At 41.6% G+C, this 141,399-nt stretch overlaps 11 protein-coding genes and 3 long non-coding RNA genes across 22 annotated transcripts in view; 5 read left to right on the forward strand and 9 right to left on the reverse strand.

The window, feature by feature from the left end:
- si:ch211-1a19.3 (uncharacterized) overlaps window positions 1–402 on the reverse strand; it is a 15,138-nt gene extending 14,736 nt beyond the window's left edge. The window contains exon 1 of the mRNA XM_056378543.1: window positions 1–402. This exon is cut by the window's left edge and continues 124 nt beyond it. Within this exon, the coding sequence (XP_056234518.1) occupies window positions 1–203 (203 nt within the window). The 5' untranslated portion in view covers window positions 204–402.
- Window positions 403–4,578: 4,176 nt separating this feature from the next.
- On the forward strand, window positions 4,579–7,169 carry sid1 (secreted immunoglobulin domain 1). 2 transcript variants are annotated; one of them, XM_056378991.1, is made up of 2 exons: window positions 4,579–5,162; window positions 6,522–7,169. In XM_056378991.1, exons 1-2 carry the CDS (start codon window positions 5,111–5,113, stop codon window positions 6,896–6,898), a joined length of 429 nt encoding a protein of 142 aa, XP_056234966.1. In that variant the 5' UTR covers window positions 4,579–5,110; the 3' UTR covers window positions 6,899–7,169. The 2 variants fall into 2 exon arrangements, with proteins under 2 accessions (XP_056234966.1, XP_056234967.1); XM_056378992.1 differs by lacking the exon at window positions 4,579–5,162 and adding an exon at window positions 5,302–5,572.
- A 1,428-nt stretch (window positions 7,170–8,597) lies between these two features.
- Window positions 8,598–11,647, forward strand: LOC130170849 (uncharacterized). Its single transcript, XR_008828048.1, has 3 exons — window positions 8,598–9,618; window positions 10,198–10,680; window positions 11,547–11,647. It is a non-coding gene; the product is annotated as an uncharacterized LOC130170849 (long non-coding RNA).
- Window positions 11,648–12,606: 959 nt separating this feature from the next.
- Window positions 12,607–37,957, reverse strand: si:ch73-60h1.1 (calcium/calmodulin-dependent protein kinase type IV). 4 transcript variants are annotated; one of them, XR_008828045.1, is made up of 12 exons: window positions 36,184–37,957; window positions 33,587–33,665; window positions 32,997–33,059; window positions 24,886–24,968; window positions 24,380–24,452; window positions 21,496–21,586; window positions 20,283–20,357; window positions 19,991–20,066; window positions 18,436–18,562; window positions 17,688–17,840; window positions 16,494–17,401; window positions 12,607–16,373 (listed from the first exon to the last, which is right to left on the reverse strand). XR_008828045.1 is itself a non-coding variant. In XM_056378515.1 (11 exons), exons 1-11 carry the CDS (start codon window positions 36,288–36,290, stop codon window positions 16,892–16,894), a joined length of 1,437 nt encoding a protein of 478 aa, XP_056234490.1. In that variant the 5' UTR covers window positions 36,291–37,957; the 3' UTR covers window positions 12,607–16,891. The 4 variants fall into 4 exon arrangements, 1 of the variants encoding a protein (XP_056234490.1); XR_008828046.1 differs by having other exon boundaries at window positions 12,607–16,343; window positions 16,374–17,401; XR_008828047.1 differs by having other exon boundaries at window positions 12,607–14,548; window positions 14,783–17,401.
- LOC130170850 (uncharacterized) lies at window positions 34,514–36,175 on the reverse strand. The gene is made up of 2 exons (XR_008828049.1): window positions 35,422–36,175; window positions 34,514–35,265 (listed from the first exon to the last, which is right to left on the reverse strand). It is a non-coding gene; the product is annotated as an uncharacterized LOC130170850 (long non-coding RNA).
- A 2,595-nt stretch (window positions 37,958–40,552) lies between the features above and the next one.
- fam174c (family with sequence similarity 174 member C) lies at window positions 40,553–44,962 on the forward strand. The gene is made up of 3 exons (XM_056379493.1): window positions 40,553–41,020; window positions 42,227–42,349; window positions 43,506–44,962. The coding sequence occupies exons 1-3, from the start codon at window positions 40,740–40,742 to the stop codon at window positions 43,507–43,509; spliced, it is 408 nt and encodes a 135-aa protein (XP_056235468.1). The 5' UTR covers window positions 40,553–40,739; the 3' UTR covers window positions 43,510–44,962.
- A 5,414-nt stretch (window positions 44,963–50,376) lies between these two features.
- Window positions 50,377–52,831, reverse strand: LOC130171208 (T-cell acute lymphocytic leukemia protein 1 homolog). The gene is made up of 3 exons (XM_056379090.1): window positions 52,152–52,831; window positions 51,294–51,358; window positions 50,377–51,104 (listed from the first exon to the last, which is right to left on the reverse strand). The coding sequence occupies exons 1-3, from the start codon at window positions 52,190–52,192 to the stop codon at window positions 50,740–50,742; spliced, it is 471 nt and encodes a 156-aa protein (XP_056235065.1). The 5' UTR covers window positions 52,193–52,831; the 3' UTR covers window positions 50,377–50,739.
- A 7,252-nt stretch (window positions 52,832–60,083) lies between these two features.
- LOC130171152 (flavin-containing monooxygenase 5-like) lies at window positions 60,084–68,259 on the reverse strand. The gene is made up of 10 exons (XM_056379017.1): window positions 68,128–68,259; window positions 67,568–67,708; window positions 67,285–67,473; window positions 66,644–66,809; window positions 64,531–64,673; window positions 63,756–63,952; window positions 62,263–62,410; window positions 61,941–62,148; window positions 61,771–61,843; window positions 60,084–61,664 (listed from the first exon to the last, which is right to left on the reverse strand). Exons 1-10 carry the CDS (start codon window positions 68,251–68,253, stop codon window positions 61,250–61,252), a joined length of 1,806 nt encoding a protein of 601 aa, XP_056234992.1. The 5' UTR covers window positions 68,254–68,259; the 3' UTR covers window positions 60,084–61,249.
- A 6,331-nt stretch (window positions 68,260–74,590) lies between these two features.
- Window positions 74,591–79,929, reverse strand: LOC130170469 (flavin-containing monooxygenase 5-like). The gene is made up of 9 exons (XM_056377746.1): window positions 79,371–79,929; window positions 78,604–78,792; window positions 77,778–78,042; window positions 77,534–77,676; window positions 77,219–77,415; window positions 76,878–77,013; window positions 76,457–76,676; window positions 75,338–75,410; window positions 74,591–75,068 (listed from the first exon to the last, which is right to left on the reverse strand). The coding sequence occupies exons 1-9, from the start codon at window positions 79,500–79,502 to the stop codon at window positions 74,699–74,701; spliced, it is 1,725 nt and encodes a 574-aa protein (XP_056233721.1). The 5' UTR covers window positions 79,503–79,929; the 3' UTR covers window positions 74,591–74,698.
- Window positions 79,930–81,479: 1,550 nt separating this feature from the next.
- Window positions 81,480–85,389, forward strand: LOC130170996 (flavin-containing monooxygenase 5-like). Its single transcript, XM_056378749.1, has 9 exons — window positions 81,480–81,654; window positions 81,749–81,937; window positions 82,083–82,248; window positions 83,177–83,319; window positions 83,413–83,609; window positions 83,718–83,865; window positions 83,980–84,187; window positions 84,285–84,357; window positions 84,464–85,389. The coding sequence occupies exons 1-9, from the start codon at window positions 81,523–81,525 to the stop codon at window positions 84,876–84,878; spliced, it is 1,671 nt and encodes a 556-aa protein (XP_056234724.1). The 5' UTR covers window positions 81,480–81,522; the 3' UTR covers window positions 84,879–85,389.
- A 7,848-nt stretch (window positions 85,390–93,237) lies between these two features.
- Window positions 93,238–108,995, reverse strand: cc2d2a (coiled-coil and C2 domain containing 2A). The gene is made up of 38 exons (XM_056379212.1): window positions 108,846–108,995; window positions 108,614–108,695; window positions 108,340–108,393; window positions 108,075–108,155; window positions 107,815–107,959; window positions 107,375–107,466; window positions 107,113–107,217; window positions 106,951–107,031; window positions 106,653–106,862; window positions 106,080–106,245; window positions 105,831–105,967; window positions 105,596–105,727; window positions 104,017–104,226; window positions 103,766–103,872; window positions 103,507–103,647; window positions 102,691–102,847; window positions 102,212–102,483; window positions 101,745–101,922; window positions 101,484–101,637; window positions 101,240–101,387; window positions 100,378–100,516; window positions 100,058–100,261; window positions 99,877–99,969; window positions 99,694–99,785; window positions 98,274–98,441; window positions 98,036–98,096; window positions 97,841–97,950; window positions 97,505–97,601; window positions 97,313–97,411; window positions 97,044–97,220; window positions 96,434–96,637; window positions 96,255–96,344; window positions 96,052–96,165; window positions 94,719–94,853; window positions 94,480–94,602; window positions 94,343–94,401; window positions 94,077–94,254; window positions 93,238–93,898 (listed from the first exon to the last, which is right to left on the reverse strand). Exons 3-38 carry the CDS (start codon window positions 108,343–108,345, stop codon window positions 93,713–93,715), a joined length of 4,851 nt encoding a protein of 1,616 aa, XP_056235187.1. The 5' UTR covers window positions 108,346–108,393; window positions 108,614–108,695; window positions 108,846–108,995; the 3' UTR covers window positions 93,238–93,712.
- A 318-nt stretch (window positions 108,996–109,313) lies between these two features.
- On the reverse strand, window positions 109,314–114,251 carry LOC130170448 (complement C1q tumor necrosis factor-related protein 7). The gene is made up of 3 exons (XM_056377723.1): window positions 114,036–114,251; window positions 111,905–112,141; window positions 109,314–110,176 (listed from the first exon to the last, which is right to left on the reverse strand). The coding sequence occupies exons 1-3, from the start codon at window positions 114,055–114,057 to the stop codon at window positions 109,548–109,550; spliced, it is 888 nt and encodes a 295-aa protein (XP_056233698.1). The 5' UTR covers window positions 114,058–114,251; the 3' UTR covers window positions 109,314–109,547.
- A 1,614-nt stretch (window positions 114,252–115,865) lies between these two features.
- On the reverse strand, window positions 115,866–134,000 carry cpeb2 (cytoplasmic polyadenylation element binding protein 2). 4 transcript variants are annotated; one of them, XM_056378148.1, is made up of 11 exons: window positions 132,151–133,997; window positions 130,283–130,552; window positions 126,918–127,008; window positions 124,674–124,724; window positions 123,532–123,555; window positions 121,576–121,749; window positions 120,816–120,905; window positions 120,566–120,684; window positions 120,365–120,479; window positions 119,901–120,082; window positions 115,866–119,626 (listed from the first exon to the last, which is right to left on the reverse strand). In XM_056378148.1, exons 1-11 carry the CDS (start codon window positions 133,114–133,116, stop codon window positions 119,399–119,401), a joined length of 2,310 nt encoding a protein of 769 aa, XP_056234123.1. In that variant the 5' UTR covers window positions 133,117–133,997; the 3' UTR covers window positions 115,866–119,398. The 4 variants fall into 4 exon arrangements, with proteins under 4 accessions (XP_056234123.1, XP_056234124.1, XP_056234125.1 ...); XM_056378149.1 differs by lacking the exon at window positions 123,532–123,555 and having other exon boundaries at window positions 132,151–134,000; XM_056378150.1 differs by lacking the exon at window positions 124,674–124,724 and having other exon boundaries at window positions 132,151–133,995.
- LOC130170643 (uncharacterized) overlaps window positions 132,944–141,399 on the forward strand; it is a 9,154-nt gene continuing 698 nt past the window's right edge. Inside the window, exons 1-4 of one of the 2 annotated variants that reach the window (XR_008828026.1) lie at window positions 132,944–133,076; window positions 138,124–138,213; window positions 138,732–138,854; window positions 140,694–141,399. The exon at window positions 140,694–141,399 is cut by the window's right edge and continues 698 nt beyond it. This is a non-coding gene — a long non-coding RNA (uncharacterized LOC130170643). Of the gene's footprint in view, window positions 133,077–138,044; window positions 138,214–138,731; window positions 138,855–140,693 lie in introns of both variants that reach the window. The other variant, XR_008828025.1, reaches the window with a different exon arrangement.

Consider the following 141,399-nt stretch of genomic DNA (forward strand, 5'->3'; position numbering starts at 1 on the left):
ACCTTGTTATTGTTCCATGTCGCTGTGGACATCTTCAGCTGCTCCTTCGTGCCCTGCAGCTCTTTGTTGCAGTGGGCCACACCCTTCCAGTCCGGAGATGTCGACCACACCACGATGATGATGAGCGAGACCAGGGACCAGAGCAGCAACAGGGCAAGCACCACGTTCTTTGCCTTCTGGGAGGACTTGGAGGAGGCCGCCATGGGGAGAACACCTGAGGAGGAGGAGGAGGAGGAGGAGGATGGAGATGGAGATGAAGATGAGGCTGAGGCTGAGGCTGAGGCTGAGGCTGAGGCTGACGCTGGCGAGGACGAGCTGTGGAGGAGCAGCTGCTCTTAGTGAGGCGCTCAGGTTGAAGTGAGCTTGACGCTCGCTGTAGGCTGGAGAGAAACACAGGGAGGGGCTCCCTCACAGGGTGACAGGAGGACGGAAAACCCACGGCCACACCCCCTGCCTCACCCGCTCCACCTCCCCCCCTGAGTCCAACACCCCACCTCCCACTGCCTCCCCACCCCAAACCTCACCCTCCTCCTCCTCTCCATGTCAGTTTTATCGTGCCCAGAGAGGACGCAGTGATCAACAGGAAAGTCACAACATCAGAGGGAAGCCACACACACACACACACACACACACACACACACACACACACACACACACACACACACACACACACTGCTCACATGGAAAGTTTCATTTAAGTGTGAGGTGTGTCTCTCTGTGTGTGTGTGTGTGTGTGTGTGTGTGTGTGTGTGTGTGTGTGTGTGTGTGTGTGTGTGTGTGGAACACTGTGGCTTTCTGTTTCTGTTTCCCAGCCTCAGAGCCGTGAACCTGGATGAACTCTAACTGAAAATATGTGGATCTTTTGGCAACAACGCTCCAGTTGAAACATTTCAGGCCAAGAAATCTAAGAAATGAAACTCAGAGAGAAACAGAGGGAGAGGGAGAGAGAGAGAGAGAGGGAGAGAGACAGACAGACAGACAGAGAGAGAGAGATAGACAGGTAGAAAGAAAAGACAGAGAACGACTGGAATAGTTTTCTGAAAAGTCAGAAAGGCAGCAGCAGTACCTCTCACTCTTTCCTGACCTCCGGCCAGCTGTTGGCACACAGCTGGCACAGACCCCCATCCCCTGTCCCACCAGGCCCCTCCGCCTCTCTGAGCTGTGATTGGTTCACAGTGTGTTCGAGGGCAGAGCTTCAGTCTCTGGACTCCTGGAAACAACCAAACAACATCTCTATAAACATCTGTAATTCCTGCCAGGAGCCAGGGGTCCTGGTCCATATCCAGGACTAGCCCAGCCCCCCGCCACCCCCAACCACACCCTGAGGGGGTGGAGCTTCAGGGAAGCAATGGGCCAAAAGAACTCAGGTTATAAAAGAGACAGAGGAGCATTAACTCAAAGCAGCAAAAAGAGTTCAGACTGACAAGCTGTTATAATAGAGAGAACAGCTGAGAGAATATATATATATATATATACATATAATCTCTCTGTTAATAACATGATAATGCCACACAGCCAAACATCAGCCTGGATCTGAACTACTGTAGCTTATAAATATGACAGCTTTCATAAAATGTTTTATTACTGGTCTATTAACAGCTTTTCCTCTGCACTTCAGCTTGTCTGGGTTTGGTCACCACAGGAAGTGGAGAAATCTACTGTGTGTGAGTGTGTGTGTGAGTGTGTGTGTGTGTGTGTGTGTGTGTGTGTGTGTGTGTGTTTCCTTTGCACAAACAAATGAGTGACTATTTCACATCCACATGAGTCATGTGGATGTTATGAGTTCTCTGCTGTAAAAAGTTTCATTTAAAAAAAAATGGTGTGAGCACAGATTTTGGATTTTCCCTGCACAAACTGATCAAACAGTTTTATTAATATCCTGATCATATGACCTACTTCACACACACACTTCTACTAGACTGGTGAAACTTTGTCCTGTGCACTCAGCTCTGTTAGCCAGAGTAAAAGTGAAAGATCATTTAGTTTATATTATCTATTCTGTGTTGAATCATTTCATTTTAAATACAGGACTTACAACTTAAGCTGAACCTCACACTGAACTCGGAAAAACTGGTTTCAGATACTGCGCTGCAGAATGATGGAACGAGCTCCAAAAAAATTTTAAAAGTTATAATTTCTTATTTCACTCAAACATTTTAAAGGGTTATACTCATGTTTTTACAATCACACTTGCACATACTTCTTTTTTTAATGTGAAAGTGTATAATGTCTGTCTTTGAATTACCTGTGCCCATTTTAATCCCTGTCAATTTATGTGTGCGTCTACTGTATATGTTTATTTTTATACACTGGTCCATCTTAAAAAAGAGATCCCGATCTCAATGAGACTACCTGTTTAAATAAAGGAATTAATAACAATTCTTCAGTGTTTATCACTGCGTCTCTCAACAGCTCTTCAAGTGTTCAGAGCTCCCCGTAAATTAACACACAAGACAGTAAACATGAATGAACCTGTCAGAATCAGTCTTAAATTGTTTAATTTGATCCTCCGTCCATGTGATAAATACAGGTCCAGAGTGTCAGTCCTGATCTGTGAAACCTCACTGCTTCATTACAAACATGTCACCAGGTGACAGGCAAACATCAGCATCATCACAGTCTGTTTCTGAATCAGAAAGAAATAAGATCACACAGCACAGGTGAGAACCTGCTGATCCCGCCTCCTCTGTCCATACACAGGAAAGGCTGCAGGTTCAGGTGAGGTCAGAGATCAACTGTCCTCACAGGTTGTGGTGACATTCAGACAGTAAAGCGTTAGCTGCAGGAGCTAACAGGCTAACAAAAGCACTGTCCCTATTTGACCATGCAGGTCATGACTCACGACTCTCACACTAACTGAACATCTCTGCATGTTTCAGATCAGAATTATGACTGCAACCACTAATTACCTTAATTTTTGATCAATCAGATGATTTCTTTGATTAATTGTTAATTTATAAAGTGTAAAGGATAAAGACGTCCAAGGTAACGTCCTCAAACATCTCATTTTGTCTGACCAACCAACCCAAGGAGGTTCAGTCACTGTGACAGAGACCAGAAAGAATCTGAGAGGTAGGAAACATAACAACTAATCACATAATTAATCAATCAATTGTTTCAGCAGTCCAGTTCTGGTTCAGGTGACATACAGTCATTACATTTCTGATTCAGACAAGAGAAACATCACATCCTGACTCAGCTGAAACCAAGCTATTAATCAACCATTAGGCAATCACTCAATTAGTCGATTGGTAGAAAATTAACAACTATTTTGATAATCAATCGACCTTTTCAAGTCACTTTTCAAGCAAAACAGTCAAACATTGTTTCAGCTTCTTCAATGTCTTTGAAAAGTATTATTTATATTTATTTATGACACTAAATTGGACTTCCTCAGACTCGTGATGACATTTTATAAACAAATTAATCAATTAATCAAGGCAATAATCATCAGATTCAGTGATAATAAAAATAAGGAATCCTCAGCACAGAATATTTCACATTTTTTGTTGAAAAATGACTGAAACAAATAAAGGATTTGGATCAGATTGTTGCTGATTTTTTTATCCTCAAATCCTGATTTAAAGATTTTATTTTTGGCAGCAGTCATTGTGGCGCCACCGTGAGGTCAGAACGCATCATGACATTATCATCATTATCATCATCATCATCATCACACTGATCTGAGAGCAGCTGTGTGGCTGCGCCCCTGCTGTTACATCACTCACTCTACACCTCTGATCTCTGCTCAACACAAACACCGAATAATTAGAGATCTACTAAAAAACATATTATTTACATTACTGATTAATTGAGAGATGCATGCAATGTAAGATGGAGGCCATTTTGGACAATACCAACCATCCTCTCCACAACATTCTGGCAGGACAGAGAAGCAGCTACAGCTGCAGCAAACGTCTCATCTCACTGCGCTGCAGAACAGAGAGGTTCAGGAGATCCTTTGTTCCCACTGCCATCAGGCTATAACATACCTCAGTCAAAGGAAGTGGACTCATTTAAATATTATTGTTTATTATGTATTATAAACTGTTTTAACTATTACCAGTGAGCTACTAGACACATGCATTTCCCCAAGGGGGTAAATAAAGTATCTATTTATCAATCTAATGTAGAGCTGCAGAGATCAGTCCATTAATCAGCAACTGTTCTAATATTGGAAGAAAAGTTTGAGTCGTTTTTTAAGCAGATACAAAATAAATGTGAAGATTTGATGTTTTTCTTTGTCAGACTTGATAATAAACCAGAGGTCCTCAAAGTTTTTCAGCATGGCATCTCTTCAAGAAGCTGGAAAGAGTTAACAGCCCTCCACCTCTCAAAATGTATCAAATTCTATTAATCAACTAAAAAGGATCCATGTCAAATTTTAGAGAAATACAGGTCAGCAACATCAAACTTTGGTTTAATTTGCTACCAGTGGTGCAGTGACTTATACAGAGCAGAGGGCTCCGCCCCCCACCCCCAACTCACTGTGTGATTCAGCTGTTTACTAAACCAATGACAAAAAATATAGACCAGACTGAAACATACCTTTTCATGACAGCAGCAGCAGCAGCAGCAGCAGGTCCGTCTTGAACTCAGGACCTGTCCTGCCTCTGTGTGTCACTCCCGTGTTGACAGTTGCTGCTCTCTGCCTGGACATCTTCACCTTCCTCCTTCCTGTCTGAACAAGTTTTAGGATTATTCCTCTGAACTGACAGTAAACATATCACATGTGCAGTATGGAGGAAATATATCACATCTATGGTAATCTTAAAAATATTTACCGTTAACTGACAATGACAGTGCAGAATCCTGTATTTACCTGCCTCAGTGTTGTTAATCTTCCTGGCTCAGAATCTGGACTGTAGTTGAAGCACAGAGGAGACGCAGGAACTTGGGTCTTGTAGTTGTAGCAAAAAACTACAAGCAGCCTAAAGTGCTCAAACATGGCACTGTACTTTCACAGCTAACCTGCTAACTGCGAACTAACTAGCCAACTCTGTTCTGGTCGCTAGCTCACCTCTCCCACTCACACGCTCTCTCTCTCTACCTACACAACCTACGTACTGAGGGGAAGAGCAAGTGATTTATTTATATTCAGAAGGCAGACATGACCATATATCTGGGCTTCCTCGAGTTCACCTGGACCTCTACAACCACAGGTAAGTCTGCTTGTCTCTTCCGCCAGGACTGGGCTAAGTTAGCCTTTAACGGACGTTGTGCTGAGCTAACTTTAGCTAATACAAGTCAGTTAGCTAACCTGTAGTTAATGGTAAGAAACTGACAGGGTCAAAAAGGGTAGACATGAAAAAAAATCTGAAGGGTTAGGGTTAGCAATGACATTGAAAAACACCGCAATACAAAATTATCACTATTAAACAGAAGCTTTCCAAAGTCAGAGACAAATACCCAGCCTGTCCACAGTCCCACGTGTCCCTGCAGTGAAGCTGTCAGGTGTTGTTTTGTCTGAAACGCTCTGCTGGTTCTAACAGCAGCAGCAGCAGCAGCAGTTTCCTCTGTCAGTTGATGATGGAGTCTGTGCTGGTCTGTCTGATCCTCGTCTCTCTCAGCGGTGAGTCTCTTTAATGTCTCTTTATAACATTCACTCTGATGGATGTTTCAAACGTTAATGTGGTGATTAAATCAAGCAGTCGTTGACAGACTAAAGAGCTGTTTGACAGTTTAGGCCAATTTTAGAGGATTTTATGCTGAAAATCCCTTCAAATTAAAGCTTCTTTGTCTAAAGGAATAAAAACATCTCCCTGAGACGTCTGTAGAATACTCTGAGGAGCCGATAGAGCCAAACTTTATTTATTAAAATTTATTGGAAAATATAATCTACTTTAGTACTTTATTTAATAAGTTCAAAATATTTCTATATTTGGACAGATATATATATTATACAAATTATGTATTATTGTAGAAAAAAATCTGGCCTAACACACTGATTTCTGATTTTCATAATACGAAATATTTGAGAATAATAATCATAATATAAATATATACTGAAAAATCTAATCTACTGCAGTCACAATATTTTTGAATATATTTTTTTTTCAAATGTTCAATGTTCAATGTTATTATAAAATATTAATATTAGTAATTATATTATTAATATGATTACATTAGTAATATACAGAGAAGAACAGGAAAATCTTTTTTATCATTGTTGTATCATTTGCTTTGAAAATGACGAGTTTCAATGAGTTGCTGATTATTTTTCTGTCCAGTGACTAATTGTATAACCATTACTTTATATACAGCACAATATTTGACATCTGACAATCAATGATGACAAAACTCACTAAATGATTTCATTTGTAGTTCTTTATTCTGAGTCAGGGAGGGCTGTAAATCTAATCATTTTAATCAATTTCAATTTTAATTAGTCACAAATGTAGTAGTTTTTGTGTGTGTGTGTGTGTGTGTGTGTGTGTGTTGTGTGTGTGTGTGTGTGTGTGTGTGTGTGTGTGTGTGTGTGTACGTCCTGACTGTCTATAAACTGTGTTGTTGTTTTTAAGGTTTCTGGTGGGGGCACCAGTCCGCTGCTCTGCCAGCCTCCTCGGTCCAGGTGAGAGTAGGGGAGGATGCCACCCTACCGTGCCCCCTGCTGGACAATGCCACCACGGCTGCCCCACCTGCCTACTCCACTCTAAGCTGGTACAGGAAGGTGACAGGAGGGAGTCCTCAACTGCTCCTCACCATCAGGTCTACCAACAGCTCTAATGTGACATTCGGCTCTGGTGTCGGTCCTGATAAAGTCTCTGCTACAGCCGACGGCTCTCTGCTGCTGCGACGCTCCGAGCACAGCGACTCTGCAGTTTATTACTGTGGGATCAGTCAGGGAAAGGAGCCCAAGAACAAATCAGCAGGGACTCAGAGACTCACAGAGACATGATCTGAATTTAGACCTGGTTCCTGGTCTACTAGTCCAGACTGAGCAGATTTTACTTTGACTTCCATTTTAGGATTTAGAGTCTCAGCTTTAGATGGTTTCTGTTGCAGACTAGCTTTGATTTTTCTGATTGTGTTTTAAAACTTATTTCAGATTATAGGACTATGAATCTGGTCAACTGACTGAATGAACAGAAAACTATAAATACCTGTGCGATTACAAATAATTCAATAAATGTATCGTTAATTAGTTTATTAAACAAGTTTGTTCAGTTTTTGTTGTGTCCAGTTTGAGTTTGGGTTGAGTCACTGTCTCCCATGTAAATGTCATTTGGCAAAATTGCACTTTTTCAGGTTTGTAAACTCTGAGGCAAAATATGAAATGGAAGTGCATCACATGAAAAGACATCATATGAACATAAAAACATATTAAAACATTTGATGTCAATGAAATAGAGTGATGTAAATCCTGCATTCCACATTTTCATTTGTCACTTGTGACATTTAATCGATATTTTAATGTAATGCACATCTGCTGATACTAAAACAAAGTCAGTGTCTCTTGTGTTGTCTGTGGAGGAGCCTGATGAATTCTATCTGTAGGACAGATAATACAGACGGATCTGTCCTTAGGCACAGGAATAACATGTAATATTTAAGCCTCTTGTTTAATCAAGATTGATTCCAAATGAATGAGCTGTTTCTTGAATTTATGAATGTTGTGATTATTGTTTATTAGTAACTTAAACTTGGTGCAGCGGTTGTTGGTCTTTAACCTTCACTTAAAGGCGTGATGTGTAAGATTGTGCTACTTGCTCCGTCTCCACATTTCACCTCATCTGGCCAGAATTTTAGTTTAAAATGTTCAAAAAAAGAAACTAACGCTATCAATAGTATGGGAAGAGCGTTATTGTGGATATCTGAAATGTTCATTTTGACTAGGAAGAATTAAATTACGGATATCTGTAATACATATCCAGACCAGCCATTAAATGTTAAAACTGCTTGCCATATCAGGCCGCTCTCCAGGAACCCTTGTCCTCCTAGATCCTGTTTGCACAAAGAAATCAACTTCCCGGGACCAGAGGTAATCTATCAGAGATCCTATTTGATTGCGAAGATGTCTCACTGGCATGGTAAAAGCAAAGATCCTCTATACTGTCTACTGCCTCTGGTAAAAGAAATGAATTGAATTTCATGAAACATTGATCCTTATTGTTTTGTTTGGGAAGAGGGAGACTCAGCACAAATTTGAGACGCCGAATAAATTGAACAGATTTTGTTTTTGCTGAATCACTGAAAGCGATATGTTTGTTGAATGATGTCAGTGGTGAGGAAACGCACAACACTGTGAAAGAAGAAGGGCTTTTGTCAACATCTGTGTACAGATACAGAGCTGTGTACAAAAAACTATAAAACTCAGTGCTCAAAGTTCCCGCACAGCTTGTGACACTGAAGTACAAATCCTACACAAACCTCAGAGGGCAGGTGGTTCTGTTGCCTTCATTGGCAAATCCTGAAAGGTGCTGTAGATTTTCAAGATGGATGACGGCACACTTGAAAATGATGAACCGACCAAGTAAGTCGTCAATCGACGCCTTTTTAACTGTATCTTGGATATCAAGTTATGGATGGCAGAGAACTTCCTACAACACAATCAGTCTTAGTCATTGGTTCTGAAGCTCAGAGAGAGAAACTCAATGTCAGGAGGCATCTTTGACTGAGATCTCAGTTTTGAGCCCCACATCAGGAATATAACAAAGACAGCATTTTATCATCTAAAGAACATTGACAGAGTACGACCATTCCTCTCTCAAGCCAGTACAGAGACACTACTACACGCTTTTACTACTTCCACAATTGACTATTGTAATGCTGCAGGAAGTGGTGATACTTTTAAAATTAAACTCAAGACCTACCTTTTTAGTCTGGCTTTTAATTTAATTTATTCTTTCAAGCTGTTTTACTGGTTTGCCCTTTTTTTTTTGATTATTTTCTGACTTTTATTTTTATTTTGGACTTTTAATACCTCACACAGTGACCGTTAAATTATTCCACTGCACTTGTTGCTGCGACACCAATTTGTTTGTTTATCGCCGGATTTCATCCTGTCATTGTTGCTAAATACAGTTTGCAGCTTCACTGTAAAACCTGTCAACAGTTTTATGTTCAACTGGAGCAACTGACTTCTTCTCCAGAGACCTGTCCAACTGTTTCATAGTTTCACAGTCCAGAGGCAGCTGATAAAGAGCAGGAAGGAAAGAAAACATTTCACTGCATTTCATTACATGTACAAACATGTAATCAGGGGGATTATAATGTATTCAGTGTGTTTAGCTTTTGAATTTTGTTGCCTTAGTTTCTTTTCAGTCTGCCACTTAACTGTGTGTAGTTTGACCTTTTTCTATGGATGACCTTTAAAATATTGTGCTACTGTTTATTCTGTATTTGTGTGTCTGTGTTCAGTGACACTGCTGCCATCAGTCGAGGCAACAACATCAGAGAGAAAATTTCCTGTTTTTCTGTCCTTCACCAACCAACTGAACTAACGGTCGATCTGATCCCAGAGCAGTCTGTCTCCTCTGGAGACTGTTGGTTTTCTGCTCCAACAGTTTCTCATGTTTCTGTTTTCCAGACAAAACATCTCCTGATGACAGACGTTCACTCACTGAGAAGATCTACAGGCTTCGGACTGACAGCAGCAAACACCACCACGGACATCAGGTAAAATTAAAAATATATAAGGACTTTTATTTAAGGTATGGTCATGAGAACTTTTATTTTGGATGAATGTTAAAAAAAAGTAATGTTATTATGATTTTAAACATAGGTGTAAGCACAATTAATAATAATAATTTAATAATAATTATTATGTTTTTTTTCTTTTATAAAAACCACCATCATTTTATTCAAGGTAAAAATGTGCATTATTGTGGAGTTTCTTTAAGGTTAAAAAGATCATTAGCAGAAAAATTACATTATTAAAACTTTAATTTAAACAATTTAATTTAAACTTTAGGTTAAACAACATATTAGGCGGAGTTTAACTATTTATTTCAATTTATTTATATGTTTTAAGTAATTCATTGATGATTTTATTTAAGGAAAGGAATTTTAATGAAGTTGAAACCGCTCTTAATGAGACTCCATTAAAGGTTGTGAAATAGACTTAATTTATGGTGAAACCATCATTAAATAGAATGAATTTCTCAGGAACATGTTTGTAGTAAAGTAAAATGAGCCGTGGTGACTCAAAAATTTCAACATCATCATGTTACTTCAGAACAAACTGATATGTTTCAGCATCGTCCTGGATTCAGACCAGGACCAGGACCAGGACCAGGACCAGGACCGTGTCAGAGCCGTCCCTGTGCTGATTGTTGAGACAGAGAGGAAGACAAGTCTTCAGGATGGACCCGGCAGTGACCTTCATCATCCTCCTGGGGTGAGGCTCCACACAAACTGATCAACTGCTCCTTTAACTGATGATGATGATGATAATGATGATGATGATGATGATGATGATTAAGAACTGCTCCTTTAATACCGTGTGTGTGTGTGTGTGTGTGTGTGTGTGTGTGTGTGTGTGTGTGTGTGTGTGTGTGTGTGTGTGTGTGTGTGTGTGTGTGTGTGTGTGTCCTCCCTGCTGCTGTAGATGTTGTGTGTGGACCAGAGGACAGTCTGTCTCTTTCTCCATGGTCTTCAGCGCAGGGATTGAGCTGCTGGTGCACACTGGTGAACAAACAGCTGACCGTGATGATATTCATCATCAGAACAAGACAAATGGTTTGTTTCTCTGATCTTCAGTTCGAGAGGTTTGTTGTGAAAAAGTTGATAAATGAAAAAGCAGCACTGTGGGTTGATAGTTTTACACAGCAACAGCTGCTGAGGCCCATGGGTAATGTAGTATTTACAAAACTGAGGAACAAAATGATGATGTGGTGAAACATCTGACAGTGTTTCCGTGTCCAGGAAGTTTTCTGTCACGTGACTCCAGTTTGTTCATATTCTCATCAGGAGCCTCAGTAACGATGTTCAGATCATTTAAAGGTGCAGACTGTGTTTCTGTTTTCATCCTATGATCTGACTGTGTCTGTCTTTGAAATAAGAAAAAATAAATATACTTATTCTTATGATCATCCAGATATTCAGTCCGTCCAGCCTCATGTCTCGTCCTCTTTTAACAGAACAGAAGTTTACATTTAAGATTTAATTAAATCAGTAGCTTTTTCCTCGTTTAGTTCATTTATAGACATGATCAGATTAAACACGTCAATCATTGTTTAATATTAATTATGTTTTGGGGATTTTCCTTTTTAAAAAAAGTTTTTTTTTTTTTTACCATATGAAGGTGTTTGGTTTAAATCTAAGTAACAACAGCTGAGCAGATGAAGCTCAATAACATTTGATGATTTATTCAATATGAAGACATGTGGACAAACTGTCTGTGCTAATAGACTTTTGACTGTAGATGTAAAACTCTACACAATATAGTTTAACTAAACAAACAGGATTGATTTGTTGTGGACTATTTTCGATGGCGGATGAATTTGGGGCAGCAGGACAGTGTGTGTAACAGTTCATGATAAAATGTGCAGAACTTTCACTGGTGTCTAAATTGTTTTCTGTAACCATCATCTCTCCTTCCTCAGGTTCCTCATCTTCCTCATCCTCCGTTCGTCCGACGGCTCAGATCGTGTCCTTGGTCCGGGTCTCTCAGGATCCAGGATCTCCTCACTTGCTGGTCTGCGTCCTCTCTGAATTAAAGTCCCCTCTGCAGGACGTCCTGTGGTGGGTCGATGACACCATGGTGACGACGTCAGGGGCCGACGTGTCTGTGATGAGGTCGGAGGAGGAGGGTGGAGCCTACAGCGCCGTCTCAGTGTGGGAGGTGGCGGCTGCAGAGTGGAGGTCCAGATCCACATACTGGTGTGGGACGATCCAGGAGGGACAGGTTTACAGAGAGAAGCTGTGCTCACAGGACTGACTGATCCAGACTGGGTTCAGGACTCAGAGACCAGCAGCTGTTGTACTGTAATTAATTAATGAGCTCACTGAGTTTGTTGTGAATCCAGCAGGAAGAATGATCAGTAACAATAAAATATCTGAATTTGTCTGATATGGGTGATTAATAAATATTGATCAGATAATGAAGTGAAGACACGCGGTAGAATAAATACCACACAGTGCAGCAGTGTTTCTATTGGTCCAATGAAATCAGCTGTTGAGTCGTAAGTGAACAAAGATGGCCTCTATTTATGATGATTAGGTTTAGTTGAACTTGCTTCGTAGTACAGACCCAAACACACTGGAACATACCCAACATACCCAGGATAACTTTTAGTTTTCTGGTATCTATCTATCTATTCGGGTCAACACAATGCAAAGGCAACAAAACAAATGCAAATTAAGCTGCAGCAGTCCGTCTATACTATTGGTCCTGTTTGCCTGGGGACGATTATTGCTTGCGGAACAGGCGGATTATATAGGGTGGCAAACTCAGGAGTAGTGAGTGATTTTGGACACTGCCTTAATTTGCATTCATGTTGTTGCATTTTCATGTATTGACCTGTCGGGGCCACCGTAGATAAGGGCTCAGATATTACAACATATTACAGTCTGGTAGAATCTCACACTCAAACTCCTGTTCTGGATTCAGTTTGGTCCAGAATCTGTTGGTCCTCCAGACAAAAAAAGACCAGGTACCATGAGTGAGTTAACTTCGATCCTTTACTGTACATGAGATCCTGCCTCAGGGACTGAACCCAGATCAGCCGCTGTCACAGAGTCCTGCAGGATTCAAACCTTCAACCTCTTTAATCTGATATGATCAACAGAAAATAAACAACATGCAGAGATACACCTGTAACAGCTGTGACTGTCCTCTCTCAGTTTATATGTCCTCCTCCAAAATAAAACAGGTACAAGTTTACTGTCAAACACAAAACAAACACCATTTACAGGTTAGCCCCGCCCACACCTCCCTCAGAGATAAATAGAAGCAAAAATATTCATGTTTTTACAGAAGAGTATAGATGTAAATCAAATATACTGTATACATGCTTTCACCATGACAGCTAGTTACCCAGAATTCCATTTGGCAACAAGTCTCAAACACCTGGGGACAGGTGAGTCCACCTGGATCAGATCAGTCAAGCAGAAGAGAACCAGAACTCAGGTTTTCACCAGATTATTTCAAGAGGAACCAAACCACAACCCAAGACCTGTCACACTCTCATCATCTCCAAACAACCAATCTGAGCCAGTTCAACCAGTCTGAACCAGTCCAGCACCAGCACAGATCAGGATTCAGGATTCAGGAATCCCGATCTGTGGAGGCTCCACGGGTCTGTGGGTTGGGTTCGTCTTTAAGAAGACCAATGTTTCTCTTCACAATCCAGGACTCAGTACGGTGGCTGAGACAGAACAAAAAGCACAGCAGCCTGAGAAAACTCAAACAGCTCCTTCAGAAAGACAGACGAGACCAGGTCTGTATTGATCAAGTATCTGAGGATCAAACTTCCTGCTCTCTGTCATCCGGATGATGACTCTGAGCCGCAGAGTAAAACTATGATAATATAAAGATTATAAGCAAATAACTTCTGTAACTTACCATGATTATGTTCCTGTTCTGATATTTACAGACGTGTCATTCAGTCACTTGAACTCACTCGTGGCTTTAAAAGTAAATGTGGCTTTTATATTTAGGTTTTTATAAAAAAAAAAATTAATTAAAAAAAACTTTAGCTGATTAAACTAGTAAATTCAGGAGAAAAAGAATTTATCAAAAATAAAGAAGAGAAAAAATATAATGAATAAAACAGGTTTAACTCATTTTAAACTATATAGCTGTTCTTATTCCTTTCTCCTCCCTCTCATCCCCCTTTATTTATTTGTTTTTTTACATTATTTTTTTATAATATTTGTTTTCTGGATCCAGTTTTGCTAGATACCTAATCCTGTGATATATTATTTCCCTTCATTAAGTGATTGATTTCATTAATTGCGGTGCCTCTGGTTTCAGACAGCTTAATTCTTATTTGTTTAAATGCTGCTGCTCTTAATATTCTGAAAAGATATTCATCAGTTGAGAAAGTTGCTGTGGTGTTCTAACAAATCATAATTGCTCGGGCCCCAAAAGGAGTTTGCACTGAAAAAATGTATCTATAACTATATATATATATATATATATATATTTTTTGAAAAAGCTACTAACATGAACATTGGAATAAAATAAAATAGTTAAAATTTTCAACATTTTTCATAGGTGTCGGATTTCTTATTACACAATAGTGGTAAACTCTGATTGGAGGAGACTCTAGATTCTTCTGTTCTGATTGGTTCAGACTGACTCTGCAGCAGGACGAGGAGTCAACAGGTTAAAGCTTCAGTGAGGAAGGTTCTGTCTGTTCCTCCTTTCAGATGTTTGATGAGCAGAGAGCCAGAAACATCTGGACCATCAACCTCTGGATTAGTGACTGAACTGTCAGCTGACAGAGGACGAACGCTGCTGTTTTCTCAGGTCCTGTTTGGACTGTCCAGGCCACCGCTGATCTGAGTCTCAATGTGGAATAAGTTTTAGTTTGAGCGGCACCAGCTCCAGCTGCTCGTCTCTCCTCAGTGTGGTTCATGGTGTTTGTGGTTTTGGAAGCCCCTGTACAGATAGAGGTAGACGTGTGGTTTCAGATCAGATCAAAAGGTTTGATTCAGATTGGGTTTTTCTGGGCCTGAACACTGAACATGTCTCTGGGTTTGTGGAGCCCTAAAGATAATCATCTGTCTAAAACCAAACTATGTACAGTGCAAACAGGAAGTCATCCTTACAGCTGATTAAGTGTAAACAACACTAAATTTTACTAGAAGCTCACGAACACAACATGTTACTCACCTGAAGGCTAAAGACTGGAGCTACGCTACCTACGACAGTCAGCGGGAGTCGACAGGAAAGAGTAGAAAGGATAAAAAACTCAAAGCAGAAGCAGAATCCTCATCTTCCTCCTCCTCCTCCTCCTCGTTACAGCCTAAACATGAAGCTCCTCGTCCCTCATGCCAGTGTCCATGTGTTAATAAAGTTTAGTAAAATACAATCAATCAGCTCCGTCCTGAGCGTCCAAGAAAAAGTTCACCTTCTGAACCAGGAGAAGAAGAGTCAAGACCAGAGTCTTCATCTGTCCCACATCAGAACCCAGACTGGCTGTAAACCACAGACCAGACCCTGTCCTCAGAGATACCTCAGAGGCTTTAGAGTCAGATCAGGACTGAGGACTGATGCTGCCATGACACTGGTCGACCACAGATGAACCACAAGCACATCTGGAGGTAGTCTCACGCACATCTGTGATCAGATCTCAGCAGGTGAGACGGGCTACGTCCTGCAAGACCAAGCCGGGTCTCGAAACCGGAGAGAGCCAGAGACCATGGACGGGTTATGACACAACCGGCCCCTGAACACAGACATAAAAGACCCCCCCCCCCCCCCCCCAGAGTCTGTGTTGATCAACAGTCATATCAAACAGAGACTCTGGACCTTGGTCCCCTGGGTCCCAAATATCCTGAGTGAGGTCGAGTACAAAAGGAAAAATAAACGAAATGAGGACACTAGAGACTGAATCAACCCTCTAACCTGGAATCAGATGAGTCCTTTCTGACAAGAAGTAGCTACAGGATTCAACACACTGCCCAGCTTTCTGTGGGTTAGCTTCGTTAGCCTCGTTAGCCTCCATGTGTTTCCAGCTGTCACTCGACCTTCCCCTTGTTGACATTTCTCCAGCTCCTTCATTTACACTGAGATCTGATGCAGCAACATGCAGATAATGAGAACACTGATTAACACCAGGTGTAAATACCTGTGATCAGATGATTCCACCAATGAAACGCTTTGTTTTATAAACAGGTCAATTTGGAGCAAACATTGAGCAGCGTCTCAGTCAGCAGTGAAAACCTTAAACTGTGGTAAGAAACAGACGCAGTGAACTGAGTGAACATATTTTTAAAAATGCTTCAGCGTCCAATTCTATGATTGCACTGTGTTCAGGTCACAGCGTTAGAACTACAAACAGCCAAACTGTTCACGTCAGTCTCTGTGGTGATTATCTGACACTTTCTCTCCTCCCTCTATGTCCTCACCCACCCCCCTCTTTCTCCTCTCAAACCCAACATCGAGGCAGACGCCCCCCCCCCCCCCCCCGAGCCCAGTTCTGTTGGAGGTTTTTTTCCTGTTAAAGGGAGTTTTTCCTACCCGTCGCCAAGTGCTGCTCTTTGTGGGAACTGTTGGGTTTCTCTCTATAATAAAGTAAGGTGTTGACCTTACCTTGTAAAGTGCCGTGAGATAATGTATATTATGATTTTGGACATAAATAATCAATAATTATAAAAACATATAAGACTGTTGTTGACTGAGTGCTGTTTTACTTATCACAGTAAACAGACCTGATGAGACCTGATGAGATCTGATGAGACCTGATGAGATCTGATGAGACCTGATGAGACCTGATGAGATCTCATGAGACCTGGTGAGATCTGATGTGACCTCATGAGATCTCATCAGGTCTCATGAGATCTGATTAGATCTCATGAGACCTCATGAGATCTCATGAGACCTGATGAGATCCCATGAGACCTGATGAGATCTCATGAGATCTGATGTGACCTGATGAGATCTGATGAGACCTTATGAGATCTGATGTGACCTGATGAGACCTGATGAGATCTGATGAGACCTAAAGAGACCTCATGAGCCCTGATGAGATCTGATTTGGGACATACTTTGTATCTGAAATTTCCAGAGGAAAAACCTGCAGCTCAACATCTGTCCAGCTGCAACAACATCCAACCAAACCTCAGTGAGTCTGCAGTAGTTAGCATGTTAGCATGTGAGATAACAGCTGATCTGACATCAGGTGACCAGGTGAAATGTAGCTGTTAGTTTGGTCCCAGTAAATGAAGCTAGACCTTAGTGTGTGAGACTGAGGCAGAGGAGCTGCTCTTTGTCAGGTGATCACTGGCAGTGGGCGGTCTTACTGGCCGGCTCCACCCCTGGCGTGAAGCCATTGCTGAGGCTGTTGGGACTCGGGGGTGTGGCCAATGCAGGTGTCGCCTCGATCCTGGAGGTGGGCTCTACGACAGAGCAGCTTTTCTGCGGCAGCCGGGGGTGGACCAGCGCGGTTTTGGGGGCAACGGATGCCTGTCGCAGCCCGTCAGCTCGCAGCGGCGGTCTGGTGGGGGCGGGTCCTGTGGGCGTGACATCAGAGCAGGGGGGTTTAGGGCTGCGTGGGGGGGAGGGGCTGAGGGAAATTTGCTCAGCGGGCTTTGATTCTTCGTCCTGCAGCTGCTGATCCGGGGGTGGAGCCTCTTTGTCTGCGGGGGCAGAGCCTGTGGGCTCAGGTGGCAGGTCCTGCTGCATACTGCTCTGTCTGGAGGCCCCTGAGCCTGGAATCTCACAGCTGTCGGTACGACGCCGCGAGCCCTCGTGCATCCGACTGGTGGCAACAACCGCCTTCATGGCAGCCTGTCAACACACATGTTCACCGTCAACACACACTCATGAAGCTACAGGTGAACATACACACTACAGACCAGGTCAGACCTGAGACCAGAGTCTGAACCACATCTGTTTTAAATTATTACACCAAAGAAAAATGGAGTTTGGGTTTGTAGATTGGATACAAACTGCTAGCAGCTACACAGCTAGCCTCAGCTTAAGCTAATTCACCACAGCAGCTGCTCCTCTCATGTTGCTGTTGTATTAAGTCTTTGAGGCCTCAGCTGTCTTTGCAGATAAACGCCTTCTTCACCTTGAGTTTACGTCGAGCATTGAACTCCTGCAGTTTCCTCTGGGTGGTGTCCATGTGAGAGAAGCGAGCGGCTTTACCCAGCACCCAGGGATGCTGCAGGGCCTCTCGCACACTGAGGCGCTTGTGAGGGTCAAGGACAATCAGCTTACTGACCTGCAGACACACAGACACGTCCAAGCCCAAGTCATACACCAGCCTGGGTTAAGTCTCAAGTCCTTCAAAACAAATCCACATAACATGACACAGGTCCAAGTCTCAAAGTCTCTTCTAAAACACATCCATGTCCCTTGATACAAGTCCACATTAAATCTCAAGTCATTCTCAAACAAATAATTCAAAAACATGATCAAGTCAAGTCTAAAGTCTATATGGAAACAAGTTCAAGTCCTCTCAATCCACTTCAGACAAATCTAACTCATGTCTGACATGTTTTAAAGTGTTTTTTTAAATATCAGGTAAAGTCAAGTCTAAAGCCCCGACCAAGTCCAACTCATTTATTCAGACCACCAAAAGCTGTCAGTGACACCAACAATGACCTGACACTTCTGCACATTTTACTTTGAGATCTCTTTGAACTGAACATTTGATGCATTAAAAACAATTTGCAAGACAAATTTTCACGTGTGCAGGACGGAGGCAGCAGGTCTGTGAGTCATAACATGTATTTATATATTGATTGACTAAAATACATATTGATGGATGAAGTGAAACACAATGTGTGTTTTTGTGTGGACACAGCAGAACTCACCAGGTCCTTGGCGTTGAGGGAAACCTCGTCCCACCACGGAGACACAAACTCATAGTCGCAGTTGAGGATCCTGCTGTACATGTACTGATCCCCCCGTGGGTCAAAGAAGGGCTCGAACCCACAGAGTCTGGAACAGGAGGCAAGCCAGATCAGTGTGAACATGTACGTACCGGAAAGGTATAGTACCTGTTCTACACAACACCTGTCAGAGAGTCTGGTAACATTCTTCATGTGATGACCATGTTTCAAACTGCAAACGATCTACATCTTAATAATCAATTATTAATTTGTTGTAGAGTCCTGAAAAACTTCTTTGTCTTAAAACAGACATTTCAGTATAATGTAATTTGCTTCAAGAACTTTATAGAAATAACAAAGAGAGCAGCTGACTTCTGTTACAAGAAGGTTGAAATTAATTATTATTTCACTTGTTTTAATAAAGTAAGAGTTTAAAACCTGGAGAGATTAAGCTTTCTACAGTGTGTGATCAATTATTTAATGTATAAATAAGGAAATACAAAACACAACATAAAATACATCACAAACACAAACAAGCTCCCAACACAAGCAGCCAACAAAGAAAAACAACAGAACAAAGGAAAATGATGATAATAGTTATTATATGAACATCAAGAAAAATCCATTAAAAAAACCAAACCCCATTATCCCCATCCCCTCATCATGAAGACTATTATTAAAGTCAATTTAAGTTGTTTCATACTGGAGTATATACTTCAGTTTTTATACTATTTGTTTGTTTTATTTATACAGACCGTAGTGTGTCTACTTGTCTGTGGTTATCTTACTGTAAGTACCACTGAGACACTAAATGTCTGAACAATTACAATAAACGTATTGAACTGAATTGAATACAGTTGAGATCATTTCATGGAAAGTGTAAAAAAAAAAAAAAAAAAAAGATATACACACTGTATATATGTTTATACATATATATATATATATATATATATATATATATATATATATATACACACACACACATACATACACATATACAGTTTATATAATGTTAAAAGTAAAATGTTAAAGTAACTGTAAGAAAAAAATCAGAAAAGTAAAAATCACAATATTTCACTGACTAGAGACTAAATATTCAGCAAGTACCTTAAACTGTACCTGAGTACAGTACTTTTGTAAATGTAATGAGTTACTTTCCACCTCTGCTAATTAGTGAGTAACTCACTCACAGTATATTACTTCTAAAAATATGACAATCACAGTTTATCATAATTCATCTGAGTACAGTGAGTGAGGAATCATGCAGCAGTGCGCTGGTGAAGACATTAAACAAACCCATCTGAAGTCACATGACCATGTTCACGTTAATGTCTGAGGAAACAGAGTTTGATGTTATGTCACCACTCCACTGTCAGGAGACAGATGGACGAGCATGAAACCATTCAACCACCAGAGTCCATACTGACAGGAATGAGTCAATACTGACTCAGTTCAGTGTGTGTGTGTGTGTGTGTGTGTGTGTGTGTTCGTGTGTATGTGTGTGTGTGGACTGGCAGCAAGGTGTTAATGCACTCACAGGATGTAGAGGATGACGCCCACCGACCACATGTCCACCTCGGGGCCGTAGGCATTTCCCCGCAGGATCTCTGGAGCTGCAGACAGAGGAGCTGTTAGCTGCCAGGTGGCTGACAGACGCTCTAACTGAGAAATCCCACAGAGCAGAGGCTGCACTGAACGCATCACTGCCTGCTGCCGGATATCACAGCAACACAGCTCATTAAAGACATCACTATACACATACTACACTATATACTACAGATAGACTACTAATAAACTGACAATAAACTGAGAAACGTCCATGAACGTACCACAGTACCCTGGAGTACCACAGACGGTCTTCATGGTCACCTGGTCATCGATGATTTTGGACAGACCAAAGTCGGCTGTAAGAACAGAGAATATTTCATCATTACAACTGAATTAAAAGAAAAACATTTTATGTTGTTTAACTTCAGATTAAAATATGTTTTTTTATTTTTTATTGACATGGTTCTGCTGTTTCCTGTTTCTATTCTGGGCGAAATGAGGGGGTGAAGCAGTGGCAGGTGGAGGCGGTGGAGAATCAGAGTGCAGAGTGTTGGTGGAGGCTGAACATGAGCTTGTTCCATCTGTAGCTGTGAGCTGGAGAACCACCAACACTCTGAGAGGCTGTTCCAAAAAACGGACCAGCACTGGGCCGAGAGTCCGGCTCTTCACTACCTCTGATCCCACAGTTAACAGCATCATGCTACAGAAGCAGAATGCACTGACTTGAGAAAAGAAAATCCTCTGATTTTCTGTAAAGCTACAGGAGACTCATTTGCTCTTAGTGACTGATAGTAACCAACAATGAGGTTTGCACTTTACCAATTCAATTCAAATCCAGCATCAAATCCACTTCTTGAATCTGAATCCCTCTGAATCCATGATTGAATCTTATTAGTTTTATGAATGAACTCAGCAGCTACTGACTCCACATCCTGAAGCTCCTGAACCAGGAAGGTGATAACGTCCAAACCTGATCTGAAACCAGGTTTGACTGGGAGATTCCTACACTGGTGTGAGATGATCCGCTGATCATATTTGTCTGTTGAACGGCAAAAACACATGCACATTCATTGGCAGAGTGAGACGTCTATTCACTCACAATCTTTGTCTGAATAGAGACGACACACGGAGGAGAGTTAACATCGATCGTTTATAGCTGATCTGAGATCTGCTGCTGCCTCTGTGTTTTCCAGTGATCCTCATGAATAACGAGAATGCAGATGAACAATAGGATCAGCAATAAGTCGCACATCTGGATCCAGGTCCAAGATGCAACTTCCAAGATGGACTCATCATTGAGTCATAATATAAAACCATGAGTTTAATTAATCTAGTTGCTCTGGAGCCAGAATCTGAAATAAAGTTTGAATAGATTGGAGTGAAAGAGGTGGTTCATCACAATCTGCCTCCATCATGCAGCTGTGTCGGCTGCTGTTTGTCAGCATCCTGAGAATCAACTAAGTTTCAGATTCAGACACAATAAAGCTTTGTTACCGATCTTCAGCGGAGCATCCAGCGACAGGTCGGCGTACAACAGGTTCTCTGGTTTCAGGTCACGATGCACAACGCCGTTCTCATGGAGATACTGAAACACACACACACGCGCCCGCACGCGCACACACACACACACACACACACACACACACACCTCAAAATGTTAGAGAAACACAGTTTGAAAGCTGCTGAACTCCACAGCTGAACCCCGCCCCCCCCCCCCCCCCGGCACACAATACAATGTGAACCCTCAGCTGTCAGGTGAGGTGAAGGTGTCTGAGGTGGGGGTCGGGGGGTGGTGGGGGTCTGTGAGGAGGATTTGGCAGGACAGACGGAAGCACAGAATGAAAGTGAATGAACAGATGGCGTCTTCCCGTAGCTCCCAGCATCCCCTGCTGCTCTCTGCACACTCACTTGCCTCAGATCAGCTGCAGCAGGACACTGAGTCTCTGTCAAACACTGAGAGACAAGAGACGCACAAACTAAAACTAGAGACATTCTCTACCGACAGTCAGAACACACTGTTTCCTCACTGCTGCAAACACATTGATTCACGCCCTCGTCTCCTCTGCACAAGTCTGTTCACTAAAAAAACTACGACTGCGAAGCCCCTGAAGGGACACGGGGCCTTAAAACAAGCCGTCAGGACCGCTGGAACTTTGTGATGTCACAAAGACACAATCTCCACCTTCAGTCAGGCCCCAAGCTCCGCCCACCCAGACTCTCGATTAATCTTTCATGTTCACATTAATTACTTTCATCATCATTTAGTCAGTACAATATCAGATAATAGTGAAAAATGTCTGTTTTAACGTCTTTACATATTTTATTTGACCCACATTTAAAATCCTCATTTCACTACCAGGGTTGTTTGGCAGCTTTATTTGGAAAATGACTGAAACAATGGACTAATCATTTCAGCTCTGTTACTGTTATTATTATTTTGTAGACAGATATCTTCAGACACTCAACACTTTGATTTCTCATCACAGAATGAAGCAGCTCCTCTTCTGTTATTGGTTCAATTCAACTCAATGTTACCTACATTCCATTGAGGAAGTAGGTGACAAGAGGATGTTAGCTAAGCTGACATCCATCGTGAACAATAACTCTCACCCTCTGCATGACACTGTAGGGTCTCTGAGTAGCTTCTTCAGCAGCAGACTTTTACATCCTCGCTGTAAGAAGGAGAGGTTCCGCTGGTCCTTCATTCCAGCAGCTGTCAGACTCCACAACTCCTGCTCTTCCTGACCATGTGCAAACTTGCACTTTTTCATGTACATATCGTGTGTATTGTGTATATTGTATTTATTAGTGTATATTTGGTATAGTTTGTTGTATATTTCCATAGATGTTTATTCTATAGTTGTTTATTTTTTTGCTGTGGTAAATGAATTTCCCAGTTGTGGGATAAATAAAGTTAATCTAAACTAAATCTAATCTAATGACACTGAAGGAACATTTGCATCTTAATTTAGTTTCTGTTTTGGTGTTAAACAAATAAAAGCTGGAAATCAAATAATGACAAAGTCCACATCCAGTTTTATTTGAAGAGACTTTGAATCTTTGAGATGAGCTGAAGGGTAAATACGTGGTTTTCAGAGGACAGCGACAACATAAAGGACTACAGGTGATATTACCTATACGATCAAGACCACATGGTACATTCAGTATAATGAGACTGGCAGTCATTTAAAACTCGTCCATCTCAACCAGAGCCACATGATGAGAAACTCAGTTGTAAAATGATGTTGATGTATTCAGGGTCTGCAGGATGTTACTGTGCTGCAGAGTAACACCACACACACACACACACACACACACACACACACACACACACACGTATGTTTTTCTGTGAGTTAAATGTAGGTCACTTGTGGTGGTCAGTGTGTGTGTGTGTGTGTGTGTGTGTATGTGTGTTCATTAATCCTCTCTGGTTTTAATCTGTTCAGCAGCAGGATGGAAGCTGCTGTTAGATAAGAGACCTGCTGCTACCGTGAGCAACAACACGGCTGCCAGCAACACCTGCAACCACAGGTTGGTGGAATCAATTTTCTTTCTGTAACATTTTTCAGTTTCATCTATGTTTAGCCTAGCTTAGCACAAAGACTGGAAGCAGGGGGAAACTGTTAGCCTGGCTCCAGTATAATGGTTTAATGGTTACACTTTGGGCTACAGCTCACTTATTTTAGCCTGTATCTGTTTTCATTCAGTCAACCCCCCCCCCCCTTGCATAAATCATTCATATGGTACAAAAACAAGCCTAAATGATAACAACCTAAAATCTGTTTTTCCTGCAGCACTGAGGCTGCGGGGAGAAGTGACGTAATGAGCTCAGTTGCTTTGATTGGTCTGGAGACTGTGCTGGTCTTCATCATGTAAACCACTGTCTGAACCTCTGACCACCCAGTCCGTCTGTGCTCCTGGTCTGTGTCTCAGATACAGTCCTGCTTCCTGCAGCTCAGTGTCCTGACAAAACACCTGCTGAACAGAGACTCCACTCTGTCCTTTACCAGTGGAGGTCTGAGAGTCACATGGTTTTATCAACATGTATTTATCTTAATTCATACATTTAATAAAGATGAAATGAGGCAGATGCATCACTGCACTGTCGAATCATCCTCCTCCTCACAGTGAAATAAGGACACAAGCTTTTCTCTCATTAAACCTGATTTACAACATTACTGAATACAACTGTGAAATCCTAAAAACACAAACACAACAGAGACTCATCAAGCAAACTTAACTTGCTCTGTAGACGCTCTTAGCTGCAAGAAGTTGTGTTTACTTAGAATAATTGTATTTCACAAACTAATAAACAAATAAATAAATAAGAGCTGTATTTTCTGACACAGAGAGCAGACAGTGAATGCAGCAGTCTTACCGCCACAGCCTCCAGGATCTGTTTGATGACATGAGCGGCGTCTCTCTCACTGTAGTAACCTCGCTCCACGATCCTGGAAAACAACACATGGTTCAAACATCACATGACACACACAATATGACACCTGCATATGTACACCTGTACATGTACATCAGACTTACAGGTAGAGACGACAGGTAACTACACACAGGAAGCAGACAAGGAACAAAGAAGGTGAACTGATTTAAGCAGAGTGAGGCTGATGAGGGACTGAGGTGCAGGTGGGGTGAGCTCAGGTGAGTGCAGGGCTGATGAGAGGTGGGAACAGGTGTAGTCAGGTGATGAGAGGAGCAGACTGTGACAGTTTGAGCCATTACTGTACTGACAGTATCACCTGTATGATACATTTACACTTACCTACCTTATCTCATCTATAAATTCTACTTTTGTGATCTGAACACACACCTGACAGCCAATCACAGAGCTGGATTTTCTCTAAGTGTGTGTATGTGTGTGTGTGTGTGTACCTGTCGAACAGCTCTCCTCCGGTCACCAGCTCCAATACCAGAGCGATGTCAGTGTCCGTCTCAAAGATCTCCTTCAGCTGGATCTGAAGCACCACAGAAGAAGAAGGTGGTTGTTACAGCTGAGTGTACAGACCAGTTGATCCTGGGTCAGTGTAGGTGGAGGTAACAACACAGTGAACTGATGAAGAACTAGTTCTGAAGTCAGAAGAACCTGAGGTTTATTAACAGACTGCTCTTCAGTTCAGATTCTCACAGTAGAGTCTGAACTCACTGCTCCTGCATCACTGAACACACTTGAAATATAGATCTGGTCTGACACGAATAAGTTTCCTGCAGCAGGTATAAAAACGTCTCTAATGTCCCCATTCATCGTCATCCTGTCCCACATTCAGCTGATCCAGGACACTGAGGACACCAGAGAGAAACAGACTGACAATGTGTTTTATCATTTAAGCAGAAATAATCACATTAACACTATCAGTATTTAACCTCCTAGGACCTGGCGTCCACATATGTGGACCTCACATTTTGGGTTCTCTAGACCACAATACTAACTTTTTCTCAACAAGGGCCTGGTGACCACATATGAGGATATTATACTGCCACTCAGTAATCAAAATTTAAAACTAATGTCCTCATATGTGGACATCATTTTTCTCAGGTCCCAATCAGCCTAAATAGCAAAGGGAAATTAAAAATGCACGCCATGCAAGAGTTCGGGTCTTAGTAAGTGTCCCACCCACAGGTCACAGGGTCACTGAAGTATGATATGATGATGATCATCATCATCATCACATGAGGGAATATGTTTATGAAGAAGAGTGTTCATCCTCCAGTGGAGTTATTTACACAGCTGAACAGTCCAAAAACCAGTCTGCAAGTTACATTCTAATAAAACAGTCCTGTAATAAATTCTGCCTCCATGAAGGTTATAATCAATTTGTTTGATCTTTTATTATTTTGTCCCATTCATATCAATGGGGGCTAAACAACAGCCTCTGTGTGTAAAACTATACAGTTTAACAGCAGCTCTATCTACATACAATACAGCTGTTCAATATAGACAATTGCCTGGGAGGCTGTTGTTTACATTTTCTTATAATAATTATTGTGGTTGTTATGACAACTGTAAAGTAGATTTAAACTTCTCATTCTAATTATTTTAGTCCTGGTTACTGGCTAAAATGCATTTCAACAATATGATACAGCGTTCTGTATCAGAACAGAAAGGCAGTAACAGATCACAAGCAGCTTCTCTGTGATAAATGCAACAGAATAGGTCAGTGGTCACACAATGTGTGTGTGTGTGTGTGTGTGTGTGTGTGTGTGTGTGTGTGTGTGTGTGTGTGTGTGTGATTTGAATCCTGTGTTTGATAAAGTTCTTTTGAAACAAAGTCCAAACATTCCATTACCTGTTCTAATGATGATGTAACAAAGGACAGGAAATGACTTTAGAGATCAAAGACATTTTCAGGCAATGACATCATCATATGCTTGTGTGTGTGCAGACGTGCATGCATGTGTGTTAGTGTGTAATTTGAATCCTGTGTTGTTTAGTAAAGGTTTTTTGAAACAAAACAAAAATCAATTCCAAACATTCCATTCCCTGTTCTAATGATGACACAACAATGGACAGGAAATGATTTACAAGATCAAAGACATTCTAGGTGATGACATCACCGTCACCTCCCTGTCTGATTTACAGAAGCACACATAAAGCATCTTTCAGCACATTTGGAAACATTTGTCAATACAAAAGCCAAAGTGAGATCACCACTCTAAAAGACAAGTACAGTTACAGAAAGAACTCTTCCTCTTTGGTAAGATGGCAGATAAATGCGACATGCATGAAAGAATTAATCAACTGTCCCATCTACTCCAAAATGAAAAAGACTTGCGAGTCAGGGAGCAGCTAAGGGCCACAGAGAGAGAGAAGGCCCTTCGAGCGGAGATGGAGAGTGTCAAAGAAACAATAACCAACCAGAATTTGATTAAAATCAAAGCCCTCGAGAGGGAAAGAGATGGTTTATTGAAAGAGGTTGATAGCCTTAAAATGACTAATTCCACTGCCAGTGATATCACTGATGAGTGCAAGGCTGAGAGGGAAGAGAAAGAGTCCATTCGGAAGCAAAGGGATGATTTGCAAAAGGAGATGGAACAACTTAACTTGCAGCTTGATACAGAAAAAAAGCTACATGCCGAGAGACAGCTAAGGGACTCTGAGCAGAAAAAGGACCTCCATAAAGAAATTAGTACTCTCAAAGAGAAGCTCCAGATGGAACAAAGCGAGTGTGCAGCTTCTTTTGTGCCTAAACTGGAAGCCTTGCAGAGGGAGAACAAGGCCTTGATCACTCAGATAGAACAAATGAGCTGCAAAGAGAATAGCTTTACCCTTACAGACATGTCCTTCAAGGACAAGTCTGAGATCACAGAGAAAGTCACTGTGATATTTCAAGAAACATCAACACAAACACAAAATGAAGTCAGTGCCCAAGAGGAGCTGAAGAACTCCACTACTGAGGGGGAGAAGGCCCTTCATGCACAAAGTGAACATGTTAAACTGCGGTTTAATGAAGATCTACGATCTGAAAGGAAGTTAAGCGAAACTGAGCAGAAAAAGGGCCTCTGCACAGAAACCAGTACCTTCGAAGAGCAGCTCCAGAGGCAACAGAATGACTCTGCAGCTTCATTTGAGTCTGCACTCGAAGCCTTGCTGTGGGAGAGCGAGGCCGTGATTACTCAGGTAGAACAACTTAAAATGAGCTTCAATGAGATTCGCTTTACCCTCAGAGATTTTTCCGTTACAGACAAGCCTGAGATTGGAGAGAAAATCGCTGCGATACTTCAAGAAACATCGACATCAGCACAAAATGAAGTCTGGGCCCCTGAGGAGCTCAAAAACTCCACTTCTGAAGGGGAGAATACCCTTCATGCAGAAAGTGAACAACTTAAATTGCAGCTTGATGAAGAAAAAGATCCACTTACCGAGAGGCAGGTAAGGGGCTCTGAGCAGAAAAAGGACCTCTGCACAGAAATCAATACCCTGAAAGAGCAGCTCCTGATGGAACAGAACGAGTGTGCAGCTTCTATTGAGTCTGAATTCGAAGCCTTGCTAGGGGAGAACGAGGCCATGCTTACTCAGGTAGAACAACTTAAAATGAGATGGAAAGAGATTCGCTATACCCTCACACCCTTGTCCGTTCAAGACAAGCCTGAGGTCGGAGAGAAAGTCACTGCGATATTTCAAGAAACATCAACCCCAACACACAATGAATTCTGTGCCCAAGAAGAGCTCAAGAACTCCATTACTGAGAGGGAGAATGCCCTTTGTGCAGAAATTGAACATCTTAAATTTCAGGTTGATGAAGAAAAATACTTGTGTACTGAGAGGGAGCGAAGGGATTCTGAGTGGATAAAGGTCCTCAGCAAAGAAATCAGTAACCTCAAAGAACATCTCCAGAGGGAACAGATCGAGTGTGCAACTTCATTTGTGTCTGAACTCGAAGCCTTGCAGCTGCTCTGTGACCTCAGAGAGCAGCTCCAGATGGAGCAGAACCAATGTGCAGCTTCATTCATGCCGAGACTTAATGTCTTGGAGAGGGAGAACAGTGCCTTTATTACTCAAATAGAGCAACTTGAAATGAGCTGCAGAGACAATAACTTCACCCTCAAATACTTGACCGAAAATGACAAGGCTGAGAACACAGAAGAAGTCCCTGTTATTCATCAAGAGGATAAAATTGAGGAACCCAAAACATTGGCCCAGGAAGAAACTGAGGTTTGTGGCCAGGAGGAGGTCAAGAATGCAGAGGAAGTCACTGTTATTCATCATGAGGATAAGATTCAGGAGCCCGAAACATGGGCACAAGAAGAAACTGAGGTCTGTGGCGAGGAGGAGCTCAAGAACTCCAAGGAAGTCACTGTTATACATCAAGAGGATAAGATTGAGAAGCCTGAAACACTGGCACAAGAAGAAACTGAGGTTTGTGGCCAGGAGGAGCTTGAGAACTCTGAGGAAGTCACTGTTATTCATCAAGAGGATAAGATTGAGAAGCCCATAACATTGGCACAAGAAGAAACAGAGGTTTGTGGCCAGGAGGAGCTTGAGAACTCTGAGGAAGTCATTGTTATTCATCAAGAGGATAAGACTGAGGAGCCCCAAACCTTGTCACAAGAAGAAACTGAGGTCTGTGGCCAAGAGGAGTTTGAGAACTGTGAGGGGGAAAAGGTCCTTAAACAAGAAACATGTGACTCTGTAAAGAAGCTCCAAACAGATGTTTTGCAGAATCGGGATACACTTGAAGCTTTGGACGGGCAGTCCAAAGTTTTAAGCAATGACTTAAATCAGCTTAAAAAGAGCTTTGGGTGTATGGTTGAAAAATACAGGACAGAAAAGTCAGAAAAGAAAGCCCTGCAAAATGTAATTGAGGACCTTAACATCAAGCTGCAACAAGAAATGGACTTGTGTAAGCAGCTGCAGCTGAAGGCTACTGAGAGGGAGCAGGCCACTGGCAAAGAAATGAATGACCTTCAAAAGATGCTCCAAAAAGAGCGTGACCAGGATGGTAAACTCCAAGCCTGGGAGAAGGAAAAGAAGGCCTACCTTGAACAGTTGGCAGAACTGAATCTGATCTGCGAAGGAAAAAGTTTAAGAACAAAAGATTTGTTAGAAAAGGTAAAGGAAGAAAAAGCTCAGAAGGAGACCATCAAGGAAGAGCAGTTTAAGAGAATCCGGGCCCTCAACATTAAGATTAGACAGGTAGAGGATTCAAATGCCCAGCAGAAGCTGAGGGCCTCTGAAAGGGAGGAAGTCCTTTCCCTCAAAGTGCAGGAGCTGGAACAAAAGATCTCAGACTATGAGAAAGGGGCTCGCCCGAAGCGCACTGCCATGTCCAACTCAGAGAGGAAAATCCTTTCCGATGATGACCAACAGCCTAGTTGTTCCTGGGAGACAAAAAAGACCAAAAAACATACAGGCTGGAAGAAATTGCTCCACGATGCCAAACAATCAAATTGGGGGTAAATAGTAGTAATGCTTTGGCAATAGTTCAACCTCTTGGGAATATGTCTGTGAAGATTCTCAGTCATCCAGGTGATTGTATTTCTGCTTTTGTGCTCTATGAAGGCAACCGGACTTTCTTGAGGTTCTTGAAGATATTTCACCTCTTGTCTAAGAGGTTTGAAGAAGCCTCTTGGATGAGAGGTGAAACGTCCTCAATTACCTACAACAGAGTCCAGTTGCCTTCGATCCAATCCTTCTGGGATGACCATGACCTGGATGACTGAGAGTGTTCACAGACATATTAGTGGGCCAGTTAAGAAAAACAATTGTGTATTTTATGACTAAAGCATGAAAGTTTCAGCATATAATCTACATACCCCAAGGTTTTATTTCAGATGTGAAAGCAATTTGTATCTGCCCTCTGGTGAGCTTGAGTCATTGACCTCAGCATTGCTTTTTTCCATTTTTTTTCTCCATTATAATCATGTATATCTTTGCCAAAATTGCACAATAATCTTCCATATACACGCTTATCTACTGCACTATATTACTACTGCACGGTGGCCCAGTGGTTAACACCGTGGCCTTGCAGCAAGAAGGCTGTGATTGTCTACTGATCAGCTGCCTTCTCTCTGTGTGGAGATGACATCCTCTCCCCGTGCTTGCTTGGGTTTTCTCTGGGTGCTCCAGTTTCCTCCCACAAATTTTCATATTAACAAGAAAAAAAAATCAACTATAATAAAAAAATATGTAAATTTCAATTTTTGTTGTGCTTTTCTTATTATTTCTCTCCAGTGTTGGAGACACAATGTAGAAAGTACCCAGACACACCCTTTAGTTAACCCTGTGTTGTGTTGTTTTCATTTATCTGTTTTTTTTTACTTTGTGTTTCTTTACCTGTAAAGTGGCCTTGGGTACCTTGAAAGGCATTATTATTAAAGTTATTATAATCATTAGTGCCATGGGTGCTCAGCTCCGAGGCACTCCTCTACAGCAGATTTTCACATTGCCATGGCAACGGCAGCTCCTGACCTGTGTGTGTGCGTGCGCCTAGCAACCAGATAACCAACTCTCCAAGCTCCGCTAGCTTTACATTAGCCGCATGTTAGGTCTTAAATTACATTTAGTTAGGTCTTAAATATGTAAGTCCATTTACTGCTTCCTTCGTTGCTTTTTGTTTTGTTTTGTTAAAAGAGTGAATGAAGTTGTGACGGTCTCCGCTGAGACAGAGGAGAGGAGAAGCTACTAGCCCTCTCTCGCTGTCACTTCTGGTCGCGTTGCTCTCCTCCCCAGTAATGTTAAATTTAGCACAGAAAAAAACATAATAGTGGTAATTTAAATAGCAGTTCATGGGATTTATTAACCCTCAGGGGTCCCTCTGTCCTTTTTTGGACATTTTCTTCACTTTTCTTTTTTGATTTGCTGATCATTTTGGCTGTGTTACAGCTGAAGGTATGGATTTCTGCAAGAAAGTGTCTTTTTTGACATATTTTTAAAATCTAATGTCAGTTACTGTCACAGGTCTATTATACACTGGTAACACATTTTGTCCCCTCCGGGGTTCCTCGCGTCCAAAAAAGGACACACAAAGAAAATGCTATAAAATCATCATATATCAATATTTTTTTCTGCTTTTTTTTGCATACATCTCTTAAACCACTTCAGTTCTGCTCAAACCTATCAAATGTTTATTAGTTTTCAGGATTTTAACCCTTTAAATGCCAGTTTGAAGACATGTTGCCTCTTGTTTTATTTAAAAAAAACACAGAATATGAGATATTTCCCACATAATACATGATGGAGGGATGTGACATTGTTTTATATCAGAGTCTTTTAAATCAAGACATTTCTCAAAACCAGAATATGATCAGGGTGACTTTTGAACACTGGAAATAAATGAATTTTCTAGTTATTATTATTATTGTGTTGCTGCTGGTGACCAGCTGGTGTGCAAACCTTAAGTCTGAGGCAAAGCCATATATTATTATTGTTATTGTTTTATTACTGTCTGTGAGGGAGGAAAGTGCTATTATTTTTTATAACTTAATTTGTAATTTTATATAAGGTGAATAACTCTCAGAGCCCACCTAGTTGCTGGTGATCAATCAACAATCGTACAAAGTTTTTGCAAAGTTGCATTGTAACAGTCTCAAAGGTGTAAATGCTTAAACTTTTGTCAATATTGACAAGCTACACATAATTAGTTAAGTGTGCAAATAAAATAAAAAAAATAAATCAAACAGTTCATTCTGCAGTGACCACGAGCACAAAAGTATAATTAATTCAGATTCACCAGCATCAGTAAGACGAGCAAAATGGTGGCAACAACCTACCTTTGAGCAGTTGTGGAGTCAGATTGTCTGTATATTCTGTCAGACTCCACCAATCAAAAGACTCAAAAGGGATTTTCAAAAAAGTATTCCAAGTTGTGAATAGTATCATGTGAAGTCCATTGCAGACTGTCGAGAGACTCTCCACATTCCATCCATTTCCTCTCCATCCGACTGCCTGGCTTTTGTTAGCTTGCCGCCTACAACATGGAAGTCTCCCTGCAAAGATCTTTTTCTGTCAGACCCTCAGACATTCCCAGCTTTCTGTATACCGCCCTTAGGTGCCAGATCATCAATGATGCTGCTACTTGCCCACTTCTATCTGAACCTGATCCTGTACCCAAACAAGCACCTGCACCTTTTTTGCACCTGGCCTTTGTCTATTGATTTTTACAATTTAAGTCACCAAACTGTTTCTGTCAGTCTGCATTTCAGTCCTTTGTTTTGCTTCCTTGTATACATCTCATTACATTGCCACTCTGATTCACACCTCTGACTGGATTCTTCTCCATGTCAACGGCAGCTGGGAATCACGGGTATTGTAGCATTTGGAGGATCAAACATGATTTGTCAGAAACAACTGCAAGAATTCAAACTGGGGGTCAGAACATACACCTATATTTTGAGTACATTATGAGTTTCCTGTTTTCAAAACACAAAGCAAGAGCTCAGCAAGTTTGCACACTGTAACGGAAACAACCCTGTCAATCCTGTCAACCCTTATGTTTCTATACAGCTTAAATACAACAGAAAATGTCGAGAGAAACGTGGATACTTACGATGTTTGGGTGGGAAAGACGCAGCAGCACACCAATTTCAGTACGAACAATTTTCTTGTCGATCTAAAAGGGAAGAAACAACATCAGACAGCAGAACAAACAACTGCAGTGTTTGAGATAGTTTAGGCCAAAAGTTGTGTCCCAATTCAGAGGCCGCATCTTTCGGAGGACGTGGTTTATGAAGGTGTGGCCTTCTTTGCCATTGTAGACTGCAAAGGCCAAACTCAAATAAGATCGTCTGGCCAACAGAGTATTTTCACTTTGCGTCACCAGTTTTGTAATCCTCAGGCTCTGTATCAGTGTTGTTTGCTGCTATATTGTTTTCATAACCACTGTGCAATGAATCTTGGGATAGGTTGGGCCAAGAAGGATCCACCTGTTGGAGCCTTAGTTGCGCAGGAAAAGAAGGATACAGTTCTCAGCTGCATTTGAAGGAGCCTTTGAAATGGGACAGACTAGTTGCTCCGCTGTCTTCAAATGCAGCCTCTGAAGGATGCAGCCCTTGAACTGAGACACAGCTAAAGACTGGAAACAGTAGGCAACTATTCGCCCTCTGACCTCAGTTTTCTCTCTAATGGCAGATCACTGACCGTTTTCTTGAGGACTTTGACAGCGTAGGGTTTTTGAGTCTGTTTCTCTTCACAGCGATACACGATGGACGTCGCTCCTCTGTAAGAAAACACAAAACAACAGCTAGTGTTAAACCTGAACTACTGCTAACCCTGACATGTAAGACCACACATTTGTCATATTTTAGACAATATGGAATATAGCCTTGTAAAAAGTTTGTGTCCACAACAGGGCAAGTGGATACTTTTGGTTGGTTCACAACCAACAGGATTTTGAACAGTTGATCTTTTGCGTATCTCCTACAGGTGGGATCAGAGCATTGGGACAAACCACCTGAACACTGTTTAGTCTGGAGGACTTCTTGGTGTTACAGTGATTTGTATTAATAACAAAAATGACAACACTCACACCGGAGTCATTTTAACACAAAGAACAAACAGCAGAAACAGTGTTCTCCTCAAAGTCATGTGGACACAAAACACACTAAAATAAGACACTCTGTGTGTGTGTGTGTGTGTGTGTGTGTGTGTGTGTGTGTGTGTTGGGGGGATCTGCTTTCTGCTGGGACAGATGGAGGAAACAGATCCATCTGAAAAAGCAAATGCACACACACAGTACTAACTGGTCTCCATGGTAACAGGTCACCTGGTAACAGGGCTGGTGGCTCACACATTTCTGATTTCACCACCGACATCATTTTACTGTTTCTACTGAGCTGTTGTTATTGTTGTTGTTTATTGTTTACTGAAATAACAGAAAACAACACGCACACACACAGGGTTCCTACACACTTTACACAGCCACATGTACTGTAAACACACACACAAACAACATTCACAACCTTCTCAACTGTAGTTCAGTTCATTGGGTCCAGAGGGAAAACAGAGACGCCGTCGCCTTTTAGTTCAAACAAACCAAGAGGAGGAAGTGACAGGCAGGAGAGGAAGACAAGCTCTCATCCTTTAATTTAATAAAAGTAGGAACAACAGAGTGTAAAAACACTCATTTATACCTAAAATTCAAAATGTTACTTCTGTTTCAATGTATTTCAAGTAACAAAAGCAAAGGTTATTAAGCAGAAATTGTTTATTAAGTTTTACACGTCGTCTAGTTAAAGAGACTAGTTGTTACTATAAACACCGACAAACCAAAGTTAACGTTAGCTTGCTGATATCAGACCTGTTTAGACTCAAAGAGGTCACATGATTGACATATCTGACCTCAAACTTGATTCTAATTTTATATTCAAACGATCATGTTTCACAGAAACACAACATTATGAAATGTTATGCTAAAAACAACACAGTGAGGTATGTTAGCATACTGAAACTGGACAGTTCTCATACTAAACTGCAAACTTCCAACCTATTTCTATGCTACGTATTGTTAATAAAACAAACATCTACATTTAAGAAAGATATGTTTTCTGCACGTGTAAAACGTATGTTCAGTTGTGCTGCAACAGTTTCTCTTCACAGACGTTGTGTCTCAATTCAGTGGCTGCACCCTTCGAAGGACACGGTCCACGAAGGCGTGGCCTTCGAAAACTGCTGAAACCGCTATGACTGAACCAAAATGATACGGTCAGACGCCATATTGTCTTTTTGAAGACTGATTCATGGTTGCCTGGGAAAACGAAGGAGCCTTCAAAACGACAGCCTTCGAATTCTTCAGCTTCCGCCTTCAGAGGATGTGGCACCTGAAATGAGACACAGCTAGAGTCGGACTGTCTTTGTTGGACAGCACTGACGGTCTTTCATGGAGTTTACACATTCATTTAAATCTTTAAACACTTTTAAGTAAAACTTTCAACTTTTAACAGCTTTTACTTAAACAGCCCTCACATACAATTTACCTGCTGTTGTCCTTCAGTGAGCAATCACAGCTCCCACACATTCACATAGAGCATCACATATTCAGTTACTGATGGACATGCTGAACTGAAGAGCGGCTCTCACAGGACGCTCCGGGACACTGTGACGTCCCTCCTGGGTGTGGGCACAGGTGCAACAAAGGACACTTCTGTCCACACCCAACCACACCTGTCAGTATAAAGATGTAATAACTGGTTTATTGATCAGAATAATCCCTATAAGACTTAATAACTGGTCACTAACAGACTGTATTAACTAACTCATCAAGCTTCCCTATAAACAGATAATCAATGTATTATTCAATATAGTGAATACTATAATATATGTCTTCATAAGAGAAGTTAGAACAAATACTGAACATTAATAAACACTTGAAAATGCAGCTTGTAGCTGTTTAGTAATGATGAATAAAGGGTTTAGAGTCACGAGATTTTCGCTTATTTTGATGTGATGAGTGTTTGTGTCTTTTATTTCAGACTTGTTTATGATTTATTCTTTTTGCACACGGCCCCACATCACTGAAGTTTAGTGTCTGTTTATAGTAATAAACAGAGACAGTCCCGAAGGTGTGGTCCATGTCCACCTTCACCACCACACAGTCTCACTCACTGTGTTTGTTTGACAAAGATAACCCTGGACCTGAGGAGTATCGCATGGACTCCCACTGGGCAACTTTGGCCCAAAGAGGGGTACATGTGAACTCATTAGTTTCCCCCAGTGCCCCCTAATGATGTGGTCCAGACCTGCCCAGTTCGGAGCTCAGGTTGTAGAACTCCTCCACCGTCCCGTCCCGCCTCGACCCCTCCACCCAGAACTCCACCGGCTCCGAACCAGGCCGGGACGTCGGCATGATGATAGCAGAGCTCTCCCGCAAACCAGGTCCAGAGAGAACCGGAACCGAGTCCAATATCACACCAGCACCAGGACCGGTTCAGACCGGGTCAGATGTGACCCGACCGGAACCAGGAGGAGAGTAATCCAGATCGGATCTCCGATTTAAATCCAGCTCGGTAAAACCCAGATTAGAGCAGCAGAGGGGGATGATTCATGATCCTGATGGGCTTTAATCCAGACCAGCAGGAGGAGGATCCGCCTGCTCCTCAGACTCAGGACCGTTTATCAGAGAAAATGATCAAAACAGAAAAACTACACAAGAAAAAATCTGTTCAATCCCAGAGACACGGATCCTGGACTGATCCAGACGCACACGGTCCAGATGTGTCGCAGCTTCCATCAGGCCTAAACCCTCTCAGATCGGATCAGTTCAGTCCATCACCCTCCTCCCGGGTTTTCGTCGTATCTCCGTGTTTTTACCGGTAGAAACGGACCGTCAGACACGTCCGGAGCAGGGCAGCCTCCCGGTGGAGATCCAGACCGGAGAGCCGCAGCAGCTACAGCGCAGCCCGGCTGTGTTTTCACCGGGAAACAGGCTGGTTGATGGTTTTGTGAGGGATGTCGCTTGGTTCTCGGAGGTTTGATTCCCGGGCAGGGCTGCTCCAGATGTCCGCTGGATATGCGGAGAGAGAGCTGCTGCTGTAATCTTACAGCACCGCCCCTCTGCTCCCGCGCCGACTAATCACAGCGCTGCCAGGGAGCCAAGCCGCGCTCCCGTTGGACGGCCGGCCTGTCAATCACCGAAGCCTCTGTCAGCAACCTAAATACAGAAATAACCTAAATACATAAATGTACATTAGCGTGACATCCGAAAGCTTTGATCCAGCGGGAATCAAACCCGCAACACCGTCATACGAGCCCTGCCCGGGGACCACGTCAGTAACGGCCCGTTGTTTCTGAGGCGGTCAGGTGTTAATGGTTTTACTCACAGGCTTCAGTCTAATCAAGTATTTCTCTCTTGTCACTTATAAGGAGATATATTATATATAAAGATATAGGTTTATAACATATATATAAAAAAAACCCATAGTAAAATGTATAGCCTATATCTAAGCTACATATATTAAAAATAAGTAGGCTGATGAATATATATTTTATAGGCTATGGCTATTTAACATGTTACAACTATATAGCCTATGTTAATAATATATATTTGATTTATATATTTAGTTATATGACATTTATTAAAACAATATATTACATTTCTATATGCTTAAACATGTTTCTCTTATTAATTTCATATTCATTTTAAACAATTCTATCTTCACATTGTGGGAGTGTCTCAGACCTTTGGACACTACTGTATATGATATCAATATATATTGACAGGCTTTAGGATGGATATGTATTTATGTACAACATAAGAAAAACCTACATAAACATATATAACCTATTTGTAAGGGTAAGACAGTACTGTGGGCTATGTCAATATAGTAAATTGTATTTTATAGCTGTTAAAGATCCTGAAAGCCTGAAATAAAATGTGCAAACATCAAGTTGGTTTTAATGTAAAGTTATTTTTTAAAATCACATATTCATTAAAATACTCCTCTTCGTTAAAAGCCACAGCACCTTGTAATAATTAAAAAGAGGGATTCATTTTATTTTATTTAAGCCTATTTTACTTAAACAAGCCAGATGCCTGTAGACTGCTTCCTGTCTGACTGAATGACAACATGAGAATGAATGAATGAATAATAATAGAATTATGGGTAAATGTAAAGGAGGATCTATAGCATCTGATGTTAGGTAGGTAACCAAGCAACCCCATAGCAACCACCCTAAACATCATAACAACCAGCTGTAGCTTTAACTACAGAGCAGAAACTTGTGTAGAAGCTTTTACAGATATGTGTTTGAAATGTGAAATAAATGTCTAATATGAAACAGAAACAGGAGACATTATTATTATTATTATCACTATTATTTTTTATATAGTAAAATATCTAAAATAATATAAAAAAGACAATCGTAGATGTCTGAAAAAAATCATTAAACTATATGAAAGAAATTCACTAGAATTTTTTTTAGTACCTATTGACAAAATAATAGTAACATTTCTTCAAAAAAATCAAATATTATTTTAAAAGGTGATAAAATAGCTATCCTAAAATAATAGTAAATATCTGATAAAAGAATTAGTAGAATATGCATAGAAATATTTTTATAATATTTGATCACACGCAGCTTAAATGTCCTCTATGAGCTGGCTGCAGAGACTGACTGTCCCTCACACAGACCATAACGAGCTGCAGTGGTGACACCACAGCGCCCCCTGTGGACAAAAGCTCTGCTCACAGTAAACTGACAGGTGACCACATGCTCATTCACTTTAAATCTATAGCAGAGTCGACTGTTTGAAGTGACCACATATGTCTGGATGAAAAACAGTGGTTTTTAGTCATATGAATATATAACAATATATGAAACTGACCCAGACAGCAGTGAATCTGTGATCTGGATGGACAGGTGAGGATCAGGTAAGGATGGGTTTAGTGGTTAGCTGTCCAGATGTGTGTGCTCATCAGTTAAAAAGCTTCAGGCAGGTAAACAGCTGCTGAAACACAACCAGGATTAAACCTGCATGCTGAGACTTAAACCATGAGGACGAACAGGAGGAGAAACAGAACCACAGAGATCAACCAAGATTGTGTGATCAGAAGAGGAAAGATCAGAGTCTGGCTCAGAGCAGCGCAGTCTCACTGTGTCCTTCAACTCACCTACACAATGTGACTCACATTCAAACTTCTGTCACTGCCTACGCTACCAATTCAAGGCAGCAGCTTCAGCTTGTGCCGAGGCAGCAGTCTCAGATTTCTGACTGTTCTGTTATGTTTTCTCTTAATTTGATTTCTCAACATGAAGGTCTAAATTGTGATTCAAAGCTCAAGCCACACGCCCAGAGATAAAATCAGGTGGTGAGATGATGAAGCTTCTTTTATCAATTTTCCCCTAGAATCAATAAAGTCTCATCTCATGTGGGAATGATGCAGGCTGAATGAAGTAATTATTAACTGTTTCCGAAAACTTAACAAAAGTATATGAATCACATTTTACAGTATACTGTATACTGCTGAGGAAACATTAAACTGCTGGATTTATGAATGAAGTTTGGTGTGATGTTAATTCATTTTAATTAAAACACTTTAAATAAATATAATAACAGTTTATCTTTGTGCTGGTGTCCTATATGCCCTCAGCCAAGTTGTGACAAACACTAAATGGTATTCCCCTGTAATACAGATGGGGACAGATGTCACACCAAACTCCATTCAAAAATATGCTGATTTAACAATTACTCTTATATTAGTAGGTGTTCATTCACTGCCCATGTGAGACAGCTGTGCTGTTGATTACAGTACAGAAACTATATGTATTGTTGAGAGAGAGTGGCGGGGGTTACTAGGTGAACCATTTCAAAATAAATACAGTTTGGTGTATGAGATGTGCTGAACTTTTAAGTTGTTAGATTTTTAAATGAATGTCTAGTGTAATGTCAATTAATCTATCATTGTCATTATGTCTGAATTAATCCAATAATTGATTAGATAAATTTATATAATCATATATTCTTAATTCCCCATATCCTGCTGAGCCCTTGTATGTGGACAGACCAAACTACATTCAAACATCCATGAGTTTAATGTTTCTCTGCCTCTCAGCAGTTGGTCCTTTGGAAAATGTGACTCGTGTCTTATTTTCGTAATAATAAAAGATAACATATGAAATAAATTTATAATTTTGGACAAAAATAATCAATAATATTTTGCAGCATATATACTCCTGCTGGTACTGGAGGGACTTTGAAATTGCTAGATTTATGAATGAACTCTGGAGTGAAGTCAATTAATCTATCATTATTTCTGGATTAATCCAATAATTCAGATATACTGATATAATCATGTTTTAATATCCTGCTAAGCCCTTGTATGTGGACCGATCAAACTACATTAAAAAATCCATGAGTGAAATGTTTCTCTGCCTCTCCGCAGTTCTACGTACTTTGTAAAATGTGACTCGTGTCTTATTTTCTTATTTTTCTTTTTTTCATTTTGTTTCACCAGTGATTCACTGGATTTACATTATTCTGGATTTTCCTGTGTATTTCATCCCTCTGTACGGCCTTGCAGGTGTCTGTGTTCACTGTGATTGGTCGGCAGGTGGCCGCAGCCTTACGCCTCAAACTGAGGGTAAATGTGTCCCATGTGTGTCCCGAACGTCAGCAGTAGGTGGATGAGAACTTCCTAGTTGGGTTTTACTTTGTGTAAATAAACCGGAGGCAGAGTTTTAGCCAACGCGACGTGTATGTGGAAAACCCCGGTTCCTCTCCAGTACCGGTTAAAACTCCAGCCCTCTCGCTTTTTTTGTTTTCTTTTCTTCTCTATCGACTGTTTCTGGGTGTAAAATGACTTTCTGTAGACTTCTCTCGGTGGTTCTTTTACCGATCTTTTGGGTGTTCGTGTCCGCGGCAGAGGATGCGACCAAAGCCGCCACCGGCACCACCACGGCGCCCAGACCGGCTTTGACGAACTCCAGCGGGGTGAACTCCACACACAGTGGCGGTAAAAGCAACGATGCGGCGTTCCCCGGCCTTAACGTGGACAGCTCGATGATTCAGAGGGCCCTGTACGTCCTCATCGGCATCACCATGATCGGAGTCTTCTATTTCCTCATCCGAGCTGTGCGGTGAGAACTGCTGTAATTACTTTAATGAGAACAGACGCTACGCAGTCATATATTTTATCCAAAATGGGCAAATTTTACATATAATCTCACATCAGATACACGCTGAACTAAAGAGTTGCTCCTCCAGATTTACAAAAATACTTTATTCACATTATAAAAAGTGTGTACAACTACTTAGAAGCGATGAAACATTAAACTACTAGATTTCTAAACGGAGTTTGGTTTACTGTCTGTCCACATATACTGGTTTGCCAGGATGTAAACTGTTATAATGGTAATATTACATTTTGTTACAGCATGGATTAGGCGGGTACAAAACAATTGAATTATATTTGTATAGCTGATAGATTATTAGATTAATCTTAAAATAATGAATGTTTCATTGACGTCACGCCAGACCTAATTCATAAATGTAGCCATTTAATACTTCCTCTAGTATCAGCAGAGGTATAGATAATGTAAAAGGGGATTTATGCCCTTTTATTAACTTTTAGTGGCTGCTCTTCATCTCAGCGTACATCTCATACACCAAAGATGGTTCACCTACTAACTATCACCTCTCCCACCAATATGGTTTAATCGCTCCACAAGTTTCTCAATTAGTGCCTATTTCATTTTACAATGATACATATCTATTTTTCTTCTGCAAAATGTGAAAATTCTTATAAGTATTGCCAGATCAGATACTACTACTACGTGAACTGATGAGTGGCTCCTCCAGCTGTACAAAAGCACGTGACACACACTTTACAATGTTTGTACAACTGTTGAGAAGCAGGGAAACATTAAACCAGTGGATTTTTAAATGGATTTTGGTTTACTGTCTGCCCACATACACTGGTTTGGCAGGATGTAAACTGATATAAAGGTAATATTACTTTTTAGCACAACATGGATGCAGAGGTCCAGAACTACTAAAGTGTATTAGTATAGCTGGTAAATTAATGCAAAAATATCATGTAATAATTATATTTGAATTGATGTGAAGCCAAACTTCATTCATAAATTTAGCAATTTAAGAGTTCCTTCGGTATCAGCAGATGTATATGTGCTATGAAAAGGCAATTTATGCCCTTTTGTAAATTTTTAGTGGCCACTCCTCAATTCAGTGTGCAGCATTAAGACTAATGTTCATCCAAAAACTGTTAATAATAGTTTCTGGTGAAAACTGTATCTTTCTCTAAATAATGATTGTCTGATGCTCAGGCTGAAAAAACCCACCCACAAGAAGAAGTACGGCCTGCTGTCCGACTACGACGACTCTGTGGAGATGGATGCGGTGGACAGTGACGAAGACGACACTCTGTATGAAGCTCGCAGCCTCCGCAGGTCAGAGGTCAACACACAACAAAACCAAAACACAACAACAGCAGCAGCAGAGATATTTGAAAATAAAAGAAAACTGATGACAGTAATAACATTCAGTTTTTTACATGAACACAACATAAACAAACAGTTTGATATTTGATAGTTTGATATTTTTCTGTGTTTTATGTGACTCATAATGGAGTTACTCTTATTTTGAAGCTTATATATCTGCTTTATTTTGAAATTGAAGTTCACACTTCCAGCTCCATCTTTGTTATGATAACTTTTATTTTTCTTATAGTGGGGGCTGGGTGGGAAAGACGACATCCTGAACTCAACTTTAACCAGAGCTGATTGATCACTGATTATTTTCTCACTTAACGTTTTTGTTTTATAAATTAAATATTAATAAATATTAAATAATGAAGATCCCACTGTCCAAAGTGACGTTTTCAGATGTTTGTCCCAAACACAAAGCGACTCAGTTGCTGTGACAGAAAACACAGAAAAGCAGACACGCCTGAGAATTTTTACATCTTTAGCAATTCATTGATTCTCAAAATTGTTGCCCTATAACTGATCGATGAACCATCTTTTTATTTTCATCTCTGAAATGAGACATGCACATTCTGTACTGTTACTTTATCATCACGTCTGGTGTTAATGAAGGTTAAAAACGGTCTCTGTGGTGCATTCGAGGAAAACTCATGATTTAAATTTCAGTGTTTACATTTGCAGAGAAGCATGAAAACGCAGATTTTTGAATGGAGTTTGGTTTAATGTCTGTTCAGAAATATCATAAACTTCATCAAATCTGTTGTCAGAAATCAGACTGTTAACAATCATCATCATAATCATCAGCATCATCAGCATCATCTTTATGTGTAGAGCACATTTCACACAGAGCAGCAGTAGAGACAAACACTGTTTTTTGTGAAAGGATAAACATTATTTGGTTGTTTTTTTTGTTTGTTTTTTGTTTTGCTGAATGCGGAGTGTCCTTGAATGCACCACGGACAGCCTCTGTTAAAAACACTGACTGAGGGTTTGTCTCTGCAGGTTGATGTTTCTGAACCTGATTATTGATTCAGTTCGTTAACTTTGTTGACTTGTTGAAACAGATCAAGTTATTGATCTGCTGATTGTTCTGATCACAGTTATCTGTGTCTCTGTTCAGATGAGTCCAGCTTGGATCAGACGAGTGGAAAGTATCGATAAGGAGGCTGCAGGTGAAATTGATTTTGGATTGGGAGAGAGAGGACTGACCGGTGACTGCTGGAGGAAGAAAAATGGACCAAATATAATTATTATTATTATTATTGTTGTTATTACTGTTGCATACAAATGCCAAAGCTTGAGCTGCTCCAGAGGCTGAGCAGGATAATAGATATTTTTTTAAAGTGTTGGAAGATGTCATCAGTGTGGTGAAGTTGTTGCCATGGAGAAGCAGGATGTTCTCTGACGCCAAATTTCCCTCCTCTGTTTATAATTATTATTATTATTTCTTTTTCTAAGAGTTTCATTTGTCTTGTTTTTCACTTTGTGCTTTAACTACTGTAAACTGACTCCAGACCAGCTGATAGAACTGATCAGACAGCAGCAGTTATTGATCAGACAGCAGCAGTGATTGATCGGAAGGCCTGTGATTGATCAGGATTTTCCCTCCTGATGGACTCTGACCCTCCACGCTGCACAGATCTGACCTGCGTGCTGTTAAAAGACTCTGATGTGACTGGTCTGTTCAAGCTGAAATCTGCTGTTAAAAGAAAATGATGATTGATTTCCCGTGTGGGCGGAGCTAACATCACGCTTTCCACCTCTGGTGTAGAGAAGCAGAGAACGAGGACTCGCACTAAATAACATTTACTGTAATCTGAGGCTGACTTTGTCCCATTATTTTAATTACTCAGTCCTACGTTTAACCAAGTCCAGCCTGCAGGGCCCTGAACACACCACAGACTCTAACAGACCAGGACCCCAGAGCTGCGTTCACAGACGCATCTTTTCGACAGCCGAGTTCTTCATTACTCAGAGACTCAGACAGTATCTCATAGAAATCAGAATAAACACATCATCATTAAACAACCATCCAGTGTTTTATCATCTGAATGTCTCTTAGTGGAGTCGCTACGATCAGCAGCTGTCACCTGTGAGGGTGACTCACCTGAACCAGGTGGACTCTGTGATCCAGGACCATGAACGTCGACACGTTCCTGAGTCTCTGCAGCAGAGGTGGAGCCACATGTAGATGAAATACACCAGTTTGAAATCAACTGTAGTTTTCCTTTAGTTTGTCTGTAATGCAACTCAGTAACACCCCCCCCACCCACCCCCCCACCCCATGTTCAGGTGTTTGTTTCATCATTCCTCATAATTTCAAAACAACTTTTGGTTCAGTTTAAAACAAAGAAACTTTATGTCTCAGCTGTTGTTGACTTGTTTTCTTACATGTAAACATCAGTACTATTTTTCATACTGAGCTGCTGTGCGCTGCCAGACAGACTCTGATCACATTCACATATCATCATCATTTCCCTCATTCGTTCCAAACTTTCCACCTTCCACAAAACTTCTTTGAAATCATTTGAAAATGTGTTTCATTAAAATAAAAGTTCAGCCACATTATTTTCTCTATCCAGTGTGACGGTGATGTTTTTTTACAGTGAAGCAGCAACTCAGTGACAATCAATCAATCAATCAGGCTTTTTTTGTATAGCACTTTTCTGCCAAACAATATAATACAAAGTGCTTTACAAAATAAGAGCACTGAACTCTGCTGCTTCATTGAAACATTTATAACGGTTATGAATATCAAACCTTCATCTCTTTAAAGAAGTTAATATTGAAACAGACAGAATAACCAAACCAGTAGCTAAAATAGGCTTTTACTCTGAAGGGCTGTGGTGATTTATCATGATGTTGGTTTCAATGTGGTCTCTCCTGCAGCGCCACCAGCAGGACAGAGTTCACTTATCTTCAAAGTCTGGAGATGACCGTCTACTGTTGATGCTGATTCAGCACAAAAACTTTCTGCCGAAAATGAATGGAGGGAAAGTTGAGATCCTGTAAAACTTCACACTTTTTAGCTACAGACATATTTCAGATGTATATCAGATCAGACAGGTGAAATCTGAATCACCCTCAGAGCCGTTGATTGAATGTGTTTTTGAAGAATAAAAATACTTTTTCCTGACTCACTGTTTCATCACCAGCTCTCTATTTCAACACAGGTGTAGTATCCGCGTGTGACCAGCAGATGTCACTGTTGTACTGTTTAACAGCTGAACCGTTCAACAACAAGGAAACGCAAAGAGCTTACAGTTTTTTTTCGATTGCTCAGGCATGATTTGGAAAACAGGACCCAGTTTTTCAAAACACTACACACAATTAGCACAACACTTCAGATCCTTTGCAAAATGAAACACTCTTGTAAAAACTATACACTAATTTATAAAAACAATATTTTGTTACCATAAACACACACATTTCATATGACTTAATTCTGTTTGAACCAGTTACACACTGCTGTGCTTTTAGCAAATTATACTTCTCAGTGATTAGAGCACTGTAAGTGAAGTACAGGGAAAGTGCAAATATACAATAAATTCACCAAACACTTTACAAGACCAATGCTGCAGACTGATGAAAATTTCATTTATTTCTCTACACATACACAAATCAGTCAACATGGAGAATCACAACAACACATGTCCCAGTTTTCATGCTACTACAGTCGTGTGTTTAACACTGTCAGCTCAGCAAATATCAGACAAACAGAAAATACTGTGTCCAGCACAGGTTACAATTACAGTTAAAAAAAAAAAAAAAAAAAAAACTGAAAATAAAGTACAGAAAATACTAGATATTATCTCTTCACCTAGCTGGATCTGGCCAGAGAATTTCATCACCATCACAGGCGATATCCTCACTGGCAAGACAACGTGGGAAGAACCACCTTGAATGTCGAATCCATCCTTGCACAGCTGCGGCGTCGATTAGGTCACAGGCCTCCTCCATGGTCTGAATGAGGGGTACCTGAGCCTGGGGCCGGAGATCGTCAACCCTCCACCACCATGCAGAGAAAAACTCTTCCACTGGGTTTAGAAACAGAGAGTATGGTGGAAGGTAGAGTACTGTAAACTGTGGGTGGTGTTGAAACCAGTTGTGGACCAGAGCAGAGCGGTGGAATGACACATTGTCCCAGATGACGCTGTGTTGCATCTGGTGCATTTGGTTTACTGCTGTGACGATGTTGTGCAATCGGTCCAACACTGTGGGAATGTGAGGTGTGTTGTAAGGGCCCATATTGGCATGACGGAGGAGGACCCCATTCTGTGTAATGGCAGCGCAAAGGGTGATGTTACCCCCACGTTGCCCTGGGACACTGATCATAGCCCTGTGGCCAATGATATTTCTGCCTCTCCTTCTTGCTTTTGTGAGGTTAAACCCTGCCTCATCTATGTATATGAACTCATGCAGGATTCCCTCAGCATCCATCTGTAAAACTCTCTGAAATACAGTGAAAGACAAGATTGTGTCGTTCAGCATGGATCTAGTACAGAGTAAATTTACATGTAAAAAGGTTACGTTCCTCTACCTCCACCTCGGCCTCTACCTCTGGCACGGCCTCCGCCTCTCCCTCTTCCTCTTCCTCTACCTCTACCTCTACCTCTACCTCTTTCTCCTCCGCCGTGGATTCCCCCTCTCACCCTCACTCTTCTTCTTCTGACGCCTTCCATTTTGGTTGAAGACAGGTGAACTCACGTGCTGCATGTTTATAGTGCTTAAACCTGATTGGTGTGTCTACAATCAAGCAATCATGTGTTTGCGCACCTGATGGCTGTGTTTAACTAATTGGCTCACAGGTGTGGTAATTTGACAGTCAGTGCTTTGGAATTGCAAGGAAGTGACATCATGATATACTTCTGTGTCTCATGTATACAAGTGTGTTTAGTGTTTTGCAAATCACTGTGTGTATTGTTTTGCAAAAAGTGTGAGGCTGACATTGTGCTTATAGTGGTGCAAATCTGGGCTAACTTACAGTGAAAATCAACAAATTAGATTAAAAATCATTAGATTTCATGATAAATGATAAATCAAATTCCAGTGTTGTGCGATCAAAGAAATTAAAATAAAAAATTAATAAAAACAAAACTGTATTTACTAAAAATAAGAATGTAATGAATATATTATAATAATAATATACAATAATATATGATATAGAATAATCTATAAATGTAATTAGGATAATCTTCTCTGACCATTTAAAATGTATTTTGAAAAAATAACAAATGACTTGATGCTTTTATTCTGAAGATCAGGGTAATGAAAACAGCTGCTGATCCACAAATGTGCTTTTATTGTGGTAATTATTTGATATGAACTTCACTTACTGTGGAACACAGAGACAGACAGCTGAGATACTCCAGGTGCTTCATCATCATCATCATCATCATCAACAACAACACATGACAAATATTTATGATGTTGATCATCTGAAATATTGATTTGTTAACTTTTCTTATTGATCTGTTGCTACAGATGTTTTTTTCTGTGATATGACTCTTGGCGGATTCCATACCATCAACACCAACACCTGATGATGAAGCATGTTCATCCTCCTCTTCGTCCTGTGTGAGAGACAGCAGGGTGTTTTCCCACAGTATTGTCTGTCAGGATCACAGGTATCACACATGATGCTGATTGGGGGGTTATGAGGTCAGAGGGGGGTGTGGCCTGTCACAGTAATAAGCCAGTGATGAGTGGGTGTGGAGCTGATGACTGATAAACATCTGAGCCAATCAGGCGGCCCCGAGAGAGACAACAACAGTAACAGGTCCCAGAGGAGAGAGGGGGCGTGATTCAATTACAGAGAGCTGAGTTTGAGTGTGTGTGAGATGCAGCTTCATCCTCAGTTCCCACCTCTGTCTCTTTCACACTCACAGCTGGTTTATCTGATCATGGCTCTGTGGTTGAATTGTCAGATTTCCTACTGACACGAACTCACCACACTTGTTTTAAAGACATTTGTATGTTTGTTTCCGGTGAACAACAACAAACACACATCTGAATAATGACCTATGAACTTTACAGACTCCTCCTCCATCAGACTGAACAGCGGTTCACAACATGTCGACTCTCTGCTGTAACAACGAGGTCATGTGACTGAGAGCTCAGGACAGAGTCAGGCCTGTTCCCTGTACGTTTGTTGCTTATGTTCTCCCAGTCTGCTGCCTGTTGTGTTCACACTCAGAGCAGTGTAATACGACGATGAGGATGAAGATTTTCACCTTACATGTTTGTGACCAAGATACTTTTGACACCCTGAAGATAAAGTGGTCTTCTACTGATCCCATCACTGAATCACTGTCATACAGCTGCAGCTGTATCCAGCTCCACTGAATGAACTGTGTTAACCTGCACCACATGATGCTTTATGAGGTCAGAGGTGCCTTTAATGAACTGTTATTAGAGGAGATTTTTACAGTGTAATCTCTGAACAAAGGTTCGTGTGACATCAGTGTTTGGTCTGTTTGGACTTTATTTCTGAGAAGAAGAGTCATTTATCAGATGTGTTGTTTTAGGCTCATGTTATTCATTAATGTTACAGCACCTCATATTAAAACTCAATTGAATTTTACACTCATAAAATCACTAGTTAAAATTGACCCTGCATCAAAAGGGCAATTTATTATGAGGTCAAATTCATTTGGATTTACATACTGTTGTATCAACTTAGATATTTATGACAAATTGTGTAAAAGTTTTGACGTAAACTATGAAAGAAAAAAACGTTTTTTATTGTTATTAAAAGGCGAGATTTGGTCCATGTGCCACTATTTTCCACATAGCAACAAAACCAATGAAGCACTGCTGTGATGATCGGTGTCCTCATGTTGTTCTGAGCTGCTTTATGTCGTTAAGATGCAGCTTCAATCGTCATGATCAATTGATTAGTGAGAAACTCTGTTTGTGACACATGGAAAATCTGCAACAGCAAAATGATTCTACTGATTACAAAGATATCTATTTGTCTTTGTCACTTTATTGTAAACTCTTTTGTCCGTGTCAGGATCCTGTAGGAGAGATGAGGTTACTGTGATACTGACCCAAGATCAGATAAACCAGCTGTGAGTGTGAAAGAGACAGAGGTGGGAACTGAGGATGAAGCTGCATCTCACACACACTCAAACTCAGCTCTCTCTAATTGAATCCCGCCCCCTCTCTCCTCTGGGACCTGTTACTGTTGTTGTCTCTCTGGGGGCCGCCTGATTGGCCCAGATGTTTATCAGTCATCAGCTCCACACCCACTCATCATTGGCTTATTACTGTCACGGGCTACCCCCCCCCCCCCGACCTCATAACCCCCCAATCATCATCATGTGTGATACCTGTGATCCTGACAGACCACACTGTGGGAAAACATCCTGCTGTCTCTCACACAGGACGAAGAGGAGGATGAACATGCTTCATCATCACTGAGTCACTCACACTCGCTGATGATGATAATGATGATGATGATGAAGCACTACGAGTATCTCAGCTGTTCATCTCTGTGTTCCAGTTAGTGAAGTTCACATTAAATAATTACCACAATAAAAGCACATCTGTGGATCAGCAGACTATCCTGATTTTTTAAATTATATTCATAATGTTTATGTTTTTATTAAGCATTTTAAATATTTGTCTTCTATTTTATTATGTTTGTTTTTACTGTTTCTAATGAAACATGCAGGTGTAGCATCAGCAGGAAATATGGATCAGTTACATCTGGATCAGCATCTGTGCAGATATTGATCCAGTGTATCGGATCAATACAGAACAGATGAGTTAACATGTTGACGAGAATCACTTGAACGCGTCATCAAGTGATTAATGTGAACACAGAAGATCAGTGGACTCTGAATGAAACAGTTCCTGATGAAGCTGCTAAATTTAGTCAAATAAATCTAGACCAAAGTCATTAAAACTTTATATTTGAATAATATCATCTTTAAACAAACACATGTAACAAATAAATCACTGCAGCATCAGTTGGTGTAGAATTATTTGGCTTTTTATTCATCCCTTTTCTTACAGATAAAAATAATCAACATTTCTACTCAACATCACAACAAACATCAAACAACAAAGATTTTAAACAATAAAATCAAGGTTCCTTTAACATTAAAGGAACTAAGTGTTACAGAGTCATCTGTTTCTAACTGAACACAGAGACACAATTAAAAATGTCTAATCAATCAATAATCAATCATTAATAAGGATAATAATGTGAATATCACACAGACTCTTCAGCCTCGGGTCAGACAGTGAGGTGTGTTTAAAGGACCACAGGTCGTGGTGATTCGACTCCTCTGGAGTCAACATGGAGGATCAGTCTGACTCTACATCCTGGTTTCTGCTGGATCTGATCAGCTGTAGCTGTTCGCCAGGTGGAAGTACTGCAGGTGACCCAGACCTCCACAGTCCTGGTCCTCTGTCAGACCGTCCGAATCTCCCTCCACCCAACTGTCACAGCTGGAGTTTGGTGACCCCTCCTCCACGCTGTCCGCTCGGACCCGTGGGACCCCCCTGAGGTCCTGGTCCGTCAGCATTCGGTCCAGGAAGTTGATGTACCTGAGGGCGAGGCGCAGAATCTCGTTCTTACTGAGCTTCCTGTCGGGGGGGTGGGTGGGGATGAGCCGCCGCAGCTCAGCGAATGCTCCGTTAACGTTCTGCTGCCGCCAACGCTCCCGACTGTTGGTGAAGATCCGCCGTACGACCCGGGGACCGCGACCTGAGGAGAGGAGGGGGAGGGGGGGGGGGGGGGGGGGGGGGGGGTCAGCACTGAGTCCTGCTGTCATCAACCATTAAAAAAATATACATATACCAATTTATTAATCAATTACTCTACTGCCCGAACTTGATGTTTATATGTTTTATGTCTCCTGATTTAAAAAAAAAATATATATATAAAGTGTTGTACCGTCACTGAGGCTGATCTGATACGGAGTTGTTCTCTGAGTCATTCTGATGAGTTGATCTGGATCACTGCAGGGAGACAGAGAGACAGAGAGACAGACAGACAGACAGACAGACAGACTAGTTAGCATATGTTCTCTTAGGAACAGAGAAGCGAACAGAACCAGGCTTGATGTTGACACGGTGTGGTGTGGCATCCGGAACCACACGGAGAGCGGACTTTACTGTGTCCTCCTGGGCAGCATCATAGTGTGTACATGAACGTCCTCCTCGTCACACAGTGATCTGATCACATTTCTTCAGTCTAGCATCTAAACTGATTCCATAATTTGATTTCATGACGATACCATCAATACTTTCGAAAACACTTTTATCTTTTGATATTGATCCTGACTGAACAGCTTCATTATTCTACACAGTAACCACCACAAATCAGACAAGCAACTACTGTGGATAGTTTTAAGAAACCTATTTTTATGATCTTGCTTTTCTTTAACTATACTTTGCTTTTACTTCATTAATGTTTTATTACTTTTATTCTTTTTGTCTCTTTTTATGTTTTTAAACAGTTTTTTCTATTGTTTTATTGCCCTTTTATTTATTATCTACCTATTTTTTGTATTTAGATTTTTCTTCTTCGAAGAACTTGGAGCTGCAATCATGTAGGAAATGTGCTATACAAATAAAGTTATTATTATATGAATGTGCAGGTGTTTACAGGTGAGGAGCAGCATGTTGCTCTGACTCATCCAGGTGTTTACAGCTCTCTTATTACAGCACGTGTTCTTCATCTAAAATGAGATAAACAAGATGAAGCTCAGCTGGTCTAACACTGCTGAACGGTTCACAATGTTTTTCTCACCTGTTGAAGTTGTCTAGGTGACGTGCAGCCTCGTTAAGCATATCTCGTGCGGGTAGCAGCGGGTTTTCCGGGCAGCAGACAGACGGGGGTCCGGAGAGTTCCGCGCGGGTGTCCGTAGCTTCAGAGTTCTCCTCCGCTGTGTCCCGCCGCCTCTTTTATACCGACCTGCGTCCCCCCTCTGTGTGTCGTGACGCGTCGTTCCCATGGAAACCCTATTAATAACGGCAGTGCCATTAAGCCCAGACAGACCGGGGGTCCCAGGAAGAAGCACCCCAGGGACCTGCAGGGCCCAGGAGCCGCCCCTCCCCCTCCCTCCCGCAGTGGGAGTCGTGTTTTCCGGCGTCTCCTCCTCCTCCGTCACGACCCGGAGCTCCCGGAGCTCAGAGACCTGGTCTGGTCTCTGACAGGAAACTCAAGACACGGAGGTTCATCCAAGACCTGTCTCAGGCCTGAACCAGGTCTGTGACACAGCTGCTGCAGTGACGTCACGGTCCTGCAAACTTTACACAGACAGAACCAGGAGACTCAAGAGATTTCAGACTATGACTGGTTCAGGTTGTGTGAAGACTGAGTCCAGTACAGACCAGAACACACCTGAAGCAGCTCTACCGAGGCCAAAGGGTCCCACAGGTTAAAAAGTTATAGACTCTTAACCAGGGTTCAATTTATAAAGCGGGTTGGGGGGGTCTGGCCCCCCTGATGAAGACCCCCCCCCCGCAAAAGAGGTAAAAACGACAGTTCAGTGGTTGAAACATTTATATATCCTTCTTATCTGTAATTGTAAATATTTCAATATATTTCTCAAATTCGTGCCTGGAATAATATGGGGTGCCGAATGTAAAAATTTGGTTACAATTTTTTTCTGATATATTTTGAATATTTAGCTCAAACTCACATTTAGCTCATTTTCTTTTCATTTGAGACAGAAATTCATGTAAAACATCATGTTATATTTCATTGTTAACAATGTGTATGAATCTTGAGTCTAAAAGTTAAATGTTAAATCTAAATATTAAATCTAAATCTAAATATCAAACAGGCCTATAAATTTAAATGTTAAATCTAAATGTTAGATGTTAAATCTAAATCTAAATTAAATGTTAAATCTTTGTTAACATTGCAGTGGATTACACATCCCCGTCCACACCGCTGACTGTGGATCAGTCTGTGAGACCAGTCAAAGGACTCAGTTGATTCGCAGTATGAGGGTGAGATTGAGGCAGGTGTGCAGCTTTAAGGTAAATCGTTTGAATCTTGACTTCTTGGAGGAAGTTATTGTTAGCTAACCTGACTAGCTAATGTATCAGAGTGGCACTAAGGCTGAGGCTACTGCAAGGTGGCGTGGTCCGGAGCGCTGACAAGGATTATTTACATATTTTCTAAGCATTTAGCTTCACACTCAGCCACACGTTTAGATTTAATATTTAGATTTTGATTTGTTTGTAGATTTGATTGTGATCTGATTGGTTGCATGTGTCTTCACATGTGCATCCTGAGGTCAGGTTATTGCTAACTGAGCGTGGTGTTTCAGTGGCAGTGTTTAGCAGCTAACACACAAAGGCTTTCAGTTTTGAATGATGTGTCTAATGTAGAGAGGTGTGTTTGGTGTTTTGCAAAAAGTGTGAGGCAGAGAATGTGTGTATAGTTGTGCAGGTCTAGGCTGACATTTTGCTCCTTGTGTGTCGAGTTTCAAAATCTGTGTAATATTTTTGATTTTTGTGTGTAAGCAATCGTAAAAAACTGTAGGTGCAATTTTGAGGTACTTGTAATTTACTTGAGTATTTTCCATTTTATGCTATTTTTCCACTCCTACATTTCAGAGGAATTATTGACCTTTCTACTCCATTTATTTGACAGCTTTATTTAAACAAGTCAGATACTGTAAGGACTAACAGTTCACTGAAGCTCCTTCACTGTCCTGGGTTCCCCTTTCACCCCAGAGAAAAAGTTGACCCCCTCAGTCTGTGTGCGGTCTCCAGTTGTTTCTCTGAATCCGTTTGAATCAGATTCATTTTTCTGCTGTTTCTGGTGTTTGTTTTCCTGTGCAGGTGCAGGAGGCTGAGCCCGGGACGGTGGTGAGAAGTAACAAGTACATTTACTCAGGTAACTTTTAGTAAGGTAAGTTACTTGTACTTTAATTGAGTATTTTCTTTTTGTGCTACTTGATGCTCCACCATATTAATGTTTACACCTCCATTTTAATCTTTATAAAATATGAAACTACACTACAGTTTGTAGAAGAAAATTAAATCATAATTATAATTTTTGATTCCTAATGTTTCACTGAGCAGTTTCTCTAATGTGATGATTTTCTGCTTTTACTTTAATAAATAATAATTGTAAGGTTCGGACAAAACAAACTGCCAGCGGACCCCCTGACTGTAGGGGCCGAGAGTTCAGACCTGTACTGTTCTCTTGGTGTAGACCAAACATCATTTCGCCCTCTTGTGGATAACATGGTGAAGGACGCCTCATCTGACCACATGACTTTCTCCACATCACTGTAGACCAGAGCATCTGGTCTCTGCACCACTGACCTCTCAGATGTGGATTCATCTCTGTGATGAGGTTTTATCTCAGCAGCTATACTGTAACATCCTCTGTGTGGAACTGTGGACAAAATGAAACCTTTTAAACTGCTCGTTAATAAACTTTTAGCATTAATAGAAACAACAAATGAACAAATAAATCCTATAAAAACTAGAGCTGCAACAATTAGTCAAAAGACAGAAAATTGATCAGCAACTACTTTGATGATTAATCATTTGAGATATTTTTAAAGCACAAATGTCAAATATTCTCTGGTCAGACACAGTAGTTTCATGTCTTTGTAGGTTTGGACAGTTGGTTGAATATAACAAGATATTTTAATATGTATGATTATTAAAATGAGGAGAGATTTGAAATGGGAGATTAATGAAAATGATCATTGGTTTCAGTTCTAATTAAAATATGACAGGATCTTGAAAGGAGAATATCACAACCTCTGATGCTAACAGAAAAAAAATGAGCGATTATTAAAGTCACATTATTGTGGTGACTGCATCCTCAACAGACCGGTGGGCTTGGGAGGTGAATTGATATGGATCCATCAGGAGGAGGTGCCAGGTTTCAGGTATGATAGGATGCTATGCTCAAATACTTTCATAGCCACAGATGTCAGGGCAACAAGTCTGAAGTCATTGAGGCAGGTGATCTTTGAGGACTTTGGCACAGGGATGATGGTGGAGAGCAGGGATGATGGTGGAGAACAGGGATGACGGTGGAGAGCAGGGATGATGGTGGAGAACAGGGATGACGGTGGAGAACAGGGATGATGGTGGAGAGCAGGGATGACGGTGGAGAGCAGGGATGATGGTGGCGAGCAGGGATGTTGATGGTGGAGAACAGGGATGTTGATGGTAGAGAACAGGGATGATGGTGGAGAGCAGGGATGATGGTGGAGAACAGGGATGTTGATGGTGGAGAACAGGGATGATGGTGGAGAGCAGGGATGATGGTGGAGAGCAGGGATGTTGATGGTGGAGAACAGGGATGTTGATGGTGGAGAACAGAGATGATGGTGGAGAGCAGGGATGTTGATGGTGGAGAACAGAGATGATGGTGGAGAGCAGGGATGATGGTGGAGAACAGGGATGATGGTGGAGAACAGGGATGACGGTGGAGAGCAGGGATGTTGATGGTGGAGAGCAGGGATGATGGTGGAGAGCAGGGATGACGGTGGAGAGCAGGGATGTTGATGGTGGAGAACAGGGATGATGGTGGAGAACAGGGATGATGGTGGAGAGCAGGGATGTTGATGGTGGAGAGCAGGGATGTTGATGGTGGAGAACAGGGATGTTGATGGTGGAGAACAGGGATGATGGTGGAGAGCAGGGATGATGGTGGAGAGCAGGGATGACGGTGGAGAGCAGGGATGTTGATGGTGGAGAGCAGGGATGTTGATGGTGGAGAACAGGGATGATGGTGGAGAACAGGGATGATGGTGGAGAGCAGGGATGATGGTGGAGAGCAGGGATGTTGATGGTGGAGAGCAGGGATGTTGATGGTGGAGAACAGGGATGATGGTGGAGAACAGGGATGATGGTGGAGAGCAGGGATGATGGTGGAGAGCAGGGATGTTGATGGTGGAGAACAGGGATGATGGTGGAGAACAGGGATGATGGTGGAGAACAGGGATGACGGTGGAGAACAGGGATGATGGTGGAGAACAGGGATGACGGTGGAGAACAGGGATGATGGTGGATAAGTACAAATGAAGATGCTTTTGAACAGAGATTACAGTTTCAAATCAGTCAGAGTTGAGACACTGAGTTTGATTGATTAAATCTTAAAACCTTTGACCCGATGCATTCATCTGAGCATCTAACGTTTTCCTCAGTAAGAAATTCAGACAGTTGTGTGGTAGTGGTCTCTAGTTTCACCATCTTATGTATTTTCAAAGTTACTTTACTTTGTATTTCCTCCAGGAAAGTGTCTTTGTAAAATATGTGTGTGTGTGTTTATCAGCTGAAAGAGAGCAGTGAGTTTGTCTCTAAGACTGCTGTTGAGGAATAGGATCATGTTGAGGTTTTCGGGCTCGATGGAGCTGCTTTGGTCTCAGAACTGATCACCTGCCCCAGAGAAAGCTCCTTCTAAGGGCGCAGCAGTCAAGACAACCCCAAGTTTCTTCAGAGCCAGCTGGCTTAATTCACTAAAATGAATCATTCCGTTGTTCCTCCACCAAGCCAAAGGCCGTGTATCACAGACCATGTATCTGTCCAGTACGTCTCTCAACTTTGAACTTTTAGAGAGCGAGTATGACCAGGTTTGACCTGTGGTGAGCTTCATTATATTATCCATCACTTGTTTTTTGTTTTTGTCTGTCAGATGTTTTTTATATCTTGGATTGAGAAAAGTGCTGGAAGCCAGCTGGTGGTGTTGACTTCATCGAATTCCTTTCTGAGAGTAAAATCTGGGCAACATCATTGTTTCTCCGTTTGTCTTTGTCAAGTTTTTCCATGAGTGTGTTCAGCAGTGGCAACATGACAGAAATAGTCTCGAATCCATTTTTCATCCTGGACACGGCTTCCTTCAGAGGCTCCAGATCAGATATGATGTTCTTGAGTTTCTCTTAATCTTCTTCAGAATTAAGTCTGTCTTGCCTCTCTCGTCAAGCACCATCACCATGGCTCGGTACTGCTGAAGCAGTCTGTGAAGCATGTGCAGCCAAGCAAACCATTGGTCACCTGAGCACACGATCAGCTCCTCTTGTCCCATACGCAGCTGGCGTTGAATCTCTCTGAGTTTCTCCTCAGCTTCAGAATCGTTCTTGAAGAACATGACAATGTTCTGACACTTTCTGAGAACATTCAACAGCTCGTTGTTCCTCTTCAGATCCTTAAATACTTCATTTAAGGTGTCAGCAAAACAAGGCATGTCTGTCCATTCTACTTTAATATTTTTCATTAGTGGCATGCCAGCTCTGACGATGCTGTGGACCTTTTGTGTTGTTGTGGTCTTCAGGTCTTGAAGACCACAACAGCCGAGCTGCGTAGCAACTCTTCTTCCTTTTTCTCGTAAACAGTGAAAAGCTCTGAGTGTATCTAAGCTTCGGTAGGAATTTGAACGGTGTGGTTTGGTGCTTTTACAAAACCCAGAAAGTTAGCACCTGCGGTGATCTCCAAGGGCAGATTTCAACAGGCTTTCGATCGGTATGTGCTGACTCCCAGCTGTGGAGGGAAACAGATGTAGATTCAAGGTCACAGTGATCTCATGTTCTTGTGAATGCAATATATCAAGAAGAGGGAATTTCATAACTTCTGGTACACCGTGATCTCACAAAACACATGTTTTTGACCATAACTCACTAATTCAGTCTCTAATTATGATACAATTTAACTCAAATGTCTATAAGGATAAAATCAAGTGATGATATTTTTATTGCTGTCAATTGATTAAAAAATATTTAAAAAATAATTAAATCACATAAATAGGCTGTGATTAATCATGATTAATCATATGTTTAAAATACTACTATTTACTTGTATTTTGGTGGGAGATAAAACAGTACAAGTATGGTGTTGGTTAGAGCTTTTTTTTAACTTTATTTTACATCTCAGCTTAGTTGTAATTAATTGTCAATAAGAATCTCTTAATTCGCTGAGCAACAACATCCATAAACTGCAAACTTAATCAGCAGACAACCACATCCAGTACAAAATAACTTCTGCTGCAAAGTGAATGTAAACTGTTTGCCTGTAAATTGTTTGTAAAGTGACATTTTACCCAAATGAATGTTACGCTGAGTAACGCTTTGAGGTTGAATAAGAAAATGAATGTGTGGTAGACACGCCTCTAAGCTGAAACTGGGCTCTACTCTATAACTGTGCAGCGGTTTAACTGATTCAAGTGCCTCATCATTAGACAGACTAAAAAGTGCTTGGCATTGCCCACAACATCCATAATGAACTGCCAACTTAAACAGAAGACAAGCACATGAAGAACAGCTACATTAACTTCTGCTGCGAAGTAAATATAATCAGCTTGACTGTAAATTGTAAAGTAACATTTCACCCAAATAAATCCAAAATTACACTGAGTGGGCTGAAAGCTGAATAATAAACTGAATGTCATAAATGTCTTAAAAGAAAATAAGTGAACAGCCCCTTTTCACACACTTGAGTAACATTACTTGAAACTGTGTGAACATATTATACATATACATGAATCCAGTCAACCAGTTCATAGTCTGCTTTTCTTTTTACCAGCTACTCAGGCAGACTAGCTTGTTGACATTTTCAGATGACAGAGCTGACCTCTTCTTCTGCACAAAGCGGCTTTCCAAAGAAAATAGTCTCTCACATGGCACTGTTGAGGCAGGGCCAGCCATGACCACCACTGTAGTGGACATGTGTCTACGCTGACACTGCGCTCTGCCCTTATACCTGTCCAGAGTTTGTCTGTGGAAAGTGCCTCCTCATCAGACTCTGACTCTGACCCCATCGGTAGGACAGTATTCTTCTTCTTTGGTGGCTCTGGTTCCATCTCCTTTCTGCAGGGCTGTGATGCAGTTTCTCTGTCCTTCAGCATCTGAGTCAGCCTTCGCCACACCTCTTCCCTCTCTGCTTTGGGCAGGCACCTGAGGTCCTTGAATTGGGGATGTAGAGCTGTTGCCTTTAACCATGAAAGGTTTGTGTTCTTCTTCTGTACGTTGAGGTCAGAGAAAATAAAATAGTTGAGACAAGGAAAATCACTTTACCTGCAAGGCTCCAGCAGTGTTTCCAATTTTGTCATATTAAGCTGAGGTTAGCATGGCTGAAGTTGTGCTTCTGCTGGGCCAGTGTTGCCTTCAGTGGCATCACGAATAAACAATATCATAAATTAATCAGCATTATCCCCTACAATGTCATATGACATTATATCTAAAAAAAATAAATAAAATACCTAGCAAAGCTTAACATCATGAAACACATGGTCCTTAGTTTCAGGAACAGCCACAGAGAGTGGAGCAGCGACAGGTCGCTCATCATCTCCTGATGTTACGGAGGTTGTGAGACAAGGTGAGCTCATATAGTGTTTAAATATGGTACAAACAGTTCATTAGTGACTATCCTAATAGTAACCACTGCAGATCCATGTGTACAATTGTTTGCCCAATTATTTGTAAAACATTTTTTTTTTTAAAGATGTGTGAGATACAGAGAGACTGCTTTTGAATAGGGCCCAGAGTTTAGTGCTACACCTGTTGGTACATCCTGGATTAGTGACTCCTCTGTTTGTCCATGAGAAGCTGCCTGAACTTTCAGCTGTGCTGTGTTTGCAGGACTGTGTTTGAAATGTCGGCGTGGCAAGTTCCAGTTTCGTTTTTAAGAAGAGAAGAAAATATAATGTGATAATATAGTTCTGTAGATTTCTAGAGGAGTCTCCATGAAAGAACATTGAGAAAACACATTCAATTTATATAATTCATTCATTATTTATTATTCATTCGCTGAATTGTAGATTATGTTTGCCTGTGATTTACAACCTCTATGAATTTATACAAGAATGCAATTATATCTGTGTATATCCACACACATATATTAATACAACTGACAGATAACTGCAGAAAGACTAGAATCACCTCCTGGTGGCTGTCTGCCTCCTCCACTCAGACTAATTTCAGTTTTACATCATACACCTGTATACACCATATACCATATACACCTGTTTATCCAGAGTCATAAAATATGATCCATCTGTGTGAATTATTTTGTCTTAAGTCTTAATTATGGCTAAAAGTGTTTACTGAGGTCACATTGACCTTGACCTTAGACCTTTGACCACCAAAGTCTGATCAGTTCAACCTTGAGCCGAAGTGAATGTTTGTGCCAAATCTGAAGAAGTTCTGTCAAGGTGTTATTGAGATATTGTGTCCATGAGAATGAGACGTATGGACGGACAACCTGAAAACAATATGGCTCCTCTGACTGTCGCCAGGCAAAAGACATAAAGTAAAGCTCAGCTCATCTTCATGTTCCATAATAAGAAACATGACTTCTGGCTGTTCTTGCACTGTTTTTAGTTAAATGACACTTTGATATATTAAGTGGAAAATTAAAAACTAGATACTTCCTGTCCAAAGTAATGCACCATAAACCCTGATATCCATCATTTTAACTCTGTAAATCCAGATTCATCAGATTTGTTGAGAACTATACGAGGCAGGCACAATGCAGAGTATTGTGATATAATCTATGTTAAAATGAAGTTTATACTGGGCAAAATGAATGAAAAGAAACTAAGACTACACACATACATGCATCACTCCACTATGAATAAAATAATTAAACTGTAGATGTATAGCTGTTTATCACCTATGAGCAAATAGCTTTGTCAAGAAGTGAGAGGTCGTAGACTGAGATACTAGCAATCACACAGGGTGGTATACTGAATAACAGCCTTTAGCATCTTATATCACCAGCTGGCCTTTAAAGCCTCCATGTGGTGCCATCATTGACTGACATGCTGTATCTCAGTGTATTGTCCATTTAAGGAGTTGGGGTAGTAGTGTAGAAATGACATAAATGCACACGTACAGGTGATGAAAGAGTGATCAGAGCTGATTGTGAATCTCATCACTGTGCAGGCAGGTAGACTTTTATCTTGTGCAGCAGTGCAGTGGGATCTTGGAGGAAAGCTGGAAGGTTGTTCCTGTGAACGTATGCAGCCAAGCCCACAGCAGCAGCTGAACCAATCAGAGGCCACTTAAATGATCTCTTGGGTTTGGGCTCATCACAGAGCCTGGTCTGCATGGGCTGAGCCACTCTGTCCCACTGAGTGAGGATGGCCTGACGGGCCCCGGCCCACTTTCCTGGCCCTCTGAGACGATACTGATACGGCGTGCAGGGACCAAGCATCAGGTTCAGACCCAGCCTGGGATCAGTCAGCAGCAGCCTCAGGATGTTGGGTTGAACCCCCACCAGCTCCGCTATCTCATCCATGTAGCTGACATAGTCGACCTGGATGGTGTGTCTCTGACTGGTGACGTACCTGAGAAACAGACCTGAGCTGGTTTTGTTGTGGAGAACAACATTTGGTGCTTCACAACTCCAACATCTGGAACTAACTACACAGTTCAGTAAATCCACAGCAGTACCTTTTAGCCATGGTCTCCTGCTTGCACTGGACATCTTTCATCATGGCAGTCACTGAGGGAAGCTTGACACAGCCTGTTTGAAAGGAGACATTGTGACAAGGATGTATCCTCTTCTTCTGAAAAGGACAGAGTGAGAGAAAAGTCTGCATCTTTTAAAAACCCTGTAGTACCTTTAAAGACCCGTGTGGCCCATCTGGCCTGCATCTCAGAGATGGGCATGATGGCTCCCAGTGGCTGCACTAGACCAATGATGGCCAGTGTTGGTCGGTCCAACTCGGGAGGAAACACATACTTGTACAGAGATGCTTTGTTCTCAGACACTGAGACCACGTGTGAGGCCAGGAACGGAAAGGAAAACCTGTAACCTGTGGCAAACACCTGCAGGACAGGCGACTCGTGTCAGTCACACACAGAGGATGTTACTGCTAGCAAAGGCACAGACGGACTGAGAGTTTGTGTGAGTGTGTGTACACTTTTAAAAATGAAACCTACCACCAGGTCAACATCTTCCACTACACTCCCATCCTCAAACTCCACACTGGATCCATGAAACCTGCAGATGTTGGGTCTCACCTGAACCCTTCCAGATAGGATGCAGTTTGGAAGCTCATCGTTCATTGTGGGATGTTGGCTGAACAACCTGAGATTTAAATTCAGACCAGTTAGTCATGTTTGAAGAATTTGATGAATACTGCAAACATTTTAATTAAGATGTGACAAAAAGTCTGAAACACTTCTAGTGGCATGATGTACAGAAAGACCATGTCCATACTATATATCCATACAAACAGTGAGTCTTTTAAAGTTTGTCCTCACTCTTCAGTGCCAGATAAATATCAATTACCAGAATAGTCACTAATATGTTATGGTATATTGAATGATTATATAATGATTATTATTATAGCTACTATACTACAATCAATCATTATAATAAAGATACTATTACCACACACTACGCTGTCACACTACTTTACCATTATGCTATATGTTAGCATCTGTCTGTTAACATCTGTCTATTACTTTGTTTTATATATGTTCATCTGTTTTTTGTAACACTATTTAACAAATTAAAAATGTCCTCAAGTTCATGCTTGAAGAAACTGTCATAAGTTCATAAAATTGATCCAACCCTTAGTGAACATGAATGTCAGCAAATTTCATGGCAGTCTGAACATCATATTACAGGTTATGTATATTAACATTTGGGCCTGAGGGTGGTGCTAGAGACAAGCTCAATAATAGTCCAAGAGTACGAGTGTGAACATGAATGAGATCAAAACATTCAGATTTAGATTTCTTTAGCACAAAGGGATTCGTGTCCTGAGATGTCATGTAGGAGTAAAGCTGCTTGGGGACCAATAAAGATGAATAAATAAATAAATAAAGATGGATGAAGCCACAGTGATGTTACCCACATGTTTCTGAAGAGCTGTTTTGAGTGAGCTGCTTCACCTCTTCCCTAACTCCCAGCTCATCCAAAAATAGTCAAAGAGCAGGGGCATGTGTGGAGCTGAGACTTCAGTTTGTGGCAAACATACGCTCACCCACCTGTCACTCAAAGAGACCACGCCCTCAATTCTCCATAACTTTAAGCCTTAATAAAATGTAAACAGGTGAGTTATATAAACAGGTGTCATGGAGGAGGAAATTAGCTCTAGAGACCAAAACTGTTTTTGTACCAGGCTGTAAACATGTTTATTTCTGCTGTAAAGTTGGACAGTTTAACATGGGAGTCTATGGGGACTGACTCACTGTTGGAGCCAGACTCTAGTGGCCATTAGAGGAACTGCAGTGTGTAACCTCTGTGTTTGCTACATTTTGTGGAGGTTGTTGCTTGTTGCTGAGCTACCTTTCCCTGGACTAATGCACTGGGCAAAACAAGTCCTGACCAACTGACTGACACTGTCATCCTCAAGCTCTGCCATCTAAAGGGCAAGAAGCTACGCTGTGGCTGTAAGAGATGAAAGCAGATGCCGGTGCAGTACCTGTGCTTTGGCTTGAGATTGTACAGACTGTGATTGAATCTTCGGTTGAGTTGACTCTCTCCCAGACTACAGAAAACATTGAAGGGAAGAATTTTTTGTATACAGTTTATCGCCCTGTTAAAATTCAAATCAAGGGGAATCCCATTGTCCCCAACTCTGTTCAGAATCCAGGCTCCGCGTCGAGTGCTCAGGTAAAGCTGCGAAGAGAAGATAATAGTCAATCATTATACCAGCAAAGTGTTTGACTCTGAAATATTCATTTGGAAATGTTGCATTGATAAGGTGAACTTAAAATAAGGGGTTTCATCTGTAAAATTTAGTTTCTATAGTATTTCAATTAACCCTGTTTTTTGTCTTTACCATTGATATTGTCTCTATCAGGCAGCTGTGCCTGAAACGAACCTTTAACAATTAGTTAATCTAATTATTATCATATACATCATCCATTTACCTTACTTTACTGTAGTCGTATGCGCATGCAGCTGGTAAAGTTGGTAAAGATCAATAAAATATTAATATAATAGTATATTGGCTGGCTTCATCTTCATTTTCACCTCCAAATAACTTTGTTTAGAACATACATTTACACCCATGATGTGTCATCCCCAGATCTCAGCAGCAAAACTTTGAATAAAATCTTATCATGACCGACAGGAGTGAAAGCCACAACTATGACAACACGACCGGCATAAACAAAACAAAACCAAGCAACTTTCCATCACATCTGTAAAATGCACAAACACTTCAGACGTATACAGTATGTCCCTATCTCGACCTGTTTGGTGACTCTGCTCAGCTCCGCAGCGATGTCTCCTCCAGAGTTTCCTATTCCAATCACTACAGCCTTTTTATCCCTCCACTCCTCAGGAGTCTTGTAGTCTCGACTGTGGTGATACTTCCCTGTGAAAGTGTCAATGCCTGAAAGAAAGATAGAGACTTGTAACTGCTACACACAGTATGCTGAGCAGAAGGTTATATGGGGGTGTGTGTTTTTCTGTTTGTGAGAGTGACAGAGAAACTCGTTTAAAGTAGTGGATCTGTGGCGGAGTGCTTCTTAGTGTGAAGGTCTGATGTTTTTCACACTGTGGTCAAATTACTGACTGTTTGTTCCTGGTGTAAAATCTTGTTGATGTGTGGCGTGCTCTGTCCTCAGTGCTGGAGTGATGCTGCTGTTCTTACTGTGTGGATTACTGCTGTACATGGTCTCTGCTAAACCAGCAGGGGTGGACAGTAACATAGTACATTTACCTGAGTACTGTTGTAACGACTTCAGGAAACAGACTAAAAGTCCCTGAGGCTGAGGTCAGACCTGGTCTTACACAAAAGTATATAATCAGAACAACCACAGCGACCCACACACCCTCTCTCCAACTCCCACACACAGGTGTCACGGCCTGGGTGTCTCCACTCTGCCACGCCTCCTGATCAGCCTCACTGTCCTCACCTGTTGCCTCCAGCTGCACTCCATCTCCCATCAGGCCAGTATATATACATCCCCGCTTCACTCGCTCTTTGCCAGATTGTTCTTAGTATCATGCAAGACTTTCCAGCGTTCATCTCTGGACTGACTTCTCTGTATCGACTGTGCTCGTCCCTGACCATCCTGCCTCGTGTCTGCCCCGGTAAACGCCTCAGCCGTCTGTCCCCGACCACGAGTTCTGCCTGTGCACTTCCTGGTTCCCGTCCGCCCGTCCCTGTGGCTGTTTGGCGTTCTCCAGCCCCGACGTCGCAACGTGAGTGCTTCCCTGCTGGTTTCCCGATCCTTCGTCTGATTCAGATTACCTGCCTACCTGGTTCGTCTGACCCACCGACTGCTCACCTGGTTCTGATCCTCCTGTTCCCTCGACGACGTCTCCAGCCTGCTCCCTAACGCTCGGCACCGCCAGCCCCACCACGAACTTTCCCCTCTGTGTGTGTGTGTGTGTGTGAGCTTAGTCACCTCGCTCCATTCACCTGACCCCCGGCTCTCCAGACCCGGACCCCTTCCTCTACCCCTAATACACACCTGTGTGTGTTCTCTCTGCTGGTTCTTAATTAAAGGTCATTACCAATCGTACCTGTGGTGTGTGGTGTTGCAACTGGGTCCTACCAACATCTGTTACACAGGTGTGTCTATCAACTATGGATGTCGCCATCTGTATCCATGTGACCCGGCTCTCAATCAGTGATGGCAAAAAAAAAGACTAATAATTGATAAATCACAAACACTAATGAATAACAATACCAATATATAAACCTACAAAATCCATTCCTCTCTGGAATCATTCATGAGTCCTACAACTGTACTTTTATTTTCTTCAAACTTCTGACTTTTACTCCACTTTAAGACAAATATTCTACTTCTGACTTCACTACATTTCTATGAAATACTCTCTGAAGCAGAGCTTTTACAGCAGAATGACTTATTTTATTTTGAAAAATGTGATACTACTGTATTAATCACAGGAGAAAAACCAACCACAGCCAACTCCTCCACTGTCAGTCATGTTTGAACCTGTCAGTGTCCTAACAATGGCCACGTTACATAAAGATGAGGCAGAAGATTCTTCACTAGAGACTATACTCTGATCTGAGGTCTGTTTGAAAGATTAATTTAGTTTGAAATGTTTGCTCCTTCTGCTACGAGACTTTGATCAGTGTTTGAAGTAGATTGTGCAGCTGTGGTCTATAAATGTTATTCAGGCCAAGGTTGAGTAATTATACCAACAACACTGTTCTCTTTGTGCTGACACACTATTGCGTAACCTCATCGTACAGGTTTGCTTTTACAGGCTGGTTCATAGTGTGTCAGAGGTTGATTCTTAAATAACATATTGCCGGAACATAATCAGCGACGCTTGCTGTTGAGTAACCAGAGAGATATTTACAGACTGTACTGGAAGTCTTACCTGGGAAGTCATGGAGAGGCAGGTTGGGTTGGCAGTGATGTCCAATACAGATCATCACTGCATCAAAAATGTGTTTCTCCTTTTTGCCGTCCTTGTTCATTGTTTCAACATCCCACTGACCTGAGTGAGAAAAATCTGACCTCTGCTTCACCTGCAACACCTTGGTCTGGGCGACAGAGAGACAACACATTATTGAAGACTGAGATCCCTGCTTCACCTGAACTACCCTTACTAGACGACAGATCTGACATCCCTCTCACCACAAGACACAAGGTGCGGTTTATAAAACTGGCCATGATGGATTTTAACAAATGGCTTTGTCATAGAAAAGTGCAGACCCTCCCCCTGTCACCATGTGGTTTAAAAACATTTCCTCATACACGGCATCAGAAAAAATTATGTTTAACCTCAAAAGAAAGATGCTGGGCTGATTTCAGTAGCTACATGTAGCTACAATGATGTTTTACCCCTGTGTTTTCCTGGTAGACTGCTCTGTATTTTGGAAACTTCAATAAAGAAATTGCACACAACAGCATTTACATTCAACCATATGTTATAACAAACTAAAAGTTTAAGATGTGAAAGGTGAGAATGGTGCATCCTTTCAGCTACTATGAAAGGAGTTAGTGAGGGATCCTTACATTGAAGCGTATGTGCTTGGTGAGCTGGAAGTGATCAGCATACATCTGAAAGTAGTCCATGATGAGGGAGTTGTGCATGTAGTTGGGGAAGTGCGCAGGGATTGGAAAGTCACTGAAACACATCATCTCCTTGGAGGTGTTGATGATGACAGAGTGGTAGATGCTGGCCCTGTCTGGCTCTGGATTCTCCTGCAGCGTCATATATCAACACAGAAAACACTCATCATCACTTACACCGTGTGACTGAGTGAGAAAGTCCAACCTGCAACATCGTGTGACCCACCTTAAACCTCCACAGACCACCCATGGCATCACTGCTCTCGAAGCAGACGGGCTCCAGCCCCTCGTCCAGACAGCACTTGATACAGGCCAGACCTGAGCTCCCTGCTCCAACCACTGCCACACGACGAGTCATACTGCAGCTCTGTGACGGAGGAACCAGCTCAGAGTGACTCAAGTCTCCTCTGACAACAACAACATGATAAATCCATGGAGCTGCACAAGCACAGGAAGTGGGCAGAACCAACAGCTTTCTATTTAGCCAGGTGATCGGGAGACTGTTGCTCCTTGCGGTTTGTTTACACTGGTGTTGGCATGTCTTTAAATATTGACCGTAATCAATGTTCAGCATGAGTTAATATGAAGCCATCAGTTGCACAATGACTTACACAGAGATTTTACATGCAGCTACACCGCGCTTTCTCCCGATCAGACCACACTTTAACTCTGTTCAGTTCAACTCTGCGCTGTAAACAATCAAAGTACATCTTTCCCACGATTCACTCAAACGTTTGGAGTATCCAGCTTTATGTGTGCGCGCGTATTTTACGCAGTTTTTCTTACCTTCAGTGGTTCGGAGGAGCGGCTGAGTTTCTCCTGCTGCTCTCTGTCAGTGGGCGGAGAGAGAGAGAGGACTGTGAATCTATCACTCTTCTGAGCTGACCCTTGAATCTCACAGTTATCTAACATGTGGAAAAGTAAACAGAGAGAGAGAGAGAGAGAGAGAGAGAGAGAGAGAGAGAGAGAGAGAGACGCTGCTGGAAAACAAGTGTACGCTACATTTAACATGAGTCTGTTCGGGTCTTTAAAAGCAGGTAATGGAGGCCAGAGAAGCAGCTGTCAACCAATCAACTTCATTCTCAATTTTTGTTTGACATCATATTCAATAGTAGATCATATTTACACATCACTACATTAGGCTATATTACACACAAACACCCCCCCACACACACACACACACACACACGCAAAAGGCAAAGTCTACAAAAAGTCACAGTTTTGTTAATAAGACATGTTAGCTTATGTCTTTTTATTATTTTTATTATTGTTGTGTGTTAATGAGACAAAGGTCACGGCTTTTGAATTTTCTAATAAGCCTTCATGATAAATAAAAATAAAATAAATAAAAAGATCAAGTTAAGACAGAAGTAGACATAGATGAAGTTATGTTTCATAACTTGACAATACAAACCTTGTTTTTATTAATGGATTCTTGATTTATAAACACATAAGATGAATTATTATTACTTTTATTGTTATTATGAATCTCACTGGTCACGTGTACAGCTTGTGCACAGATCAACAGGTCTTTGATTCTGTGAGGGAGCAGATTTCAGTTTTGGTCTTGTGTCTCCATCTGCTGGTTTTAAGTGGAAAAGATTTGTAATACATCACAGCTGAGTACAATTATCTCTCCTGATGCAGTGTAAAGATGTCTTGTATTATTCAGCACTTTGATTACATCCCATTGCTGTTACAGTTTTCGCTAAAACAAATTTTTCAATACTTTTAACAATTTTCCTAACGCACAAACACACCTACAACACACAGTCGGCAAAACAGTGAATTTCATGCTCAGAATCACACATTGTAAACTGAACACCAACACTAATCTTCAAAATACAATAATACACTAACACAATACACTATGTCCAACATAACACTGCAAACATGTGTCAAAATCAAATAATTCTTCCAAAACACTCACACATGTTCTTTTCCAACAGGAACATTTAATCAATCAAAGCACAATGTCATAAAAACACTAACATCATGTGGAATTACAGAAACTGCATTATTTTATGTGTCACGTCTGCCCTTATACAACAGACAGTGTATTGTATTGATCATAGATTGTGTTTTGCACTGCAGGTTCTTTTGAGGCCTCTCTACATTTTTGTTTTGTTGGGTTTAGTAAATGCATGCATTTTGTTTCTTTTGCTACAGAAATTCAATACAAAAAAATGAATGACCCATCTCAGAGCAGCTTTATAGCATGTTTATGAAAAAAAGAAGACAGAGACAGAGTTGCTGCAGTAAATGCTTTATTTACAACAGGACATTACTGCAAGATAACAAAAATATGCAATATAGCTGCCATTTATTATGTAAAAATACAACATGTACAAACAGAAAAAGCCACAGAAGAATTAAAAAATAAAAATAAAAGTCCTCTTCTAATCTGCCTGGTCTTCTGCATTTGGCCGCAGTTTCTCATCCACATCACACCTGATATCTGCTCTGGCAAGGCATCTTGGGAAGAATCGTTTTTTGCATGCCTGATCCACCCCTGGCAGAGTTCAGCTGTGATGTCTTGGCATGCAGCTTCAGTTTTGCAGTTTTTTTTTAAACTCAAGGAACCAAACATTAGATATTTCAGAAATAATGGATTGGAGCTCTTTTTATTTACAGTAATGCTACAGCACCATTGTTCAGTGTGTTACAAGTTTGTGGAAGACCTCTTATTGTTTCATTACTGTAAAACAAAAGCCATAACACGCTTTATTTGTTTGTTTCTGTGCATTCCACTCATTTCATTTACACCAACACAAACTCATTCAGAAAACATCCTCATCATTTGGACAACACATGTGCTGCAAATACTCACAACACAAACATGCTGCTCTCTGTCCGTGGGCAACACACAACAATGCGAGTGTTTCCTGGGGAGACTTTAGTGATGCGCTCGGCTGGGACGCACTTTAAACCCTGAACCCTCACACGCTTGATTGAATCCAGCTGGGAGGTGACTGAGTGTGACAAAACAATAATGTTTACAACAACACACAGTTCTGGCTATGAGTCACCGGTGAGTTATGCATTTACACTTACATGTAAACTTCTTCTTTCTTGTAACCAGGGTTGGTCCCTTCCATTCTTTTTTTTTTCTTTTTCTGTTTTAGGGCGGTCCCGGGCTTACCCTGGTTACCACGGTAATCTTGCGTTAAACCCTCAGGCAATGAGCAGATTATGAATGAACACCTCCTTGAAACAGAGACAGGCGTTAGACATTGAAGAACGCAAATTAAAGGCAAAAAAGGAACAGCTTGACCTTGAGATAGTTACTGCCACCTCTACATTAAAAATAAAAGTGTTGGCAAACAGTGAGCATGGGAGGTGTAAAAGTGATGTAAGTGTTCATCCTGAGGCTTTCTAAGCAGAGAAGCCGCAGCTAGGCAGCCAGAATCCACAGGTAAATGATGAACACACTGAACAGTTAATGGCATGTGAAACACCAGGCTGACATGCAACAAGCTAATGTCAACAGAAGTCCAGGAAATCTGTGTGAAGTGATGTTGACAAAGTGATGTCACTGAGATGTTAGTCAAACAGCAGAGACTGTCACATTGGCCCCAAAGAGACATTGCTGTTTTCAGTGGCGATCCCCTTGAGTTCAAAGCATTCATAAGGGCATTTGAACACACCATTCATGACGAAGCTGATAGTGACAGCGACAGGTTATATTACCTCGAGTTTCTTAAAAGACAAGGATGGTGCTTTGCATGCTTGACCCCAGGACATTTGAGTAAAGATTGTAAGAAGAGAAGAGCTTCATGTGAATATTGCGCGAAGAAACACCCAAGCATGCTCCATTTCTCAAAAGAAGAGGATGATGAAGCAGTTAAGAGCAGGCAGAACGACATGGCTGAAAACACCAGGACTAGTCAAACAACACACAGCTAACGTGGCCGGAAAAGACAGCCGTGTTCTGTCAATTGTGCCTGTGTGTGTCAAATCAAAGAAAAGCAATAAGATGACTGAAACTTATGCATTTATGGATAATGGAAGCCAAACCACATTCTGCACTGAGAGCTTGATGAGACAGCTTGACATGGAAGGCAAGAAGACTCAAATCCTGCTTCACACAATGGGACAAGAAAAGGTGGAAGAAAGCTTTCGTCTCACAGGATTAGAGGTGTGTGCTTTGAAAGAGAACATTTACGTTGACATACCTAAGATTTACACCCACAGAGACGTTCCTGTGTCCAAAGGGAACATTGCAGTGGCCACACCTTCAATGAATCGAGCTCCCACAAATAGATGCAGGCATTGGACTTCTAATAGACTGTGATGTTTACAAGGCTATGGAAGCGTGGGAAGTTATTTACAGTGAGGATGACAGTCCATGTGCAGTTCGAACAATCCTGGGCTGGGTTATCAACGGCCCTCTCAGGAGAGATGTTTGCACTACTCCATCTGAAAGTGTTCAAAGTATTTCTGTCAATTGCATTTTCCATTGCAAGTGTGGAGGAACTGTTGGTGCAACAGTTTGATCATGATTTCCCTGAGAAAGCCAATGAAGAAAAACAGGAATTTGATGGACTGTGTTAATGAAACAGCAAAAAGGGTTGATGGACACTACATTACAGGTGTTTGTATTTAAGATGTGGGCTGAGCTCAGATAATATTTAACTGTATATTTGTGTGTTTGGAGGAAAGTTTCCCGCTGAATTCTTGGCTGATTAAAATGTCTGTTATTGATTAGTGCTGTAGATATGTGTGATGAATAATCAATGATAATGAATATTAGTATCATGTGATTTTTTTTGATTGTGTCATCATGTTTAATGTCATTTTGGTTCTGCATGTTAGCCCCTAGCATTGGGCTTCCAGCCAGTTTGTTTATTTTGTTTGTTTATTTGTTTATTTATTAGTTTATTGACCTATACTAATAGATTTTATTAGAGTTTGAATCCACTGGGGGCGGACAGGTGGCCTCAGGTCACCGGGAGAATCTCCCGGGTCTCCCTACTGGCCGCCCGCCCCCTGCTCCCACGGAGGACTCCTGAAAGCTCTGAGGACCGGACCACGCTTAGCCCGTCCTGCCGGCGCTCCAGCCGCTGCATATCGCAGGGGCCGGGGCGTGGATCCGGCAGGATGTGTGGGCCTCCACCGCAGCCGTGTGTCAGTGGGCTGCGATCCGGCAGAACAGAGCTTCCAACCACGGGTCCTGTGGGAGTGTGGAAGTGAGTCTGAAGACAGAAACGACTCCTATATACAACCTCGGAGAACGAGAGCTTGTGTGTGATGTCACTAGTCATTATGTGACGCCACAAGGCACGAGACTGGTTCTGGAATTGGAATTGTTATTGGAATTGAATTGAATTGAATTGCATTATGGGTAATGGCTAATACAGCGCTGTGAAACGTGTGCAAAAATGCCAAACAATTAGGCCGTTCCACTTTGTAAAATGTGATGACTTTCTGCTTCTCTTTGCCATATATGATGGTAAAATGAATGTCTCCAGGCCGGGTACTGTTGGCGAGTTGAGAGCAGCGTTGAGGCTGTTGAGTTTTTACAGACAGAATATCAAGGATTTCTCACGGATCACCAGTCCTCTGTATGTCGTGCTTAGAGGACCACCAGACACAGAAACCCTCTAGTTGGAGTCTAGTTGTTTAAGCACATGGATGACTTTAGAGGAAATGTTATTGCTGATAAATACAGTGTGAGAACAAGGGCTCGTCCGAGCTGAGTGGAAGCATGCTGTGGTTGTTCTGATTTTGAAATCAGGGAATGAAGTTGGTAGTCCTGGGTCACTTGTCAGTTGACCTTACTGCAGTTATTTGTTAAATAATGGAAATAATGGTCACTAAAAGGTCGCCTGATGGGATATCTATATTCTCTGCAGAACTAGTCACTTTGCCATGGGCACTGTGGTGGGTGGAAGAAAGGGGGGTTCAATAGAGTAATTCTGATTCATTATCTGCCTTGACGGCAGTGGGAGGGGAGGAGGGGGTAAGAGCCAGACCAGATATAGTTATGGAGATTTTAATGATGGTATTTAAACTGGAGAGACAGAGATGTAGTGTGGGCTTTCTGTGGGTGCCAGCACATCTTGAGCTTGCGGGTAATAAGGTGGTGGATAGGCATTTGGCAGGATGGAGTGCTGCAGCACCATCAGTGAGAGACTGAATTATCTATGGCAAGAGTGGGATGCAGAGATTACAGGAAGGAAACTATACAACATACAGTCATCAGTAAAACCTGGCAACAGAGTGACCAATCTTTGGAAAGATGAAGCTAAGTTGACAAGAATAAAACTGGGACACTGTGGACCAGCAAGTGGTTTGGTGCTAGTGGGAAAGCATAGAGACGGCAACTGTGAAAACTGTCCTGGAATCAACGCCATGATGCATTGCCCACTCTATGATGGAGGAAGGAGAAGGTTATTCATGGACCACAGCAAAATGGGAGTGTGAGAACACTGCTCGGTGATGGATTGCTTCAGAAAAAGAGCTAGGCAGGTAATTCACTTCCTCAAATCCATAATTCTGTATCACATGATTTAGATCCCAGTGCTGAAGTAGTAATGGCGTTGTTTCACCAGTGGGGGCAGCAATGCACTAAACCACCAGTCTGCCTGAAAGTATTTAGCGTTTAGTCTTTGCTGAACATGTTTTCGTTTGCTGTCTTGATCTAATTATAACCTTATTTTTTAAACAGTCTAATTTTCAAAAATCAAATAAAAAACATCCAGTTTTTTCAGGTACACAGAGGCATGTTACAATGTTACCTGTAATTTCGTCATGTGTGCGTGAAAATAGTCAAATGTCTGTTTGAGGTCATTTATGACCCCAGTCGGGTTCATCACTTATGTTCCCCGTGAACACATTGTCATCTGTGTATTTGTTTGTGTTGTATTTGCAGCTCATGTTCTGTCAAACTGATGAGGACGTTTTGTGAATTTGTTTGTGTTTTGTCTGGTTGCATGTGTTTTCTGAAGTTGCAGTGTGTTGAGCTCTCAGGCCCGCGGTACAGGAGGGGTTTTAATCTATAGGTCAGAATCACAGCAGCTTCGCTCCACCCTTCATTATATCCTACAACAGGTTTGATTACAATAACATAACAGGCAAGACCGAACTGGATTTGCGGTCCTCACACATACTGACCACTCAGAGAACTGTCAGTACTAATTAGCAGTTAGCACAGTGGGCAGTTTCCAAGAAAGCGGCTTTACAAGAAGTAAAATCTTCAGTATGAGAGTTCAGAACACTGTACAGAGTTTTACTATAAACTAACATGTTCATTTTAAAAACTTTATTAGTCATTCAAACAGTCAACTTATTCTAAAAGCAGGTTCTGCCTGCAGCTCATTGGTTTGCTGCTTCAGTAAAGTCCATAACACACAGCTCAGGGAGGAGATCTGAAGAGGGGCTTATTGTAGCAGATGCAGCACAGCAGGGTGACTCCTGAGAAAACCACTACGATGCGCCATCTGGAAGAGGGTCTGGTCTCTGGTTGTGGTACCACTCTGGTCCTGAAAGGTTGAACCACCCGCTGCCACTGAGTGAGAATGGCCTGACGGGCTCCAGCCCACCTGCCCGGTCCCTCCAGACGGTACTGGTACGGAGTACAGGGACCCAGCAAGACCTGCAGTGCCAGCCTGGGGTCCTTCATCAAGAGCCACGGTATGTTTGGCCGAGCCCCCACCTGCTCTGCCAGGGAGTCCAGGTAAGGGATGTAGTCCACCTGGAGGGGGTTACGGTCAGAGCAGGAAAACCTAAAGGACGGAAACAAAACCAAAATTAGAAAAAGAAAAACAGGCACAAGTGCTCGACATAAAATAAGCCGGTATTTCATCAAATATAATATGAATATAATGAGACAGGAAATAATCAGCACGTAACACATTTATCAGACTTGGGAGTATCACACCAAAAAGGGTTTTATATAATGATAAACGTGTGTGGTTAGAGTTCACAACATGCGAGTTGATTATCTCGCATGTTGGGGAGTATCTAGACAGCTTAATTAATCACCATTTCCTACCTCTGGTGCATCCCTGTGGTGTCTTTCTGAATTTCCTCCACCATGGTCTCCTCTGAGGGGAGGGCTGATAAACCTGCAGCCGGGAAAACATTTAAATACATAGACAGAAACCTGGTGAAGAGAGATTTCTACTTGTGCTTATGGGGTTTTTGACATAGCGCACTGAGCTGCTACTGAGGTGCACCTCTTCATAAATAATGGTATAATTACTGAGTTGTTGTGATGGGACATCAGTTTCCTTGTGAACATGAGAGCCAACAAAAACAGTCTAACCCCAACCATCAGCCCACACTAGCATTAGCATATGCTAGTGTGGGCTATGAAAGCTGGACTCTGTAGCAGCTTGTAGGGTTCTCCTCTTCGTACAGTCAGACCAGTATTATTTCCACAGCTGGACTGGGAAAGAAATTCAGCCTTGGAATGATCCACAGGGGCCGCAGTCACAGGAATGACACTGACACAGCCGGTAAAGACACTAATGGAACTGGTAAAAACACTGACAGAGTAAGTGAAGACAACGATGGAGCCGGCAAAATGTTTGAAAACTTTATGTATGTTTTGATGGTCCACCAGCCAACCAGGGTTTGAGCTGGTAGCCCTCATGACCGGTCCACCTGTGCTTTGGTCTCATCTCTGTCTTTGTTGGAACCGTTTGAGCCTTTAGCTTTCTTCAATGGAGAAGATTCTGGAAAGTCACTTTCACCTGAACGCTGCGTTCTACACTGTGCCAACTCACCTGTGGGCGGTCCCTGTGTCTTTATACACGTGGGGAGAACCAACTGTTTAACAGGGGGGGATTAGCATGCTTAAAATGCACACGTACATGCACTAACATGCATGTGGTGCCAGACCAGAAACCAAAACAAAGACCACAGAAACTCAGATTACAACACAGACAGAGGGGGTGTGGCTTCGTTCCCTCTTCAGGCGACGTTAATTCACTATATATTTGCATAGAAAACAGTTGTTTGCTGCTGTGTTATTATTTGAAATCTTTTATAGAACCTTTAATACCAATACTAACCCAAACAATTTAAAGGTATTGATAAATGTTTTTCCCATCAAGGTAAGGTATTGTATTGATGGTGTAAAGCACAAAGTTTCTGTGTTGTGCTTCACCTTTAAAAACCCTTGTGGCCCAGCGGGCCTGCATCTCAGCCAGCGGGTTGATCGCCCCTAAGCCGTGGATGAAGCCCACCACCGCCAGCGTCGGTCTGGTGAGTCCAGGGGGGAACACGTGTTTGTAGAGACGCAGCCTGTAGCCACATTTAGCCTGCAGAGCTGGGGGCAGGAAGGGGAAGCTGTAGTTGTACCCTGTGGCAAACACCACCACATCCACCTGGATGACACACAGATTACAGTATGAGCATTGACATTCTGTGATTGTGACATTTTCAATAACTTGGGTTGTTTTTATAACCAAAGAATATGATTCATAGAAACAAAAGGGAGAATGGAAGATTACATCTCACACTTTTTATCTGCCGGTGGATTAGGTACGAATGTTGACCTGCAGTCTAAGAAATGCACCAACACACACCTCGTTTATGACGCTCTCATCAACAAAGACCACACTGGATCCACAGAACTCCTTCACATTTGGTTTCAGCTGAACACGACCTGAGATGATCCGAGCCGGCAGGTCATCATTCACAACAGGAATCTGTGCAAAAAATCTGCCAACACAAGAGCCACACGCCCCATATGAAACAACTTCAAATAAAGACCTCATTACCTGTGAGGCAGCAAAGATCCTCAGTGTGTTTGTTCTGCCAACACGTTCATATTGTGGGGTGTAATGAAATCACAGCCTGACGCACAGAATGTAAACTTTTTGGCCGCACAGTGAAATACTGATGTTTATCTACAGTGTCTTGCTACCTGTGTTTTGGTCTCAGGCCATATAATGTGTGGTCAAATGCTTCGTTCAGCTTCTTCTCCAACATCCTGTTGAACCAGGAGGGGACGAGCTTCTGCATCATCACATGCAATCGAGACGTCCCGACAAGATCAGCTGGAAGTCCCCCCTGTCCCACACGGCTGACTACCCACGCTCCACTCCTGGTGCTCAGGTACACCTGCAGGTCCGACCACAGAGAGCTAATATCCATCTGCTTATCATCTTTTACACTCACTGATTGTTTGGTAATTCAGTCAAAGGTAACACTGATTTGATATAAAACAACACTTCTCCACCTTCTCAGCAACTCTGCTGATTTCCACAGCAATATCACCTCCAGAGTTTCCAATCCCAATCACCAGCACTCTTTTCCCCTGCATCCCCTCAGCGCTGCGGTATTCCCAGCTGTGGAAACATCTGCCTTCGAAGCTCTCAATACCTGAGGTGGAAGAAGAAAAAAGATGATATGTTTATTATTATTTTACTCTTTGCTTTAGTGCGAAAGTGAAATGAAATGCAGTGCGTTATGGTTCCTGGTACCTGTGAAGTCTGTGAGTGGCAGGTGAGGCTGGGTGAAGTGTCCAGTACAAACCATCACTGCGTCGAAAACATGAGTCTCCCTCTGACCCTGTCCCCTCTCTGTCTCCACCTCCCTCTGACCCTGTCCCCTCTCTGTCTCCACCTCCCTCTGACCCTGTCCCCTCTCTGTCTCCACCTCCCACTGACCCTGTCCCCTCTCTGTCTCCACCTCCCACTGGCCTGTCACTGCAAAGTCCGGGGTCGGCTTTACACTCAGCACGGTAGTCTGAGAGAGAGAGAGAGACACACACACACACACACACACACACACACACACACACTTTAATACCCATTTGTACAAACTATATGCTATACTATACTATTATTATTGATTATTATTATTATCTGTCTTATCTTTTTATTGTCTTTTTTTGCATTTGATTTTGATATTTTGCAGTTCTTTTTTTGTACTGTCCCTTTTGCTGCTGTAACATCACTGTGGCAGTAATAAAGGACCAGCACATCCGTTTATACATTGAACAAAATGATTCAATTCACAATAATAGAAAATGTAGGCCTATATTACTGTTCATATATTTTCCTGATGAAAATCAAATACTCAGATGTCATTGGACGACAGATTGTGACTTTAAAAAGTGAAAAGCACACAGGGGGAATGACTGTATTTCTGTCACACATTATTAGAATCATATTTTTGATTCATTTCTGTCATTTCATGTTTTTTTTATTACTATCTAGTTCCATCATTTTCACATTCAAAGTCCCAAAAGACTCATGTTACATTATTGACTATGTTTCTCTATGAAGGAACCTGCGGACCTCTAACCTGGAGGTGTATGTGCTGCAGCAGGTCGAAGGCCTGAGCGTAGAGGCGCAGATACAGCAGCACCTGGGAGTGGTGCATGTTGTTGGGGAGCTGAGCGGGAGGAGGGAAGTCGCTGAAAGACATCATCTCTTTGGAGCTGTTGATGACCACCGACTGATAGATGTTGGCTCGTCCCGGCTCGGGCTTCTCCTGAGGAGGATGTGATGGACACAAATTTCACTTTTCAGCTTTGTCTGAAATCAAATTGTCTCAAATACAATCGCTGTCATGTACCATTAGAGTATAAATAGAATCCTACATTTATCCTGTAACATTTCCCAAACTTTTGAAATAAAAGGTCGTGGTGGTGTCTAGTGGACAGTCGTAGCATGTAGACACATTACAATGATCAGCAAAAGCTTTTGATTTTAAGATCATTGTTTTTTATTATCAGGGTATGAATCAACAGCTTTGATTTCCTGCGCAAGCTATGCTCAACGTCTTGTAAGGATGTCTATGATTCCAGGTGAGCATTTCCTTATTTAAATAAACAATATTGCCAACAGTTATTTTACGTAGGCTACTATATGCAAAGGTGTTGATAACAAAAAAAAAAACGAGTAACAATCCTCCTGGAAACTTACAGGACTACTTTTCATTTGCTGTCAGTTCCACCTTCACAGTTTAACATTACAAAAACGCTCAACAATCACATGACCGTGATACAGGTGGAGTGCAGATATGACCTCATAACACACAAGTGTTCATATAAAAGCTTTGTCCCTCACCTTAAATCTCCAGAGACCCCCAATGTCATGGCTGCTCTCAAAGCAGGTTGGCTGCAGACCTTCATCCAAACAGGCCTTGATGCTGGTCAGGCCTGAGGGACCCGCACCGATCACCAGCACCCTCTGCACCATCCTGCAGAGCAAGCACAGCTGACGGAGAGGGGAACCGGGAGATGAGTGGAACGAGTGTGCTGTTGCTTTGTAGTTTTAATGATGAGTGTGTGACTGTCCTTCACACCACATTGTTTTCAAGTCACTGATCTGCCCTGAAGTGTGGCTTTTTAAAGGCGCTTGAGTTAATCAAGATAATTCTGTTTATTTTGTTATGAGACCGATAAGGAATAAACAAGATTAAAAGGTCATCTTCATCCAGGCAGTTTTATCTGTGCTGCTGCTCTTTGTCCTTGATGATGAGGGAAGAAACTGGGTGTGAAACTGAACCGACCTTATTCACAACAGACCGGCTGCCCTGTCAACGCAGCTGTGTGTAATCACATTAACTGCTGGGATGGAGCCATTGTTCGTGTTATTAGTTCCACCTGTGATTTCCCTGCTGCAACAAGTCAAAATGTTCCTCTGGCAAAAAGAATCTGGTTCATCTGGGTAAAGACACAAACGTGGTCTGTAGATCAAGATTCAGACTTTAGTTCTGGGAGAAAAAAACCTGTTGATGTTCATCTCACAAACATGTCACATGTGTCCAAAACATGAAGAAGCCCAGCAGGACAGAACACACACAGTTTTATATCTATTGTGATTTATGAACATAATCCATAGGCCATATTCATAAATGTAAAAACGTATATAAATATATAGGGCTTAAATCGGGCTGAGCCTTTTCAATATCCTATCATCATATCACACATTTAATTCTTTAATTGAGAGTTTTAAATCTATATGGTTCTTGATGCAGAAACAGAAAATACTGCAGCAACTTTTTGACCAAGGTTAACTGTTGGACTCTGTCCCAGTTAAAGATCTATGTGGTTGACCTTTCCTCTGGGAATGTCCTCCCCCATCGCCGTCCGTGCACTGTTAACGACATGTTAATGTCTCCATTTACTTCAGCACAAACTGAACTTTCCTGAAATCAACACAACAAACAAACACTTCCCCTCGTGTATTCCAGACCACAGCACAGACCACCTGACATCATTCTGACGACTCGTCCCATGTTCAAGCTCATGTTTCAATTTACAGACTTCATCCAGCTAAAGAGGAAAGTTTGTGCTAAGAGGAGGAACGTGCTCACAGCTGGGTAGGTCAGAGAGAAACTGAATACAGCTGAATAATGATAAATTAAGAATGATAAAAATGATCACATCTGAATTGTGCTCAGATCCGTCTGAACAACACATGAACACACACATGAACAATCCCTTCACTCAAACACCGTATAGCTGCAGTAACTGCTACACAGCAGTGATTTATCAGTTTATAAAAGCAGTGTAACTGTATCACAGCAACAACCATCTGTAAACCATCCTCATACAAGCACCGTGCACCAGCCTTACCTCTTCTTCACAGGCAGAGTCGGTGGACAAAGGTCTCCTTCTCTTTAAACCTCTGTCACTCAGCTGCTCAGTTCGGTTCTAACCTGTTGATGATTGAAAACGGGTTAAAATATCACCACAGTGATGATGAGTTCTTTCTGTTTAATAAACATGGACCTAACAAAGGTTGGTCCACCATAAACCTGAGCAGATGATCTCCCTGTTCTTTCACGAGGTTTCTTTCTGACACTTTATTGATCCAATAGCATCTTAGCTTTTTAAACAGCCACTGTATTTGTGGCTTTGGAGCTCTATGTGCCTCTCACTGTCGTTTCAATCTACACACAGGCTCAGTGTATTTTCTTCTTGGTAAAACTTCACTTAGTTTCTATATGATAACAGGAAGCAGCTCAGGACCTGCACCAAGACTGTAAAATGTTTCTGTGGCCATAACAGTATTCAAATGTTACATCACCAGCTACATATTAATTATGATTAATATGTTATTATTAATAATGACCACTAAATAAAATAGTATCTTGAGCCTGACCATCTTAATTTCTTTAATGAGCTGTGCAGCTCCATGGATTTATCATGTTGTTGTTGTCAGAGGAGACTTGAGTCACTCTGAGCTGGTTCCTCCGTCACAGAGCTGCAGTATGACTCGTCGTGTGGCAGTGGTTGGAGCAGGGAGCTCAGGTCTGGCCTGTATCAAGTGCTGTCTGGACGAGGGGCTGGAGCCCGTCTGCTTCGAGAGCAGTGATGCCATGGGTGGTCTGTGGAGGTTTAAGGTGGGTCACACGATGTTGCAGGTTGGACTTTCTCACTCAGTCACACGGTGTAAGTGATGATGAGTGTTTTCTGTGTTGATATATGACGCTGCAGGAGAATCCGGACCCAGACAGGGCCAGCATCTACCACTCTGTCATCATCAACACCTCCAAGGAGATGATGTGTTTCAGTGACTTTCCGATCCCTGCGCACTTCCCCAACTACATGCACAACTCCCTCATCATGGACTACTTTCAGATGTATGCTGATCACTTCCAGCTCACCAAGCACATACGCTTCAATGTAAGGATCCCTCGCTAACTTCTTTCATAGTATCTGAAAGGATGCACCATTCTCACCTTAGTTTCTACAGTGTTATTAAGTCTGACATAACAGATTGTTGGATGTATAGAAAACTGTAATGTGTTTCTGCCTCTCTGTCGCCCAGACCAAGGTGTTGCAGGTGAAGCAGAGGTCAGATTTTTCTCACTCGGGTCAGTGGGATGTTGAAACAGAGAACAAGGACGGCAAAAAGGAGAAACACATTTTTGATGCAGTGATGATCTGCATTGGACATCACTGCCAACCCAACCTGCCTCTCCATGACTTCCCAGGTGAGACTTCCAGGCTATAAAAACACTTTGGTTCATATGAGGACATTTTGTGCATGTGAAGAAATTCGTAATAATGTAATTCAAGAATCAGCCTGTGGCAAAATATGAAGGAGCATATTCAGGATATACAGTGTCTTGTCATGTCTGTGGTGTTTGTATAATAATTAAAGTATGTGGGATCAGGTTTGGCTCTGTGTAAAGTAAATAATGAATAAGCCATTAATTTTACACAGTAATATATTCATTCATTCATTCATTCATTCATTCATTCATTCACTCGTCTCACGGCCTGTCAGACACGTCCTCTCCAGGAATCACTTAAGTGCTTCACATCTTAGACGATTATTGTTGTTGAAGGTTTGACTTAGATAAAGATAAAAAACAATCAGTAATCAATCATCAAACAATCAATAATCAGGCCACTAATGGTTAATGCTGTAATGCACACTTGAGTACTGCACAAAATGTCATTTATGTTAAGACAAAGCTATAATTTGTCACTGATGTTAATGCAAAAGTGGAAAAGCAGTGTGGACAGAAAATGGAATGAAAGCAGCTTTCTATTATATTTTCACTTTTTTCCTCTGTTACATTTAAAGAAACACAACACAACATCTGGCTGAAACCAAAGCACAAAGCAGATGTGACACTAAGGGTAGAAACTGCTATACTTTATTCACTTGTATAAATATAGACCATTACTGTCGTTTGCACATCTGCCTAACCATGTACATCTGTATCAATATAGAAGCCAATTTCCTCTATTAAAAAAGATTACTTTTATTTTTAATTTAAATCACCTAACACCAAGGTATCATGAGGCATTGATTCACTTACCTTTAGTGCCATTGGACAAAATAAAATAAAAATTAATGGAATGCAAAAGTGGAATGCATTTTGTTTGATGGTGACAAATCTGTGCTTTCAGGCATTGACACTTTCACAGGGAAGTATCACCACAGTCGAGACTACAAGACTCCTGAGGAGTGGAGGGATAAAAAGGCTGTAGTGATTGGAATAGGAAACTCTGGAGGAGACATCGCTGTGGAGCTGAGCAGAGTCACCAAACAGGTCGAGCAGTTATGGATCCTCACACGATAAGACTTTGCTCAGCTTAATCAAGAGCTGGCATAATGATTTCCTTGCTGTTTTCTAATATCTCAGTCATATCTGAGCACTCGGAGGGGAGCCTGGATCCAAAACAGGGTTTCACACAATGGTCTTCCTCGCGATATGATCTACAACAGGGTGGTGCTTTTCCTGCGTAAAGTCCTTCCCTTTGGATTACCGTGCAGTGTGGCAGAGAGACGAGTCAACCAGAGATTTAATCACAGTCTGTACAACTTGAAGCCAAAACACAGGTACTACAGAGACAGATATACTGTAGCCTGTGTACTATAAAGTACTATAAAGTCTTGTATGACTGAAATACTTGCAGTGTTAGTTATTAATCTGATTTTCAACCTCAGGTTGTTCAGCCAACATCCCACACTGAACGATGAGCTTCCAAACTGCATCCTATCTGGAAGGGTTCAGGTGAGACCCAACATCTGCAGGTTTCATGGATCCGGTGTGGAGTTTGAGGATGGGAGTGTAGTGGAAGATGTTGACCTGGTGGTAGGTTTCATTTTTAAAAGTGTACACACACTCACACAAACTCTCAGTCCGTCTGTGCCTTTGCTAGCAGTAACATCCTCTGTGTGTGACTGACACGAGTCGCCTGTCCTGCAGGTGTTTGCCACAGGTTACAGGTTTTCCTTTCCGTTCCTGGCCTCACACGTGGTCTCAGTGTCTGAGAACAAAGCATCTCTGTACAAGTATGTGTTTCCTCCTGAGTTGGACCGACCAACACTGGCCATCATTGGTCTAGTGCAGCCACTGGGAGCCATCATGCCCATCTCTGAGATGCAGGCCAGATGGGCCACACGGGTCTTTAAAGGTACTACAGGGTTTTCAAAAGATGCAGGATTTTCTCTCACTCTGTCCTTTTCAGAAGAAGAGGATACATCCTTGTCACAATGTCTCCTTTCAAACAGGCTGTGTCAAGCTTCCCTCAGTGACTGCCATGATGAAAGATGTCCAGTGCAAGCAGGAGACCATGGCTAAAAGGTACTGCTGTGGATTTACTGAACTGTGTAGTTAGTTCCAGATGTTGGAGTTGTGAAGCACCAAATGTTGTTCTCCACAACAAAACCAGCTCAGGTCTGTTTCTCAGGTACGTCACCAGTCAGAGACACACCATCCAGGTCGACTATGTCAGCTACATGGATGAGATAGCGGAGCTGGTGGGGGTTCAACCCAACATCCTGAGGCTGCTGCTGACTGATCCCAGGCTGGGTCTGAACCTGATGCTTGGTCCCTGCACGCCGTATCAGTATCGTCTCAGAGGGCCAGGAAAGTGGGCCGGGGCCCGTCAGGCCATCCTCACTCAGTGGGACAGAGTGGCTCAGCCCATGCAGACCAGGCTCTGTGATGAGCCCAAACCCAAGAGATCATTTAAGTGGCCTCTGATTGGTTCAGCTGCTGCTGTGGGCTTGGCTGTATACGTTCACAGGAACAACCTTCCAGCTTTCCTCCAAGATCCCACTGCACTGCTGCACAAGATAAAAGTCTACCTGCCCGCACAGTGATGAGATTCACACTCAGCTCTGATCACTCTTACTTCATTTTAACATAGATTATATCACAATACTCTGCATTGTGCCTGTCTTGTATAGTTCTCAACAAATCTGATGAATCTGGATTTACAGAGTTAAAATGATGGATATCAGGGTTTATGGTGCATTACTTTGGACAGGAAGTATCTAGTTTTTAATTTTCCACTTACTATATCAAAGTGTCATTTAACTAAAAACAGTGCAAGAACAGCCAGAAGTCATGTTTCTTATTATGGAACATGAAGATGAGCTGAGCAGCAGTGACACTGACATGATATGAAAACCTCCATTCACATGAACCATGTAGAACTGCGCGTTGTTTTATTTTATTACCAGTTCTTTATATTGATATAATTGTATAAAATTTGTTATTAATTCATAGGTAACTTGTTGTGTCCTGGTGTGTCCTACAGTACCTAATAATAAATGACACAGCACCACATACATTTATAATACACAATTTATAAACAACAGTTATAAAAACCTCATGCTTTATCCTTCCATTAATTTCTTCAGTTCTTTATTCTATAAAAAAGATGTAGCACACAACTAGAAATCACAGCATTAAAAACTTTTACTACTCCCAAAGTAATTGAGAGGTTGTTTTTGAATAGGCCATTTTTTTCAGCAGATGTAATAATGTTTGTGAAATCATGAATAAGTCAGACATATACTTCACTTCTGACCACATGAGAAAATACAAACAGCTGTAACCTTTCAGGCAAAGTCAAAACTTCTGATAACTTGTCAATACTGAGGCATGTGGTGTCATGTATTTTCATATTTTTCATGTGACTCCAGCCTGTATAATGATTGTTTTGCCTGTTTCACAGCTGTAGACAGCAGATACTGTAAGAATCCTTAACCCGAACCTGAAGACTGATTTACTGACTTTACGTCTTATTATGGGTCTTAATGTTGTGGAGCTTGTGTTATGTTCTCCTCTGCACTGCATGCTGGGAGTTTGTGTGAATGGTTGTGCAGCTGCTAAGTGTCATCCTGTCCCTCATGAAAAGCAAAGTTCAGTTTAATTCATGAAGATGTGGATTTCATGTGCAAAGGTTTGTTAATAATCATCTTGTGCCACTGGATTCTGGTGTCCTTCCCCAGTAAGGGTTCACCTGAGCTCACATTACAACACACACTTTGTATTTATGGACAAAGATGATTGATGGATGATGAATAATATCTGCACACATATGAAATTATTTTTATCATGCTTTATTCATTAGTTTTTTTTATTCATTCCCACTAATGGTTGAGGTTAGTTAATTAAAACTGAGGGACAGAGAGAGACACAGAGACAGACAGGAAAAGAGAGAGAGACAGAGACATCGAGAGAGACAGAAAGAGAGAGAGTGAGAGAGAGAAAAACTCCAGTCCTAAGTCTATGTTCTATGTCCTCGTCCTCCTATAGAAAGTGACAACCCTCTGCAGCAGTGTTCGTCCCCTCTGGATCTCCTCTCTGCTCTGCTCCTCGGGCTTCACATACTCCACCGTCTCTGCACTTGAGTATCTCCTCCTCCACCCTGGGATGAAGAACCTCACAAACCTGTGCCTCAGTGAGAGTGTGTCGGGTTCACTTGGCAAGCTGTGCTCCTTCAAGCTCGAGTCGTCCTGACTCTGCAGCTTCTCCTCAAGCTCCCTTACCTTTTCACGAAGGGCATCCACCTCCTCTAGAAGCTTCACCTGAAGCAGCTCGTCAATGCCATGAAATGCTTCTGCCAGGTCCAGGTCTGTTCTCAGTCTCTTCTCCGCCCTGCCGCCCGTCTCATTCACGTCACTCCGCAGAGTTTCCTCGACTCGGATGGACTCTTTTGCTCTCTCCTCAAACTCATGCTTCTGTTTTTTTAGGGTCACAATCTCTCTCTCTAAGATTTCTCTCTCCTGGTCCCACGCCACTCGGCTCATCTTTGCCTCTTTGGTGATTGCATCCATTTGCTCTAGCAAAGCCTCCTTGTCCTTCAGGACCTGTTGCTCCTTCGCCTCAGTCTCAGACCTCTCTTCTTTGAGAACGGTGATCTCCTGCATCAGCTGTTTCTTATTTTCCTCCCAGGCCTCTTTTTCTTGTAGAAGGAGATTGTAGGCATTCTCCATGTTTTGCAGTGTGCTCAAGCTCTGAGTTTCCTTTCCATCCATTTTACGCAGCCTCAACTTTTCACTCGCTTTCAGCTTACCGGCGTCCTGCCCCAAGGTCTCCTGCTCCACCCGGAGCTTATGATTCTGCATGTACCTTTCATTAAACTGTGTAGCTGTCGTTATTTCAGAGACACTGCTGGTGACCTTTGTCTTCTGGCTGATCAGTTCATCGATTTGTGTCTGAAGAGCTTCTATCTCTTCAGACATGTTGTCATTTTTTATGTGGAGGGCGCTGTTTTTCTGGATGAGGACCTGGTTGGCCTGGCAGAAGGACTCACAGTAGTCAGGGGTTGTGATTTGCTGTTGGAAATCTGTCTTAACAGTCTCCCTTATTTCAGGGACACTGGCGTCCTCCTCCCCTTGGTCCATCAGGTCACTCATCCAAATCTGCAAAGCCTCCTTCTCTGAAGTTAGGTTTTCATTTTTGAGGCACAGGACCTTGTTTTTACAGAGGAGGACCCTGTTGATTTCACAAAGGGATTCAAACTCTTTACAGGCTGTGGTACTCTCCTGGGACTTCATTTTCTAATTGAAGCTTTAGTATTGTCCCACACTTGTAAGTCTCTTTGGATCAAAGTGTCTGTAAATGTAAATGTTGTAAGTCAAAAATGTTGTTTTCAGTCGGTGTTGTGAGAACTCTGTCGGTCCGTTTGCCTTTTCAAAACGTATTCATGCTCCACGTTTATTTATAATCTACGAGCGTTTTACCGGAAGTGACGTGTCAGTTGCTTTGAAGTGCGCTTTGATCCCCTTCACGACGGAGGAGCCAAAATGGCGACCTATGCAGGTACATTCTGTTAAGCTCTTCTACTGAGTACCTGATGTTTGGAATGACTTATTCGGATTAACCCTAACATAAAAGGAGTGATACATCGCTGTTTCAAGCTAGTGCTACTGAACTACGAACAAAACGTAAATTTAATCTAGTTGCGTTTAGCCTTGCCAAAGAACTGTTAGCTAAGTAAAAAAGTTTTGCTAGCTACGAGACCTGCCCCAAGATGTCGAAGACAGACATGAAGAACGGGAAAAAATGAGGTCTGATATTGGATTTGGAGCCTGAAAGTGCATTTACAGGTTTATTTACACCTTTACCCCAAACACCTACCAACAGCCCGTACCCCCCAAAAAATCTGCACTAAAGACCCGCGAATGAAAGAAGATGCAGTCTCTAATGCTGACATCCTAAAGGCCATTAATGGGCTGAACGACCGTTTTTCTAAGTAGTCTAAATAGTCTTTAAAAACAAGGACGGGGATCGCTACCATGCAGGAACAAGTTATAGGGCTGGAAATTCAATGGAAAGGAACTGATGACACAGTGAAGACGTTGAACGATCAGATTACTACCCTGTAGGAAAGACGAGAAGATACTGAACGGTATAGTAGAGATCTCCGTCTTTTTAACCTCACGGAGAGCAGCAAGGAGGATGTGAGAAAGGATGTGCTGGACAACATGGCTCCGATCGTTCCCGAGGGGAAAAGCAAGCTTGGATTCAAGGTCGACTCTGTGCCCAAGTCGGGCGCCCAAGAGTTGATAAAAGCACACGTCCCATCATCATGCAGTTTACCATGCATACCTTCAGGCACAAGGTATGGAGGTCTTCCCTCAACACTGATGTCATGAAGAAAAAGAATCTTCGGATGGCTGAGGATCTAACTTATTTGGAGAGACAGTGCAGAAACAAACTCAAGCCTCTTGTCGAGCAAACACGCACCGGAGGGAAGAAGACCGAATGGCAAGGCCCTGTTGCTGTTATTGACGGCGTGAGATTTACCGCATTATACAGTGTTAACAGATTCAAAAGGTAACTCATCTCACTCTGGCTTTCTATAAAACCGTTTCTTATTGGTGGTTTACCATTTACTGTCACGTCAACATCTTTGTTCAATCCATGTATTCACTCCATTGTTTGAAAAACAAAAAATCCTTAGAATTAATAGGTACTCGAAAGTTTTTCCTCTTGCGAATATTTAATTTCTCTAACAGTTTCTACTTCAGTGCTTTACTTGTTCGTGGTTATCTTTAACAGACATCCAGTTCATTCACTTTGTTTTTGGGGTTTTTAAAAATGATTCCTCTTAATGTCAGAGGTATCTGTGACAGAACCAAAAGGACATCAGTGTGTATGTTCTGTAGAAGAAAAATGCTGACTCGGTATTGTTACAGGAGACTCACTCAGGTGATGACGATACGTTTTGGAAAGCTCAGTGGGGTTGTTATGTAATGTTATTTCTGTCATGCCTTTCAACAATCAGCTGGTGTAGCCATCCTCCTTAACAAGTTTAAAAGAGATATTAATGAGTCAATAACTTCAAATGAAGATAGATGGATAATCCTAATTTAAATAAATAACATTCAATTTATAGTATGTAATTTATACAACTATAATCATTTAACCCAGGCAAATATTATGTTTACACAACTTTGTTTGAAAGTAAAGGCACTTAAAACCAAATATAAGGAAGCACACATGGTCATTGGAGGAGACTATAATGATGCTCTATCTTATAGATAGAATACCTGATAGAATAACCCAGCACTCATGATTCAAAAGTACTGCAGTTGTTTATGAACAACTTTTAATTAGATAAAATTAATTAATAAAATATTAAGGAGTTCACTCAGGTGTCACTGTCACTCAGGAACAAGTCATTATATTTACAAAAATGAGTTGACCAAAACATAATATTTTTTAAAAGACTTAATTGACTGCAATGGGCAACTTCTCAACTATGAAACATTTCTTAATGAGAAAGCTTTCCTTATCAAATTCCAAGAATTCAGCTTTGTGATAAAATCCATAACCAATGGAATATTAGAATTAATGAAAAGCTTTAAAAAGCAACTTGAGGCTCCTAGACCCACATCCACGCTTTATATTAAAGGTACTGACATCATGAACAAAAAATGCACCACTAAACATATTAGAAAAATTCTCTACAACACAAAAATAAGTTAGAGAGATACATCTGAAAATATTACATAAAATTTATCCAACAAACATGTACATTTCAGGATTTATGAATATTGATAACAACTGTACCTTTTGTATGACTGAACAAGAAAGAATAAATCATTTGCTCTACAAATGCTCTATATTCAGCACAGCTGCAGTTCCACTCTGTCACAGTCTATGGTCTGGTATTAAATGGTATGTGGCGCCCTCATCTGTCCAAGTCTCAGCACTGCACCTTAGATTTAAACAAACTGTAATGGTTGATGTCACTTCTACTAAAGCTCGTTTTATTTTGGCTTCATTTGTTAAAAACTCGCTGTAGTTTTGCCTCAGGCTGATTTCAGTCACATGACTTCTGTACACTTGCAACTAACAATTGTTTTATTATTTGATTCATCTAAAAATGATTATTAATTGTATGCTCTCTCTGGAAAATGTATATTGATCTGAATGAGCCTTCTTTAATGAACAGAGCTGAACTATTTTCATGATTAAAATGTAAGAAAATAGTGGAAATGAGTGACTTGGATGTTGCCTTATGCAGTGACTGTTAACAGAGGTTGAGGTTGGAAACATTGACTGTGTTCATTAATATTAGAGGTGTCATTTATGTTCATGAAGGAAATGAGAATTTCATGATTTGTTCATATGAGTAACACTGCACAGTTGTTCTAATTAAAGCAGAAGATTGATCCAAACTTCGAAGGAACATTTAAGAGGTTTATTGTAACGATTCATATTGTACATTATGTTGTTACTGCTATACTTCAGGCTCATTGTAGCAGTTTACAGTCGCATATTTATGAGCTTGTCATAATATATTGTATTCTCAGTTAGTCTCATACATGATTTTATGTGTATTGTACAGTTACAGATCAGCACTGTATTTATTTGTTTATTAATTCAGCGTAAAGAAGAAGAAAATAAATACAAATGCACCGTTTGAAACTATCTGCGTCTCTTATTGAAACCAAGCAGCTGCTACCATAGCAACAAATGAATCAGCCTGAAGCAAATTACAGCATTCATCCAACAGGTGGACACCTGGAGACATTCATTTTACCATCATATATGGCAAAGAGAAGCAGAAAGTCATCACATTTTACAAAGTGGAACGGCCTAATTGTTTGGCATTTTTGCACACGTTTCACAGCGCTGTATTAGCCATTACCCATAATGCAATTCAATTCAATTCAATTCCAATAACAATTCCAATTCCAGAACCAGTCTCGTGCCTTGTGACGTCACATAATGACTAGTGACATCACACACAAGCTCTCGTTCTCCGAGGTTGTATATAGGAGTCGTTTCTGTCTTCAGACTCACTTCCACACTCCCACAGGACCCGTGGTTGGAAGCTCTGTTCTGCCGGATCGCAGCCCACTGACACACGGCTGCGGTGGAGGCCCACACATCCTGCCGGATCCACGCCCCGGCCCCTGCGATATGCAGCGGCTGGAGCGCCGGCAGGACGGGCTAAGCGTGGTCCGGTCCTCAGAGCTTTCAGGAGTCCTCCGTGGGAGCAGGGGGCGGGCGGCCAGTAGGGAGACCCGGGAGATTCTCCCGGTGACCTGAGGCCACCTGTCCGCCCCCAGTGGATTCAAACTCTAATAAAATCTATTAGTATAGGTCAATAAACAAATAAATAAACAAATAAATAAACAAACTGGCTGGAAGCCCAATGCTAGGGGCTAACATGCAGAACCAAAATGACATTAAACATGATGACACAATCAAATAATCACATGATACTAATATTCATTATCATTGATTATTCATCACACATATCTACAGCACTAATCAATAACAGACATTTTAATCAGCTAAGAATTCAGCGGGAAACTTTCCTCCAAACACACAAATATACAGTTAAATATTATCTGAGCTCAGCCCACATCTTAAATACAAACATGAGAGAAACATATACACTTTACATCCACAGTTATATACAGAGCACCTTTACACCTGATTATTACTGCAGTGTTTTGTTTCATACATTCAGCAATATGTCAGTGATATGTTCACAAGCTGCCAATCCAATACAAACATTTGAACTATTTGAAAAAAGGCTCAAATGTATTGATTTATTTTGAACAAAAATGAATAAAACAGTCTATATTTTTAAATCAGGGTCTAGTGTCCACTTGCTGAGGTGAGGTTGTACATAAGACCTCAAACTGGTTATGTGTTTGTAGCTGAGGAGCGCAGCTACCGACACATGGATGAGTGGAAGTCCGCTGGGGGCATCCCGTCCTCCTCCACCGGCCTTAGGGCCTTGGAGACCGGTGGAGAATGAAGGGAGCACCTGCTTAGCCAGCCGGATCAGCCAAATCAGACAGGGTAGATAGAGCTGAGGGTAGGGTAGGCAACATAACAAAATGTGAAAACAATGAAGGGTTCTGACACTGAATGTTCTGTAAGTGGGATACAGATCAACACTCCCTCTGTGGCAGTCAAAAACGTTAGCAATTGTGCTGTGGGAAAGCTCCATATATATATGCTTTCAAACTTAATTGTGATTCCCAGTCCATTATTCTCACCTGGCAGATCTTTAGCCAATTTACTGTAGCAGATATCACAAACACTCCATGTCATAGGTATTTATAGCATATACATGCATGTCTGACAGATTTTGATCATTGAATGGATCATTTTGCATGTGATACTCAAACAATGAAAGAATGTTTATAAGCTGTGAAGAGTTTGACAGTTTCCCTGAGAATCAGGTAATCAGTTTTGATCAGCCATATACAAGTGATTTTTGTGCAGATTTGTAGAGGATTGTACTTACTCTTTTGCACACATGTACCAAAACACTGCAATTTGCTTGAATGAATGAGAAATTCTAATCTGTTCTGAACTCCAAACTAATTGTTCAGAGATTTAAGCTTAATGTTTTGAAAAATGCTTTTCTCATTTGAGAATTGAGGCAAAGCGTATGAGAAAAACTGTAAGAGGAACAGACTTCCAAATTGTGAAAACAGTGAAGGGTTCTGACACTCTCTGAATGTTCTGTAGGTGGGGTACAGATCAACACTCCTTCTGCAGCAGTCACAGTTTGCCTGGAAAACCAATCTGGTTGGAATAATCACCCTCAGATTGGGAGCAGCCTGCTGTGTTCTTGGCCAAATACAGTACTGCATTTGTCTGATGGATCTGCAGCAGGATCTATTGGCCTGTTCAAAAGTCCTACAATGTTTAGTTCATAAACAAAATAAGACAACAGTGACAACAAAACTCTGTAGTTATTTTAATTCTTGTGAAAAAAACAAATTGTAAGGTTTGCAAATGTGACATTGTGCCTCAACGCATTGACGTGGGAAACATATTTCAAGAGCCCAGCACACTGAGCTATCAGTTAATTACATACATGTACATATTAACAGCTCTGCAGTATTTTTTTAAAGACTAATACTGTTTTTGTTGATATGGTCAGAGGTTGAATTATTTAACTGTATGATCGATCTTTAGTTGTGGTGCTAGATTGGTCTGTAAGTGTTCCTATATATTTATATTATTCTGTACCTCAGTGCATGTAGCATGTTATGTGCAACAGTAACACACGCCTCAGCCTCAACATGGCTTTTCTCTTACCAGAGAAGCAACACTGTAAAGTTCAGAAAGGTGAGATTCATTAGCTTCATTAAGGCTAAAGTTCATTTATGCAGAAGCAGTAGCACAGTGATAAACAGTTAGATGAGTGTTTCCTGTATCATGTGCGGACGAGTGAGGCCAGGTACACCCACACAGACAGGACGTTATTGGGGTAGGGGTGCACGTACACAGCCAGGGCAAACTCCACGTTTGATGCCTGAATATTGTGGACTCCTGTGCTGTACACCGCCTCTATGATGGGCTGAATCTCAGAGAATGGCAGATGCAGGGGGAATCCTGAGATCTAAATAGAAACATATGACTATTAGTGGTAATTTATGATATGAATCTCATCCAAGTGAAATCATGTGCTTTCCATCAGCTTTTACAGAGCAGAGATCATTGAGATGATAGATTGATGTTGATGTCATACGGTGACTCAGTGCAGTAGCTGTTTTAAGTCACACCCATTTCAGACTCACCCTGTTGTCTCCCAGCAGGCTTTGCAACTCATGACGGTGCCCCTCAGCCATGTCCCGGCCCCCACTCAGCTCCAGTTTGGGCAGGAATTGTTTGAGGGTGGTGGTGCAGTAGCGGTTCCAGCGGGTTGGGTGACGAGGGCGCCACTCCATGATCTTCTCCTTCAGGATCTTCTCAATTCTGTGGAGAGTGAAATTTTCATCTTGATTGCAGTAAAAATTCACATGACACAGTGTTAGTAGTAATAAAGACACCTGCCACTACTCACCTGTCCTGGAGCTCTGCAGCAGCTGCTTTGTCTGTGCGCCGATACACCAGCTCCTCCGGCTGAAGAGATTTAGTGAAACAAGGATGACATCACCAGAAAACCAACGATAAGACTACACAGGGATAAAGACCACTCACCTGCACACTAGACAGCCCAGGGTGGGAGAAGGATCTGGAGAAAAAGGGCTTCCACAAATTGGCTTTTGTGATGTCAAAACTCATCCTTACTGGTGAGATGTACTCTTGAATGTTTAACCACACCTAGATAGGTCACAGAACAGTCAATTATTTGCTGCAAACAGGAACTTATTAAAGAGTCAGACTTCACATTGTGAACAGTTTATTTAATGACATATAGCTGCTTTCTCCTCACTCACGTTGTCAGCGTTGACCAGGCAACCAACAGTCTGCAGTGGGCAGAAGGTGTCATACTGGCCATAGTACTGACCACTGCTGGGGTTCCAGATCAGGTAGCGGCTCTGCTCAGAGGTCAGGACATAAGCTGTGGGTCCCTGAGAAAGAGAAAGACCAGAGAGCTTAGTGCTGCCACTGAAGGCCTTAAAACCTCCACACTATTAGCTGGAGGGGGTAGCCCTATAAACATGATTGCCAATGACTGACTGAGTGTCTACTGGCTGTTGCTCTTTCAAAATAAATCGGCACCAACAGGTTCTACTAGAGGGGTGTTTACAGCTGCAGTGGTGCTTAGCGTATTTGTTGATATATTTAGAGACTTTTTTCCAAAACAGCTCTTAGCGACAAATCTAGTGAGAAACCTTCGCTACTTTCCATAGAAGAGAGTCTCGAGTTCTGTCCTCTCTGTATCGGTAACTGGCAGAAAGGTCAGTTGTATGAGAGATCAAATAAAATGTCTCTTCTAACTTTCTCTGTGACTGATCATGTTACAGCAAATCCATCTGAAATCACAGCTCAGTCTTTGTCTTGAACTGATGTGTTTGGTGATTTTGTCAGACAACGTTGTGGTTATAAATTCAGGATTTTAGCAGCAGCTTGGAGGTGACTGCTGGTTAATCTGTAGTCTTAATGTGCCATGTTTCAGTCACTGTTTCAAACTTCAGACAAAACATGTGAATGAGAACAGCTTTATTGTGAATTCAGTTGTATTAAAATACTGTATATGTGAGCACAGAGAGGAGGAGAGAAGAGAACAGATAAAGAGCTGAAACCAGCTATTAACATCCATCTCAGGTGAGTGGTCAGCTCTAAGTTCAGGTGTGAACGCCACTAAGACGCATTGAGGATGCATTTGAGATCTGATCACTCACATTCAGAGGTGGTCTGGGCCACATGTGTCCACAGTGTTTTGTCAGTGTGAACGCAAATGTGTCCTGGCAACACTGAAGGACCAACTACTCTACTGACGTCCTCTGCCACAGTCTGATTAGTCCCAAAACAGTTTATAATGAACCAAAATATTTTACAATTTCAAATGAATAAAACTTTATTTCACTCTAAAGCTATGAGCAGCAGTAATTCGCTCAACCCCTCCGTGCCCCCCCCCCCGCCAGGTGTGAACAGGGCCTATGATTCAATGACGTCAGCTGTTTACAGCTGTTCCACTACAGTTTTCAACTATGTCCTCAATTTCACACTTTGACCATACTCTTGTTTTTATAACCCTGACAAACACTTCTAATCTCATTAACTAATGAAAAAGTGTCTGTTTCATGTTTTACACATGTCACCCACCTCTGGTATAGCAGTGCCAATTATCAGCCAGGCTTTCTTGCCCATAGACAGAAAGTAGTTGCACAACAGTACAGCATGTTCTTCTTCATCTCCTGCTAGGAGGGTGAGGAATTGCTATAAACAAGAAGAGGAAACACAAGGTAGCGTAAGATGGGCATTCCTCTCCTTTTACAAAAACAATGTCTCACAGAGAGTTGACTCACATCACAGGTGCTCCACAGGTCACAGGCACCGGAGAATGAAACTCTGTCTGGCAAGAAAGGGATGAGCGAGACAAACCGGGCGACCAGGGCCTGATTAGAGAGAGAAGAAGTGGCCCCAATAAATAACGAATACAGGCAACTGGAGAGCTGCTTTCTATATTCAGTTCAATCACACTGACCGTGGTTTCCTGGGGGTTATTAGGGAAGGCATCCAGTAACTCTTGTGGGGGGTTGAGTGGTCGAATATAACGCGTGATGAAGACTGTCTTCCCATTGAGGTCTATGACAGTTGTAATGCAGGGTCTGTCTGGATATCCCTGTGCTGCATCCCGCTCAAATCTCTCTGAAGCCTGCAGTAAACGCTCATCTTCCTGGCTGTCAAACTGCACACCAAAGTCAAAATTGGATGAATACAGGTGTCAACACTATGTAGATTTATTAATATACCTTGAGAACAATGTGTTCAGGAATGGGTGGATTAGATGAATAAAGGAGGATGAGTGTTCTAAAGGGCTTTTACCTTAATTTCCTTTATCTAGTACATGCAGCAGAGACAAATCAAGTAAGTGACACAAAAGGATGAAAAAAATAAGAGAAAATTAATATACTGATGTTAAACTTCTATGATCAAACAAATACACTTTAAATTAACTGGATGTGAACATAAATGTCAAAATATTAAAAAAGAAACTAATCTAAAGACATAAATGAATATGACACAGTGATGCAGAATGGGAACTAAAAAGCATACACACTCCATCCTTTAGGTCTGCACTGGATGTGACTTACCTTCTCCCTAATAGACTCCCCAGGCACCAGCTGAGGTTCAATGGTGATGAACAGTGTGATAAATGCTCCCTCACTCAGGCTCCGCAAAATATCATAACCATCATTAGTGCCATGGCTCCGCTCCTTGCTGTACCCCAGCAACACTGCTGGTGTATTCACCTTGAATGTTCCATCAATCTGCCAGATGCAAATGAAAAAAATAAGTCAATAGTGTAGACAGTTTTTGTGCCTTTTCTGTAAATAAAGCCACAGCATCTCAGGACTCTCACCCTGGCCTGAGAATAAATGGTGCTGAAAGGAATCCTGACAGAACCTAACCAGTGCTTCTCTGTGCGGGTGTGTATTGATTTTCCTCTGTCTGCATCATTCTGAAAGTAAAACACTGCAGTTAAAGGAACATATCCTCACACAAACACTGTGAGTGAGATGAGAGAAACGGAACATCACAGTGTTTTACTCACCATTCCAGTTTCATAAACCACCTCATCAAATATGCTGATGAAGACTTCATCTTTGACTGACTGTAAGCTTGCAGTGCTGTAGTCACCATTCGGGGCACTGCAGAGAAGAAAGCCAGAATTCAGCTACATTATTGAAATTAACGCAATTAAGTGCTAATTAAAATGACATAGAACTAGAAACTATTCAATAAACTTTCATTCAATCTTCCTGATACTGTCTCAGATAGTTATACATCTTACGAGCCACTGGATGTACTGGGACTATGCTGAACCTGCATGTCACCAGAAAAAAGTCAAGCCATGAAATAAACTGTTGTTGTTGTTGTTGTTGTTCACCTGAATGGCAGCTGCAGCTCCTCGTTCCAGCAGGGGTTCGGTCCATCCGCTGTGGTTGTTTGAAGTACGGTGCGCTGGAAGGAAACCTCCACGAATGGCCGCACTTGTACCTACATAAACACAAAAGGACAGATAATATAAATAAAACAGATCACATTGCAGAAAGCTCTGCAATAGGGTTAAGGTGTATTGTACCTGGCTGAGGAGCCAATCGGAGCCGACCTGGATGGCGCTCTGAGGCGACTGTGCTGATTTACTGCAATAAAAATGCATTAAAACAAAGTTCAGCATTTTCTCTAGTGTCAAAACTCTTGAAAAGTCATCACAACAGAAATACAATACTAATATTTTTAAGAAAATGCCTGAGGGTAAATGAGGACTTTCATTAGACTCTAATGTATTCTGATTCAGGCTTGGTGCGCTGGACACTCACTTGCTCTGGGGTCTGCGGATGGGGATGTCATAGGCCCGGATGAGGTTGATCAGAAGTTTGATGTCTCCATCTGACAGATTCTGAGCCGTCACCTTCTTTCTATCTTTCCTCTGAGGTTTCAGCGGCCGCTTGGGCTCAGCCAGCTTGAAAAGGTTGAGTCCCAGAAGCCTGTCACAACAAACACCTTGATTCAGTCATTCATTTAAACTGACATCAGACTGAATGCGAGTAAGTATAAGTACACATTTTCATGGGATTATTACCACCAACAGTACACAGTCCCTCCAGGTATTTGCGATTTTGCCATCAAAACAGTGATATGTTGAATCTCAACATCTCATTCCCATGTGACCTTTGGTGGCACGGTAAGAAAAACTGGTTTATACTGTGTTGCTTAATTTGTATCTACTGTGTCCAGCTACAATACTTTGTCATGAAGAAGAGAGCAACTCTGCAGTTAGCAATCTCTCAGTATCATAGCAGCCAACGCAAGATGAATACATTTAGGCAAAACTGCCTAATTTAAAAAAAAAAAAAAAAAAGTTTAATTTAACATTTTTGTGCCTCACTACTATTTCATTGATGGTAACATTTATCTATTATCAAAGTTTTATGATTTTAAACTGGACTACATCTTCTGCAGATTCCTAGAAGGACTGAATACAACAAAAGGCAGACTGTCACTACTGTACTGGTTCTCAGGGTTCAAACTAAATGGAGAAACAGAGACACAGGGGGTGGGAGAAAAAGAAAGAAACTCTAAGCACATACCCAGGACCTGCACCACTGTTAAAAACGCACAGCAGGAGAATATCAGAAAAATGGAACAGAAGAAATTATAACATTCACCTCAATAATGAAAAAAATGTGCAAAGAAACACTTAACAGTCTGACTGACACTGGTGTACATCAACGTGCATAAATCTGCTCAGACATCATCGAAGACTGAAATTAATTTCTGATTTTCTCTCATCATGTCCACATGTTGTGAGACCTGCTCTGAGACACCACCTTGAACAGTTCCAGAGAACAGTATTACTCAGCCAGGGGAATGCAGTGTTGAGTCGAGATCAAATAAACCGAAACAACATCAGGCCAAGAAACATACTTACACCAGCTTGTGGTTTATATAGGCCCTGTCACTCTTTCTGATAGGTGGATTTGGCTGTTGATCCCACAGTTCAAGGTACTCCAAGTTATTTAATCTTTTTCTTTACAACTGGAGCAGGGAGTTCAGTCATTTTTCAATTCTATCTGACAAGACGAATAAGCGTGGCGTCCACAGAAATGATACATTACAATACACAGAGTAGCCTTTAGTATTTAGTGACTGACAAAAAAGACATATGTTTACTGTAACACATAACATGCATAACACAAACATAAAGGCTGGGAGTTAATGTTGGCGGGGGGTATTTACCCAATGCTAGGTATCTCCTCTTCTACAACTATGTCTGACAGGAGGTAGTGATGCTTGGCAAGAAGAAATCTGTTGATGACTGATTCTCGGATCTGTGGGAAAATTCCAAAATATGTTACACTAAGCGCAACCATATGCTAAATACTGGGTTAGAAATATGTTTAGATCAAATGTGTTTCTTACTTTCTGAAGGTATTTGGCAACTAAAGCTCTGTGTGAATCCAGATGTTCTTTGGTGTCAATAATCTCTCCTTCTTTCAGTCTCTTCTCATACTCCTGAAATCATTTTAAACAAAGAAAATCCTCATCCTCATTCTGCCATATTCATAATATTCTACATCATGTAAATATTTGGAAGGCTGACCTGGAACGTCTTATCAGGGACTTCTCTCTCCAGAGCAGGAATAAATTTGTAATTTCGAAACTCTGCAACTTCTTGGCTCCGGAGCCTGAGCAGGCGAAATCTCCTGGACCTCTCAAACTCTTCATCAGTCACAAAGTTAAACTCTTCCTGGAGCTGTTCCAGACGGAAGTACTCCGGAGCTGTCACCTCTCCACTGCTGGCCACCTGGTGAACCACAGACACAAAGAGAGAAAGTGTTCGTTACAAAAATGAAAAACTTGAAGTCTCCAGGGGTTGTTGAGACGTCATTGTGATGCACAGTCCTGTATTCTGGTACCCACCTTGAGTAGCTGCATGATGGAGGCATTCTTTGGATCATTGGGGTCCAATCGTGACTGTGTGGCCCACTCCCCAATTTTTTTCATGTCATAGAGTCCAGATGCACCAATATATGTGACGGCATCAAGACGGGCCAAGCCACTGAAACACAAAGTGATTAAAATGACTAAAAGCTACAGTGTTCTTGAGTCATGTGTTACATTGACAAAGCACAAGGTGTTTTAGGTCATAAACTCCACACTGTGAACACAATAAAACTAAAGACTATTTTTCTAAACCTGCTATGAGTTACTTATTTGCATCAACAATTAATGAGCCTTGAGCTTCATTTATGAGCTTTGTTATTAGAGAATACAGCTGAAAACACATACAATAAGCATGCATGGGAATGTCTATGGTATGGCAATTTGACTAAGAGTACCCCCCCCCAACCCAACCGGTCGAGTCAGACCTCCGCCCACCCTGAGTCCGGTTCTGTTTTTTTCCTGTTAAAAGGGAGTTTTTCCTCCTCACTGTTGCCAAGTGCTGCTCATTGTGAACTGCTGTGTTTCTCTTTATAATATAATATTCTATGACTTGACCTTAGCTTATGAAGTGCCTTGGGATAATGTTTGTTATGATTTGGCGCTATACAAATAAAAATGAATTGAATTGAATTAAACAAGTTTCAAGCTGCAAAGTTTATATCATGCTGACATAAACTGAAACCACTGGCTGGCTAGAGAGTAGGAAAATGCATTCATGAATATAACCACCTGTGCTATGCTTTGTAAAATGCTCAGAAGGGATGTAAATAATACAGGGTTTGTAGTTCATGAGCTAAAGAATGTAAAACCTCCAATAGTGTACTTAAAGTGATACTACCTGTGTACGCCAGCAGGGTGTTGAGACACAGGAGGGGCAAGCGGTACATCATCCTCCCCAATGCCCCAAGAAACACAGCACGACAGCTTACCGGAGGTCAGCAGGATCTGTTTGTTACTGCCATCAGCCTCAAAGGAGAGGGGGACATCTGAAGAGACATACGAGAGACAGGAGGACAGGGACTGAGATAAGTTAAATGACAAGCTGGCTTGTTACTGAAATGGTTTCAAATTTAGACATTTACCACTTCCAACTCCCTCATGGTCAAACATCTCTCTCTGGTTGCTGCTAAACTCAAATTCTTCCAGAGGGCCGCTACCAGTCAAGACCGAGGGTTCTGGCACAGGGACGAACACTTGAGCCAGGAGGGAACATGATGATCCAATCTCCTCAAACACCTGCCCACAAACAGTGCACAACCATACACGTGCAGAAATGGTGAGAATACAGTTCCTGTGGCCATCTATCAGCAGCAGCACACTTAATATTTATTTCTGTACTGTACCTGCAAGTTGATGCTTTGAGGACAGTTAACTATTTTGAGATTGAAAATCTGACCAAAGTGCACTCTGAAATCACTGTTCAGGGAGCGGCTGTCAGTTCGGGAAACCTCTTTGTCATTGTATAGGATCTTGATGAAAAGAGAGCGCCTTGAAATATCCTCTCTTCGAGCTATTTCAGCCCTACAACAAGGGGAAAACAAAATGATAAAACATCCACTGTACCACAATCAAAGTGCAGATCGTCTTCGATCATCTTGCTTTTCTCAAAACAAGAGAGGAATCAACCATCGGGTGAGATCATTTCATTAGTTTCAAAGACAAATGAAGCTGTTTCACAATAGCCTTAATTCAAGTTGCAGTATCGTGACACAAGTGGATTTATTTGTTGTTTCTGCATACTTTTATTAAATTAAAATCTTCTCTAAAATCTGTCTGAAGAAACAGACATTCTCCATGTTTCTGCTCATACCTGGGGCAGAGTTCATTGGCGGTGATCTTTCCGGATGCCGACAGCTCAGGGATCAGGATGGACTCTCCTGGTTTCCTGCGTATCCTAGAGGCTTTCTCTCTGACTTGCTGCTCTATAGAGTCAAAGTCTGGCTTCTTAGGAGGCTCTGGCTTTGGGAGGTCTTCTTCAACGGGCCCTTCTGATTCGCTCAACTCTTGGTCTTCTTCTTCTTCTTCTGTATCGCCCTGTACCTGTCCTTTCTTCTTCTTTTTTCTCTTTTTCTTTTTGGTTTTCTGAAAACAAGGAACACAAGATATACAGCATGCTTGGGTATCATTATATGTTTATATATGCACACAATATACAAGGCTATTCTGATCTCAAACCACAATTTTAACTTTTTTTTCTCAGAAACTAATGATGCTAATAAACATATCTAATCAGGTGTAAGAAAATGACTGAGCTAAGCTAAATAAATAGTAAATACTGTCGGTAGGCACCTGTTTTCTTCTCGAGAGCTTCCACTCCTCCAGCTGTTTCCTGTACTCAACCAGCTCTCTCTGGTAGTCCTCCTCACTCTCAGCCTCCAATTCCACAACCTCTGCCAAGATTTCATCTTCATACTTTTGCTCATCTGACGGCCGGTCTACATTCTCTCTGGAGCAAATGTGGACACCACGGGACATTAGTAACATAGGAGAATATGTAGGACACAACAAGATAACAGACACATTATTCGGTAAATACAGTGGCAGGAAAAAGTAAGTGAACTCTTAGGAATTACCTCCATTTATGTACAAACATGTCCTTAAATATACTGGGAAAATGTTTTATGGACTGATGAAACTAAGGTTGAATTGTTTGGGGAAAACATGCAGCATTATGCATGGTGTAGAAAGGGAACTGCATACTAACATCCCAACATCATCATCCCAAAGGTGAAGCTGGGTGGAGGGAGCATCATGATCTGGAGCTTCGCTGCCTCTGATCCTGTCCCTCTGTCCTGAATAGAAACGTGAAAACCAGACATCCCGAGAATATGTCTGGGCTGAAGCAGCTCTTTAAAGAAGAATGGTCCAATCCTCCCCTGAACATTGAGCAGATCTGATCAGGAAGCTCTTGTTTGAGGTTATTGGTGCCCAGGTTTAGGGACACTGTGATTGTCTACATTTTTGACTTAGATGAAAATCAGATCACATTTTATGACAAATCAGGGCAGAAAAGCAGGTCATTCCAGAGGGTTCACATATTTTTTCTTGCCATTGTATTTGTTAGGGGTTGTAAAGCAATAACATTCTAGAGATGTAGAGATCTACCTTCTGAGGTAGAGCTTATAAGGTGTGTTGGTGAACTTCTGAAACTCTCTTAGGGCCTTGATCTCCTTCCACACTTTAACTATGTTCTTCAGCAGAGTCCGGTCTTTCTCCTGCTCAGTGTCTCGCAGCTGCCGTGTGTTTCTATGATAGTTTGAAGGACAAACATACAGCAGGAATATTGATTGTCATAGTTCCAAGGGTACTGTACATGCTTCTAGGCTGAATAGGACTTGGATTGGAGACAATCTGGTGAACTCACCGAACCTCCAGACTGTACTCAGATATCCTCTGCTGCATGGCCTGAGTGAGGCTCTGCCTGCCGTGGATCTCAAGCATATTCCGTAGTGCACTCCTCAATCCATTCAGCTGCAGCAGACAGAAAATACTAAATAAACTGCATATATACACACACATATATATATATATATAGCCTCTTTTAATAATAAAAGAACATTTCAAATGTATTCTACAGATATGAAGGCTTAGTGTTAGTCAGCTGGTGGAGTTTACCTTGTCAGTAAGGTGTCCTGTGAGGTTATTGTGCTGCCTGGTGAGGTACTGATCATACAACTGAGCTAGACGGGCGCCCAGGACATGTTCACGACTGAAGAGAGGGTGATGGGAGAAGATCAGACCAGCAACATCAACATCAAGTTGGTAATCTCCCTCAGCATCCGCTGTGCCGGTGATGTACAGATCTGCATACTTGGACTTCACTGCCTGGTGGATTGAATAACATCATCCATCATGTGATGTTCTGTAAAATAATGATCGCTATGAAATATATTCAGCGCCTGTGCTTTGCTTGTATGTGTCTAAGTATGTGTGCAAACTTAAGGAAGCATGAAATTGTTGGCTGGATTAATAGCCCCATTAGGGGGTGCTGTAATGTAATGTAATGTCATGCATGACAATAATGTACCATAAACACCCAACTGAAGTACAACGAATGCTCTGTTTCCCAGATGATCACCTCTGACAGCTGCACCTATCTCCTGAATTTAAAAAAAATACATGAAGATCTTTGATGGTACTAAGGTGATGCAGACTTGTTTCCTATCCAGTGAACCAGAGCTTAACACTGCTTCGGATATGTGTAACCATCATCAGTTCACTGAGGGTTTATGTACAGTAGTGGCCATATTTTGGTTCTACTGTCAGTCACACCATTTCCAAAATTGTGATTAGTAAAGTCTAGAATTAACTGCTTTTCATAAGGATGCAGATGAATCATGAAATCCAGATTCAACTCAGAGAGAACACATAACTCACCTTTATCCAAATTGCCATACCATTTATCCTTTATGAATCAGTGGATGAAAGAAGTGAACCACATGTAACACAAGAGATATTTAATACATTTCTGTTTTCACTCGAGCTGCAACAAGTAGCTCATTAACTGATTAGCTCATGTACTACAGCTCTTTTTATTTAACAGATTTATTGCTTTGTTGCCAAACTCTACTTTAGAGCTTAAACAATTAGTCTTTTAATTGATTAGTAGATTGACAGACAATTAATTGGCAACTATTTTGATAATAAGTTAATTGTTTAATCAATTTTTCAACAAAAATACATAACCTATATTACCTGGTTCTTCAGGGTGATTTGTGTGGATTTGTCCCTTTGTTTAAGATTGATTGATAATTGAGAAAATAATCAGCAGATTAATGGATGATGAAAATAATCCACTGTCTTGTTTCTAGCAAAAGCCAATATTAAGAACAGGTAAATGCATATAAACCTAATATTTAATTTTTATGTCAGCTCTTCTTCAAAGGTAACTTCACAGCTTGTATTAGTTCCATTACCCATGATGCCGTGTTGGAGTTTAGATATAAGTGTATATTGTCTGTAACGATGGCGCCACAGATGTGTCAGCCTCCACCTCTCTGCTCTATTCCCTGATAAATCCCCCCCCCCATGTTCCTTTGTATCAAATGTCAAACTGCCCTTCAGCTTTCTTTCAAAATGGCAAAGGGGTTAGAGAACACTCAAATCTGAGGGCGCTGCAACCCTTTCCGTGCATGAATGTGCACAGGGCTTTAGATGTGATCGAAGTGAGAGTCACAGTGGGCATGTGCCTGACCTTCCTGTATACAGTTTGCAGTGCAGGGTCCAGGTCCTCCTCCATGTGGAAGAGAGGGGGTCTTGTAGATGATTCCTTTATGGGGTCAGGCAGAGCTATGATCCTGCCGTCATCTCCAAACCATTTCCTTCCCTTAACAAGTGATACAAATAAAAACAGACATATTTTAGAGAATTCCTGGAAGCTTCAGAACCAGTGATGTTGTTGAACGGTTGGGCATGTTGGTTGAGATTACCTCTTCCATCTTCAAAATGCGGTTCTCCAGAATATTCTCATTAGTCAGTGACACAGGAGGCCTCTCCCCTACATACAGACCCTCGTCCTCTAGATAACGGGGCTTCATGTTTTCAGGCAGTTTAATGGAGGTTGGAACTGTGATTGTAATAAATAAATAGTTATTATACTGAACAGAAAGATAAAGCTGACATCATAGTATTTAAGAGTTGTGCATTGGAATAAGGTGGTTTAGTACATGACGGAATACCTGTTTGAAAACTTGGCGTAAAGAAAAGCTCACTGTTTCTCTCCCTCTGAATAAGTTTTTGGTACCCAACATACTCTGCTTTCCTCACTTCCAGGAAGTCTTGGGACGACTGTTCAATGACGAATAAATCCTCCTCTGCATCTCGTACAAGAGGAGCTTCTTCACTCTAAGGCGGGAAAAAGAATATGAGGCATTTGAAACCTGCTTGAGTCTTATGCAACTGCAAGTGCGATTATACATAGATGTGCATTATGATAATGTAGCAGACCAAAGAGGAAGAGATGAAACAAGCACTAAATATGGTCCTAACTCACACGCTAAGCATCAAAATGTCTTTTTCAAATTAAATATTCCGTACCCTCACAGTCAAACATGAAAAATGTATTGTATTGTATTGTATTTCTCACGTAATGGATGCAAATGCTGAAAACATGCTGCTTAACCAACTGTAATAAGCCTCAATATAATTAAAGGTGTAGTTTTTGTATGGTTCACATAATGTATTAGAAACAGTCACACAATTGGAAAAGTCAACACGACAAGTGACTACTTACAAAATTGTTGGTGTCTTACCTGGTCTTCCCTTTCATCCTCATTATCTTCATCTACTTCACCATCTTCTTCAGCTTCATCTCGTCCTTCTTCATCTCCGTCATCCTCAGCTGTTTTTTTCTGTTTTTGTCTTTTCCTGCTAATCCTCTCCGCTTCATCTTGTGGATCTGGCTCAAAGTTGAATGTAAAGAAATTGTATGACTCCTCAGCAGTCGGTAGGCCACTCTCTGCCTGTATTTGAAAAGAATAAATCAATAAATGCAACGATACAAACGATTTGCACATAAGGGATTGAATTGTTTTTTTTTTAAAGCCTTACTCGTTTTGCCATTCCTCTGAACTTGACCCTGCTGCTGAGGTCCAGAGGGACATCATGTCTTCCAGCTCTGTCGGGATCAACCTGTAAAACTCTGGTAGTTAACCTTCCACTGCTGGTCTGTATTACAGGGGTACAATCATGGTTATTGATGTATATGCTCACCTCTTGGTCAAACCTTGTTACAGTGTCTCTGTCTCTGAGGCTTTGGAGGCGACTGGCTGGCTCAAGAGAGACCTCCTCCTCTTGCTGAAGGCTCTCACCTTTAGACTGGAATACGAGAGCCATTCATTATGCATAGGTACTTTTCATCAAGAGTCAGCAATTAGACATTTTTATCAAACAAGAGGATTTTGGAAAAGATATCTTTCAAATTTTTATTCAAACCCAAAACTGGTTTATGTGGAAAAAAGAAAACTAGTCTTACTCTGGCTGCTCTCAGCTTCTCCTCCAAGTGTCGTGTCACAAAGCTGTCTAAACGCTGAGAGTGGGAAGTAAGTTTAAGTCTTGGGGAGAGACCTAGAAGACAGAGGAACATCATGAAACAACAATACTCAGTATTGTATATGGCCAGTTATCAAACCTCAGTACTTACAGACTAAATCATCTCTATCTTTTACCTAATGATGCTGCTGAGTGCTTGGTCAGCTTCTCAGATTTGTTTACTTATTGTTTCATAAGATATTTACAGATTTAAACAGTAATTTCGTTGTTTTTAATTCTTACTTTAAAGTGTTTCTGTGGCTGTATTTTGAGAAGTTTGGCTCACTATGTTGAAATGAAAGTGAAACATATCCATGCACTTCAGGATAAAGGAACAACTAGTATAAAAGGCGAGGCCGTTTTAGCGAGATCATGGACACCAACCACTCTGAGAACCAGTTGGAGGTCTGGACAAAACCACTGGGTCAGCTGCCCCCTCAGCTGATTCCTCATCTTCACTGTGGGGCTGAATGGTGGATATTTCTTCCACATCATCATTGGACTCCTGAGCTGAAGACTGTTCAAGCAGCTAAAATACAACAAGAAATTGGGCGGGGATTAACAGTTTATTGTTACAGCTGATAAGTGGGTACAATTAAAGAATAAGGGAATGAGGACTGAGAGGGTGCCAGAGGAAGATTTACCCTCTTCTTCCTCCTCTGTCTCTGAGCCCGTAACGTGCGTTTGAGTGTCTCTCCTGGATCTTCATCACTGCCTTGAGGTTCCTGTTGTTTCACAAACCCACAGTTAAGACAAGCAGCAACAGAACTGCAGCTGCATTCACAGTTCTTAAAATGAAAGAGGATTCATATGAAAAGGCTATACAGTAGAGAGGTTGAGTCAGGCAGCCAGCAGTACAGACGAATGGAGGGGTTGATCTACAGTCTACAGTAACAAACACACACCAACCTTCATTGTGGTGTGTCGTTTCTCCTCACTCAACGTAGTAGATGGAACCAGAGCCTATTGAGTACAATTACATTTACTAAAGCGTTAGCAGCTCTCTTATCTCTGTCCCTGTGTATTTCTTGAGTGTGTATAAAGTGAGCCGCTCCTCCGGGTCATGTTGAGTCTTGTCGGGGAGGGCTCTTGTTCATTTGATGCTGGGTGTCCAAAGTAGCAAAACAAGACTTAACTTAAACCTTTAACAGCATTCATTTAAGTTAACTATGATAGACTTTACCTGAACGTCGTCCTCATTTTTGTTTTTTACCAAACTTTCTTGCAAAGCACGCCCTTTCTTCCGCAGTTTTTCTCGAATGTCACTAGAATAAAAGAGGGGGTTATTTTAAAGAAGACCTAACGTTAACTTAAAGGCTATCTTAGCTAGCTAAAGATGGCTAAATGTGGCTTTTCAGAGACGGAATAGCTACTTTAGAGTCGTTTATGGAAGAAACCAAGGCGGGAACAAGTACCTTGAGGAGGCCAGGTTGACGATGTTAGTTGTTTTTACAATAATTTTCTCGTGCTTAAATGGCTCTGACTATGTCTAATGTTGTTGTGGTCTAGTCTGTGTAAAATATTCTCCCTCAGTAGCACGGCCGTTACCGCTGCCTAGTAACGAGATAAACTACGTTTCAACCTACCTTGGAAACAAACGCCGGTGCAGACAACCCTCGGCAGTGTTGGAACTCCATTCGTCCGACAGACTGTCAATCAACTAACGTAATGACGCAATGAACTCTTCACTACGGGTTCCGAGAAGCCACAAAAAAATGCGCTTTGCAGAACGCCAACATGGAATGCTCCCTTAAGGCTGTTGTTTTTGGCAATATTTCCAATAGCAGCTCCGTTTTAACGGTTCATATTACGTTTTGTTAAATGTTTTTCTCACACGTTTCAGTTTTGTCTTTTTCTAGAGGAAAAACTCCAAACCAAACTCAACCTGTCAACAATGTTTATTTAAGTTATTGACTTCCACTCAAAACAAATACATCAGAAACTGATTCAAGCTTTATCAAATGATATAATCAGTAGATAAGACTCTATAGTAATAATATGACTAGCAGTACAAACATTTGTATAAAAATATAGTTTGACCATACCATATGTGTAATAACAGTATCAAAATACCAGTGACAGTAGCAGTTTTTGGTTAGCTTTGTGTTTTTCAGGTTCTATGCGTAGTCCTCTGCCAATAAATCAAAGTAGTTTGTGTCAGCATAGAGAAGGAAGCCAGAGAACAAGCTGTCAGCCCAGCCAGGGTCTGCAAACAAACCATTCTGGTCATGGTAGAAGATTTCCAGCCACACCTCATCTTCTGGGTTAAGGTACATCACAGTGGACCCAGACGCCACGTCATGATTTCCTGTGTTGGCGTCAAAGGTTTTGATGCGATACTGGCCATTCTGCACCAGACCGATAGCCAGGTGTTTGTTGGCCAGTGTAATGTCATATGAGAAATAATAGATGCCTGGGTATGCACAGATAAACTTGCCAGTCTGTGGGTTGTAGTGTTCGCCCTCATTAAAGAGCACCTTATTGAACTTGATGGGGGTTTTCTCTGTAGGGTAGCTGCTGGTGATTCCCACAGAGAAGGCAGATTTAGGCAGCAGGCTGCCACACTTGCAGATTCCCGCAGTGCCACGTGGACCTCGTTCACCCTTGTCCCCTTTATGTCCTTCACGGCCTAGAGAACCAGGTGGGCCCAAATCTCCGTTCTCTCCTGTAGGGCCTCGTTTGCCTGCAGGGCCACGATCACCTCGTTCTCCAATCCTACCTGTTGGGCCAACTCTGCCCTTGAACCCTGAAACAGAAAAATCATATTTGGATCATCATTTCTGCACCATTATTGATGCTTTTGCTTTTGTATTGCTTATTCTTTGTCCCCTGCCATGTGAGTTTCTGTTCTGCACTTGTTGAACCAGACTATGAGCGGAATAGTCAATGGAAACACAACTCCACACCCAGTGACATGTATTAAGTCACACTTGGAACAGAGCCACCTTGACATTGAAGAGGCACAGTTTTGGCTCGATTCTTCCAAACTGTCTTATATCCAGTTGACTACAGTGTAAATATCCTGGAGCTAAAGAACACTGTATGTTTGTGCAAGGACAGACAGCTATGCTGAATATGTAGTTTCATGTTAAGATAAAGGTGTGTGTCTGAATTCCTGTCTCCACACATAATGGAAAGCGCAGGTCATGACGTTTATTTATCACTGATGGATTGATTGCAGGTCAGAGATTGTATCAGTGCAGTATTTCTGTGGGTGAGACAGGCACAGTCTGTCCAAATCTCTTTGCAACATGATGCCAGCTTTACCCACATGAAATATTAACTTGTTCATAATCTAAAGAAGAAGAGGTTTACACCAAGCTGTGAACAACCACGATAAACTGTTTGTGTTGAGGGATACTTGGAAGAGTTCACATTTGGGTGAAGAGTTGTGAACCAGTTGTATAATATCTCCTAATTTGGTAGAATTGCCTCAATGCGAAACCTAAAGACATGTAAGAGAAACATTAACTGCAGGTCATCCGCACACACATTCGAACACTGGTGGATTGGATCCTTCCCAGCCCTTATAAAAATATAGGCTCAGTCCAGCAGTGCCTCTCCTATAGTGAGTATAAATATGAAATATGATGGAGCAGCAGCCAGATGGAAAGAAACTCAGTATGCCTTGCTAAATGCATTCGAACAGCGAAACGATATGCAAGAGCAAACATGAAGCAGTCTCATTTATGTTATCTCTCATTTCTTGCAGTACTGAAAGCTACCTCTGTCCACTACTATTTGGATCTTATACTTAGAAGTACAACCCAGGCAAAAAGCTCTTAGATCATGTTTGTGTAAAATATGAAAAAAGTAAAGTATAAAGTATAAAATGATCAAATATTCTAAACTCAAGATTCACTTAATAGTTTTTTTTTTTAATTCTAATTTTTTAATGATTTTATTCTTTTATTTGATATAAGGACATGAAACAAGGAGGAAAAAAACAAAGGTCCCAGGCTAGTTCATGGACAGCATCTTAGCTCCTGAGCCAGTCACACACCACATTTGCTATATATTTTGTTTATAAAAGAGGAAAGTTATGAGTTATGGTTGAACGCTCGAGAAGAAACACCTAGTAAGTCAACCAGGAGTTGAGAATGGTTTAATATTGTTTACTGTTCCTGATTAGGAAAATACACAGGATATACTGACTGTGTTTGCTCTGTACCGTCCCTGATGGTCTCGGCCTTTTGGGGACATTGTTTACGTGGATTTGTCATTTATCTTCCAGCCTGCAGTGGGTGCTGTTGTAAATAGCTCCTACTTTGAATATTTTGTCTGACATTTCATTCCATAAACAATCTATTTATGGTTTTTCTGTGGAACTCATCAGTTCATATTCTCTTTCATTGCTCCTGCTTATATCAGCTGTCAGATAAAAAAAAAAAACTTTCCTTTGGCACAAACTGCTGGTATTCATTTATTGGCACACATAAACTGATGCTGTATCTGTTCAGGTTTCATATTATACCTGTGTCTCCCTTTTCTCCCTTTTCACCCTTCCTGCCATCTCTGCCATCTCTTCCTGGGATACCCACATTCCCATCTGCTCCCGGGGGACCACTCAGACCAGGTTTGCCAGGCAGGCCCGGTGACCCGGGGACACTGCAGATCAGACGTGGCGCTCCTTTCAGCTTGGTCTCAAACAGCTGTCCAAAGACACAGTGGCACAGACAGACCACCCCCATCAATGTCCACATCTTCAAATCTGTGAATACAAATGACAATTTTACTGTCTGTTCTGTTTTCCACACTGACCTGAAGATTTAACCTTGTGTCTGAAAGTGTTTGCAGATATAAAAGAGCAGAGGAGAAGGGGAAGGAGAACATCAGACAGAAACAACATGTTCGGGTGCCAGGTTCCGACCAGAAATAGGAACCTATTATCAGTTTTCACAAGGCAATAAAACACGCAGTGATGCTGTCATGGTCGTAGAGAGAACAAAGCAGTGAATCAAATTGGTGATCAACTACAGCATGAGGCCAGATGTGAGTCTTGTAATAAGAAGCAATTGGTATTTGACTCTGTCTCACACACTGATGTTCTCATCTAACTCTGAATTGCATGAGAGAGACCTCAGATGAAACCTTTGTCCCTGATCCAAGACTTCTCTCTTTTTTTGCCAAAACATTCCCAAGTTATGACATAACATCCAGCACAATTCCTGTCAGGGGAACCTGATAATGAATCAGACATTATACATTTATGTTACACAGAGAGGGAGACAGAGAAATGGTTTCATCGTGTTTAACCATGTTTCGCTGACGGAATATAACCATGAGATCAAAAGTAGTAGCAGTGGTGAATGAGTGACTTCACACTTCAGGCCAGTCTGGCAGCTTTTCAGATGCTCAACATATAGACACATACTGAACAAATTCTTCTACAGGAAAATCTTTCGGGGTGATTTATGGATTTGATGAATACAATCCTTGTTCTTTGCATATTTGCCCATGTGGGCGTGAGAATATGAGTTTTGCATCTGCTCCTTGGCCGGCTGTCTCTGGCCGGAGGAGGCTTCGGAACATGTGTGTCAGGTTTTTAGATCGTCCCCACGTCCGTCTTTAAAAACAACTGTGTTTTCATTGCTCCACTTGGCATTACACAAGATGCAAGATGCCAAGTATATGTTACGATAGACATCATGAGATGGACAGGAAGGACACACAAATACTTCCACACACACGTTAGTGTTAGTATGTTTTTGATTTTGAGGGTAATGAATTGGTCACGGAGCCAGTGTGAGGTCCTGAGAGAGAGAAACCCCGCCCGCCAGTTCCGCTCTGCAGCAATGATGTCATCATTATTAAAATGGTCCTCTTTTTACACACATGGGCATGTGTACGTATGCACGAGGCCATTAAATGAATGCATGCAAACACAAACAGATTACACACTAGATTACACACAGATACACACTAATCATTACGTAACAAGTAAGACTTTTTATAGCCATTTTATAGCCATTGTGGGGCTCTGACTGCAGCTCTCCTCTGGTTACAAAGTCAACATAAAGACATTCATGTCCCACTGAAGCTCCATTAAAAAACTCACTGTTCTCATTCTATTACTTCCCAGTAAATAGGTGGAGCAAGGCAGATTCTTTGGAAAAGATTGTGTTTGTCTGTACTTCACTAAACATTTCTGAGTCCACTTTCAGAGACAGTGGTCTCTATTACAACCGCAAAGGTGTTTCTAAATGATGTCAGATAGAAGTCTCACAATGATTCCTGAGACGAGGTTTGAGGTTTGTCATTCCAGGTCATCATGTTAAAAAAGTTTAAAAAGAAGAAATCAGATATTTTTATTAAAAGCCTTTCAGGGAGCTTGTGGACTATTTATAGTACGTGTATTTATTTGGATACACGCAGTTACACACACTAAGAAGCCATGCATGCTTACAGGACATGTGGGTCCAGCTGTACACACACACACACACTGACACACACCGACAAGTATTTGTAAAGATATTCAAGGTATTCATTCAGCTGAGGAACTTAAAGTCTTAAAGACAGCAGTGTGTCTGTAGTTATCACTCTAATCAAGGATGTGATAGTCAACAACACACTGCAGACAGAAGTCTGTGACCAAATGTTCTTACCCCACAGTTGGCAGCTGTTCATCAGAGCTGATCAGGATTCTCACTGCTGAGTCTTGGTCCTATGTGCTCAGAGTCCGGTCTTCTTCCTGGTCCGAGTCCTTGGTGAACATGGTACTCGCCTTCTTGCTGCTGTGCTCTCAGACGTCTGTTACTTGTCGCTGCTGCTGACAGCGTCTTGTGGTGCAGCAGCAGCAGCAGCAGCAGCAGCACCAACAAAAACAGCAGGAGCAGGCTGAATTCCATCCATCCAACCCTCCCTCATCCTCTCCCTCCCCTTATCCACTCCCTTCTCTCTGCCTCATAAATTTCCCGAGGCAAACAGGCAACAGCTATCCTCTCGGCACACACTGTGTGTGCATTCAGAGTCAGCTCCATTATGTCATGGATGAAGACTCCTTAAATATCAGACACGCAGAGGAGAAGTAAAGCCGTTGTTTCATGAAAAGTCAGATTGATAAATGCCAGAAGTCATTTGTGCCATGTTGACTTCAGTTAATGTCAGTTGTATTTCTGACACTTACCTCTAGATGGGGCCAAAAGTGAGGTGAGGTTAGATCATTGCCTTTTCTCATAATGGTTGGTTGAGGTCACCTTTATAGGAATTATCTGAAAAATTTATCACCACAATCAAGATGATATATTAACATGACTGGTTGCAAATGAGATTATTAATTAAGTAATTGAATGTGTTGATTAGACTTATATATATTTGACCTATTTGCACTTTCATAAAAAAGCAGTCACAGGTGTTTTGTGTTGTGGATGTAAATGTACAGGTCCATATGCTGTACATAGATTGTCACTCGTCTCATAATATAATAAATATAATAGATGCAAGAAAATACATGTACATTTGCACCAGTGGTGGAAGAAATATTTATTATTATTAAGCGCTCAGAAGATTCCTTATGTGAACGTAAAGGAGTATTATCAGCAAAATTCATCCAAAGTAAAATCTGTCATTGTGCAGAAGGTGAAAAATGTGTCACTGTTAGATTCTCGTGCTGTTGTGTGAATGGGCAAGTAGCATTTGACCGTGGTAGCTGATCAAGGTGGAGCTAGTTTTAGACACTTGTTTAGTCCAGTGGTTCAGGAGGGGAGGGCTCACAGGACAGATTTGAGCGGTTTAATGATTAATGGAAAAGAGTTCTGCTACACATTGTCTTGTTTTGAAGTTTTCTTTAATCTTTTGTGAAATATTGGAGAATTAAATCACTTTAGGCCTTAAAGTTCTGCACATGAAAAGTTCTGCTTTGTTGGAGCTGGTGCTATTTCTATAAAAAAAACAGTGAGTTCACCAATGTTATGAGTCGAATACTGACTCAGTGTACTCCTTAAACAAAACACTGCATTTTACAAGCTTACTGTATATATTTCTTTTATGTAAAATCTTGATCTGCAAAGTAACTAGTAACTCCTCTTGATGTGTAGTGATGAAAGAAGAACATTTTGCTCTGGAATGTAGTGAGCTAGAAGAATAAAGAAATAGTCAAGTTAAGCAAGAGAGCCTCAAAATGACTATAAATGCCATTATATTTCACCATGATTCAAATGCTTGACATTCTTAACCAGAACTTTTATGAATGGAGATTTATATCTAGAGCAACACTACAGTATCTGTGATGACTGATATAAAACAGTGGATTATAACAGTTTTTCAGTCATTATGAAGTAAATTTTAGTAGAGTGCACTGCAGATTATATGAATCACATTATTTCCCTTATTCACCATGTAGTGCACGTACAGTAAACAGCGTAGCTCATTAAAGTCTCCCTGCTCAGCACATGAGAAGCCACCTGAACAAGAAGAAGAAACATACAGCAGCCATGTTGTGTCCAAACAGAATGGGTCTTTATTCAGGAAGTGAAAGAAGAAAACAAAGATTGTAATCAACACCCCATTTAAATACAAAACCAACAAAAATAAAAATAAACATGATATTCATTTTGCATATCAAAGAACCATTTAGTAATAATTACAATCCAAACACCTCATAAACCACTTCTGTCAATGTATACACAAACTCTGATTTAGAAATTAGTCACTTTAACAATAAAATTACAAATATTTAGCTTTAAAAATAATTAAACTCAAAATAATAATAGCATCTTCAAATTATATATAGTGTATTTCCACATAAAAATACAAAATAATACCAATGACATTTAAATATGAAAAATTATTCCAAGAATTCTGCTATTATTAAATGAAATAAAAACGCGGGATAAAACAAGATGAAATGAAATAGAAATATGCATGAAAAAGTCTCTCCTTTTGTTAGCAAAACACTATCCAAAATAACTACAATCATTTACATCAGTACAAAGATATCTGGATTTAAAAATAGTTGCAATGAAAAAACGGGGTTTATTTTTTTTCTGACAGTAAAAAATGACACTGTGGATCAGAAATCTGCAAAATATGCAATGAAAAAAATAAATCTGCATTAAAAAGGTTTACACTGTAGTTCTTACTTTTATACAAACATTAGAAACAGTATTGCACATCACAACACAGATTCGAGGTTAGTCAGCCTTTCAAAATGTGTTATATTCAAGTTTCAGAGCATCTACGAGGACAGGCAGCCGAGGCCTCGATGCAACGGGGAGAATCTCAAGTGTCTTCCAAGAATATAATAAAACCTTCATGTTTCCTTCCTTCAAAAGAAATGTGTATCAAAATAAGAATCAACCGTATATCAAAAACTTTGATGATATTAATGACATGATTCTTTGTCTTTAAACAGAACTTTTGGACATAATAATCACTGGTGGGGGGTGGGGTGGGGTGGGGTGGGGGGGGGACAAATTGTATAATAGTCCTATTTAAATAGAAAAATACAATCAAAATCAAATAGTTTTTTTTTGTCTACAAAAATAGTGAAATAAATATGATTTTTACAAAAACAAAGACACATACAGAACAAAGTAACAGTGTTCAACAGAGAAAATAGAACCTCACAAGAAACAGCACGAGTCAAGTGTTACAGGTAACGATATTCACACGTTCGCAGCGGACACCACGAGAACTGAAGCCACGGGGGACAACGGGAGCTCCTTCCTTAACCGACTTCCTCACCTCGACGCTGTTCTGACTCTCGCTCCTAACAACATCCAGACTACATTAGTTAATATATTAGAAAATATTGGATTCCTGCTCTACTCATACAGAACATAGATAACTTAAGACCACTGATTCACGCTACATCTTAAATAAGTAATCATGAAAAAATAAAATTTAATAAATCATCTGTAGAATTATAAATAGGTGGAGGTTTCAGAGAATCCACATCTGCACTGAAATCACTTCAGGGGGCGAATAGGAAGAAAAAACGCGGGGGTGGGAGGGGGGTAGAAAAGTAGTGCATAATATATATTATAAAAAACATACTGAAGGGCCAGTGATGGGTAAGTAGTTAACACAAATTAAATTATATGACTCAGCTATAGATAACAGCTATAAGTAATTAGTTTCATAACACACTTGATGCCTGAACACAGACACAGAGGAACACACACCAGGGCGTGGAGCAGGAGAACCACAAAGACACGAGAGCGACACACTTGTACAGTACCGAGCGGATGGCCGTCTTCACACAGAGATTGTCCCTAAATAGTTTTTAAAGAGTATTTCAAGGGTCACGGTGGGAAATCAAACACACGAACAGCACGAACAAAAAGAAGAGCGTTTCATCTTCAGCACGCCAAGAAACCCGGTGTCATCATCCTCGTTATAAAAGCTGGGTGTGGAGATGAGGAGAAACTGGGCTGGGGTTTCATGGAGCTGCAGCCACACGGCAAGACTGTCTCAACTAGTCCTCACAAAACAAACAGCTTAGTCCTAAAGGTGCTTATTAACACAACCTTAAGCCCAGGCCCACTCCTCCCAGTTAAATCTTCTGAGCTGACCGTTTGTTTTGTTTGGCCTTTGGTGTCTGGACGATGCTTTATCAGATTAACCTTTGGGGCCGTACAAAGATAAAGGATAGGAAGGGTGAAGGCAGAGTCATTGTGATGTTTCCGTTCTCCTCTACGTAGCCAGGTTGGAAACTAAACTAGAGCCTCAGTCTACACTAACAACAGTCACACAGCACATGGACGACACACAAACACAAACCACTGAACACCACTCTGCTTCTCAAGAGGTTTTTTTTTTTTGCCATATAAGCCACCATGTCACAAAACGATGGCGTCCACTAAGTCTACAGTAGAACCAATATCACTTTTTGTATCGTTAAATATGTAAACGGATCAAACAACAGATAAACATCAATGCATGCAAGTTTAAATATGATTTTTTTTAGTTATTTAGCTTTGTCTGATTTTTTCCCTCTTAGGCATCTGTAATAGATGGTCATGCTACTGACTATAGAATTTAAAGTCTTGTCTTTAATTATGATTTCAGTGGTTTGTTTTTTGTTTTTTTTTCTCTGTGTTTTTTTCTCATATCTATCCTGCATGCTAGTTGTGTAGCTAAGCCTATTGTCATAACATGCACTTTTACTCTTTCCATGGCAATGGGGGCCATTAGTGGTTGAGTGCATACTGCATTTCATTTTACATGATTCTGGTTTATAAATGGCATTTAATATAATACCTACTCATCTATTCATATATATATATGTATATATAGCAGCAAAGCTTCTAAAGTAGCTTGTTAAGTATAAATGTTGAATTCAGTTACAAGAAACCAGATTTTGTATTTTGAGGTATCACTCTATGGGTCAGTATGAGCGCAGAAATAACCTATCTTAGTTTTTTTTTTTAATAAACTCTCTAACAAGAAGAAAGAGCCCATGGCAAAGATAAAAAACAACTGTTTGTTTTGCGGCAGAAATGTGTCAATTTGAAGCTTCCTATCACTTTTGCTACCTTTGGTTAATGACCTGGGGCAGGAGTCAACGTTAGAGAATCGAGGTTTTCCCAGAAACAAGTGTGCACTACACGCACTGTGGGGTGGCTAGCAGCAGACAAACAGACAGACAAGCTGCCCCCATGCAAAAACATTCCTGTATCTACTTTAAATCTCACATACAAAAATAATAATGATAAAAAAATCTACAAAAATCAATCTCTTTTTTAAATCTCCTCTTAGAAAAGATGAAAGTACCACAAAAGAGTTGTAGAGTTGTCAGAGCCTGAGATGTGAGGGGGGTTTTGGTGAAAAACTGAGGCTTGTGGTGTTTGACTGCTACAAAAGATATATAGATATATATAGTTTACTGTATACTGTATAGTGTTACGTACTCGATTATACTGATAGCTTAGGAGAGCAGGAGAGGCAGAGCGATGCTCTTTTTCCTGTTAGCCAGTGTTTCATTTCCCTTCCCTCTGACTGTGTCACCATGGCTGCGGTCTCATCTCTAGTTCCAGCGGAAGTGAATCTGGCGAGGGCGGTCGGCTCCCTCTTTCACCAGGGGCTTGTGAAACTCTCGTCCGGCGCGGGAGTGGATGTTGGCCCAGCAGAACTCGCAGTAGTACTGCAGACAGGTGACATTCGCACAGAAGAAGGGAGCGAATTTCCCTCCGCAGCGCGCACCCTGACACTCATCACACAGCTGATCATCCAGGACGTAGGGCTTCACCTCCACCTGCGAGCACACATGATGGAGAGCGTGGAGACATGGCATAAAGAAATACAGTAACAATCTAATATGTTCATGAAAGGCCAGCGCTCACAGCAGCAGAGAGGAAGTTAATTCAATCAGCCTTAATAAGGTTTTGATCACCATAGCAACAAGCTGCTGCTTGTCTGTGCTGATGCTGATAGCACACATACACACACACACAGACATGCACTCATAATGAATCCTCATAATGACTGAGGCATGTACACTTTATGAAAAGGAGAAGGGGAGTCTGTACCCTCTTGTCAATGTCACCATGCTGCAGTTGGACGAATCTCGCGCTGATGGCAGCGATGTAACTCTGCTGATTGGAGAACGCCACCCGCCCTGCGCCCTTAGGGTATTTGAGCTCTGGATCAGTGTCGATTCCTGCGTAACAGACTCCACCGTACAGACGATCCATAATCATGGCCAGCTCAACTGGCAGAGAGGGAACAAAAGAGGAAAAGAGGAACAGATTTAGATGAGTGAAAGGATTGGAGGAGAGATATGAGAGGAGACGAGGAAGTTACACAACAGGATGTGAGACAGAGTGGGGAAGAAGCTGCCAGACTGTGTTTGCAGATGGGATTTCTAGTCTCAGATACTCACATCACACACTTTAAACATACAGCTGATCATCTGCTGCAATATGTCCCTGTCCAAGGCAGCACAGATGTGAATGATGAAACTGTTTGAAATGAACAAACTGGGTGTAATTACTTGCTCTCAGGGGACGAGGGACACCGCCCACAAAGATGGTCTTGCGGGGATCAAGGGGCTGAGATCCGTCCATCACAAAGTCACTGTCGCTCAGGTTCCAAGGTCGAATTTGCACCTGAAGTCAAATTCAACATTTAATCAACCTTCTGATTATCTTAGCACTCAGGCCTTTTCAGTGTGAGCTGGTGCTGCCGAACTCACAGGTTTGTCCTTAATGGTGGGACTGGAGACGCACAGGTACAGCTTCCCGTCCTCCTCCATGCAGGCTTCAATCAGAGCCTGCACTGAGCTCTCCTCCTGGAACAGCAGGAATGCGTAACCTATGAAACAAACACACAAGCACACGCTCAGTGTGGGAATAAACACTTATGTTCTTATGTTAAATGTAAATACTGTATCTCAGCCGTAAATGTATGTTTATAATATGGAGGCTAGCAGCTTTTGTCAGTACCTTTAGGTGGAAAGTAGGATTTGCTCTCTGCTTTGTGCGGCCAGTCGACCACCAGGTGACCAAAGCGGCGGAAGCTTGAGGTTATTTCATCTTAGGGAAAAAGGAGCAGTAGATGGGTAAAGAGAGAGAAGGATGGTTGATAGAACAGAAGGAACAAATGCCATCGCATGGTACCGACTCAACCTGACTCGACTCTACTTGACCCTACTCGCTTTTGGTACCAGGTTCTTGTTTTTCCACTGCAGATAGTACTCCCTGGATGTGGCTATCGTGACATTCTTCAACGCAACACACATGAACAATGGGGGATAATGAAGGGCTAGCAAACAGAGAAACGTCTACACCTCTTAAATCGAAGAGGTGTAGACGTGTAGACGTAGATGTTTCCACAGTGTGGTTTGGCGGGTTGCCTTATTGAAAGTAAAGAACAACAACTAACAGATATGTAACAGGCAACAGTGGCCGATGTAGCTACAGTTGCTTGGCTGTTTAGAAATGGCGGTTTTGTTCAAGACATCTCGTCTCAACAATGATGATACAGAAGTGACCAATTAGTAGGCTTCACTGTTTTCACATCACCTTTTGGTATCACATCAGCTCGCTTAGAAGCTCGGTTGAGATGACACCAAAAAAAGTACCAGGTATAAGGTACTATCCACAACATTTGCCCAATGGAAAACCAAGAAGGTCGAGTAGAGTTGAGTTGAGTCGAGAGGAAAAGGGCTATGATGCAACCATGAGAGAGCGTTTTTTGTCTCACCTTCATCTATGTCAGGGGGCAAACCTCCCACAAACACCTTACGGGAGAAGCGCTCAATGCGTTCCCCATTTTGGTGGGGGTAACAGTTGGGGGAGCCAAGGACTCCTGGGACACCCTGGTTGCCGTGGCCATCATCAAGGAGATTGTCATCGATAGGGAAGAGAGAGGAACGGCCTGGTGGAAAAGAAACAGAGCAGGTAAGGCCACGGCAAATGTCAAGCACTCTATTAGACACTCACAAGCAGAAACGCTCAAACATGTATTTAAACCCAGTCTAATTACAGTTATGGAGTTTTATATTTATGCTATGACATGAATAAATCCAGAGGATAGGCTGTCTATAAAATAATGTGTCTGTATTTAGTACAGCTTTATACTGAGTGGTTGTGAGACAAAGCACCAGCTTAGAGTGAGGATTATACAGTTTGGATTTTTACAGATCTGAGACCAGGACACGCAATCGTGTGTGCTCCACTTTATCTACCAGCAGTGTGGTGGATAAAGCAGGTGTGGAAAGGCTGGTTGTGTCGAACAAAGCTGTTAACAACATGGCTGAGCACTATGGAGCCCCAAAGTGTTGGCTATTAGATAAATAAATAAATAAGTGTATAATAAAATAGTTGTATGAATGAATTGTGTAAAATATAGAAATGACACAATAATTTGAATCTGAATTTAAGAAGTTAAACTCTACATTTTTATTGCATGTTAGAAATTTATACATTTATTTTATATTCAAAATTCATTTCTTATTTTATAATTGCATTTTCCCCAATGACACTTTTATTTTATGACACTATTTATTTTATAATGTCACATTTCATAATGTCACTTCTGATGTCCTCTCATCTTTCAGCCAATCACACATCTCCGACCTTTCCAGTAATAACTGCTGCTAGTTTTAGGCAGTTAGCCTCCGTCAGCCAGAGACACATGGCAAAGTTAGTCTGAATCAACTACACGCTGCTGCTGTAAATGAACAAAGACAGAAACTAGCATTTCCTTTCATTTATTTAGCTTAACAAGGCTGTACGTGTGTCCAAGCTAAGTAGCTATGTTGGGTTGTTATATTAGTTGGTTAATTCAAAAATACCATGGGTGTGTTTTTATTCTAATGCTGTTCCTCTGTCACAGTTCAATACATTCGTTCATCCTCTGCCTGCCTTTTCCATTAGCTACTACATGTTATATACCAGCCCATTTTCAACTGTTCTCTGCCTGACTGTCTATTGTGCTTTCTCCGCTGTAGCTAGGTAGCATGTAGCATGTAGCATGTAGCATGAAGCATGAAAAAAAAGTTTGAAAGCTATCCAGGTTTTAATACTGTGGCTGTGTACTTACTGCAGCAGCCTCTAGTGGGCTAATTCATTATAACATTAGCATTATTGCTGCTCTAGCTAACAGACGCTAACTGGCTAAATTTGCACTTGTTGATCTTGCTATCCTGAGAGAAGCAGGGGGATTATGTGAGTGGCTGAACTGTCAAGTTTGAATAATTTCTAATATTTTCACAAATACTAACATATTTTACAAATTATTCGTCTAATTATTTACATGTTCTTTACATGTTTTTTTTCATTTGATTTTGAACACTGTGGAGTTGCATAGAGCAGAGACACAATAACTGCCATAGTGCTTCAAATAAATGAGACCAAACCTGAAACCCTTGATATCATGCATGTCTGTATACTAAAACAATACAATCACATTGTAATCGTGTAAAGTTATTTTGTTATTTAGTATCTTTTGATGGCCAATGATAATTTACTGGGTCAAATTCACCCTCAATGATTGTAGAAGAACACTACAAAAAAATCTGTGTTCCTGAATCTGAAGAGTTTGAAGTCTAACCCCAGACTGAAGGCCTCAGCAGTTTGGCATCCATTCAAGCAATAAAGCATGCCACAAGAGAATAAGCCAGAATGAAAAAGATATGTTGTAGAAAGCTGAGTTTACCTCGACGTCGCCCATAGCTCCTGGCTGCATGTAGAAAAGTACAGAGTGCAAGTTTCAGCTGTGCAGACATTTCTCAAAGGTTATTTGTAACGTCTATAAACTAAAACCTGCAGAGTTGTCTTATGATTAATTTACCATTGTGACAGGTCACTTAGTCAGTGTCAAATAAGCTGTCAGTCAGAAAATATAGCCTACTGAACTGATTAACATCCTCCTGGCACCCTGAACATGATTTATAACTTTTTTCTACATTACCTCTTTGAATAAAATAAACTTTATAGAAAGAAAAGAAAAGAAAAGAAAAGAAGGATTTTTTGAGGACATGAAGACAGAGTAGGCATCAACAATGTGTAGTAAAATACATGAAAAAAATAAACATATGGAAATTCCTGATGTCTCTGTAGATGACGAATACGATAAACAAAACTATTTCACTGCTCTGAAAACGTATCCTCTTTTTTCCATAAAATTTGCCAGATATGAGGGAAGCCATTTGGAGAACTAGAAAAATAAAGTTGTCCAACTGCACATATGTTACATCACTGAAAAGCCCTGGACGTCCTCTGTCAGGGAAAACAAACCCTGCCTCCAACAGATGACAAAAATGAATTACTGATTCCTGAGTCTCAGGAGGAAACGGCAAACACCAGGCAACACCAGAAATAATAATAAAAAATCGTGCTGGTAAATTATTTGCAAATGCCGCCTGACCCAGATATGTGTCCTGTTGAGACTATTATAAAACGAGATTTTATTTTTAACATGACGTGCGTCCCAAAAAAAGGGCAGTGGCACTGACCATTTACATTTTAATGAAAGGATGTAACAGACTTCTGTTTGTGGTGCACGTGGCTGTTGGTATAACAATGGAAACCACCATCAGATAACAGAACGGTAGATCTCAGGCTTGAATGAAGTCATGAAAAAGCAAACAGTAAGTATGCAAATATTCCTTCTGGATTAGTTGAAAATAAAACAAATAATGATAGATGTTCGCATCTCTACACCAGATCTAGCACCTCACCTGGTGTGACCCTATTATACCACCGTGAGTCTGCTGAGTCTAATGAGGCTAAGAAGTAACAGTGAAAGCATCATGAGAGCTAGAGACACAGAGGGAGATGGTGCTAAGAGATAATTACCATTGAGCATGAGTAGGCCGTCAGCCCCAGGGTTAGGGCATCCCACACGGCCTGACATGAGAAACAGACACACACACACACACACACACACACACATACACACACACACACACACACACACACACAAATAGGGATGAGACAGAGCAGATGGAGAGGACAGGGCGAGGCCAATGTGTGTACATGGGAGCGAGAACACACACAAAACACACACACACATTCAACTACAGCATCTGCCTGTGAATGTGTCTGAAACCACCGTGTCACATGTCCACACTGAGCCCTGCAGAGAAACTACAGCTCTTCTTAACCCCAAAGATAACTCAAGTTCATATCACGAGAACACAGAGGAAACCTACCAGAATAAAACATCTCAGATTTTGTTTTCATCAGCACCATGATGGATTCTTTAGATAAAACAGATCATTTCCTTTCCAGCTTTAAGAAGGGAGTCCGAAAAGACTGTGACTTCTCCACTAGCAATATGATGTGATCTGAAGTTTATCATGAAATATCACATATTTGGATTATAGCTGAAACAATTAGTTGAATCATCAATTATTCTGACCATAGAAAATCAATCAGCAACAAACTGGATAATCAACTAACCATTAAAGTCATGTTTATTCAAAAAACTCCAAAAATAAACTTGTTCAAGCCTCTTAGATGAAATTATTTACCATGTTCTTAGTTCTTTGTGTTTTGGTTTGTAGGTGGAAGCAATGTGATATGTCATCTGAGACTTTGAGAGTTATGATGGATGCTTTTCACTCTTAATAGACTAAATGATAAATAGAGAAAATAATCTGCAGACTAATTAGTAATGAAAATGAACGTTTCAATCATAATTTAGTTGGACTGTATTTTTGTTCATGGTACCTCTTTATAATTTCTGAGTCTAGTTTTTTCGTTCATATACTAATGTTACAGCTCCTGCCTGCAATGTCTCTTGTGTGTTTATAGCATCTTTTAAATTATTGTGTTCATATAAGACAGTGTATTGCATTTCAGCCCTTCACCCTCACTATCAGAGCAGCGGTGTGTATTGTTGTTCACCTCGGTGTCTTCTCTGTTACTACCACTGGGCGGCACCAAAGTCAGAAATCTTCAAATTCTACATAGTGACTTTAAATGTTAAAAAAAAACACAAGCAGGTGTTGTCCCAAAGAAGATACACAAGCGGATTTGAAAATACTGTTGCACGTGCACAAGTTTTTTTCATTATCACTGCACTGAATTTCTTGCAGCATTAACATTATGGTCTATTAGAGCTGCTAGCCAGAGTGCACTGTTGTGTTAGCTGTGGCAATGCTATAAATGGCAGAGCCCTTCCTTGCGAGCCCTCCTTCCCTCTCGTCTGCTCTCTTGGCTGTCATACGCAGTGTGTGAAAGTGTGATCACATCTAAAATTAGTCTAGATCCCCCTCTCTCTGCTGTGCACACTGGCCCATGTCCTCTCCATCTGCTCCGGCAGGAAAAACAAGAAACTCGCCCAAGAAAGGAGGGCACAGGACAAGTCCTGCTTTCAGCAGGGTCTAAATGAAGACTACAAATAACCAGTTTGTACACATATACAAACAAATACCAGCTGTACGCCTGGTTTGCTTTTTTACCACTGTTGTTAATTTTGGGTTATATATTTTAAAGTGAGAGTGCAGCAGTCCTGTGAGGCTGTAAATGGGCTACAAGCAGCCGTCAGTAGAAGAGCAGGGTGAGAACGGTGCAGTTATTTGACACTGCTCCTCTGATGTCCAGCAGCTGAGCCCAGGAGGCCACAGCAGTGTCATGCTACAGTACATTCTCTGCTCGCTACTGCCATGAGGAATAATTCATCAGAAACCAAAGACTTCTTATACTTCTTTTACTTTAAAAAATTCCAATTTATGTGTGATATGCTCGTTTCTAATCCGTCAGAAAACATCTGTAACTAATTAGAGATATTCACAGTAAAGAAAGGCCCACACACACACCCAGCCTCCTGACTCTGCTCTGTGTGCTGCCCAGGTTAAGCAGCAACAGGATCAGTGCTGTGGGGTCATGTAAATGTGCAGCTGGTGGCAGAAGTATTAAGCTCTCAGCAGGGAGAAAATAAGCTGGTGTGTGGAAAAGCAACGCAGCTCTGGGAGCAACGTGCCGTTTCACTTTCCTGCACTGAGTCACTCTGAACGACTTTGGGTTTCCTATCTGAACACGATTACCTCCGCCTGACCCCACATACGTACACAGAAAAGGGAAAGGGACTCTTACCCTTCATCGGATCCTGCTCAGCTCGCATGATGTCGATCAGAGAGCTCTCCAGGGAGTGCATGTTCAGACTGTCGTACATCCTGGAGCGGTCCTATAGAAACACAACGTGTTACATATGAACTTTTACATCATCCACAGTCAGAGCTGACAAACACACGTCATGATGCAAGTCTGATTCCTCACATTTCTAACACACTTTTATGATTTGGTTTATGAATAATAAAGCCTCAGAAACGCAGGGTATTTGGCTTAACATGTAAGAGTGTGAGTAGCTCACGCTTGGATTAACATTCTTTCCGTATTTATTCACTTTAGGAGTCTGAAGGTATGTTTGTGAGCGGTCTATATGATGGATTCCCCAGGATCTCTGGACTGGTTCCCAGAGGCAGGCGGACAGAGAATGGAAACCAAAACCAGGAGTGGCATTTAGAGCTGAGATGGAGGTTCTGAGTTCATCAGCTCTTCCAGTGCGATTAGTTAACCATAACAAACAACCATGACTCATGTGGTTATATTCTGGTGTCTAACATACCACAGAGTGCCAAGCCTACCTTATCAAACCCAGCATAATAACAGGGTAAAGGTCAATTCAATACACCTTGATAATGAAGGGTTTCGGCTGTCTGTTGTTTTCATGTTTATTTTTAATGCAACAAAGAGTTTGTCAGGAAAAATGACTTGATTCAGTAAATCAAAAAACTGACATCCACAGTCCATCACTGCAGTACCTGCTTGTTTTAGTTTGATAATGGGATCATTGATTAATCATAAACAGGCTGATAGGCCCTGAAACTGGCTTCACATCTACAGCTAATCAGTGGGACATAATTGCCATCATTAATGTGTCAGTTCAGCTAAATTACGAGAAGATTTATTTTCTCAATGACCTCTAACAGTGTCTCGCTATGCAGATCAATTTAGTTTAATTATTCCAGGTTTGCCGATCTCTGTCTCCGATATTTCTGCCACCACATCGATGCCGTGTAGGTGAACCCGATTTCATTTGTGCTCATCAGCAGCAACATCTATTTCCAGTGGCAGTGACTCTGTTATTCTGGATAAAAACACAGTTTAACCTTGTCAGCAGGGACAATTTCTTTGGTGGAGAGTTCTCCCAATGTAAACTGTGGTGTATCCAGAGTAATTGGGACACTGTTATTCGAAAAACACTGTTTTTTTTCAATGTCATTTTTGATAATTGTAACTGATTAACAGCAGGAAACTCAAATTGGATATCTTATATATTAAAATAAATCCAGAACTATCTGTGTGGCCTGATACCACTGGAGATAGCTGAGAAAATATGTTTAATGTGGTAATTTTGGTGAACTGCACCTTTAAACCAACCCAGCTGATCACTGCTCTATTGGTCTATGAGAACTTGACAGTCCGTGGTTTCCAAAAGGACTTACAGGAATCCTCCATCGGTTTAGCTTTGCATAACTCCACATGCTCAGTTTTTCTTCACTTTCAAAACTGAATTAAAAAAAAACTCAGATTCACACAGCTCCGTCTGCAGTCATTAAAGTCTTTATACACCATTCTTCACCTGTGCGTGGATGTGGGAATCGCAGTGTTAGATAAATATTCTCTACTTTCAGAATATAGTGAATATAAGAACAGTAGAATAGTGTTTTCGGCTCATAGTGTGCATGACAATTGCTGTACATGTAACCACCTTTACTACAAGCTTAGCACCCTTACTGAGAGTAAGCGTGCCTCTCTCCCGTCTCCCTCCGTCCACCTCTGTGATGTTAAAAACATGACACAGCAGAGATACAGTGTGTTGCAGCCTGCCCAGCATTAAACAGAAAGGAAGGAAGGAAAAGACTTGGAATCTAAAAAATTCTGGGTCCGACACTGTTTATGGAAATTAACAATCCACGGAGTCAGGCCTGTTTCCTGGAATAGGAAGCATTGTACTTCTTGGCACTGATACCACTAATAATTTGAGCTCATAGCAACAGTAAAACCACTTGGTGACAACATTATTTAGGTGATATCATTATTTTAGCTTGAGTGAGTCACAGTGATGAATATCTTCTCTATGAGAGGTTTTTATTATTCTGGTATCTGCTCCACACAGACACAGGAAAGACACTGAGTTTGTAGTTTCATGAATTTTACTGGGTGTTCAGTATGTGTAGAGGTTATTAAGAGACACATTGAATTATAACTGTACTCTCTCACACACAGCCTCCCCAGACTGTAACTGATTGACTGACAGTTTTACATGAGCACTAATACCTCATCTTACCGACACTGTAAAACACGGCATTAGAAATTAGAAATTGAATCTAGGCCAATGGCAATGTGGGCTTTCAGCAAATACTGCAGCATAATAAATTAAAGCTATATCACTATAAAACTAGTCCGATATTGTTCTTTGCCCAAATAATCACGATTCTTATTATTGATATATATTGTTGACAAGTGTTGAAATGCATCTGGGTCACGGTAGTTCAAAACTATTTACTGATGTGTGTTTTTTTTTTTAAGCTAACATCTAATTAACTGCATTAAATCCATCAAATACCAAATAAACCTCGAAGAGACAATAGGTGGATGTCAGCCATGATGTAATTTATATCACTGAAGAGGACGCAGGGCGTTAGTATTTTCTTGTCCAAGAAAAACTATTCATTTAATTTGGAGAATTAATGGGGATTTTGCCATGGGAGGGAGGAGGAGGGAACAAAAAGAATCAGTGACTTATAATCAAAACATGAACAAACAGGGAGCATCTAGATCCTAACGCAGCCTCCACAGAGGAGAATAGATTCTCCCTATTTAGACACAGTAAATACAACATCGAATAAGACGCTGGTTCTCCAAGACACACACACACACACACACACACACACACACACACACACACACACACAAAGAACTTTCTCAGCCCTGGTACCTGAGGTAGATCTCACCTACAAGATGTTTGTATCCTGAAAATGAATTCAGCCCAGCCCCCACTTTGTAACAGCTTCAGTAAAAACCTGCAGAGCAAATCAGTTCTAACTCCTCCCGGCTGACTGAAATGCTAAACCATGTTGACCCTTTATGGAAAATGACATCTACACATCTACTCACTGCTACATACGTCTGAGGAAGCCTTTGGTCTGTTTCTCTGTTGATAAAAAATGATTCTCTCTGTTTCTCTTTCAGCAAAGGATCTCACTTGAAACTGTCCCTCTCACTCACACACTGATACCAACACACACACGCACACACACACACACACACAGACCTTCATCGTTCCCTTTGTCCTGAGTTTGCCTGTTACTAAACAAAACCCTCCCAGTCACAAAGACACTGATCCTACAAAAACACCCACATCAGTCATTGCAAGATCAACCCCAAACACCTACCTGCAGGGGCAACAAGGTGTTGCTGTTGCTGTCAGTGCGGAACATGTTTTCCTCTATCCAGGACTTAGGTCCCAGTGGTCCACCAGAGCGTGGGAACTTGGGAGGAGCGATGACGTTGCTGGAGAAGGGCTTCTTCAGAGGTGAGACGTGACTGACCGAGCCAGGTACGCCCATGCCGCTGCCTCTGCGGTGGTCCCGGCCCCAGGACATCCCCCCGGAGCCCCAGCCGTTCCCCTGGTGGCTGCCCCAGGGAGACTGCTTCACCATGGGCTGCAGACACATCAACGGTGGAAAGATGGAGGGTTAGAAAGAGCATGTACATTTTTTATTATGAATATTTTCATTTCATCCCATCCTGCCCCTGTACCCTTCCTTTTCTCCCTGTCAGCCACAGCCGCTTGATCTGCTCCTGTAGCGGGTGGCTAGATAAGAAGATTTAGGGCTTTAAGACTAATACTAAGTATCCCGTGCACTGCAACACCACCAGTGTAAGTTACACACACACACACACACACACACACACACACACAGACACACACACACACACACACACACACACACACACACACACACACACACACACACTATACCTGGACCTTGTGTCCACTCTTAATCATACATTGAATCGCATCATACTTAATCTTTCGTGCTTTCACGTGAAAATCTTACCCGGAGCACAATCACCGTTCTGTTCCTCACACACTCAACACATAATGTCATCTAAAGTCTTTGATCCACTGCTAACAGCTGTGCAGAAAATCAGATAGTGCCTAAAATAGTTTAAGTACTTGTACAAAAGAGCCATTGGAAAAAATAAATAAATAAAAAGTATATATATATATATAAATAACAACACAATAATGAAAAATAAGACTTTTCTGCTCTGTGCTGTATTTCCTTTTATTTTCTGGCCGTTTGAATATGTATATGAACGAGAGACCAAAGGGGGCTGGGCGTCTTTTTAATGGAAATATATTTACATAGCACTCGTAAAGAAAGCATGGGGTTAAAGGTCAGCCAAACAGCACACCACAAATGCACTTCAATCACACCCAGTCACAAACATGCTCTCTCTCTCACACACACACAAACACACACACACACCCAATGCGCAACATCACACATCACATGAGAAACCTGAAGCTGAAGGCTACTGACACGTACGCCCCAAGACTACTGCATAATCTGAACCTTCATGAAAGCTGCTGCTGCCACTGGTCTATCTTCAGGGTGCCTTAACTGTCTGCCACCACACACACACACACACACACACACACACACAGTCGAGATACTAGATGTCTTCATTTGACCCAAATAAGCACCCATTTAGGACACCAAACCCTGAGAGCCTTTGTATTCCTACTGAGTGAACCACAAGACAGGGATGGTCTGCTGCCATGTGACCACATCCCACTGCCAGCTTCCAGGAGAGAACAACAGCTAGATTCAGTGATGCTCCCTTGTTCCCCTGTTCACCCTCCCTCCTCCCTCCCTTGACCTCAAGAGTAGTGACTTCAGCCCTTGCAGAGAACATGGCAAATGCATTAGGAAGAAAGAAAAAAAGGTTAATTATCCTGCTACAGCTGCATAATGTACAGACACACACACACACACACACACACACACACACACACACACACACACACACACACACACACCCTAGGGTGATGTTTTATCTTTGCAGTGTCACAGAATGCTCCCTAACCTAAAGACACCCAAGTGGTGTCATCATTTAAAATTACAGGAACCTCAGATCCGCATTCTGGGTTTTTTGTGGCTCTGAGGCCTATTTTTGGTCATGAATGGAGGGATACATAATGTGAGAGAGCTGTTCTCTGTCCTGTGTCACCTTCATGTGATCATCTCACCTGGTGCTGGTTGTAGTTGTTCCTCTGCTGCAGGAAGGCGCCCTGCTGGGGATGCATCTGGGGACTGACCGGGGACCTGCGACTCTGTGGCTGTTGAGGGACGTTTATCTGGGGCGAGAAAGGACCGCTGAAGCCCTGCACATTAATCCCGGCGCACGGATTAGCTGACACCGGCGAAAAACTCTGGAAGAAGGCCGGGTTGATGGAGGAGGGGATACCTGGGTAGAAGCTGTTGTCAGAGTCGGTGTTGGGCATCTGGTTAATGGCGTTCGCGTGGATGGGGTTGATGGAGTTGGGTGCGGGTGGGGGCGAGGAGCTGGTCTGGACGGACCACGGGGTGCCGAACCCGGGGAGCGAAGGTGAAGACGAGCCCCCGCTGGCGCTCTGCATCTCCTGGACGGGGAGGTTCGGGAAAGCGGCGCCGAGACCTCCGGACAACATGTTGCCGGTGCTGCTGCTGCCATTACCGTTATTTATGTGGTGGGTGATGGGGGAGTCCATTTGGATCTTGTTTGGATTTACGGAAGTGGGCGATAGCGACGCAGCATCGGCTTCAGCCTCTTCCAGTGGAGAGCCGCAGGGGCCAGCAGCAGCGCTGGGGTCGGGCTTGGAGAAGGGCTGCCTCTGCGGCAGGTGACTGAAATGTCCCTGGGGTGGGGGCGACTCAGTGGGGCTAAACTCAGTGTGCTGACTTAACTGCTGATGTATTTTGCGGCTGTGCTGAAGGTCACAGAGAGACTGGGTCGGGCAAAAACGGTCTCGATCGAAATCGGGAAAGGCTGTCTTCTGGTGTAGGTGGTTATAATCCGGCGTGAATGAGCTCAGCGAGCTGTCGCGGTTGTCGGCTTGGTTCGGCTGTTTCCCAGATATGCTGACCGTGCTGCTGCTGCTGCTGCTGCTGCTGTCCTTTTCCTCGGTTGACGGGGGTAAGTGCGTGGTGGTCACCCCCACAGGCTCATCCTGCATGTTTTGCTGATGCGCAGCAGTTGACAGGAACAGCGAGGACGCGGCGACGCTGCTGAAGGGCGAACTAACCGAAGGAAACCGGCAGGACGAGGCGTAGGATCCGACAGCCGGCTAACAGACTCCAAATTCGGCTTTTCAGTGAAGCAAATAGATGCGACTGAAAATATATTACAGCTAAATGAGGTCTCTTTAATAGGAAAATGTCAGAGAATAGGCTGAAGGCTACAGGCAGAGACAGAGAGGAGGGGGTCTGGCCTACGCAAAGAGTCGACTCGTTGTAGTCGTGATCTCTGTTTTACTCGGTGATATTCTCCTCTATCTGAAGACCGAGCTGTTCCGGCCTTGTACTGGGCTATAGCCTAGCCCGTGCGGTCCATTCCTGTCCGACCGTGTTACCCCCTCCTCTGGTTACCGGCTGTGCTGCTGCGGCAGAGGATTAAAGATCCCCGACTGGATCTACGTCACGACCGCATCACGCCTCGGTGCGCCCGCCTCGAGCCTCCAGCCCAAGCTGCAGAGAGGACCGCATTGTTTACGTCATTGTTTCATTATTCATAAAGTGCAGTAGGCCTACACCCTCACCAGGACCCGGGAAGTAGCCGACGGTAGGCTGAGTGACAGCGGCGGCCTAATTACACTCAAACACGTCATGAATATTCCTGCAGAGAGCAGTTGGTCCGTTCACAATGATCCAGTGCAGCTCTATGGTGTCACAGTGCTAAAGGTTATTATGTCTGCTAGTTTGCCATATTTGTAATGGAGATTGCATTATCGATGTAAAGCATTTCATTTTATTTTGAAATAAATGACGTTGCATATTGACAAACCTAAATCCGGAGACATTACTGCGGTTTTATTTCCCAGTCCACCTCCAGCAGGATGTAGATGAGCAGACCTCAGAGTGACAGACACCTCAGAGCCTGATGGTGTCACATTATGAGGATTATAATCTTGCCTTTTAGGGCTGTGGGTGCTTTCTTTGAAGCTTAAACATTACCAGACTACATGGTGTGGCTACAGTTTGTGCCCATTAGTATTCACTCCACAACTATTGTGCGTGCGTCTGCGCCAGCGTCACTTTACGCACGGACGCAAACAGCTAAATATAGTTTTCTATGTCAGCGCCTGTCGAGGGAGATGAATCTACATCGCCTGTTCTGAAATCAAAGCTGACAAGCGACCCCACCATATGATGTGGCTCGTAAATGGCCACCAACAGCACCACCAGCACTTTATGGCTGCTGGCAAATTCTATTTAAGTGTGGATGGGACAGAGTGATTGTGTTGGCGTGGGAGTCAGGACAGTGTCACCATATGACTGTTCATTTATGTTTAAGGACTAAAGACAAAGGGTTTACCCTTCTGTCAGCACATGATAGTAGATCTCTTTTATTCACTTTCAAATACAAAACAAGCATCAGCTGGGGGTGGGGAGTAAATGAGGATCATATAAGATCTAGTTAAACCTGCTGTTATACATTATTGTTGTTGGACTGGTGTCTTTGGTGTGTGAACACAGGGGCTTATTTAAATAAACAGTCAGGGTCCTCCTCTCTTTATCAAGTCTTGAACTGAATATATCATCACTGTGTGTGTGTGGTAATGTGGTTACTAATGAGGAAGACAGATACCACAGTGGCAAAGCAATGTGCGTGATCAACCTACCATCTGGTCTCTACTAATGATGATGGCTTATCTCAGCACAAACTACACACAGCCTTTCCGCCCTGCATTGTCACCTACACAATGCTTTTTAATCTGGAGCACCTGGTTAGAAAAAGAATGTTCATTTCATAACCTGCCCAAATCTCTGAGACTATTTTTAGACTCAAGTGTTATAAAGTTTGTTGTTATGACCTCTGGCAGTCATACACATACATTATCATTTCCATTGTTACACAGTTATTCATAAGTGCCACAGAGCATTTCCTGCACGTGCTAAAGTTTTGATCACCGCAACTTCTCATTCCCACAGTTTGTACACAACATGAATCTCATCCATGACAGGATTCAACTCCAGTCTCTGGGGTCTTGTTTTTCATTTCCCTTTTCGCAGCACCTTGAGCTGTTTTGGGAAGTAAGAAGACACCCCCCAGAAATTCCTCATCATAAGGTCCCAGATGGGACAGTCCCACCAGTGAGGGGGCAGGTGTGGTGGACATGGTTGGTGCTGAGCACCAGTGATTAGCCAGACCCAGTAAGTGCTGGAGGGAGTTAAATGGGGCAGGCTGCCAGCTGCTGGTGTCTGATGGTTTTGGGATGGGGGAGGGGGGTCAGGCAAATGTGGGTGGAGTGGACGCAGGGGGTGGTGTTATGGGGACAGCTGCTCTGCTACATACAGAATGTGACACATCATTCCAAATCACTAAGCTCAGCATAGTTCTGCATATTTATATTCACCTCTGGATGGTGTTGTGTTCTCTGTCCGTGCACTGTGCAGTATACAGTACAGAACACGCTGGGAACAAATACAATATAAGATATCAATATGTGCATGAACATATGATAAGACCATGCATCATAAAGCAGCTACTCCCTTCATTTTAACCAGGCTTCTGTTATGTTGCCACTGTTGGTTATTAGGAAACACCTGGCCCACTGAGCTGGATCAAATTTCAATGTGTTTCTAAAGCTACCTCTATTTAGGACTCTGTCAGATTGGCTGTCACACTGCAGCTGCAGTCGTCATAGCAACAGGTAATCTGCATTTCCTTTTGTGTGGTTGATTACTCTGTTTGACTGAGGGCTCTCTCTCTGTATGTTTGAAGGGTTGGGCGGAGGGCATTGATCAGCTCATCCTGTTTGACAGACCTATCCATCAACTCTGATGACTCTATTCTGGGATTGATGGGGTGTGTTCCATCTCTTATAATCCTATCTCAGCATTCAAGAAGTACGTCTCCTGTGTGCCGCTCAGCACGGAGGGTCGTGTTTCAAAGATGTGATCAGGCGGAGGTGCCATCAAAGTACTTTCTCACTGGGAACCTTCAGATTCAGATGGTGATAATAAAAGCAGATGTGTAGAATCTATAACATTTAGTTTTGTACAGCATTATAATTAAAGGGCCAGTTCACCCAAAATAACAAAAACTTTCACATTTATGTCTTGTGGTACTATGCAGATAGTTTAATTCAACTGCGACACACAGAGGGTGAATGTCGTCACTCACACCATCCAAACTAACATAAAAAATGAAACAGCAACATGTCTCTCCAGAATAAGACCCCCGTTACTCTGGATAATCCACTGGAACTACTTTTTACGGTAAAAGTGATCCATATGGAACCTGTTCACTGTGGCGTTGGCACACTGGGTGCAGTGAGCTTGAAAAATTATATTGCTGTATTCTTAAGTGTAATTTGTCAGTTGATGTCTCCAAACCTGGACAAGTAGAAAACAATCTGCCTGAGATACCGTTTGAGATAAATGGAAAAATATAGATATTTAAATTCTTTCTCATAATTTGAGTGAGCTGACCCCTTAATATGTCACTTTATAGCCATAGTTTTGTGGACACCAAGGCTCGTTCTATCTGCAGGTTATGATTTTGCATGTTAGTCTTCAGGTTTAATGCCAGCTCATGGAGGGGTTTTTGTTCTGATTTGCACCCAGCATGGCCTCCAGGACGGAGGTGTCTTTGTTGCACTAAATTGTCCCTTTGTTATGTCTCTCTGTGCACTGAATGGCTCTTTGTGTTGCTGACTGATAAAGCTTCTGCAAACAGTCATCTCGCTCACACACATGCACAGACACACAGCCAGAGGTGTCGGTAACGATGTTATGTGCACATTTGATCACAAACTCACAGAGTGACATACAATGTGAGAGTAGACGGCTGGATAATCTTATCTCTTATCCAATGGGGCTCGTCGTCGGTGGTCACACCTTCCATCCCCACTTTAATCCACTATTGCTTCAGACTCAATCAAAAGGGCCCTCCCATGTATGATTGGTGTCATTCTGTGAGATTGAATGGGCAGTGGGTCGGTATCAGAGTGGCACATATTTGCATTTTATGGCCCCCTGCAGAAGGCGTGTGACACTGATTAGGTGGTTGGTTTCTCCAAGGCTGGAAGACTGACACCAGGCAGGCACATCTGCTATGCTTTAAACATATTAGAATTATGGAAGGTTGTAATTCTCCTCATCAAATGGGGCTATGTATAGTTAACTTAAAAGATCAATCTTCTGCTCGATTTCCGATCACTTTTCATCTTCGATCAACTTTATCCCGTTTTCTTTGTTTCAGTGCTCTCCTCTTGTCGTTAATCCTATTCCCAATATTCCCACGAGTGCTCTCCAGAAACTGTGTCCACCTCACATCTGTCTACTCTCTTGGCATTATCTTAATGTCAGAGTAAATTTCCTTTGGTTGTTGCACAGAAGCCAGAGCTCTGTTGTAACAGCAAACACTCACACAGACAGATAACAGCCTGCGGCCTTCTGCTTTCCATAGGTCCTTTATTTGCACACAAACACACACACACACACACACACACACACACACACACACACACACACACACACACACACACACACACACACACACACACACACACACAGAGCATTATATCAGGCATCAACAGGGGTCTCAGACATATGTGGATGCCTCTAATGCTGTTTAAAGAAGAAACAAAGAGGACCCCCATCCACCCCTGACCTCTCTAACCACACACACATGCACAAACACACACACACACACACACACACACACACACACACACACACACAGGAAGTGTGTTTTCTGATTCAGTCTGTGAATGCACCTGTCCATCAGTGCATTACATTATAGCAAGTAATGCAATTAGGTATTTGTCTGTGTGTGTGTGTGTGTGTGTGTGTGTGTGTGTGTGTGTGTGTGTGTGTGTGTGTGTGTGTGTGCCTGTCTGTGTGTGTTCATATGTATGTGTCCTCCATACATTGTCAGAGGGCATCTCAAGTGTCTCCAGAACAGAGCTGCAGCTGGGGGTCAGAGGTCAACATTGACAGGTGTCTCTTGTTTGCAGCCGGCAGGTGGAGGAAGATCGTGGACGTCAGTGAAAACAGGATGATCATTTCTATTTCTATATTCTTCATTCACTCAAATTGATCTTTAGGTAAAACATTATTGTGCGCATGTCTTGTTCTTTTTGTACCTCAGATGGTCTTTAAATGAGTCCATATTAATTCACTGTAAACTCTGATATCCTCTGAAATGTTGATTGATGATAAAAGCTCCTAGATCAAAATGTGCAAACAGAAATATCATTACAATTACAATTTTTGTGCTTCTAATAAAAAGATCTAAAAACATTTTAATCTTGCAGTGTATCTTGACATGTCTTCTTAGATACACCCGTCCCTCCATGTCCTTTACTGTAGAGCTAAATTGACAAATACTTGTTCTCGTTCTCAAATCTGTGTTTATTTCAGTTTTATTCTGCTTATCCTTAAAGAATCATTCTTGTCTGAATGTGTTCCTCTGTGTTATTTTCTGGGCGGGTTGTGTGGGGTTTGTAATGGCACCTTGCATTCTTCTAAATGGCTTTTTTTAAATACCATATATACAGTCAGCACAAAACCTGCATGTAAGAAACTTGTGTGGAGCTCATGTCAGAACCTCTCTCACACACAGGAAGCAGCACTGCATCTTCCTTGTTTGACCAGCAGTGGAGTTTGGAGCTGTGTCCTTTACACATTACTGCCACCCAGTGGTAAGAGCTGAGATGGACAGACCTGCTTGTATGAAGACTGCGAGGTGAATTTTTTCTGTTAACCACATTTTTTAAAGTGAATGAGGTCATAATACATGTAAAAAGGCGTCAATCAACAGTTTGAGAGCAGACAGACAATAACAATGTAGAATAACAGAAACTAGTATTGTTGCAGGCAATAATGAGACTGTAAGAAAAACTGGGTCACTTCATTATCAGAAAAAAGTACAATTATTATGTTGGAAAACTTGATTATTCACTCATCATTCAAATAGTGAGGGAGATTAAAGCTTGATAATTTCCTCTTCTTCTGTGTTTTATTTCAAGTGTTGATCCATAAGAAGATATATTTGTGGTTTTAAGAACCAAACACCATCTCAATGTAGTTTCACATCTCCTCTCTCAGGCTTCTCTCTGGAGCTCTGGTAGCAACAGGTCGGTGAGCCAATCAGAAGAGAGGAGGCTCTTAGCCTCTCTTCTGATTGGCTGACAGTTTTCTGAGTGATCCAATAAGAATATAGCAGATTTCAGGTAAACACTCAGAGAAACCAAATCCTGCAAGGTTGGATGGACGGGACTTGGGGCGTGACTGAAGGTGGAGATTGTGTCTTTGTGACATCACAAAGTTCCAGAAGTCCTGACGGCTGGTTTTAACGCTCAGTTTCTGAATACAGGCTGTGTGCATTTCTCTGTGGACTGAGACTTTGATACTTTCACAGTATTAATATAGAACCTAGAGCTGATCTATAATCAAACTACTCATGGACATCTACCTTTAGACTAAATGGAGCTTTAAACTATTACTTTAACGTCTCCTTACTTACAAAGGCTTTTACCTTTGGCTTTTAATCACAGAACCAGTTGTTTTCTAATGCAGCTGTTCATCTCCTGTACCTATGAATTCAATGAGACAAAGTCCCAGAAGTGCCCCACTCATCATTGTCTGTGCAGAAAATAAACTGGACATTTTCTCCCAGAATGCCCAAAATAACTCATCCAATTTTTCTGCTCTATTGCAGCAGACAAAGTTAGGTTTTCTGGAAACTTTGGGCCCATGTTATGAAGCAGCTGAACAGTGTCATCACACCTTCTCTGAAATATCAGACATGTTGTTTCTGATATGTAATGACAAGACAAGTTTCCATTGTGTTTGTATGATCATTACAGAGATATGATTTTGACTTCAGGGGCAGGCAGGAGATATGACCTTTGTTTCAATATGACTCTTTCATGCAAGAAGCCAGTTTATTTGACTGTTTTATCTGTTTTATATTTGATGATATTTCAAAGGTTTCCTTATAATTCACTTGACATTTGGATTGAAACAGTGTCTGTTCCACTCGGTCTCTCTCTCTCTCTTTCTCACACACACAGACACACACACACACACACACACACACACACACACACACACACACACACATTGTACTGTGCCAGAGCCTCAAGAACTGTGGAGTCTGCAGCTGAACGCCAAGATTAAGAGAAAAAAAACATTCATCTGAAAAATTTGTTAGACTAGAACCTAGAATCAAGAAAGATATGGACATCTACCTTTATGATATATGGGACTTTTAAGACTGATCCTGACCAAGTCCTTTTTACTGATCCTGACCAGTCTTGATCTTAGTTGCTGTCGCTCACACTAGATATAGTGTGAATATAGTGTGAATACACAGAATCGTGATTACTATTTGAAATTTCAATCATTATTTTAACATATACAAGAATCGCTTCCATACTGACAAACTCCCCTGACTTTAATATTATTTAAATTGTCTAATGTGACCTGCATGGCCGTGAACGTGGAGCTGAGGATCATGGAAGATCAAACAAAAGAAACAGGCTTTATCTGATGTATAGTAAACAGTCCCTTCCCCCGACAGACCCTCCTCTGGCCTTTGTTGACTCATCTGCAGCTCAGCTCCACAGTTTGTCCACTGAAGCCTCAGAGAGGACTGGAGAAGGTGGGGACAGAAGATGGGCAGCTGGTCCAGATGGTCTCCTGAACAGCTTTATGGAGGAGTTTGTTTAAGATGCTTTGATAAATTAAGCGAAAAAAAATTTGCTTGGTGTTAGTCATTAATGTCTTGGCTAATTACGTTTATGTTTGTCCATCACTGTCATAGAAACAAACAGTGCTTCACATATATGGCCACAATTATTATAAGATCAAAAAGCGATTTTAATTACTTACCTGATATCTACTAGAAACAGAATAACAGATTACATTTTTACCCTTACTTTATTCCTATTGATGTGGTTTTATTTCAGTAATATATTATATATGGCTGGTTTCTTCTGCCTGGTAGGAAAGAAAGGAAAAACAACAAATAGATAAATGAGTTCCTAACACCTTAGTTGTTTATTTCATGTGTTTTTTGTTTTTCTCTCCCTATTCCCCTCTCCCTCTCAAATCAAAATATATATCTAAATCTATAGCCATAACTGTCAGTTGTTTCTGTAGTAGTGTATGCCATCATGTTATGTTATCATATGTTATCTAATGTTATCTTATGTTATCTTATGTTATCTTATGTTATCTTATGTTATCTTATGTCTTGTTATGTTATCACTTTCTTTGTCTTTATT

Source organism: Seriola aureovittata, chromosome 6 (assembly GCF_021018895.1).
Source record: "Seriola aureovittata isolate HTS-2021-v1 ecotype China chromosome 6, ASM2101889v1, whole genome shotgun sequence".
Lineage (NCBI taxonomy): Eukaryota > Metazoa > Chordata > Actinopteri > Carangiformes > Carangidae > Seriola > Seriola aureovittata.

Excerpts from the sequence above, each read along its gene's own strand:
- sid1 (XM_056378991.1), top strand. The coding sequence starts at position 5,111 with ATGACCATATATCTGGGCTTCCTCGAGTTCACCTGGACCTCTACAACC. Across the intron at positions 5,163-6,521 it reads CTGGACCTCTACAACCACAG|GTTTCTGGTGGGGGCACCAG; the intron begins GTAAGTCTGCTT and ends GTTGTTTTTAAG.
- si:ch73-60h1.1 (XM_056378515.1), bottom strand. The coding sequence starts at position 36,290 with ATGCCGACGTCCCGGCCTGGTTCGGAGCCGGTGGAGTTCTGGGTGGAG. Across the intron at positions 21,587-24,379 it reads AGATCCTGGAGGCTGTGGCG|TATCTCCATGAGAACGGCGT; the intron begins GTAAGACTGCTG and ends TGTGTGTTTCAG. Across the intron at positions 18,563-19,990 it reads GGCGTCATCCTCTACATCCT|ACTCTGTGGGTTCGAGCCCT; the intron begins GTGAGTGCATTA and ends CTCCTGTTCCAG.
- fam174c (XM_056379493.1), top strand. The coding sequence starts at position 40,740 with ATGACTTTCTGTAGACTTCTCTCGGTGGTTCTTTTACCGATCTTTTGG. Across the intron at positions 41,021-42,226 it reads TTCCTCATCCGAGCTGTGCG|GCTGAAAAAACCCACCCACA; the intron begins GTGAGAACTGCT and ends TCTGATGCTCAG.
- LOC130171208 (XM_056379090.1), bottom strand. The coding sequence starts at position 52,192 with ATGCTTAACGAGGCTGCACGTCACCTAGACAACTTCAACAG. Across the intron at positions 51,359-52,151 it reads CACCTAGACAACTTCAACAG|TGATCCAGATCAACTCATCA; the intron begins GTGAGAAAAACA and ends GTCTCCCTGCAG. Across the intron at positions 51,105-51,293 it reads TCAGATCAGCCTCAGTGACG|GTCGCGGTCCCCGGGTCGTA; the intron begins GTACAACACTTT and ends TCCTCTCCTCAG.
- LOC130171152 (XM_056379017.1), bottom strand. The coding sequence starts at position 68,253 with ATGTTAGATAACTGTGAGATTCAAGGGTCAGCTCAGAAGAGTGATAGA. Across the intron at positions 67,474-67,567 it reads GTGGTCTGTGGAGGTTTAAG|GAGAATCCAGAGCCAGACAG; the intron begins GTGGGTCACACG and ends ATGACGCTGCAG. Across the intron at positions 61,665-61,770 it reads CAGGAGACCATGGCTAAAAG|GTACGTCACCAGTCAGAGAC; the intron begins GTACTGCTGTGG and ends TCTGTTTCTCAG.
- LOC130170469 (XM_056377746.1), bottom strand. The coding sequence starts at position 79,502 with ATGGTGCAGAGGGTGCTGGTGATCGGTGCGGGTCCCTCAGGCCTGACC. Across the intron at positions 77,677-77,777 it reads GCCACTCACAGACTTCACAG|GTATTGAGAGCTTCGAAGGC; the intron begins GTACCAGGAACC and ends CTTCCACCTCAG. Across the intron at positions 77,416-77,533 it reads TCAGCAGAGTTGCTGAGAAG|GTGTACCTGAGCACCAGGAG; the intron begins GTGGAGAAGTGT and ends TCGGACCTGCAG.
- LOC130170996 (XM_056378749.1), top strand. The coding sequence starts at position 81,523 with ATGACTCGTCGTGTGGCAGTGGTTGGAGCAGGGAGCTCAGGTCTGGCC. Across the intron at positions 81,655-81,748 it reads GTGGTCTGTGGAGGTTTAAG|GAGAATCCGGACCCAGACAG; the intron begins GTGGGTCACACG and ends ATGACGCTGCAG. Across the intron at positions 81,938-82,082 it reads CCAAGCACATACGCTTCAAT|ACCAAGGTGTTGCAGGTGAA; the intron begins GTAAGGATCCCT and ends TCTGTCGCCCAG.
- cc2d2a (XM_056379212.1), bottom strand. Across the intron at positions 106,863-106,950 it reads TCAGAGGAATGGCAAAACGA|GCAGAGAGTGGCCTACCGAC; the intron begins GTAAGGCTTTAA and ends TTTCAAATACAG. Across the intron at positions 98,097-98,273 it reads ATCCGCAGACCCCAGAGCAA|TAAATCAGCACAGTCGCCTC; the intron begins GTGAGTGTCCAG and ends TTTTTATTGCAG.
- LOC130170448 (XM_056377723.1), bottom strand. The coding sequence starts at position 114,057 with ATGAACAGCTGCCAACTGTGGG. Across the intron at positions 112,142-114,035 it reads GAACAGCTGCCAACTGTGGG|ATTTGAAGATGTGGACATTG; the intron begins GTAAGAACATTT and ends TTGTATTCACAG. Across the intron at positions 110,177-111,904 it reads GGGAGAAAAGGGAGACACAG|GGTTCAAGGGCAGAGTTGGC; the intron begins GTATAATATGAA and ends TTTCTGTTTCAG.
- cpeb2 (XM_056378148.1), bottom strand. The coding sequence starts at position 133,116 with ATGCAGGATGAGCCTGTGGGGGTGACCACCACGCACTTACCCCCGTCA. Across the intron at positions 121,750-123,531 it reads GAGCTATGGGCGACGTCGAG|GCCGTTCCTCTCTCTTCCCT; the intron begins GTAAACTCAGCT and ends CTTTTCCACCAG. Across the intron at positions 120,685-120,815 it reads ATCCTACTTTCCACCTAAAG|GTTACGCATTCCTGCTGTTC; the intron begins GTACTGACAAAA and ends TTTGTTTCATAG.